General features: G+C 41.9%; 5 protein-coding genes across 6 annotated transcripts; all 5 read right to left on the bottom strand.

The window, feature by feature from the left end:
• Positions 1–820: 820 nt before the first annotated feature.
• LOC146631482 (uncharacterized) lies at positions 821–5,491 on the bottom strand. The gene is made up of 5 exons (XM_085354818.1): positions 5,329–5,491; positions 3,960–4,627; positions 1,851–2,396; positions 1,008–1,205; positions 821–904 (listed from the first exon to the last, which is right to left on the bottom strand). Exons 1-5 carry the CDS (start codon positions 5,489–5,491, stop codon positions 821–823), a joined length of 1,659 nt encoding a protein of 552 aa, XP_085210944.1.
• A 29,517-nt stretch (positions 5,492–35,008) lies between these two features.
• phf2 (PHD finger protein 2) lies at positions 35,009–76,464 on the bottom strand. Its single transcript, XM_085352975.1, has 22 exons — positions 76,148–76,464; positions 61,131–61,216; positions 60,885–60,999; positions 59,741–59,901; positions 56,514–56,655; positions 56,214–56,400; positions 55,910–56,072; positions 54,356–54,443; positions 53,964–54,070; positions 52,684–52,775; positions 52,494–52,583; positions 50,303–50,656; positions 49,713–49,829; positions 48,209–48,324; positions 47,814–47,992; positions 46,207–46,274; positions 43,746–43,912; positions 42,629–42,936; positions 40,182–40,277; positions 39,983–40,092; positions 39,589–39,901; positions 35,009–37,128 (listed from the first exon to the last, which is right to left on the bottom strand). Exons 1-22 carry the CDS (start codon positions 76,243–76,245, stop codon positions 37,040–37,042), a joined length of 3,246 nt encoding a protein of 1,081 aa, XP_085209101.1. The 5' UTR covers positions 76,246–76,464; the 3' UTR covers positions 35,009–37,039.
• A 2,642-nt stretch (positions 76,465–79,106) lies between these two features.
• On the bottom strand, positions 79,107–103,011 carry LOC146631480 (constitutive coactivator of PPAR-gamma-like protein 1 homolog). Its single transcript, XM_085352974.1, has 17 exons — positions 102,248–103,011; positions 100,879–101,125; positions 100,712–100,794; positions 98,646–98,774; positions 97,420–97,510; positions 96,602–96,690; positions 96,269–96,519; positions 95,149–95,236; positions 94,835–95,056; positions 94,528–94,699; positions 91,333–91,582; positions 91,089–91,203; positions 90,303–90,512; positions 86,888–87,086; positions 86,637–86,775; positions 86,140–86,236; positions 79,107–80,557 (listed from the first exon to the last, which is right to left on the bottom strand). The coding sequence occupies exons 1-17, from the start codon at positions 102,719–102,721 to the stop codon at positions 80,246–80,248; spliced, it is 3,168 nt and encodes a 1,055-aa protein (XP_085209100.1). The 5' UTR covers positions 102,722–103,011; the 3' UTR covers positions 79,107–80,245.
• Positions 103,012–110,353: 7,342 nt separating this feature from the next.
• cass4 (Cas scaffold protein family member 4) lies at positions 110,354–127,508 on the bottom strand. The gene is made up of 7 exons (XM_085353704.1): positions 127,407–127,508; positions 114,360–114,737; positions 113,622–113,705; positions 113,427–113,525; positions 111,072–112,364; positions 110,889–110,969; positions 110,354–110,758 (listed from the first exon to the last, which is right to left on the bottom strand). The coding sequence occupies exons 1-7, from the start codon at positions 127,407–127,409 to the stop codon at positions 110,354–110,356; spliced, it is 2,343 nt and encodes a 780-aa protein (XP_085209830.1). The 5' UTR covers positions 127,410–127,508.
• Positions 127,509–128,575: 1,067 nt separating this feature from the next.
• On the bottom strand, positions 128,576–138,487 carry cstf1 (cleavage stimulation factor, 3' pre-RNA, subunit 1). 2 transcript variants are annotated; one of them, XM_085353702.1, is made up of 6 exons: positions 138,439–138,487; positions 137,902–138,114; positions 136,699–136,976; positions 136,420–136,617; positions 135,939–136,329; positions 128,576–128,872 (listed from the first exon to the last, which is right to left on the bottom strand). In XM_085353702.1, exons 2-6 carry the CDS (start codon positions 138,068–138,070, stop codon positions 128,613–128,615), a joined length of 1,296 nt encoding a protein of 431 aa, XP_085209828.1. In that variant the 5' UTR covers positions 138,071–138,114; positions 138,439–138,487; the 3' UTR covers positions 128,576–128,612. The 2 variants fall into 2 exon arrangements, with proteins under 2 accessions (XP_085209828.1, XP_085209829.1); XM_085353703.1 differs by having other exon boundaries at positions 137,902–138,086; positions 138,439–138,486.
• Between the last annotated feature and the right edge of the window lie 5,692 nt (positions 138,488–144,179).

Below are 144,179 nucleotides of genomic sequence, written 5' to 3'. Positions count from 1 at the left end.
CCAGCGGAGTCCTCGCCTTCCTCCCCGCATTCCACGTCCTGGTGCACTGAAGAAAGGGAGGGAGCGGCAGTCACTATTCCTTTGGCAGTTTACTTTATAAAAAGGATAAGTCAAAGACTTACCCGGGTGGGCAGAGCTCTCAACTCCGCCCGCCGCTTCCTCAAACTGCAATCGGCACCGCGGTCTCACTGCTTCTGTTCTCCCGCAGTGCACGAGCTGGCTCTTGTCGTTATTGCCACCAGACTGCCGCTACGCGTCCCTAGTCGCTGGTCATCTGCCTTTTTTTCCTCTGATCGTTTCCCCTTTCCAGTCGCTGGTAATCTGCTTCATCTGATCATCTCTACTCTCTGATCGTCTCTCGCTCTCCCCTCTGATCGTCTGTGTCTTTCCTCTGTCTGTCTCGCATTCTTCGTGTTGCATCCTCTGTTGAACACCGGCTCCAACCCTTTTATGTGTCATTGAGCACTCTGTAAATTACCTTTCCTTTCCTCTTCAGGTGTGTCCAATTAGTCAAAACGGGGAAAAGGGCGGAGTCTCTCCAGGACAATTTGACGATAACTAAAACATGCAAACTAAATAAAACACTGCACAAAATATAACCAATACATGCAATATAAAAAATAATAAGTACACTTCACATTAAAATACAGCACAGCAAAACAACATCCGTCCTTCCCTGGATGACATCCCCCCACACTGAAATATTAGCAGTCCCTGCTAATGCTCTACCTCTCTATAACGCTCTGGTGGAATCCCACGCGTGGTCCTACTGGAGCGTCTAAGGGACATACCTGAATCACTCTGGTGAGGTGACACACAGTCAGTAAGGGGTAAAAACCCATAAAACACTGGCGCTGGGAAATCCGAAGGGCCTGTGGTCGGCTCCTCCGTAGAGGGGTAAAGTCTGTTTGAGGAGCAAGGCACACTTTTAAGGCATTTCTATGTAAAGTTTGTATATTACCCCCCTTTTCTGGTTTGACCTTATACACTAAGCCCGTATCTCCCACCTGTTCCAACACCACATACGGCTCAGGAGACCACCAGGAACACAGTTTTCCTTTGCCCTGTCTGTTTCGATCACGTACCCAGACTCTCTCCCCGGGCAACAATGGAAGGGTACAGCCTCTTTTCTCATACTGGCTTTTGTGTTGGGAGGCTGCACTACACATCTTCTGCCCAGCCAATCGATAAGCTAGGGAGAGCTTCTGATGATGGGAACACACCCACTCACTCAAACCCTGCCTCGCCTGTTGGGGGCCCACACCTAACACCACATCCACAGGCAAACGTAAATGCCGACCAAACATCAAGTAGGCAGGTGTGTAACCGGTGGAGCTATGGATAGTATTGTTATAAGCATGAACAAGTTCCGGCAGATTTCCTACCCACTGGCTCTGCCTAACTGATTCTAGTGAGCGAAGCATGTTCAATAGGGTCTGATTGAAACGTTCTACACTACCATTCCCCGCAGGGTGGTAAGGTGTCGTGCGGCTTTTAGTTATACCATAGGTATCACAGAGTTGTTTCATTAATGCAGATTCAAAATTAGACCCACGGTCGGAGTGGAGTCGGCCTGGGCAACCAAACGGCTGTATCACATACTTCCATAAAGCCTTTACTGTAGTCTCTGCTGTTTGGTTTATTGTAGGGATAGCCCAAGCGAACCGCGTAAACAGATCAGTCACCACAAGTATGTTTTGATAAGTGTCAGTTGGTCAGCCTAAGGACAGAAAATCCATGCCTACAACCTCCAAAGGGTATGAGACTGAAATAGGGTGCAGTGGAGCCCTAGGTTCTACCCTCTCCTTTTGTAGACTACAGGGGACACAACCCAGATGAAACTGACGTACCTGCGCTTCCATGTTAACCCAGTAGAACCGCTGCCGTATCCGAGAGAGGGTTCGATCTACCCCCGCATGGGCAGCAGCCTCATGGATCTTCCGCCACACCTCATGGCACCTGGAACTAGGACACACAACTTGATGACGAGTCTCCTGGGTATATTCGTCCGACACTTTACGGCACAATACTCCGTCTTTAATAAAAAGTCTTTTTTGCTGCTGTAGGAGTCGCCGCACACCATGCGACAATGCCTGACGTTCTGACTTTGTAGGTGCGACCTGAGCTTCCAGAAGTTGTTTTACCACTTGAATATCCGGATCGTGAACTTGTGCTTCTGCCCAGTCACTCCCCTCTACCTCACAGGTCAATTCAATGGCTGCTGAAGTGACTCCACGCTCTGATCCAGCCCCCTCCAGGTGCTCTGCTGGGACAGTGGGGAATCGAGAAAGGGCATCAGCATTAATATTGCTCTTACCCGAACGATACTTGATCTCGTAGTCGAAAGAGGCCAGCTGGGCAACCCAACGTTGTTCTACTGCGCCCAAGCGAGCAGTCTGTAAATGGGCCACAGGGTTATTATCAGTATACACAACGAATCGTGCACCAGTCAGATAGTCTTTAAACTTTTCGGTAACCGCCCACTTAAGGGCTAACAGCTCCAACTTGAAAGAACTATAGTTTGCGTCATTCCGTTCCGTGTGGTGTAAACTTCTGCTGGCGTACGCTATTACCCTTTCTTGGCCCTCTTGAACCTGCGCCAGAACGGCTCCCAGCCCGCGGCCACTGGCATCTGTATACACAATAAAGGGAAGAGAGTAATCTGCGTATGCCAAAACAGGTGCCTGCGTTAAAGCTGCTTTGAGGGCCTCAAATGCCGTTTGACATTCTGGGGACCACTGTACTTTACGACGGTCTGTTCTCTTGTTCACAGGGACCCCTGTCAATAATGCATTTAAAGGGCGTGCGATTTGAGCAAAACCGGACACAAAACGTCTGTAGTAACCAGCCAGGCCCAAAAAGGATCTGACCTGTCTGATGGTATCAGGGACCGGCCAATCCATCACCGCAGAAATCTTATCCGGGTCTGGTCTTACACCATACTTATCCACTACATGCCCCAGAAATTTCACCTCTTGTTGCAGGAACTCGCACTTGTTCGGCTGTAACTTCAACCCATGACGCCACAGCCTCTGAAACACTTCATCTAGATGCTGTAAATGAGACGAAAAGTCAGGTGAATAAATGATAATGTCGTCTAAGTACACCAATAAAGACTCGGCAATCTGTCCACTCAAACAGTGCTGCATCAGGCGCTGAAATGTAGCGGGTGCATTGCACAGACCAAACGGCATCCGCTCGAACTCAAACAACCCAACTGGGGTCGTAAAAGCAGTCTTTTCTCTGTCCGTCGGGTCCATTTGGACCTGCCAGTATCCACTGGCTAAGTCCAGGGTGGAAAACCACTTCGCTCGAGTAAGGCTTGTCAATGTCTCTTCTATTCGTGGCAAGGGGAAAGCATCTTTATGCGTCACCGCATTCAATTTTCTGTAGTCCACACAGAACCTCCAGGCGCCATCCTTTTTTCTCACCAAAACAATGGGTGCAGCCCATGGGCTACAGCTTTCCCGGATAACTCCCTTTGCCATCATATCTACCAAGAGACTCCTCATTTCCTTATACATTGCGGGGGGCAAAGGACGATACCTCTCTCTAATGGGAGCTGCATCACCTGTGGGGATACAATGATGCACCAGGTCAGTCCTCCCGAAATCTTCGTCATCTTTAGAGAACACCTTCTCCCATTTAAGCAATAAAGCACGTAGCTCGCCCTGTTGCAGTTCAGACAGGTCAGGTCTTTCAATCAGTTTATTCATCTCCTCAGGTAATCTCTCCTCCTCCGTGGGGGCGCCACTATCGACCAGAGCCACCTCCACCACACCGTCCGTCCCAAGGGACAGGCTCAGGTCCTGTGAGCCATGTACGTCAGCTTCATCCACGCAGGATAGCTTTCCCAGTTTCTGGTAGCAACCTATAAAAAGAGGATAGGGGTGTGGGTTACAAATCCTCACTGGCACTCTCCCGGCCCTTACCATGACAAGGGTTCTCGCCACCCCCACATCAGGGGTTTCAGGCAGTGCCTCCACCAAGGCACAATAATCTGTTCCTTGCGGACCCGTCTGAGTCCGGCCCCACACCATTATTTCACTCCTCGGGGGAACTTTAATTTTGCGTCGGCCAGCTAGCCGTACATACCCCACCATTCCGTCCTCCACTGTACTTGCTTCTATCCGTCTGCATGTTGCGAAGGCAGTCCTCCAGGCCTGTTGATTCGTTAACTGCTGTGGGGCAGGAGTAGTCTTTTCCGGCCACTTAAATACATTCCAACAGGCAGTCACAACATTCATACCAATAATCAGTGGGTGAGTGCAATGGTCATCTTTTACCACCACAACCCCGCGTCCAGGAACCTTAACACCTTCTATTTCCATGTCCAGGACAGCATAGGTGGTATAGGGAATTTCCAGACCATTGGCGGCTCTCAGCCTAAAGGCGGTTGGAGTTTTCTCAAGCCTAGCCTGGGAAAAATACTCATTAAACAGACTCTCCTGTATCAAAGTCACTTGTGACCCGGTATCCAACAAGCCTTGAAGCTCCACCCCTTCGATCACTATCTTCACTGTTGGACACTGCCCAATAAATGTTTCTGTGGCCCTTAATTCCTTAGGTGAACCAAAAAACCCCACCCCTCGGACCTCAGCAGCAGGGTCATCTAGTTTAAACTTGGCTGGGAAGACATGGAGGTCTGGCAAAACCTAGCTATATGTCCTGCTTGTTTACACCTCCGACAGATAGGCCGACCTTGTGCATCCCAGCTAGCATTTGATTGTCGCGGTCTTCTCCTAAACTGAGGTGCAGGCGGAAGAGTAGCTACAGCTGGCTGAGTGGAGCCTCTAATTTCCCTTACTAGCTCTTGTGCCAGTCCTTTAATTTGTGCCTTAACATCCTCCAGTATCTCCTGTTTTAACACCTGCCTCCAATCTTCTTTCTGTTCAACCTTAAAAGGAGCATGAGACTTATTTACAGACAGGCAGGTTACCTCAGACTGGGGCTGTACATGTTCTGAGTCTAGGAGCAGTGCCTCCTGGCGTATGGCAGCAAAATCTTGGTCTGGATTACGCCGCACATAGACCTTCAGTGCCTGACTTACAGGGCCCTCCCGCAATCCTAGCAACAATTGATCTCGCAGGGCTGCATCAGAGGGGACATTATCTGGATCATGCTTTCGCAACCTACAGTATAATTCTCTTAACCGCAAGATAAATGAAGATACGGTTTCACTTGAGTTCTGAGTGCAACTAAAAAACTGTGACCTAAGAACTGGGGTGGGGACACGATCACCATATAAAGAGTCTAAAAAAGAAAAGATTTTTTGTACTTGGTCTCTTTCACTGGTTTCAAGAACACTGACCTGACGTTTAGCCTCACCTGCTAGCGCTCCCAACACAATAGCAACTTTCCTCACTTCAGGCAAGTCCTGAGATCCCAGCAGCCCCCGCATCTGCTCCTTCCACTCCTGATATTGCACATCCTGATCAGGCCCTTTAAACTTCGGCAGCCACGGGGCTCCGGGATATACAGGCATCATCATATTTGCTATTCCCCTGGCTAACCCAACTGCTCTTGGCTCCGTATCCTATGTCGACAACGCCAATTATGTGACACCGGAGCGGAAAGGCTGATTATGCTTCCAAGATGGTTTGTGTTTTTTAAAAGGAAGGAAACCTTCCTCAAAACGGGCAGAGCAGTGGAGCCGCCGAGGGAAAGCACACAATTTAAACTGTAAGATTAAAAATATAATTTATTATATTTAAATAGTTAAAAAGGTAAAATGAATTAAAACAACCTTGGCCAAGGGAAGACACAATAAAAATCAATAACACACAACATTAAAAGTCCAGTGGAATCCACCACGGCCTAAAAGTCACAGAAAACTAAGAGGTCCAGCGTAGTATTAAAAGAGGGAAACCCAGCGGAGTCCTCGCCTTCCTCCCCGCATTCCACGTCCTGGTGCACTGAAGAAAGGGAGGGAGCGGCAGTCACTATTCCTTTGGCAGTTTACTTTATAAAAAGGATAAGTCAAAGACTTACCCGGGTGGGCAGAGCTCTCAACTCCGCCCGCCGCTTCCTCAAACTGCAATCGGCACCGCGGTCTCACTGCTTCTGTTCTCCCGCAGTGCACGAGCTGGCTCTTGTCGTTATTGCCACCAGACTGCCGCTACGCGTCCCTAGTCGCTGGTCATCTGCCTTTTTTTCCTCTGATCGTTTCCCCTTTCCAGTCGCTGGTAATCTGCTTCATCTGATCATCTCTACTCTCTGATCGTCTCTCGCTCTCCCCTCTGATCGTCTGTGTCTTTCCTCTGTCTGTCTCGCATTCTTCGTGTTGCATCCTCTGTTGAACACCGGCTCCAACCCTTTTATGTGTCATTGAGCACTCTGTAAATTACCTTTCCTTTCCTCTTCAGGTGTGTCCAATTAGTCAAAACGGGGAAAAGGGCGGAGTCTCTCCAGGACAATTTGACGATAACTAAAACATGCAAACTAAATAAAACACTGCACAAAATATAACCAATACATGCAATATAAAAAATAATAAGTACACTTCACATTAAAATACAGCACAGCAAAACAACATCCGTCCTTCCCTGGATGACAATTACTTATTTTCAAAAGTAATTAGTTACTTTATTACTTAGTTAATTTTAAAAAACATGATACAAAATCTGAATGCGTAATAAGGCAACAGACATTTCAGCCGCGTTCTATTTTTTCTGCAGCGGTCATGTCAGTGGGAGGATCCGGGGTTTCTCTGTGAATGTCACATCCCCGTGGCAGCGTGCTCGGTATTTGCTCAGATTTGAAGTTTAATTTTTCGCTGTAGAAAGAAGTTTTCTTCCCACACAGAGTGAACAGTAGACGCTGATGTTTTTGTCACTTTTCACAGAGTCAAACTCGAAGTAATGTGAGTACTTCCAAGCTTTAAACGCTGCACGGTCGTACTCTGTCCTGCTCTCCATATTATCCATTGTTGATCTGCACACGTCTGTTGCTGCCACGGACGTACATCATTGTCATGAGACACTCTCACAAACAAAATCCCGGTTTAGTAACACAGCGTGCTTACGGGAAAGTAACAGTAATCTAATTACTTTTTTTGGAATAGTAATCCCTTACTTTACTTACTGAAAAAAGTACATCTCTGTTTAGGACTCATGATGTTTTCTGGGACAACCGTGGCTCAGGGGGTTGGGAAGCGTATCTGTAACCGGAAGGTCGCCGGTTCAATCCCCGGGCTCTCTGTCCTGGTCGTTGTGTCCTTGGGCGAGACACTTCACCTACCGCCTACTGGTGTTGGCCAGAGGGGCCGATGGTGCGATATGGCAGCCTCGCTTCTGTCAGTCTGTCCCAGGGCAGCTGTGGCTACAACTGTAGCTGCCTCCACCAGTGTATGAATGTGAGAGTGAATGAATAGTGGCATTGTAAAGCGCTTTGGGTGCCTTGAAAAGCGCTATATAAATCCAATCCATTGTTGTTATTATTATTATTATAAGTTAAATCAGCCCCGTCACAAATTTGACTCCAAGAATATCGTCACGGTAACGCAGAGGCTGAGGTCGTCCGTTGACCGTGATGCCAAAATGATAGAATTAGCTGCTAACATCCTTAGATGCTAAAAACAAAATGAGTTTTCTGCCCCCCACACTGTCTGTGTCACTCAGTTTGATCAGTTTGCCCAAAAACCTCCTGCAGCGACGGTGTGACGGAGCGACCCTGAGCAAATTCCAGAGGATGTGTTTTTGTCGAACTGAAACACAAGAAAGTAATTGACTACAGTGGAGCAAAGAATGCTTTTAACACTGTTTGGATTTTCCCCCCTCTTTCATCCAGTTTCCATGCAAACTCTTTGAAATCCTTTTAGCAATCAAGGCGATTTTCTCTGGATGTGCAGCACAGTTTTTCCCAAATGTTTAGAGCAGTTTAATGCTGTAATTTTTTGTTTTCATAAGCGAAGCAGCATGAACACACAGAGAGCCAGCATACCGTATTAATTGTATTTTTGCGGGTAGTGCTGATTGCCAGTCTGCATTGCCACTCATTAACACTGGCTCTGGAATGGCCGCTGTTGTCCCAGGTGCTCTGTGTTTGGAGAGAGAAGGCTTCCAACATTAAATACTTCTCAGAGGAAGTCTCTCCCAGGGCCAAGGCTGCACAGCCAGACCACATTGAAACACTTTCTGTGTGCTTTTACTTCCTCCGCTTTGTGTTGTTAAATGTTAGGATTTATGTAACGCTGATCACAGCAAGCACTGGGCTGAAGTCACAAAATAAATTTGAAGGCTGAGTCAAGAGCTGGAATCGGGAGGCAAGTCAGAACAATTAGCATTGTTTTTTTTACCAGAGCATCCAAGGGTAGTGCGAGCGAAGCACGCTCCAGACATTTGTTTGGATCTCTGCTATGTAGCTTTCAACATACAAGATTAACCTGAATTGTTGTCAACTGATTGGATGGAAATTGTCGGATTAGTGCTTCGCTGTTTAGGCTACAATTGTCATATACAATAGACACAACAGCTGCTGCAGACTAGCAGGCCCAGCAGAATAATGCGGTACTTCCCACTCCTACAGCATTATCGCATTTTGCTCGTTTTTGCTCCACTTGGAGCCAGAAACGAGCAGATGATTTGCAAGAATCTCCAACAGTCTCGCCATTTCCATGCTGTGCTCATTTCGACTTGTGTGAGGCTGTTAAATGTTGCTGGCAGCACTCCAGCAGGCCTAATAAAATAAGTGTTATTATTTCTGACTGGACTTTTGAACGGCGGCCTGAGCCAATCGTGCTCGAGTGTATGTGTGTGCGTGTGCTCGCTAGGCTCAGCGCGGCTCAGGTCTTCGCCAGCTGAGGAGCCGCTAAATGGAGTTGATTAGTGCAATTGGAGTATTCAAGAACAGAGCAGCTGCTTTGATTCGGCCTGATTGCTGTTTGAAGGAAATGGCCAAGAGAGGCACTGTTCTGTCAGGAACTGTTTGGAGGACTCCAGATGCCCCTCCCCTGCTCACACACTCACAAGGACACACACACACTGCTCGCAGACCTCCCACTCACATATTTTCACTTCATACTCCTCAGTCCGCTCAATTCAACTCGTGCCATTGGAATATTAGCCGTGTGTCAAACTAACCATGAAATAATGAGAGCAGTGCCTCCGACATTAGCCCATCGACTCATGCTGGCTCTGAGCACTCCGCAACCAAAATGGCACAAAGAAACACACATGCTGTGGAGTCTAACTTGCTTTAAACGAGTTCCTTTAAGTTCATTTATACTACTTTTGAAAGTTTACCGACTGAGTTATCTACTTCTGCTGAACCTTTCTACCAATTTATAAGATCCAGTATTCCCAAAAAGTGGGATCACTGTCTGTTAAACTGTACGTAGTGTTTGCAGCGAGTCTTGCAGTCAAGAGACTCCATGGAGTGGAAGATTTGGTTTTGCTTTGCAGCCACAGAACCTGTACATTGCAGTTGAGTCAAATGTGAGGCCATAAGCTAGAACGTGGTCATGCAACTGGACAATAATCCCAAATATACCAGCAAATCTACAACAGAATGGCTGAAAAAGAAAAGACTCAAGGTATTGCAATGACCCAGTCAAAGCACAAACCTCAACCTGATTAGAATACTGTGGCAGGATTTTACAAAAGCTGTGCATAAACAAAAGCCCCGCGAACCGCAGTGTTGTAAAGAGCGGGCCAAAGTTCCTCCACAACAATGTGAGACTCTGATAACGTCATGCAGAAAATGATTACTTCAAGTTATTGCTACTAAATGGGTTTAGCTTTTCATGGGACTGCAGAGTTTTTGTTTTTAATGTGTTTAACTTAAAACAGTTCTTCTAATTTATTTAACATATCCTTCTTTAGCACAGCGAGTAAAATCATATTGTTAGATGCAGATTGCAGATTTCAATCAGCTGCATTTGGTTTTCTTAACCTTCCCAGTTCAAGTGCATAATCCCAGCTACGGTAGCCAGTGTAGGACAAACAAATCTGTAGTGAATCTAGGCTTACCTCAACTGCCAATATGCCAGGTATTCACATGTATTTACTTTGTAAATCTTTGTGAAAGGAGTCTTTTTGAGGCTTACTTGTGTCCAACAACAGCGATAATGAGTTACTGAGAATATCTTATTTAGGGTTACAGACAAATCAGTGTATATTTAAATACCACTTTTTTTTTCTATTAATAAACCTCAAAAAATTACTTAATGAACTTTTAAGTATGCACTCAAAATGGACTGCACTCTGAGGTTTTTTACACAGGACTGCCTCGTGGTTTTTAGCTTTCTGTCTCACTACATACGGTAAATACTACAAATAAGTACTCAGCTTTTTAAAAAGGCAGTTATAGTGATGTTTTCTGATATTACTGTTTATAAAATTCTTAAACTGAAGTTAACCTAAGGTTACTTTTAAGTAAAGACAACTTTTTTTATACATTGCAACTCTGAGCAGTCTTAAATTGATTAAGCAACGTTAAGCTATAGAAATACATCCATGCATTTTAAATCATTAACACAACATTAAGTAAAAAATTTAAGATAAACTTTATGGTTTCTATTGAAGAAGTGTTATCACACAAATCAAGTAATGTGCAGCTTTGCTGCAATTTAAAAAAAATAGAATTAATTAAGTTCAGCAACTCAAATCAACTAAACTGTATACGTGTACATTGTTTGCATGTACAGGGTGGCACAGTATTCTTATATGCTTCCTAAAGCAGACACCTACATCAGCCACTATAGCAGTGACCCTCTCAGTCCTGTGATTTTCACCCGAGCAGATCTGTGCCAGCGCGGCTGGACAATATCAGTCAGGCATAGCGATGAGGATCACCTTCCAGATCTGCTGGGTAGATGCTCATTTTTCCCCTTTCTCACTGGCGCTAATTCTTAAGTGATGAGTGCTACGCTCCCGATAAGCCATTTCAAAAGACGAGAGAAATGAAGCGAATGTGAAAAGAATCGGTTGTGCTGTACTCAGGTGTGGCTGCTTCACGTTTCCCTGCTAACTGTTTTCTTAATCCTCAAAAAGTATCCCATAAAAGACATGGGAATTCATACACCGCGATGATTTTGTCACACAAAACTCTTGCTCAGACGTTTCCACCAAAAGCCACAGGCTCACCAGAGGCAACCGTGCAGCAGTGGAGCTGCAGTACTGTGTGTACTTTGTTCTGGCAGTCACTCACCGAGCTCAAACACATTACTTCTCCAGCCATGCCAAGTCTGCAGGAATGAATGTACATACATGCTGCTGTTTCCTCTGCCTCCCCTGCTGCTGTTGAAACATGAATGACTCAAAAGCAGTTCGGCGCATATTTCACTAAGCTCGCTCCTTCTCTCAGAACCAATCAATCAAATGCCATTTATGTAGAAGGGTAACATACGGTGAGGTAAATGCAGTATTATTGTGTAATCCCGCTCACTTTTATCTGGAAATTACCCTCCAGTAAAGGGAATGTCAGGGGAGGAAACAGATTTTATATTCCAAAACTGACATTAATTTGCACTTAATAACAAAGTATCCATTATATTTCTATTTATGTTTTCTAAAAGGTCAATAAGAAAAGATTTTATGTTCACATAAATTCTTTGTGAACTCACCAGGAGAAGTTTAAAGGACCATTAATGGAACTCTACTTGTTCACTTCCTCTAAATACACTGCTATTTACAGGCCATTGCTGGTGACAGGCAGTACTGCTAGGTTAAATATGCCTTCCTTTATGCTCATTACATACATGTCAAGTGCACAGGACCTGCCTCTAATTTACATCATTAGGCCTAAAATTATTGCTTCCTTCAGTTATGGCAGGAACCAGATCTAGCAGGGAAAATGCAATTATCATGCTCAGAGTGATTCCAAGTGGAGAAAAAACATGGATTTCTGACAGCAGTCCTTTAACCTCACAGAATTTGAAGCTTTTCTGGATATTTTTCCGAGCTTTGGCTAAAATATAAAATCTGACTCAAAAGGTGTGGACTGTGGAGCGGAAAAGGAAAGCCAGACCTTCTTCAGGAGATCACAGAGTTAAATGGAGGCAAGACTGAAAAAAGTCTGGAGTAGGTTGTTAGGTGTGCAGGAAACAGGGGGTTGGGCACATCTGAGAGCAATCCCAGCATGTGACAAAACGCAGACATAACAGTCTGCTCAGACACTTGTTACCCCCACATAAACACTTGCCTGAGTGAGATAGCGGTGGAGGGTACAGCAGTGGAGGGCTTGTGTCAATCTGTCATTTATCAACCGCTAATTAACTGTTAATTTGCCAACCTTTGGGTTCAAGCATGCAGTCGATTTATTACTCCCAACTAGGGTTGCCAACTCCCTGAAAAATAAATAAGGGACACCTCGTGGCCAGGGCCGGGCAACCCAGTTGTCTTCACCCTTCCCAGTGTGGTAGCTCTTTTTTTGTGTGTGTGAAATTATTTTTTAACCATTTGACTTGAATTTGATTTAAGTAGATGTGTATTCTTTGTGATATGAACACATGTGAAACAAATGATCATTTAGCCATTTATTTTTAGCTCAAAATGACAACATTAACACAATAAAACAGGTCTCTTTCTTAAACAGAAGCCTGTCATGCTTAACTTTTGAGAATATAAGTAAATCTTTCTTTAAAAGAACTCTGTCCTGCTTAACTTAAAATTATATAAATTAATAGAAAGCAATAGAATGAAAAATATTCTTGTAACAGTGCACATATAGTGCATTTAGTACAATTGGCTTCAGTTGAGGTATTATTTCAGCTTTTCTAATGCTAATCAGCTGCTCCTGTTTGTAAACCCACTTGTTCCCATGATTACGCATCATAACTCATCATCATTATTCATCTATGTATTACTTTTATGTATTAGTCATCTATTTGTTGTAATCATCTATCCTTACAGATGTTTATTACACAAAATAAATGATATTATCACACTTCTGGCCACATAGCGCTGATATTCACTGCACATGCTCATATTAACCTTAACCAGAGGGTTTAAACAACAAACCAGTGTTTACATACCATATCTGCTTCTGCCGTGGCCTGGTGGACAAAAAATTGGTTAAGGGTTCCCCGAGCTTTCACGCCTCTCATGTTCTTCATGTGCCCACCATTAGAAGCATGCCTATGGAAAAAGTGCGCCGGCACACAGTGCAGTGCGCTTTATAGGTGTTATCGTGCACTTTCCCAGCCAGGTGTTTTCCTTTTCCCATTCCTCCTTGTACTTTTGCAGCCTTTTTTTTCTTTCTCTGAGGGGAACAAACATTGCTGCTCTAATGCTGGGCTCACACTGTGCGATTTTTGGCCCATTTTGAGACGATTTTTGAGTCGTGCGACCGATTTGGTGATCGGCCCGATTTTGGCCTTCATCGTGCATCGTGTAGTATACGTGGGGTAACGAGAAGCGATTAACAACTCGAGCAGCTCCCGATCATCAATCGCTCGTGAGGGTGTCACCACAGCCGCTCACACTGCTCACGCGCAAACACGTAAACATCGGTGAAAAAGACGGCGCAGCACGGCTGTGCAGCGTGTGATCTGGACACAAGCGATGGAGGCACAACTTGTAGAACTTTGAAAAGCTCATCCAAGCCTTTTCGATGTGGCCTCACAAAATTATCACGACCACAACAACCGTGAAAATAGTTGGATTTACATTGCTGCTCAATCACAGCTGCCTGATGAGTGTTTTTCATTAGCAATTTAGCAAAGTTGATGGTGGTGGTTTGTGTGTCTGTGTGAGTGAAAGACAGAGATAGAGAGGGAGAGCGACAGATTTTCTGTTATAACCTTCATTTTATGGAGGCACAGTGTGAGCACTCAGGTCGCATCAGAGCATCGGGCCGTATAGTGTGAGACCTGCATCGTGACCTACCAACTTCTAATCCCTGCGAGTCAATCGTGCAGTTTGAGCAAGAGCTGAATAACGTGACTGAAAAAAATCGCACAGTGTCTGCCCAGCTTTAGGTGTACTGTCGTCCAAGACGTGCACCGCAGTGTCGGCGTTTGTTTCCCTGTTGGCCATGCGGGACAAAGTGCGTCCCTTATTAGCTCAATACGGGACGTGTACTTTTGTTTCTAAATACGGGACGATTCCGTTTTTTAAGGGACGGTTGGCAACCCTACTCCCAACAAACAGTCACTCCTGAGGGGTCCCGCCGCCTGCTCACACCGACCAGCTCACGGCCTTGGAGAGCCCTGCGTGAACCATCTGCTCCCTTTGTTCACCTCTGCTATGTCTTTTCAGTGATGGAGGTGATGGAGTTGTAAGGCTTGTTGATATGTGTGTTTGTTTATTGCTACATTTAAAGCGATGGCTTTTCATTTCCAAAGATACAGCAGATACATAACACACAATGTAAACATAACGTTAGACTCAATTTTTTTAAAGGGAGTTCAAAAAGTTGAAAGCTCTCGTACAGCTGTTCCAGATGTTATCACGAAGATATAAGAGAGAGGTGTTTCTCTCAGAATAATACAATACAGAATAATAATCAATTAGCAAAGATATAAGGGCAATAAAAAAGGCTGAAGTAGTTCTGCCCAGAAAAGAAAGATAAAAATGAGCTATACATGTTGTTGAACTCACCTGTGCTCACAACAGTTTTAGCTGTGTGGTGGTCCCATTATCCACGTAGAGATGGTAACATATGCATCTTTGTTTTTTTGTCTTACAGGATCCATAATGTACATCATCACATTATTGTTTAAGTGCTCAGACAGAATAAGCCAAAGATGTTAGCTTAGTCCTTTTCAAAATGAAATCTTTTAAACAATAAAATAACTACCCAAAGGCATTCAAATATTGGCTGTCACCAGATGATTTTGCTTTTAAGACTTGGCAAGCTAGCGAGGAAATATGTACTGTATGCTAACATGTTAGCACTTAGCATGTTAGCATGTAAACATGTACATGTTTATATGCTAACATGTTAACACTTATTATGTTAGCATGTACATGTTTATATGCTAACATGTTAACACTTATTATGTTAGCATGTACATGTTTATATGCTAATATTTTTAGGACTTTGTGCTCTGTTACAGTAGCTATTAAATACTTAATAACTAAAAGTATGCTAGCATCGGCCCTAATGGTAAATGCAGAAACATGCATGTACGTGTTACTTTTGCACTATTTTAAACATAGTTTGTATTTATTTTTGGGTCCAAAGAAAATTTAGTTTGCATAACATAACAAATAATCAAATTAACTCTGAAGCTAGCATGATGCTTTTTTAATATTATTACTGCTATTTACTTATAAATTTGGTAATGTTACATATTAGTGTTAATGTGCCATACATCATTTCCTTAGGGAGTATTCTGATTCATATTTTTGCTAAAGATTAACCCACGATCCCATAAGTCCCGCTTTGATCACGTGTCAAACACAAGCATGAGCACATTTTGGGTAATCCTTTTCGTTCTGATACCTAGACTGACCAAAATTGATAAAACTGCCTAAACTGCTTATTCAGTCTGACCCAAAATTAGTGATTGAGACTACAAATTCAGCAGGAAAATGTTTACAAAGGCTAAGTGAGATCATCGTTTGTGGTTGCAAGTCTTTTTGCAACCACAGGTATCACCTCCCCCAGTAGCCTTTAAAAAGAATGCACTTCAGTGTTTTACTTGTCAGAGCCATCAGTTATACTGTAAATACCTGCCAGCTGACACCAGCTCCAGGCTGATGGTATTATGTCTCTCCCATCAGGTTACTTCTTTAATATTTAACATGCAAATGTTCATCAACAATATAAAGACACTGACAAGCTTACACACTAACTGTAACATAAATATATAATACTGTCATATTGAAAGCTAAATACACTGTGCATGGCAGCAAAGAAAACACACTCTTGCCATTTAATAGTGATATGTGATGAAAAATGTCTTTGACTTTAGAGCCAAGTCTGTAAATTATTCTGGTGAAAAGCTGTCAGCGAGTGAAATATTCAGAATCCGGTCCATCCTGATCGTTTTCTTGGCAGACAGCAAAGGGGGGGTGTTGGTGATATCTGAGAGTGGGTGTTCCGAGTGTGTGTGTGTGTGTGTGTGTGTGTGTGTGTGTGTGTGTGTGTGTGTGTGTGTGTGTGTGTGTGTGTGTGCGCGCCAGTGCAAGAGAGTAAAACAAACATGGGTCTGCCTGTGTCCATGTGTGTGTGTGTTGACAGCAAAGGCTATTAAGCCAGCAGATGGAAGCGCCTACCACACTGAGGTGACAGCACATGTCAGAACGACAGAGGAAATGCCCCCATAAAGCATCACTGTTGACAGCTACAGCTTGGGCTGCCCGACACCCGACATGAAGCTCTGCGCCTGGCCAGGTCACGTCTGCTAACACACACACGCACCCCTCACAGATCAAACCATTCTAGCGGGAGGACAGTTCTACAGGTCTCCTCAGAACCACCACAAAAGCCTCCAGCCTGCACAGGATGGTTGGTGTTAGCTTCAGCACATACATCATACATGACAGCAGGCCAACATTAGAATCCTCACTCTGTCTGCTGACAGCGAGAGGAGGGAGATACGCTCTTGCTTGTTGTGCAAATGGGAAATAATTCCAATAATAAAACCAACTCTCCACACTAATCTGCTCCTGTGCATGCTCCACTTAAACATAATTACAGTGAAACAGAATGTGTGGGGCTAATCCCTTTAAAATGAATCAGAAACTCAATGATAAATCTGCAGCTCATGTAAACAGAGGAGTCCAATGAGGGCTATTTGAAATCCTAATTTCTCAGGCTAATCACCTCTCGGAGCAAAGACAGACTGGGATTTCAGCGGTTATTACGGAAAGGTATGCCCAGAGATAGCAAACTCAAGATTGGATTCGGGTGCCCCTCCACACACACACACTTTCACCCACTTCAGCAATTACGCTCACTCAAGCGTGCAAGTTTGAAGCCTGGTGCCAAATGAGACCGTTTTGCAGGGATTTCACTTCCTTCTGCAAATCTCGGAGGCACTTTTGAGAAACGACAGACTATTTACTAACAGTCTGATTGCATGTGTTGTGGGGCAGAGGAGCAGCACACCTGTTGGACACAGGCACACACACGCACATACACAACGTGAACGACAACCTATGTGGAATCAAAATAAAGTAGCTGCAGTGAAAGCTCATAAATTTGATCCGCCCGTCCGCCCCGGCATGAGGGCTTTGAACCTTTCGGCACTGTATTTACCTCACCCTTACATTGCCATGTGATGATTAACATCTGCATAAGTAATTAATCCTCGTTCCATGTAAGATTTGTGAACCAGGTAAATGAAGCCTCTTTTTCCAATTTGCCTAACATATTTGTCTTGGGATTAAAGTGGCTGCATTTAGCGGCTGCTCAAACATACTGCCTCAGTGTGCTCACCATTAGACTGAGCATGCCTGATTGAAGGACAGGGCATGCTCAGTCTAATGCGCCCTCTCACAGTCCAACCAGAGGATTTCCTTACACCAACACCCTGGCCGCCGCTCGCTTGATCAGACCCAGGACTCAGTGCATTCATCCCCTGAGCGTACGGAGGGAGGGGGGCGTCAGCGTGTGAGAGCTCACCTCGGTGGTAATGACAGCCCACTGAAAGCAGACCTGCGGTGCGCTCGAGCTAGCCAGATCTTTTCAAGATGCCTGCAATCAGGTGCTCATGTCATTGCACTGGCACACAGCACCGGTTCGAGCCCACTGACGGGCGATGCTTCCTCAGACTGTTCCTCGGTGAAAACGCGTGAGTGGGCGGCTTGGCTGATGGGGATTCAGAGTGAAAATGTTCTTGTTCTACTCCTGGAGTTTTTTGGCCTCTTTGCAGAACTCCCACTTTGCCAACCGTACTTTTCACATCCAGCTTAATTATAACTGAGAGCTGCTGGATATTGCTTTTTCTTTTTGAGTGTTCAAAGCTTTGAATGCTAACTGTTGTAAACATCAGAACCATTAAATGTGCTTTACATAATCTTACTCAGGGCAACGGTGAGGCGCATCTCTCTGAAGTTTATTTCCTGTAACACATCATTTAGGGCCAAGCGTTCCCAACAGGTCATTAAAATCCCTATATAAGGACAAAACTGCAAATGTTTGTGCCACAGGCTGGAAAAACAGCGTTCAATCAAAGCACTTTAATTTTAATCATTCATGTTTCCCTTGCAGTTTGCTACCCACACTTTGAAATTGAAGAAACAAAAAATAAACACAGCGTTTCTGGTAAAGAAAACACGGACAAATTTACCCCACTTTGTCTTTCTGTCTGTGATTGTTCCATGTGCCGCCCACTCCAACACACCCACTTGTGCCAGCAGAAACATGCCACTCACCCACGCACGCACATACAGGTCAGATATGGAGGGAAATAGTGCTACCATTTTCATATTTTCCCACATTTGTAAAAACAAAGTTAGATTTTGAGAAACCTTGACACACCGTTTTTCTCTGCCCTTTGAGATGACCCACAGGAATAATCTCTTTGATAACTTTAGGGAAAGTTCACGGTCTCAGTTCAGGTTAAAGCACCTTTGTCATAATGGTATAAGGTATCCAGCATTTGATTGACCCATCCATCCACCCGGATCGCCCTGAGGGGGTCGCAAGAGGGAGTCATTGGACATTTCTTTTGCTGAAATGACTCAAGAAGCCACATTTCCTCACCTACAGTATGTTGTAATCATGGATGTAGCTACAGCACTCAGCCGTGCTTCTATTACTGGTCACTCATTGTATTGCAGTCAAAAAAAGCCGTTTAAACCATCCTTAAATAATTCAGTTTTTATTTGCAGCAACACTCACCCCAAGGAGCTTTATAGTACGAGCTAAAGATTCTACAGATGTAAAAGTGTTGGTGTTGGTGACCTGAATATTCATGTGTGCTGTCCATCTAAACCCCTGGTTAGAGACTTTGTTTCACTGTTGGATTCCTTCAACCTTACTCAGTGTGTGTCTGGCTCCACACATGAGAAGGGTCACACTTTGGACCTTGTCATGTCTCACGGCTTGGGTATCCACATCTCTGAAATTTGTGAGAGTGCGTGTATCTCCGATCATTTTCCTGTTCTATTTTCTGCCACTGCACATTGTTCTGATGCTGCAGTTAAACCTCCTTCACGCCGTCACCGGATCATCAATACCCATGTACCATCTCAGTTTTCTGCTGCTTTTAGCAACTCTGAGCTCTCCACGGTGGACTGGATTGATTCCTTGTGTGCAGAAGATTTAACTGCTCTTTTCAACTCAACATGTACTTCTATTTTGGACCTCATCGCTCCCCTAAAAACACTCCGTCCCAAAGCTCACGCTGAACCCTGGATTACAGACTCTGTTCGTGCTCTCAGGCGCACCTGTAGGTGTGCTGAGAGAAAATGGAAAAAGGACAAGCTGCACATTTCTTTTAATATCCTCAGAGACTCTCTTTCAACCTATCAGAAAGCCGTTAAAGAGGCCAAGTCCTCCTACATATCAAACCTGGTTAGCAGTAGTGTCCATAAACCTCAGACTCTGTTTCGTGTTTTAAATTCCATTGTAAATCCTTACACATCCACCAGCCTCACACCTTCTGCCACCCTCTGTAATGACTTTCTAAAGTTCTTTGTAAACAAGATTTCCTCCCTGCAGTCTGTCATTCCATCTTCACCTTCCAATCCCTGTGTTTTGTCTTTGTGCCATTCTGCCTTTAATCAGTTCGAACCAATCTCTCTCTCTCAGCTGCATGAAATAGTCTCCAAGGTTAAGACTACCAACTGTTCCACCGATGCTATCCCCTCTCGGCTTCTGAAGCAGGTTCTGGACTCAGTCGGACCTTTCCTTCTGGTCCTGATCAATGCCTGCCTCAGTTCTGGTTGTTTTCCAACACCCTTCAAGCACGCTGTTGTTCAACCTCTCCTTAAAAAGCCTAATCTAGATCCATCCCTACTCTCTAACTATAGGCCCATTTCCAACCTCCCTTTTCTGTCTAAAGTACTGGAACGAGCCGCCCTCACGCAGCTCCAGCTATTTCTTGACAATAACAATCTCTATGAGAAGTTCCAGTCTGGTTTTAGAGCTCGGCATAGCACAGAAACCGCCCTACTGAGAGTTTTTAATGATTTGCTTTTAACTGTTGACTCTGGTTGTGCTGCTGTCTTAGTAACCCTGGACCTGACAGCAGCCTTCGACACTGTAGATCACAACATACTGCTAGCCCGCCTTCAACATTGTGTCGGTTTAAAGGGCACTGTCTTAAAGTTTTTCCAGTCCTATTTGAATAATAGGAGTTTTTCTGTTCACCTTGGTGAACTGTCATCTCCCAGAGCTCCTTTAACCTGTGGCGTACCTCAGGGGTCCATACTAGGCCCCCTGTTGTTTATTCTGTACTTGCTCCCTCTGGGCGATGTGCTCCGTAAACATAATGTGTCCTTCCACATCTTTGCCGATGATATTCAGATCTACCTCCCTCTGAGGTTGAACTGCAATGTTTCTTTGCAGCCGCTACTCTCCTGCTTGTCTGACATTAAGACTTGGATGACTCTTAACTTCTTACACCTTAATGAAAGCAAAACTGAAGTCATTGTGTTTGGGCTTCCTAAAGATCCCAACTTCTCTCTTGACTTTTTGGGACCCCTAACCTCCGATTGCACTTCTTCCATTAAGAGTCTTGGTGTTATTTTTGACAATGCTTTTAAACTTGATAAACAAATTAGCTCTGTAGTTAAGGGATCTTTTTATCATTTGCGGATTTTAGCCAAAGTCAAGTCTTACCTTTGCAGGAACGATCTAGAAAGAGTGGTCCATGCTTTTATTACTTCACGGCTAGACTACTGCAATTCCCTCTATGCTGGCCTAGATCGTTCCTGTCTACATCGCCTTCAACTGGTGCAGAACGCTGCCGCTCGCCTGTTGACCGGTTCAAAAAAAAGAGACCACATCACTCCGGTTCTCTGCTCTCTCCACTGGCTCCCAGTTGCCTTTAGGATTGATTTTAAAATCTTATTGCTGGCTTTTAAGGTTTTAAATGGCACTGCACCTTCTTACCTGTCAGAACTCCTTAGTACTTATCGCCCCAGGAGATCTTTGAGGTCAGCCGACCTGATGCTTTTAGATGTTCCCAGGTATAAATTAAAGACAAAGGGAGAGAGGGCGTTTGCTGTGGCTGCACCCAGACTGTGGAACAGTTTACCTCCTCACGTCAGACTCTCCAAAAGCCTAGAAACTTTTAAAACCGCTCTTAAAACTCACCTCTTTTCATTGGCTTTTAGAAAGGTTTAATTTATTTGTTTTATATATTTTTATTTTATTTTTATCAGCGAGGTGTTATTACGAAATTGTGTTCTATTGTATTTTTATCTGTATTTACTGTACAGCACTTTGGTCAGCCTTGGTTGTTTTTAAATGTGCTCTATAAATAAACTTGACTTGACTTGACTTGACTTAAATCTCTTGTCACAATCTCAGAAGCTCTGGGCTGAGTGTTTGTGATGTGACGTTGTTTTCTGGGTTAAATCAAGACAGCAGCCAAAGCAAAGCTTTAAAAAGACATCCCATTCATGTCTCAAAGGAAAGGAAGGAAACTTGTCTTTTTAAACTATAAGACTAGTATGAAAAACAACCAGAACTTTTGAAAGTTTGGTCAACCAGATCAAACCAACAGTTTTTCCAAAAGACGTTTTTGATGTACAGATTATAAATAATGCTGAGCTCACCTGTATACTGTTCCCGGGGAGTTTACGAAAGTATGTTTTGGACAAGACTTAGACATAAAAGGTCTTTCCAACATAAGAAAACATTTTATGCTTTAAGCCAATCTCAATGTTGTTTAGATGTCTGACAAAGTTGTGTTCAGTAAAGATGGCTGTGGCTCAGGAGGAAGCGCAAGTTTGCTACCGATCAGTGGTTCAAACCCTGACCTTCATGTTTCAGTTACCCTTGGGCAAGCCATGCAACCCCAAGTTGTCCAAGTGCGTGAGTGTGTCTATGAGTACAGAATATTAGTGAATGAGGCTTATACTAAAAAGTGCTTTGAGTTCCCAGTTTGTGACATGAAGACACATCTTTTTAGCAAATTAACCAACTAATACTTCAAATTGTACTAACCACCGATAATCCTTCTGAACTTCGACTTTTTTGTATTATACTTTTTTATCGAATAGAAGAAAAAGAAGATGAAATCTTCTCACCTGACTAACAAAGAAGAGTCTACCATGACTCAAAGTGAAGATCGAACATGCTGACATCCATTTCTCCTCCTACTGAGCTCACGTTTATCGAACTTACCCCATTAGGCAAAATCTCGTATGGAGATCCACACCGAGGGCGACTGATGGTCATTTTATTTTTCTACTATTTCCAACACCAACAACTGTCACCTTCTCACCAAGCTTCTTGCTGATGGTCTGGTAGCTCATTCCAGCCTTGCGAGGGTCTTATTCATGAGGCAGACACAGATTTTGTGGACATGTGCGCTTTTTACCTTGATTGATTGTAATCTGCGTGCCACATCCAGTCTGTGGGGGGCAGAATTCTGGTTCGGTCACCAAATACTTATTTCGCTCAATGACATGCAAATCAATTCGTAACTTACATATTGTATCTCTCTCCATTGAAATGAAATTACCATAAAAAATGACTGTTAATTTCATTGTAAGTGAGCCAACTTACAAATTCAGGTTCAGATACATTTGCCTTCTTTACTGGAATAATATGACCAACATAACTTGCATTGAGATGGTCGGACACACATCTGTTGTACGTGTACACAACTTTAACGTCTTTGTGATTGACGAAGAGTTACACACGTGACCAGTTTTGACTGAGGAGATGACCTCAGTCATTCAGTTGTTTTCTTGGTGTCCAGTTGTATGGCGTCTAGGACAATATACGCACTATTTTTCCTCCATAGTCTTAGGTCTGCCATACGAGGTGTTGCCGTGAGGCTTGGGCCATGTGCGGACACTGTGCAGGCTGCTCTGTGGTCCAGCCTGCTCTGCAGCCCTCTCTGTATTATTACAGCTGTAAGTGTGCCAGCCGGGGGAAATTTGTCTGCAATTCACCTGAATTAGAAGCGCTAACCCAGCTCTCCCGTGGCATGCTGTAATGGTTTGTTTATTTTTGAGGTTTTGCTTTTAGCAAATCATTCCTTATCTGTCATTTGCTTATTGTCCCATTGAGAAGCTCCAAAGGGGCTTGGCGTGGGGGCGGGAGGTCGTTAGCGCGCGGCCCACGGAAAACCCCACCTTTACACTCTTTGGCTAAACAGAGCGACTCTGTATGGGTAACACATCCATCTAAGTGCCTGCTTGATGTTTTCTCTGCTCCACTCACCCTGGCTTTTTGTTTATCTGGCTTGTTTAAGATTTCCAACAAAGACAGACTTTGAATAAATGCCACTGTTATTCTAAATGAAAGATTCAACCTGCCTAAAAATAGATCTTGATTATAAAGAGTTTCTCTCTGCTCACGCTGACTGCAGCACACATTGTTTTAGCAGCGCAGCTTAGTCTGTAATCAGTGAGGCGGGCTCTGCAAATCCCCCTCAGTAAGCCACATGAATGAGGCCATCAAGATGTAAATTATCACATGATTGTCTATAAATCATGTCATATGGTGCACAAATATGGTAATGTGGTGAACATCTCAAATCACTGAAACGCTATATTTTCTTCAGACAGCTCAAATGAGCATGGGATAATGTTATGCTTATCAATTTTCCATTACGTGTTTCATTTTCTGGGGTCACTCAGAATTTGCTTGTTTCCATAAACAACGTTAAAGCGATTGGCCGAGAAAAAAGAAGGATGAGGACGATGTGAAATCGCCCAAAGGGGAAGAAATAATTAAGATACAAACAGCCGTTCTAAGGTGGTTTAACGGGAGTGACACAGCGGCCGAGCGCTCCTTGATGTGTGGCTAAGTGTGTGTGTAATGGTCCTGCAGATGTCTTTAGCTTTCCTGCCTATTGAGATGTGGTTGGTGTGGGATGTGGATTGTGTTGGGTTTTTTCTCTTTTTTGTAGCCGGGGTTGAGCCGGGCAGCTTTGCTGTTCTAAATCAGCGCGTCACACACCACTGCCTCCCTGTCAGAGGCCTATCTGCTACCACTTACTCAGAAATGCAACAAATTTTCTTATAATTGCTTAAAATTCTGTCGTGCTTGTAAATACTTGTGCTTTGACAGTTCATTTATTTTGTTTGATTGCTGCCGACTATATATAGCGCAGGGACGCCTGCATGCAGATTCCATGTGTCATCCAAATTCTGCAATAAGACAAAAGCAGCTGTGATGATTATCCGCTGGTTTCAGGGTGTTTATTTACTCACTGAGGTCGAGGAGAATTCGGCTATAATTGACATGCGTTCGAGCTCGGGATGGCATCCCTTATGGCTTTCTATGGGAGTGTCTGACAGAAGCATAGAAAGCTCATTATCTTGCTTCTCGTCATTTTCTAAACCCATTTACTGTCAGATGCGATCAGGTTTGGGAGCTGGTGCACAAACGCAAACTAGTGGAACCTTTCAGACAGAGTAGTGTTAAGTACTGGATCTTTATCGAACCTCTGAGTTTAATCAGGACAGTCAGTTTACAATATTTATTGCAACACTTTACTTTAAACCCACGTGTGCAGCTCATGTGACTCTCTGAGCTGTGAAAACTCCTGAGCTGCATTAGTTGCTTTTGGGGGGTTTTTACACACTGATACTGAGTTTTAAACTTATTTTGGGCAGCTTTTATTTTCTGTGTGACAAGAATAAAATGTTCAGTTTTATATTTTATTAAATTAAAGATGCCACAAACAATATTTTGTATATAATTTAGGTGCTAAAATGGGAAATGTGAAAGATGTTAAAATTTGAAATCTAATTTCATTTGCTTCAACATAAAAATGTTTCATGGGGCATCTTTAAAATCAGTGGTGGATTTAGAACATTTTACATGGGGGAGGGTAAGGAGGGACACGAGTTCTAGGCAGGGTGGCAGACAGCTCTTCAGGTAAACATGTGGAATATTTTAAAATATTCATTCTATCATTATCTCTTCTAAGAAAACAAAGGGGGGGGGGGGCAGCTGAGGGAGGGCAAACCCCTCCTTGCTCCCCTGTAGATCCGCCCCTGTTTAAAATGACAATAAAACATTATCATGTGGACATGAACATAAAGTAAAAATAAATTAAAATGAATCCACATTCAAATATTGCCCAATTCTGCACTTCCCCTTTGCTCAGTCAAGTGTTTTAATGTCATGTACTTTCTTGATCTGCTTTTGTTGCTTTTATTGCCCATGTCATCAATCTTGCTTCCACCCACATAAAACTGGTTTTTGGTGGGAAACCTCAGCATGACCTGTGCTAAACAGCAGACAGAGCGAGGCTGGTAACCAGCTAATGAACACGGTCGAGCTCGAGCGTTAAACATGGTGCAAAAGTGAGCCAAAAGAATAACTTCCATTTAAGGTTAATTTTGACTTATTCGTTGAATCTGTGGCTACATAAGTAGCTGTGCCAGTATTTACACCCCTGTGGCTGTGTAGTTACATTTCTATGAAAGGCACACGTTAGGGGTGGACACACACACACAAAGCAGCCAACAAAGAGAAAAACATTGTGTTGTTCTTGTGTAAAATAAATGCAATGTTTATTCTGACCCAATTCAATTATTTGTCCAACATTTCCTAAAAGATCATTTAAAAAACATGTTTTTTATGATTTATTTTATTTAAAAATGAGTGAAACAAGATTACATTGTGACTAAATGACCTTTTAGAGGCTTTTTCTTCGAAGGCTCTTTACTCTCCGTCTATTCTCTGACACTTCTATCCAAGAATTTGTCCACCAGTGACAACAGCTGCATCTAAGCCTCATCTCTGCTTCTCCAGCACACGGACAATTAAGCACAAAGGAGTGACAATGTGGCTGCTGTCCATCCCGAGAGAGCCTCCAGCGGCTGCCACGCTCCATTTCAGCTCCACAAACACGCAGTAATGTTGTTCTGATTAAAGGCCTGATAGTGTGGCTGTGGATGAACAGCAACTGCTCTGCAGTCAAACAGGGTCACTGATTCTGTGGGAGTCAAGATGGGAAGATGAAGCCAAGACTCCTTCAGATACAATCAAATATGTTTAAGGGATGCTTCACTGATTGCACTTTAGATGGATTACAAAGATGCCACTCGCTTTGACAGATTTCCACAACAACGAGTTCTAAGTTGTTACAAGTGATCCTAATGCAACACAGAGCCTCAGGGCTCACACTCAACTATGGAAACGCCTAACGAAGGAAAAATAAAAAACAAAATCTCTAAATATGGGATCATTGGTCTGATGTAGGAGATATAAAATGAAAAAACGGTGGCAAAATTGAAAAAATAGAAATGTTTTGACACCAAAACTCAAAGTTATGAAATAAAAAAACAGTCTTTAAAAATTGTCACGTGAAAAAGTAGAACGATTTGATGATTCATATTATGTAAACTATGTAAGGTAAAAAAAAAAAAAAAATTTATTTGAGGCAAAAAATTAAAATTATAAGACAGAAAGTGTAAAAAAATTTTTATTATGTAGTAAAATATGAAATCATGTTGAAAAATACATAAAAATATTTTTTTAAACTTTGATTTTTTTAAATCAAATAAAACAGATAAAAACTTAATATAATTATTGACCAGTGAAAAACATTTGGTCAAATTCTCAGCTTAAATGTCACGTTAACGTTCAATTTAAATATCAATGTTGTTATTATAAAAACAGGTCTCATTAAATACACTCGACTGGAAAAAGAAAAAAAACGACTCGTTCAGTCGTTTCCATGTCAAAGTCAGCAGGTTCATACAAACCTTTAAAAATCATTTGAATGTATTTTCTCTCGTTGGCCTAGCATCACGTGGCGAGGTTGCACGCTGAATGCCTCTTAAACCATGGTGGCCTCCTCTCTTCTCTTAAACCAGTGCCTGCAAGATAACTGCACAGCATTCATCTTCATAATAAAGCCTGGCTGGATTTGTCCCCCATTTAGCCGGGCTAAAGGAAAGCATTACAGCCAGCAGGCATGTGACCACATAATTTCAGCCAGAGAGGCCTATGCTTCCTCTGTTTGCTGTCATTATGCCCTCTGTAAGCCACATAAAGGCCCAGCCATCCTGAGGAGATCGCTGCACTCCTCACTGCTCGGCCTGATTAGCTATTATCTAAATGAACCAATGTTCTATATCAGGACTTCTGACTACATAACTACCCTGTTAATATTCAGAGGAAGTGCTGGAGGTCAGGGAGCTCTCAGTCGCTTGACCTCGGGGTCGCAGGAACCTGAGCTGCAGAGTGGCACATGGCAATGAATGAGCCCTAATGGTTTAGATGGTATCTGTTACACAGCCGGGAGAAAGCCAATCTCTCCGGGCAATCTGACTGTGGAGAAAAAGCAGAGGCTCGAAAATAAACCCCACTTGTTTCAAAGTAGGATAAAGCTGCTTCACCAGCGCCCCACTGAAATGCCCATCTAGAATGACGAATAATTACACACAGATGACCGAACGGCGGCTTCAGATGCGGCGCGCCTGTACGCGCAGTGTGCAGCCGCAGTTGTTTCGAGAAACTCGTCCAGGAAATGCAGTGACTGATTTAGATTGTTTGTTTGTTTGCTCAGTGCTTAAGTGACTTCAGCACCTTGTTAAAGAGGCCACATGCTATCTGGGGGCCACTCTCAGGAGCCTGTCTGGAAGGATTAGGTGAGCATTTGCTTCGTTTGGGCTAAAAACCGGGCCTTTGTGCAGACGTTTAAGACACTTGTTGATGCGTGGCGGAGCTTTGAGTTCCCTTAAAATACTTTGGTAAACATTGGGCTTATCCGCAGCAGCAAAACCATAACCTTAAAGAGCGCTTTCAAAAGCAATTTCCCTCCCATACTATTGCGTGTAAACAGAGTAATTGTACTTAGGAGACTCCCACTGTCAGCTGAGTGTAATTTAAATCCACATCATCCACAATGAAATCAGAGCCACTTAAATAGAAATAGCAGTGTCACTCAAAAATATTCTTAGTACTGCTGCCACTGCTTATGTTAGAATTTATAGTAATGGTGTTATTTAAGGTTTTTCTTAGTTTTCTACTAAAATTGTAAAATAAGCTACAATTTTCTTATTACAGATCCATGTGATACTTGGATAGCAGAACTTTTGAAGAAGAAAAATAAACAAAAAGAGCACTGAGACATGCTCAGATGCCTCAAGACAGTTCATATTTTAAGGTAAAGATCCTGCAATAGCAAAACCCAAACCCTTGGCGACAGCAGGGAGGAAGAACTCCTTTTTAACACCAGGGCCAAATATCTCCAGCCAAGACATGTATAGAGACACCACAAATACAAATATAATGTCAACAAAGCTTCTTTAAATATTTCTGTACTGTAATTTTTACGGTGGCCCTGAGAGGCCAAATGAACTGCAACTTAAGAAAATACAAGCAACAAGAAAAACGCTGCAAAAGCACACAAAACACAACGGAAACAGATTTCCAAAGCACAAGGGAAGTAACCTGACAGACCAGGTGCAGGAACCAAAATATTCTAAGAGTTGTGCTGGGAGACAAAAGAAGTGGAGGATCTGTCAGTTTTGTGAGGAAAGAAAAGATGAGCGGTAAGTGTGTTAGCCTAATATTAGCCTAAAAATCTGTCATCAGTATCATACGAATCATGATAAAACACACCTACCATGTTTTGGGTTCCTGCAACTGGTCCGTTGGGTTATTGTCTCCCCAGAAACACTTCCCTTGTGTTTTTTCCTATTTCCGTTGTGTTTTGTGTGCTTTTGCAGCGTTTTTCTTATTGCTGGTGTTTTCTCATGTTGCAGTCCGTTTGGTCTCTCAGGGCCACCATAACTTTTTCTGTATAATGACACATCTGTTATATTAAAGCTACTAAAACTACAACAATATTACCATTGTGTCTGTTTGCATTACAAGTCATTACCTCTAAGGATAATAATGAAGTACTACTCGACTGAGCTGTTCCCAGCAAAGAAAAAAACCTCTAAAAACAACTGGTCAGCTTTGCTAACACATGTTTGCATTCATACATTTCAGAGCTAAACATGTCGCATGTGTTGTTTGGCTCCGCTGTTTACAGGGCGCAGTGACAGCGTATAACCTCGCCCGCCCCCGTCCACATCCCACACACACACATAAAGTGTGTTAACCTCTGAAGCAATTTGCATTTATTTACCATGTGCTGCTACATGCGTCCCGAGGTTGGAGTTGGATACAAATAATGTGGAATGAAAAAGACGCAGGAGGTCTTTTCATTAGAGAAGGAAAGGCGTTTAACCGAGGTCCTGTGGAAAGATGTAAATGTGCTGCAGCTACCAAAATATGGATTTACAAAACGTGGCAATAACAAGGAAAATGTAGGAAGAAATTTCAACTCCATTTGTAATTCAGAAGGAGATAACTGATTTTTATGCATTTTAAAAATATTTATTAAACTGAACTGGAGTTAATGGTTGAGCTTGTGTGGTCCCACCTGAGGACTCCAGTTCCACCCAGACAGAGTCATGATTGTGGTTATAACAGAATTACAGAACCAGCTTAGTAAGAGTAGAGCATCTAATTTCATCTTTAGTTATGGTTAGCTGTAGCTGTTTCACAAAGCAGCCCCTCAGATATGCAGTTGTAATATATTTTTGTTTACCATTAGCGTCACCGCGGTTCCCTCAGCGAGAAACAGGATCAGGATTTTTCCTTTGGCATTCTGGATTATTGGAGATAATAAAGTGTAGGATACTTTAATAATAAATAAATACAGACATGCTCAAATTTGGCATCATTTACTGTTTTTCACTGGAGCTGACCAGAATTTGCTGGAGCTTCTACCTAATTGAAATCATTTTAATATCTATAAAAATCACAGCCAGCTGTGTTTGAACAAGCCCTACAAGCACATTATATTTATTTATTTATTTAATCAGTGGCCATTACTGTTGCACACTGCCAGCTGGTGTTGCACCTGGAGCTTAAGTCAGTTGTTACAGCTGACGGGAAACCATCTTTGAATAATTTATAAAGACAAGAAAATATTTTCCCTTTCTGTCAACATCACACAAATTCAGTATCAAAAAAGTGGCACCTGCAGTTCAGCTTGGTTGTTTTTCATAGAAATAATCCACTGCTGCATTATATAATGACATCTCACTCATATCTCAAGCACTGAGTGTGTGGTGATATTTTAATGAGTACGATTCTTTAATGTGGCACCGACTGAGACAAAAAACCCAAATGAACCAAAACGGTCATGTCTTACTGAGACGGCTGCTGATAGACGCTGTGACCACTTAGTGAATAAAACAGCCTTTCTGCGGAGGCCTTGATCACGCTCACATTAATGATACTTTCATTTGGGTGGGCTCTTGCTTCACTTGTGACAGTCATTTCCTTGATGGGCAACAAAAATTAGCGATGACGTGTTGTTTTCCAGGTCCAAGATTTTAGGCCTGCCAAAGGTTAAGGAAACACGCCGCCATAAACGTGAGCCTCTGTGTTTGTCTTGAAACTGGGCAGCATTTTCTTGCACTTCTCGAGCTGTCGGACATTCGTCTGCTGCCGAGGCAATGCTGTGTTTTGTTTGACAACGGTTTTTAAGTTTCAGCTTCCTCTCAGTGCTCGACTGCAGGAGAAGACTTTTACAGTGTGAGCCTTGTTGTTAGAGCAGAAGGATGCCAGCATGCCTCACCTGCTGAATCAAACATGTACCGTGATAATCGCTGATGGTAAGTAATGAAGTGTATCTGCTCAGGCTGCTCTGACATAGTTACACTTTGTTTGACAACTTTAGTTTTTTTCAGTTCTCCTGGGATGAATTGTATGAATCCATGACATGTTAGAGGCACCGTTTTATTTATTTTCCAGTTTCAGGATCCTTTTCAATTAAAGCTTGTAACAATATTTGACATAAGAAAAAGATTATAATCTGAAGCATTGATTAAATCTGTGGTCTTTAGGTCTTTTTGGGTTGGCTCATATAAAGAAGGGCTGATCCATCCATTCTCTTCCACTTATCTGATTTAAGGATAGATAGATAGATAGATAGATAGATAGATAGATAGATAGATAGATAGATAGATAGATAGATAGATAGATAGATAGATAGATAGATAGATAGATAGATAGATAGATAAGTATTATCTGAAAGGTTTTGTAAAAAATACATAAATAAGTATAATAAAAATAATAACAGTAGTGCCTGACACTCCCAGATTTAAGCTGGCACACTGGAAATGAATCAAGCATTCAGCCCCTGTACATAACTGTAATTTGCCGTCTTAACATATGAAAAACTATTATTATGTGTTACTGTTTTTCAGCTACAAACTGTAAACTTGGAAATGTATGGATGCTATGCTGCAATAGACAATGGCTGCTGGGGAACATAAGGCACTGAGCACCTCTACTCACGTCTTTGTTCATCGCTGCTGCATCCTGTTAACTTTTGTGTGTGTTTTGTCCTCGCCTCCCTGTGCCACAGGTAGATCGCTGCCTGCTTCTGTTGGGGTCTCTTCCTGTTAAAAGGGAGTTCTTCCTCCACACCGTCACCGCCAAGTGCTTGCTGATTTCGATGGGGTTGTCTCCCTAACATGAGGCTTGAGGTGAGTCTTGCTATGAAGTGATGCTTTATGAATACAAGTGAATTTAATTGCAATAACATTAAAAATAAAAATCCATGTCTTAACATAGAACAGGCGCTTAATTTTGATACTTTGTTATGTGCTGATATTAGTCTTGGACTTATTTCGAGTTAACAGCCACAGGGGGTTGTAGTTCTTTCACCGTCAAGGTTAACTTGACAGATTGTTTTTTAGGAAGCAACCTAGAAAACACAGGAAAACGGTGTATCTTTGTGCGTTTGGGTGTCAGCAGAAGCCAGACATCTCTCTGCACCTCTAAGCTTCCCGCCAGCAGAGGAGTTCTTGCTGGCTGACAGAGCGGTTAATCCACGCAGAAGGGAGCAGCTCCAAACAATTGCTGAAAATTGCAAGCGTTGAGTATGCCACTTCTCATCACGAAAACAGGCTCTGTAAGCTTTCCCAATGTGTTGGTAGAAGAATGACTGCACATTATTGCTAATGACAGGCCTGAACTGGGAAGAAAGGGATGAATAAAAGGCAAGAGGAAAAGTGTGGTCGCGGTGGTGTTTGAGGGGTGATCCTGCACCATTGCACGCCCAAACAAAAACAAAACTTAACCTGACATTCCTGCGTAATTTACACATCTCGCACATTTGTCTTGACCAACTGGGACTTCCGTACAGGACCGAGGGGGTGTTCAAAGCAGTGCAGGGCAGCACATGCACATCTGTGATCGCTAAGGCGCCGCGGCACGGCCATGAGAGCAGTTACACTGTAACACTCTGCAGGCATTGTTTTTAATACGCTGACATTTAAATTGTGATCCCACTTGCCCTCTGGAGGGGACAGATTTTGGCAAAGAAACAAGTGAGGAGAGGTGTTAAGGGAGCCGAAATTAAACAAGGGAACTAAGATTTTTGAGCATGAACAAAGATGGTCTGGGTGCATTTGAAAAATCTGTTTTTCCTAATTCTACATTTCCTACAAATGAATTGTTTCCTTTTGTATCAGCTACCCTTAACAATTACTAAATAATAACTCAATACTGACTTGGTTCACTCAGTTTTGTGCAAATAATCACTGCAGGTAAACAATCATTTGAAAAACCTAATGCTAAAGTCAACTTGTTGCCCTGTCGTGTGTGTAGCTGTGGCCCGTAATCAGCGGGCCGATGATGCTCGGCGGCGCAGCACTTTCTTCTTCTCCCGTGTGCGAAAAAGATCCTGAGAGGACAAACTGTGCATGAGATGCTTTCATTTGTCAGAGCACTTTGGCATTTTTGTGTTAACAATTAGCTAACAATAACAACTCACTTTGATGCTAACCAGGGTGGAAACGGGGTCACGACCTTTAACAGCCGCCTTGCTTCGCTACACCCACAGATCTCCTTCTCTCTCTCACACACACACACACACACACACACACACACACACACACACACACACACACACACAAATCTAATGGACAAATTCAATAAAACACCAGTGTGGGGAAATGCAGATTCCCATGAAGGTTTAATTTTGATTAAATCAATTGTGTCCAGATGTGCTATTAGTCCAGGCTTAAAACGGCAGGAAAGAAGCGACACAACGTACGAGGGCCCAACTTTCCTATTACTGCAATCAGTGTGTAATTACGCAAATGAAGAGTCCATTGACTTATTTTTGTTGGAGACGCTTGTTTTAAATGTGCTGATTAATTTTCTTATGATGCCTTCATTCATGGTTAAGTCGCTCCTTCTCTTTGAGATCGGCTTTCTTTCCTTCTCGGTGAGAAAAATTTGGTTAATATGAAGTTTGGTGCAGAATGTTTACGGTGAGAATCCAAAGAAAGGATCTGGTGCTGTCAGCGAATGTTTTCAACACATTGTTAAAAAATGAGAAAATGTAAAAACTGTACAGCAGCAAAAACAAAACTCCACTGTCAGCCAAATGTGAAATGAAATGAAAAATGTTTACCTTGAATGGTGAAGCCTTCAGATGAAGCACATCCTGTCATCTGCCAATTATCACTGCTGTGTTTTTATTTGAATCCTTCATTTCTCCATCAGTAATTTTACTCCACTACATGTACTTGACTGTTTTAGTTACTTTTCTGTTTAACAGTGCAAATTTATTCTTAAAACAAAACCAGGCCACAGTGATCACATCAGCTAACAGCCAATATTTTTCTAGTATTTTTACTGACCTTTACTCAGTTTAAGAATTCTACTTACTTTTAAGTTGTAGTTTAACAATACAACTTTTTAAGATTTTACATTAAAAGAAAATAACAGAATAACTGATAGCATTTCCAGTCATTTTACTGCCCTACACACGAATAATCATTGTTGTTTCAGGGCTTCACTACAACTTAACTATTAGTGTTTGTTCACATCTGTGGGGGAAATATCATATGTAGGACATGGTTTTCTTCAGGGTTTTCTTCCAGAAGGCAAAGCCACAGTTTTATTTTTTTTTAGTTACAACACAAACTGTAACTAAGTATTTTTTTAATCAAGCAGAAAACTGAAAATAAAACAAACAAATAAAAAAAACCCCATTTAGCTTCAAATCTCAAAACAATGAATCATAAAAGTCTACAGTTACTTTCAGATGTGGCACAGACATCAGTAAGTTCACCTTTAAATCCTCATCCTCAAGAAACAAACATCATACACCATATATATATATGATGTATGATGTTTGTATAAATAAATACGTAAGTGTAAATAAATAAATATATATATTTTTTCAGATTTCTTTAATTCTACAATAGTATTATTGCATCAATAATCCTATCATTATGAATTATCTAGACCTTTTTTAAAATTGTATATATATTCTATAATTTGGAAAATACAAAAACATATTTTTAAAAAATTACATATATATATATATATATATATATATATATATATATATATATATATATATATATATATATATATACTCTGAAGAGTAATTAACGCAACCATTTTTACTAACATCCTCTCTGCTGGTAAAAATCGGCACCTATTTCTTGTATTTCTCCATGTGCTGGACTTGAAAGCTTCCTCTCCATAGACACATTTTTTGACTCCATCTAGTGGCACAGACTCGCTGTTGCTCCACTCTTGACTGTCTGACTGCAGATTTAAGAACAACGTCAAACGTCGCGAGGCAGTAAAGGTTTGATGTAGCTCTCTTCACTGAGCACATTCTGCGTCTTCACTTCTTGCCCACAGGACATTTAACCGCAGCCACACCTGCTGTGAAAAAAGTCGGACTGCTTTGGAGCGCTTTTTAAGTTAATACAGTTTTAATGGTGTTGACTTTGGCCTGGTTTTAATTAATGACTCGGCTAGAGCTGTGGGAGGAGTCCAAGAGCCCGATGATGTGCGTAGTGCTGGATTTGACTTTTAAGCAGGACAGTGTCAAGCAGGAAAGCAAAAAGAAACCATGTTTAGTGTTCACCACACAAACTGTCACAACGCAGGTGGGACAGGAACACATTACAAAGTAGGTTTTCCACAGTAACTGTATTGCAAAAGTAAACAAGGCGGACAATCATATCATTCAACAACAATATGTTTGTTCCTCGGAGTTGAATTTGCCATTTCTCCATGTCTTAGAAAAGTGAGCTATGATCTCCAACAGAATCGTCTAAATACAGAAAAATATATTTCAGGTCAAAAAGGATTGTAAATACTTGGTAGTACTGTGAAGAACAGTAAGGGAAGACAGCTACAACAGGTATCATTCACTGTCCTGGCACAGTGGATGCATTTAATAGGTCGGACATACAAAAATAAACCACAACAAAGCAACACACGTATTGTACAAAATAAAAACCTGAAAAGAGTGTTTGATCAGAGCGTTTCGGAGACGAAAGCAGAGCGCACTGAGACCATGTCGAAAATGTCCTGACCAAAATAACGTGGAAAAAAACACAACCCGAGGTGTGATGGAGGTGTGGACGCGGCTGCTTCGAACCATAATATCAACAATAGTAATGATAATCATGTCACATTGGAAATGGTTGGAGACAGGGTGTAGATAAAAAAGTTTGCCAACGTGGGTTCTAGTGTGTCAAATGTCCGTGGCGCCCCCCAAATACACAAACGCCTAAAAAAGAAAGCAACAAAAAGTAAAGGGTAAATTCACAACTTGATGAAATATCCAAAACCAAAAGAAAACAAAAACTCTTTAGAATTGTACAAGTATAAAAAAGCTACAAACATTAATAAATTACATCACTGACACATAAACACTTCACAAGGTGCTAGTAAAATAACTCCAAAACCCTTCAGGATACTAGAACTCGAACAAGAGGCTGGTCATAGAAACTTTAAGTGTTGCTTTTTTTAATCCTTTTATGTAATTTTCCCTCAAAGCTTCGTCTCTCGTTCAGACAGAATCACAATACAATTAGCTTTGTGTATGTAAGGCCATATGACAATAAAATGTATCGTGTCTTCGATTGTTTTCCAGGCAACACCTTTACGTCTAATGACAACATAATACTAATAATAATAAAAGTGAACCTCTGTTATTAAAAAAAAATACAAATAAAAATTAGGACTATAGTGTATATCCATATATATACTTTTATTCATTTATTCTTATTAGCAAAACCGGTAAAAATGCTGAATGAAGCCTTAAGGGGAAAGGATACAAAAAGTAGTAATTTAAAAGGCTATGTACAAGCTACATTCTATATACTGTGATGTGTGAAGCTATAAAAATGCAGAGATGCGCCTATGTTGTCGGTGCTGCCTGGGAAAGCAAAAGAAGAGAGAAAGTATCCCCATGTAACTGCAGACGTGACGTGGATGAGGCTTATCATCAGCGCCGTGTAGTGTCAGTAATCCTATGGCCGGTCCTCCTCCGTCTGACTGCGTTCGCTTTGACAAACATCTGGACGGCGCTGCCCGCGATTCGCTTTTTGTGCTTTATAGTCGCTCCTCATTTGCGATCCACGGCTCGGCACAAACGAACAAAGGTTCCCGCCGACAGAGACGCACGTGCGCTAATCGATTCTGATCAAACACGAGGACGTTGGGAAAGGAGGAGGTGAATTTTCCCAGTTCAATCGAGCGTGGCAATGATAAGCCGCATCCAGTTAGTAGGAAATAACCCTCAAAAACAAACAAACCAACAAACAAACAAAAAAAAACCCTGACCCAAGCGCACATGCAACTGAATACATGCAAGGGATACTTTCACAAATCTTGGAATGACTGCAATGTAATTCTACTTCATGTTTTAGCAACCCCTGATAAACTCACAGCTGTAGTAAAATGAGACATGTTCTCTTAAAAAATATTTATAGTAGGTTCTGTACACTTTTAATATCTGAAAGTTATAAAGTATAAGTAGAGGCAAAAACCTATTTGACTGATGTTCTTCTTAGAAATTCAAAAATGCATGATTTTCTTCTTCTCCCATCTCGTTTCAGTCTTTTATCTCTTTTCCACGTCGTTGGCTTTAATCGGTGAACGGGGGGGTGAGGTTGGGATGGGACCCAGCTCGTGAATTCCCAGTCCTACGACAGTCCGCTGCATGCTACAGAAGGAGCTTTCCATTTCGATGGATCTTTAAAATCTTTCCAAGTCTCTGTTTGGCTGTTGCCATGCCTTTCTTTAGCCGCTTAGCTGCAGGAAAGACAAGAAAAGACAAGAGGTAAGATGCCGAGCCAGCTTACAACATTTTGTTTCCAAAAATGTAACAAAGTAATACATCCTGACATGTTCGCACCAATATTTGCTAGCTTAGTGGCCTTTATGCTGGAATATGTTCATTGGTCTAATAGCAAAAACATGTTTAACATACTCATACCCAACAGGAGCCCCACAGGGCAACAACAGCACCTCAAGGCGCTTTATATTGTAAGGTAGACCCTACAATAATACATACAACAATCATATGACCCACTATGAGCAAGCACTTTGGCGACAGTGGGAAGGAAAAACTCCCTTTTAACAGGAAGATAGTGATTTTTCATCAACACTGTCTGAACATGTTGTTCCAGACTTTTGCTTGTGTCCAACAGACAGTGGAAAGACTTACGCTCACCGCATACTTTGTTAGGAATGTCCGGTCCAGCTACGAAAGACAAATATCTAATTACACAGTCACATGTCACCACATGACCTTTTGAAGTTCAGTCCAAATAGAAAGGGGAAAGAAAGGTGATTTAAGTGCCTCTGAATGGACTGGTCTGAGAAACTGCTGACCTACTGGGATTTCCCCTCACAAGCATACAACCATCACTAACACAGAATGGCTCAAAACAGAGAAACTATCCAGTTGGTGGCAGTTCTCCGGGTGAAAATGCAATTCAGTTCAATCTCATTTAAATAGCGCCAGATCACAACCACAATCGCTTCCAGACGCTTTATATTTGACGGTAAAGACCCTACAATTATACTGATAATAATGCCTTGTTAAGGGCAGAGGTCAGAATGGCCAGACTGCTCTGAGCGGACAGGACAGCAGCAGCAACTCAAATAACCCCTCACTACAGGAAAGGCAAGCAGAAGAGCATCTCTGAACCCACGCCATGTCAAACCTTGAAACAGATGGTTACAGCAGCAAAAGACCACATGTGGGTTAGTAATGGAGTCAATCACTAATGTCATGTTTGTATTATTGATTGATTGATCATACTTTATTCATCCCGAGGAAAATTGGGTTAAGGCTGCCAGCCGTGCCAGCGCCAACGTTTATATTAAACATTATAACCGTTAAACACACAGGAGTGGCTGTAGCTCAGGAGGTAAAGAGGTCATCGTTGACTTTACCTCTGGGTGCTGCAGTCTACATACCAACTATACTTGACAACATACTGACCCCAAGCTGTTCTCTGACGCTTGTTAGACACAAAGCGTAGCACACAGTGCCTGCATGAATGAGACTAGTTTTACTGAGTGCTCAGGTAGAAAAGTGCTATATAAGCATTTGCATTTGTAATATTACTACTTTGCTAGTAACATTAGGCAGCATGCAAACTCAGATCATGCAGCTCGCTGCTGCGTTAAGTGTTTGTCTAATCAAGCCAAACTTGGCTGAATGGGCCACGAGGGGATAACTACAGTAAACAACAAGTGGGATTTGCAGCAGTGGGACTGTTTGTGCTTTGGCATCTTTCTTCTGGCTAATTTTAGTTAATGCCAGTGCGCCTGCTATTCTGACAAAATGGGCACTTTTAAAAGTTTATGCCAAATTATAGCATGTTGTGTTGTGGCCAGCAGAGGGGAACAAGACAGATCGTTTAAAATTCTGTTAAATAACATGTCTAAATGTCATTTCAATACTGGCGGGAAGAACCACATGCAAATGTAAATTAAAAAGCAATGCATTAACGAGAAGCTACCTAAAAGGATCCCTAGAAAACCTTTAAGTGAGACGCATTTCCTGGAGGAGGGAGTCACTCCCTCTAAGTATCCATCATTGGCAGTTCACAACAGTTCACACAACTGTCTCTCATTACAATAGGTTGCACTTTGCATGCTCAAAGAGCAGCGGCCGCCAAACCAAACTGTTATTTGCTAATTATTATTGATTACTAGTCCGGATGAAGCTTTAGAAATTGTAAAAAAAAAAAAAATCCTGGAAAGAACTTTCATTTGGCAAGATGGAAAACATTCATTTCCCTGAAAAACTGCTCAATTTAAAAGCCATTAGATATTCATTCATTACTGCTCCATTACTGAAAAGCTGCTACAAGAATCTCTGTGTAAAGAAGGCGAGTGATTCAAATTTATTCACGGGAAGTGAAATCTTAATCCCACAGATTATTAAAGCTTTAAAGACGTTACACGCAGCATTTGAAATTTTCTAACGAACAAATAGCCGTGCCTGTGCTTAAAGGGGACCTATTATGCTTTTCCTTTTTTCCTCTCTCGGAAACACACTGTTACATTGGCGTTAAATCGCTCATAACATACACTGCAATGGTTTAAAGGGAAATATATTTAGAAGTCATCACTGTGAGGCACAAAGTTCTGTCTGTTTCTGCAGGACCAACAACCAGTGACAGTTGCTCTGAGGATGACGGGACCATCCGTTGTGTATTTTCTTCTGCACACTCCACACTCTGTACACGTGCTCACCTTTGGCGTCTGCTGAGCCCACACGGTCACCCTTCGCCATGCCGCTGCTGTTGGTGCTTGTGGAGTTGGTGCTGTTGGGAGAGGACATGGACGGCCGTCTCTGGCTGAGGAAGACCCCGGGTGCCATGGGCTGCGGCCCTCCCGGTGACTTGACCGTTCCAGTGTTGAACTCGTGGTCTGTCAGGCTGCCGTCCTGGGAGTCCAGATTGTGCTCCGGCGAGCTACTGTCCTGAGAGATTTTCGGGGGCTCCTCTATTACTAGCGCCTTCTTTTTGGTGCTTTTCTTCTTCTTCTTGGTTTTTTGTTGTTCCTCCTTTTGACACATCATTTTTTGTTTGAGCAAAATGATCAGAAATATCTACAGTTGTGTAAGAATACAGTGTAAGTAATTTACCTGGTGGGAAAGCTTTGCTGCAGCCGCAGCCAGGCCTGTTTCTATGGACGCCACCCGGGCTCCATCTCTGGCTGGCCGCTCGTGTCGGGGAACTGATGGTCCTACGCGGGCTGCCAGGACATCCATATTGGGGTTTAGAACATATTTCTTTCATAAAACTCTGAAGCCAAGATGCTTCTTAAACAATGCCAGTGTTCACCTGTGGGGCTGTACGGAGTGTCGTCGCTGCTTTTCCGTTTCTTTGATCTCGATTTGAACACAGGATTATCCTCTTCGGACTCCAGCGAGGGGTAAACTAAAATCGAAACGTGGAACAGATTACTCACATGTCATGCATGTTAGCTCATTGCTGAGAAGTTGCAAAGAAAAGCTGCAATTACTTCAGTTTTCTGTAAAACGGAGGAGGTGGCAGCATGCGGTGCAGCTGCAAAGCAGCTGTTGACTGTCGGTTCACAGTGCAGCCATTCCAATCTAGACCTTTTAATATCTGATAATTGGATGATCAAGATAAAAAATGACCTGTTTATAAAAGCAGAGCAGAGTGCCAGTCTGCGGGAGAAGCTTCGGGATTTTAGAGCGAGAATGTTCGTGCTAAGAACAACTAATTGGACCAATTAGAAGTTCAAAAAGCTTGTAAAATAACCGTTTGGAACGCGTGTTAATCGCTTATTAACAAGCTAGGAGGCTCCAAACAGCTGTGTTTGGATGGGCTTCACAGGGAAAGCATTTTGCAGGAAAAAAAGATAAACTGGAGCAAAAAAAACCCAAAGAGACGCACGAAAAGTAAACATAAGCCCGTGTCACGTACACGTAATGAAAAGCTCCAGGCCAAATTGAGAAATTAAGCTCCACAAGCAGATACATAAGGGGCCAATTTGTTTTTAAAGCACCTGTTAGCAGCAGTGAGGATCAGACATGGCAGATACATTATTTTCTCATTCATGCGCTTGAAAAATGACACCAGACTGAACTCACAGAGCTCCGATCAGCTGCACTGTTTTTAGTTTTTGAATAAATCAGCCCTCCTGCACATTCAACTTTATTGATGTAGAAAACAAAAAGAAACAAAAAAGCGCAATAAAATAATAGTGAACCACTAAAAGTACTGCAATTTAAAAAATATATAAAAATAATAATGTAACAAAAATGTGTTTTAAGGTCCTTTAAGACCCAAATAAATATAAATGATAAAATATAAAGACATTGCAACTACTGTGTTTTAGATTTATGCATTTAGAAACAGCAAAACGTGAGAAATCTCAGTGAGGGAGTCTTTTCATTTTTAGTTTTTCCAACAAATCCTACAAAATATGATTCAAAATGATTGAGGGTTGCACTCTTAAAAGTGTTCAACTGGTTTTGATGCCACGGACACGTCCTAAAATTGTCAGATTGGGTCCAACAAAGAGCACCTTGTAGAGGCAGAGCTCCTTAATAGTAAAAAAGTTCAAAAAAATGCATCTTCAAATAGCTGAACAATTTCAGAAAAATGTTCCTGAATGCAAAGCCTTTGACGATGTCATCGTGCGTCATCAGAAGAGTCGGATAATGTGAAGAAATCAGTGCTGATATCTGTGATCTTCAGGCTCTCGGGGAGCTCTGCAGTAAACATGGATGTGATTCTCTCACTGAAACAATTGCACAGGTTACTGTCTGTGGACACAGTCACCGTGCCTTTAGTTACTTTTAGGATCTTCTGATTCTAAATCCTTTGTATCAAAACTAAAGTCTGATTATGTCTGAATATCTGTTTTTCCACTTAGCCAAACAGTTATTCAGTTCAAAGCAATTCTCAGTCTCTTGTGTGGAGCTACTTTTCATGTAATGCTTAAAGACAATTATTGGTGCATTAATATGAAGGCGAACAACAGAACAGTTCCAGTACAAACCTTCATGAAGCTCGTTTTTAAAGCGTGTATTTGTTTACATTTTGCAAACCATCTCTTTGAAGCTAACAGACGCAATGACAACATCCTGATACACATTCCCATTCCTGATCCTGATTACAAGAATGTTTTACCATGATTAAAGTTATCCCACTTCTAATTAGAGAAATCTCTTTACGTCTGCTCTCCAAAGTCATTCATCCTACGCCCTTCAAAGCTGGTGGGTGTAATCGGGTGTAGCGCTGAGTGAGAGGTTGTTTGGATGAGCTGTTTTAATATTTTGGTTAAAAGGTGTTTTCTGTTAGAGTGACGGCTTCCTGCTCCACTCTGTGTGTAGGGGGAGGAGCACACATAAACATGCATGTTTTTTTGGAGACATTTTTGGGGTTAATGCAATCCCAAGACTCCAGCATATGAAATGTTTACCTAGTTTCATCACTCTGATGGTCTAAGCTTAGAAAGACAGCCATCCAGAAACACACTCTATCTTTTCAGTTCGTGTTTTTGTCTCATTTTCAGCATTTTCTTGGTTTCCTGTGATTCTGCCCAGACAATAGGTAGGTGTGACTTATAAATTCATAAAGTACACTGTAGCTGAAAAAAACACATCCTGGGTACAATAGGGCAAAACAGGGAATGCTTTGGAACTTGACCAGCACCAGTATCATGGAAAAATGACACTCGTTACCGCCGTCACCCCACCCTGCCCACGATGACAGGAAAATGAGGAAACAACAACAAGTTGGCATTTGTCGCTTACCGTAATCCGAGTCCTTGAAACACGCATCCATGTGATCTTGGTCGTCGTCATAATCTAGACTCTCAATACTGCTGCTCTTCCTGGGTTTCTTTGGCAGACGTTTAGTCGACCGCTTGCTGTTGTTTCCGCCTCCTCCTCTGCCGGCCTTCTTGCCGGCCTGCGAGCTGTGCGAGTTGTTCTTCGACTGGCCGTTGTTTTTGGCCTGGCTGTTGCTCCACGGCTGCTGCAAGCTCTCTGAAGACGACAGGTTGGCCATGGACAGCATGCCCTGAATGGCCTCCTGTGTGCTGGGAGATGCAGGTGGCTGACTGTAAGTATGTCAATAAGAAATACACAACAACACAGCCATTACATGGTGGTCAACACGCTGGCAGAGGTCAAAGAAAGAAAGAAAGAACTGAAGAAGGCTCTGAACCAGATCTCGGTGTAAGCTAGATTACAAACTGTGCCTCAGTGGAACAAAGAGGAAGGAAAACTGTCAAAAACAAATATCCTCTTTAAGACATCGCTCCCAAAATGAATCCACACACCCATTAAGCTATCACCTGCTGAGCTGCCACAAGAAACAAAGCGACTATCACACACCGCTATAATGAAGCTTCAGCCCCTCTTCAAAGCACCAACGATGTGAGAAATTAACATATTTCATCAATGTTTTCTTTCTTTCTTTCATTGCTCATTTGTAGCTTTCAGTGTGGTGGAAATAGACCATCAAGAGCTCGCAAACAGCAAAAGGCAAAGGGAAGAGCCTGGAGCCACGCAGCGTTTGATAGATTAACACGGGATGAAACAAACACTGACTTAACACAAACTGCTGACAGAATCGGTGTAAACTGTTGCTCCAGCCGCTAGCTGATTTTTCAGCTCTGAGCGAAGCTGTAAAATTCAGCTTTTTCATCCAATTACGTCGCCGCTGAGTAGGCCATTTGTTTGTCAGTGCCTCGGTCCATTAAGAAGAGCTAAAATTCATTTACTGAAGGAAAAGGGGGTCCAGCGGGAGCCATTTAGAGATTAATGCTGCGCATGTACTCTAACTCAAATGAGTTTAGAAGTCCAAGTTCTGTTGGTGTTGATGGGAATGCAGCAGAAAATTGACATCGGGGTTAGGTTAGTCTACCTGTTGGTGCCGTAGTCGATGCCACCCACTTGCTTGCTGGCCTGCAACAGGTCCAGAATTCCTGCGGCGCTGCCGCTCTTTTTCTTCACCTTGGAATTGCGACTTTTGACCTCAGGCTTGGCCTCCGTGTCTATGTGCAGCGTCTCTTCATCTGAGGAGTCTGTGCTCTGGTGTTGAAGGAAGTGAACGTACAGGAAAGAGATATGAGAGAGACTTCAAGTTTCTTTCCTTTTCTGGCAAAAAAAGGAAAATCCATGTTCGCTTTTCTTGTAATGGCTTCTTTACTGCAGTCTCACTGTTTATCATAGGACTGCCGCCAGAAAGTCTCAGTAGGAGGCCCCAGGGCACAAATGAGCCGTCTGCCCCCGTCAGCCCCCTTTTTAGTTATTCACTTTAACATAAATGTTTTTAGAACGATGCAAAAACAGGCAATATTGATATTTGATTCTTCTGCTGTCGACTACATTCTCATTTACTAACCTTACCCCACACAAAGACACTCTAAGCAAATGTAGGGCACTTGCAGCCCCTCAGGACTGGACCCCTGGGATATTTGCCCACTTTTTCCATCTGCTGATCCAGTATGGAACTACAACCTCGTTTCGAAGAATAGATTTGTGAATGAAAAACCCACATTTTAATGTTAATAGTGACAGTTTATCTAACAGCTCTATTTTAATGCCGCCGTGCTTTTTTAAAATTTCAACTTTCTTTGTAAAACACTACAGAGATTTAGGACGACACCAGTTGCTTTAGTGTTAAATTATCTTTTGACATCATTTCATGAAATGCCAATAGTTAGTGGGGGACACATGTGGACTGTCACCCAGCCACTTTAGCATCAGGGCTCTTCTTCTGTGGTTCTGTTCTATTGGAGTGTGTACAGTAAGCAGTTTGATACTGTCTTGCTAAAACATGTAAGGCCTCGGCTGAATATTTTGTTGCCTAAATGGCAGCATGTGTTTTTATTAAACCTGAACATATCATTTAGTATTATTGGTGCCTTCACAGGTGCACTCATGCTTCTCATGCCATCAGAAGGCAGCATGAGCAACACTTTCTACTTTAGTCTTTTGGAGCTCAGACGCAGAAAAGAAGGCAGAGTATCTGATTCCTTCGTTGTGTGGGGGTCTTTAAACTTCTTCTTAAAGCCTTGCTGGCTGAGGGCTTTCAGATAGTGATAATCTAACACTGGTTTTCAGTCTTGTCCCTTTGCTACATAGATTATTTTATATTCTCTTAATCAATAATTAATTGCATGAACCACAAAAAGAAGCCTTAAATCAAATGTCCTCCTCATCGTGATGAACCTCTTCATATCTTCTATTTTACCAGAAATGTTTAAGCTACTTTCTTTGCACGGCTCTGTCACAGCAGGAATAGTATACACACGTTTCATTTAACAGGTTTTTATACCAAATGCTCCCAGTGGATGGTGTCGTGTCACATGTTGTATGAACCACTACAATATGGAGTCATTATGTTTACCTATATCCAGTGTGATTAAATAAAAATGTTCCTAATTAATCACATTAGAGCTAAAATGTTCTTTGTCCTTTTTTCAGTCTTCTGTTTTCTCGTCCCAGCTTCTTTGAAACATGTTAAATTCAAAAATATAATTTTTTCATTAAAAAGACAAAATTCAGTTTTAACATCTATTTATAATCTTTCATTTTAATATGTATTTAAATGAGTGGCATGGCATCACAACAACACAGAATTTGAAATATCCGGGGAAACTGCAGATCAAGGCTGTGATATGGGTTCTAGTGACCTCTCATTAGTAAACTTGGTCTAGGCTTTTTCTTCCTCTTCCTCCATTCATGCCACAGCTCTTTCTCTCATCAGTGTGTGTGGCTCCACAGCACAGGAAGTCTCCGCCTCTGAGTTAAAGGAGCACTGCAGAATTTTTTCACAGTCTGTTTATGCATCACATTAACGTCATAACTGCTTAAGTTTTATGGATAAAACGCCAAAACATTAAATTCTCTGTTAAGTGCAAAAACTTTACATTTATCGAGTGTGCGCGTCTGTCCAAAGTGATTCCACCACACAGGTCGTGTGTATTATTTTTTGGAATTATTAGTATGCTTCATCAGCACATAGAACTTACTGTAGGTGGGCAGTGAAAGTTATTTTACAAATAATAAATAAGTATAAAATATAAATTTTTACATTGTGTCATTCTGTTTGAATGTCTCATAAATACTGATGTTCATATGTTAAAGCTTAGTGTAAAATGTCATCAAATATAATAAAACAAAGGCGCAGAACTGGAGCTTACATCTTACTGCAGTTTGCAAAAGGACAACTGTTTATGAGAATCAACCTAAACAAAAATGTAAGCACTAATTTTGTATTGATTATTTTTCTCATTAACGGTGGGAGGCTGACGATTTTCAAGCTGGGCCTCAGTGTTCCAACGTTTGGGAATAGCAGATACAGGTGATGTCGTACATACCTTAGTCACCGAGGGTTGAAACTTTGTTTTTTTGGCTGGCTGAATAGGTTCTCTGATGTCTGATAAAACTAGGGAAAAACAAATGTAACAATCAGCACCATAACATCGGAATTAGTAACATTTTAAGACTAGTCTTCCAATAAGACTAACAACTAGGGATGGGTACCGGTATCCGGTACCATTATGGCACCGGTTCTGACATAAACGGTAGTAACCAGACCGAAAAGCAGCGCACATTTCGGTGCTTTATTTCGATGCTTTTTTTTCCCTGAGATGTCATACACTTTGGATTCTAGCCAATCATTTTACCTTTGCAAGCATAGTAGGCGGGGCCAGGTACGTATGTTCTTTTAGAGCAGATTAAAAATGACCAAGGCAAAGTGGTCAAAAGTCTGGCTGTACTTCACAGCAAAAGATGCAAACTCAGCAGCCTGCAACAAGCTGATACTGTGCAAAGGAGGTAACACCTCGAATCTGATGAAACACCTGGCGACGCATAGCATTTTGTTAAAAGCCGAGAAATGCGCCGTATTTGATAGCTTGCTGCGAGACCTCACACCGAGCACATCTACTGCGGGTGTGGTGCCTGTTATCGGACCCGGAGTTAGCAACATCCCCAAAAACCCGAAGAGCAGAGTCCTGGCCCCTAGCCCTGCCAGTGTAGCAGAAATGATGAGGATGATGATGGCAGCAGCAGCCGTTCTTCTCTGCGTGAGTAGCTTAACGTTGTTCGTGTGTAATTTACGTTGAGTAGGCTAACCACGTTATTACATTAATGTGAACTAGCAAACATCATCATGGCTACATGCAGCTGTCTTCTTGTTTGATGGCAGATGCTCCCTTCACCCTGGCCAAAAAGGCTAAAATGACCAAAGAAAAAGTGGAAAACAGCTAAACATAAAACCTAAACAATACCCATCCCTACTAACAACAACGCTGTGGTAACTCGTGCTACCACAAGTTAGAGATTTTTAGAGTTAAAGTGGACACTTTTGTTATTCATACTTCGTCTTTAGCTGAATTTCCTTCAGCTACAGTCACAAACGAGCTGTATATACTAACTCGTGACAAAACAGGGCTTGCTCTTCTTTAACAACACATTATGTAAATGCAAGTAATTCGACTTGAATTGCCGAGATTTTCTTTCTTTTTTGTAATTTTACTGAAAATTTAGTCAATCATCTGATAACTATGTCATTAAAAAAGTAGTCATTTTACAGTTAGGTCAGCAATCAAAACAGCAGTGATGCTTTGTGCCGTGTAGGCTGATGTTGTCACAGTTCTTAATCTCTCAAACAAAGCTTTTTTTTTCCCAGATGTTAAGCAAAAACTGAAATGTCAGAATGGTTTAACCATTATTTATGTACAAAAATAAACCAAACTGTTTAATGCATCTGTCTTAAAAAATCATTTTACAGAGCTAAAACATGCCCCTAAACATGTTTTTAATTTAGAACAGGAAATACCAGATCAAGAGTATATCGCTGAGTAAATCTTTGGCACTTTTTGATACATACGCATTGAAGCCGATACTCTGAAAATTGCCCAGTCTAACTTGATAATTTAAACAAACTGAAACACGAACCAAATAAGCCCAAAATACTCACAGGAAAGATCTCTCTTAACAGTGTTCTTTTTCCGTCTGATGGGGAATTCGTCAATCTTCAGCTCGCCTTCATCTGAGACGTACTCATACTCGTCTATCACTGGCTTGGTTTTGTCCTCTTTTAGGTTTTGTAATGATCCAAAAACACTTGAGTTGGTCTGAGGTTTCAGGGTCTTGGAGCTGAAAATGAAACCGCAGGACAATAAGGGAGTGATACGAGGCTCAGCCAGGCGCTCGCAGCGAGAAGTCCTTGAATTAGCTCTAATGGATATGCTGCTGATAGCCACATGGCTCTACAATCACCAAAATACACCACATGAGAAAGCTGGCGTGCTCGTCTCTTCAAAGACCTGAAGTCGAACATTTACGTGGCGATCGCAGCCATTCCATACATACCTCAGCAGTTTCCTGTGAGACATAGTAAAGCTGAATCTGTCTTTATTGCTTGACAGCAGTGTTCTGTCAAATTTGCATTCCTCCTCCATTTTCAGCAGGGAATCGGGTTTACTATTCTGCAACATTCCAAGGAAAATAATGTCAGAGAAGCTAAAAGTAATCAGCGTTATGTTAAAGAACAGAGAGGATGACAGATATCTTGGTGTCGCTATTTCTGGTTCACTGCATTAATGAGAACACTTCATGCCAATTTAAACCGACTCTGTACTTTTATTTCAAAGGAAAGATTAATTGCATATAACTATGTTCCCTCAGTTCTACAGAGCATCTGAGCCTCTCTTAGCTCACTGTTTTGATTCTAGCTGAAGTTTAAAGGAAATGTGGCCTCTGTCTCATGCCTTCATTTTTACACTTCAATGTAAATGTAGCTAACTGGAACTTAAAAAAGTAATCGTATAAATGAAGAAATGATCTAAAACTTGGCACATAAAGATTCTCAGTCCTTGTGTACTTTAGGAAACCTGTTAAACAATCAGAATTTAGAAAAAGAAAAGAAAAGACGCCGTCATTAACTGTTTCATCAACTCTTAAAATAAACCTTGCTGTTAAAAGGGTGAGTACCTCATGATGTTAAACCCAACAGGTCAAATTTTCTGACCCAATTTTCACTAAACCAAATCCACATAGAGGAATGCAGAACGACTGCCATGAAAGTCCCCACTGATCACACTGTAATTAACTGCAACCCAAGAACATCCATTTTCACATTTTCAAATATTCACTCCTCAGCTGTTTTTGTTTCCTATGCGCTGTAATCTGAAACAGAAATTTCACACTGCCGTGCGACACCGACGAGCTTTATAGACCTAACAGAGAAGCTGTGAGCCTCTGCACAAATGAACAGTGATCACAAGTGAAGATGTGGTTGTCAGTGACCTTGGTAAAGGTCTCTTCCCCATCTGTAAATGTTTGGCCTGATGTGAACGAGCAGTGGGATGGAGGTCCTTGGAGGGGTTTAATACATTCCACAGCAGTTTGGCATTGTATTTTCCAAGAAACTAAAGCCCTCTAATGTCTTCCGTTCACCAAAATTACACTTTCTTTTTCTCCCCGCTAAAAACTTCCTCCTGTTGTTCTACAATAACGATACAACACGCTTTAAAAGGAGATGGGGGCATATGTAAATACTTAGATGGAATGCACTGGATATGGACATGGCGTAATTCCATTAGGTAAACTCTGGGAGGGCGGACGTTTCTGGAGAAGCCCTGATGAGGTGCAGGCCTCAAATGTGCGACTTGGGCCGCATCATTACTTTGGCTGATTGCTTTGAAGTGAAGTGTTCAAATCATTGTTGGATGGTCCTGCATTTTTTCTATTCAGCTGCTCAACTTGTAACCTTCATAGCTTATTGCCTAAAGAATTTCAAATGCATTGGCTGTTGCAGGCCAAGGCGAAAGTCTTCACCACCATTAGTTTAAAATAACAGCTCCGGTAAACTTACCTTGTACTTCCATTTCGCTTCAGTCTTGTTTTTATTCTGCTCTCTGATATCAAACTTTTCCACATTGTTCTGCTTTGACATTTCCTTCTCAGACATGCTCAGGACATTCTTAACAGCCTGGAAAATGAAAGCAATTACAGAGAAACATAACAGAACGATCAATCGGTGAAACTGTTCTGCCCTGCAAAGGCAGAAAGTGGAACTGCAGAAAGAGTTTAACTGAACTGTGTATCACATGTCTAATCTATAAAATCTTAATTCAATGCTTATACATACAATCATTTTCACAGATGTTATGTTACACCTCTGCAGTTAAAAAACGATGACCTGGTATATGACCGAGCAACGGCCACCCTTACGTAGACATAGACGCACTTCTTTGATTAAAAAAAGCCTGTTTAGCATGTGCACCAGTTAATGCATACTAGCAGGGGAAGCTGTGCAGCCAGTTATATATGCTAACACTTTACAGCTGCCTGCAGGCAGCAGCTGAACATTTCATAGCATAATCAGATACAGAACGGTTGACCTACAATGAAACTAGAAACCATCATTTCTATAAAAAAGTGCTAACATAACTAAATGCTCACCTTAGGCTTTTTTGGCTGGTCCATTTTACTCAAAATGTCCTTTGCATGGGACTCCAGCGCAGCAAAACTGGAGGGTTTAGGAGGTGGTGATGACTCCTTTGCTGACTTTGCTTTCTTCTTTCCTCCTTCCTTGACCTTTGGCACCTTCGGAGGCTTGGGCGTCTTTGAAGGTTTGGGAGGCTTGGGTGGTTTAGGGGGTTTAGGGGGTTTTGAGCTTTTCTTTCTGGACTTCTCTCTGCTGGGTGAGGGGACATGTGCTGGAGACACGGCTTCTTCAGGCTCGGACTGGGTGGACAACGGTTCCTCAACTGGTACCTTAATTGGAGCTTCGCTTTTAATGGCTTTTGTTGTGTTCTGTAAAAGAAATCAAGGTCAACTTTTGACTTTGTAACCTGCCGTTAAACCTTCTGTGAGTTCATTAAACCTAAATTAGGATTTTGTTTTTATTATTTAACTTTATCACTGGTGTGATCATTTACAACACTTCAGAATGTAGTCACCTGGTACTGCACTTTATTTTCTACATAAAATTACCTGTCTCAGGGCTAAAACATCGACACAGACACACCTATGGGCAATTTAGAGTGACCAGTTAACCCAACCCCACTAACTGCATGTCTTTGGACTGTGGGAGGAGAGAGAGAACCCACGCAAACACAGGGAGAAAATGCAAACTCAACACAGAAAGACCCCGGCCTGATGGTGGAATTGAACTCAGAACCTTCTTGCTGTGAGGTAACAGTCCTAAGCACTGTGCTGCCCAAAGCTTACAGCACCTGGGATTCCCAGGCGGTCCAGGTGCTCAGGAAGTGTCATTTGATCAACTTTAAAGTCTATATGTAATGTTCTAATTCATTTCAAAGTTTTATTATTCAGATACTGGATCTATAGATGATGTGTTGCTGACATAGGGATGTTTCATATTCCAACATGTTTTTTAAATGACAATAATTCCATGTTCCTCAATATTTTACTAGATATTAAGAGCAGGTCGTTTGCAGTGTTGTGCTCTGGTTTTCAGTGATGAACTATGTTGGATTGATGCAGGGCAGACTGTGATATCCTTGGTCACTGGTGGGTTTAAAATCTGAGACACTGTAAGAGAAGGACCCTCAAGTCTAAACTGAAACTTATGAGAGAATTCTAGATAGAACGAAAGTTTTATGAATACCAGAGGAGAAGCTTTTAAAATCCCATCTGTGTGAAGAGTGAGAAAACTCTGAATATTCGATGCATAAAGTTTGTGTGTCCTGCTGACCTTTAAAATGAAAGCTAATTTAAATAATGCTTCAAGGTAAATGCAAATATTAGTGTTCAGATGCTTTTTAATATGGCTGCTAAGTAGGAGGACTCGCTTGTAGAAGATGTCATTGATTTAAGTGTATCATGTTCTTTAGTAAAAACTGCAGAATTCCAGCTTTATACTGTCAAGATGTTACAAAGCACCTGTAATGGCAAACGTAACATGAGCTTATATATATGTATAGGAGGATGTAGTTGTCTCTGCTACACCTGAACCTAGGGACCCCCACCTGGCAAATCCTACTTTAACCACTGGGCTAACTGTATGCTCAACTAAGAGATACAAACAAAACATAAAAACACATTCTTTCTATTCACCATTTGGTTGCAAACACAATGCCACTGTGTGTTGCAAGCTAATCTTTTAGTAACAAGTTATCTGAACAACAGCTATTCATAGCACTAACATGGTATTTAATGCTAGATAAGCTAGCTAACATGTAGCTATCAGCTACATGTTAGCTGTCGGCTAAATGTTAGCTGCTAAGATTTGGTTTGCTTTTAGTTGCTACCACATGTAACAAAAGAATAATTTTTTGCCAAAAGAAAGTTCCAATTTTAAAAGTAAAGAAAAATTTAGTAAAGTATTTTTTATCATTGAGATTAGCGGAAAGACAAAGGCTTCATAATCTGCAGAACATCAGCCTTCTTTGATGGCAATAAAATGTTCATTTTTTCTGCAAATCTGACATTTGAGAGTTTATGGAGAGGCCTAAGTGGAAAGGGTTAATTTGCAAAAACCAAATATGAATAGTAAGCTTTTTGATTAGCAAAAATAAGGCATCGTCCTCTAGACAAACCTCTATGGTTTCCTATATGTCATAATATGAAACATTAATTTCTCCTGGAGCCAAAAAACTATGAAATTACCACCTAGAAATAAAAATACCTCTGACAATCTGATCTCTTTGGCAAGATCCTTAATGAGTTGTGATGGCTTCATGTTCTCTGGAAGCTCATCTTCATGTTCCAGGAGAGCCTGTTACAAAAAACAAAACAAATACAGAAAAAGTTTCTAAGAAAATAGACAGATACATGACACTAGATACACTCTATTTTGTATTTAGTTGCCTCCATACCTGCTTTTTAGTCCAGGCTCTAAAGGCTCCATTGATGATTTTGGCACCATGTATCAGGTATGGAGCTGGCTGCTTATTCGCTTTATGTAAACCTACAGAGCAAAGAATGCAAATTTTATCACTGAGTGAATCGTGGCCTTTGAACTGTGAGCAGCTGGGACTACTGCAGTTAAAAAGGGCACAACGAACAGTGTAAATTCCCAGTGGTGGCGAGATTTACAGGATCTAACTGAAATAAGCCTTTGATCAACAGGAGAACAGCTGAGAGAAGATAAAGCTACTGCACTCCTCAGTGTACAGAAGAGGGACTCCCATCAACAGGGCGACTTTGTGTTTAGACAACACTGTCCTGTTACCTTAATTCAGACGTGCAGATCAACCCCAACACAGTCAAGCGGCATGTTAAAGTGCAAGCCACCATCATCTTGCTGATTTACTCTGGATATTATCTTCTACTAGACCAGCTTTTCATGACTCACAATCCCTATTTATCTCACGCTGAGCCTAGCGCAGCTCTGTGTGAAACAAGCCTCTCCCTTTAAGGCCACCGTTTCTGTAAACCGACTTTCCTGTGACTGGCTGCCCCTCACAAACAAAGGACTAGTGGGTGGGGCTTCTGAGATTACCATATTGGGGTGTATTTCCTATCTTTGAGGAGAGCAGAAAATCACTGCCTGAGAGAGCCGTCTGAAGGATTACATGCAAATACACTGAACTCATTATTTGAAGCCACGTTCAATATGTGTGTCCACGACTGAACCGTATACTACATATGACAGAAAATAAGGAAAAGCATAATAGGTGGGTTTTCAAAAGAATAATGGCATATTAATGACAGAGCTTTATAGTTTGGAGGTGGCGTGCACCACACAAAATCACAATCTGGTTTTAACACATGAACATACACAGAAAATGCTGGAAACATAAACAGTTGGGCCACGCCAGCTGAAGGGAGTTTAAACACAGGCTTGTAATGGAGCAAGTGATTCTAGCTGGGCCAAACCTTTTGAAGCTAATCATCTGTGAACTCTGCGATTCACCGATTTAATGACTGAAATAATATTAGAGCATCCAGCTCCTCATCTGCGCTGCAGACATGCAGCCACATGCTGAATGTGCAGCCCAGAAAAAAAGATGCATTTCTGACAGTGTTTGTGTTTTCTCCGCATTCACGCATTCCTCTGGAGAAATATCGAGTGAAACGAGGATGAGTGTTTACATTAGAGTACCACACGCAAAGCCGGAGTCTATAACTACACCGACGCGATTTGAGACTTCACCTTTGAATCGTTCGAGGAGGTGTCGCCCCACATACCAGCACGCCGTCTCAAAGTTGGGGAAAGGAGTGAGAGTTTTGACCTTTAGCCGTTTTTCAATTTCATATGCCCTGAGGAAGATAAAAAAAAAGGTTTCAGCTAAACATCATCACGGATTACTAACAAAGGATGGAATTCACAAAGTACTTCCAAAGAGGGAGAATTCATAAACAGATTTGGTGGAATTTGGAGCAGGAAAGAATTGGAAACTACTGAATAATATCAACCGAGGCCTTTAAGGTCACACTAGATCACCACAGGAATGTCTGCAGGAGGCACAGTGGATCACGTTATAACCCAGTGCACTAAAAACAAGCGTAAAGAATGAATGTGTGTGAAAAGGAAGGTGCCCAAACCTCATCTGCATCTCCACACTGAGGTTGTGGACAAAGTGTCCAGAGAACGCCAGACAGTCGACAGGTGTCAGTATTGCATTGATCCAACCTGAAGGAACCAGATGAGACAAGATAATCATCCAGTATTTACAAGAATAACATCAATGCAGCATTCTGAATGCAAACAACAACATTTCTTGCATTTTTATTGTTAAGGAAGTATTACCTGTATACTAGTGCTGTCAGCGCTAATCTCGCTAAAATGACGTTAATGCCATAACCGCATCAACGCGGCAAATCTCTGTTAGTGAGTTAACGCAGATCGCCCTGTGGGAGGGGCTGCATGGCGCTAACGTGTTAACGAGCTAAACGCGCTGATGCGTTGATGCCGTGCAGCCCCTCGCACGGGGCGAGCCACGTTAACTTGCTAACAGAGATTTGCCGCGTTAATGCGTCTGTGGCGTTAACGTCATTTTAACGAGATTAACGCTGACAGCACCAGTATATGCATGTTTTATGACTAGCCACATGCGATCTGTCCTCTCTGGTTTTAAGACAAGATAAGGCTAAAATAAGAGAGTCCAATTTTAGGCTACGTGGAAAAAATATCAGTCACTGCAGTTCAGTATCAGATCAGACCAAGTAACAAGTCCTAAACAATGTGAAAAGGAGAAGCTGCTGAAAGTGGACTGCAAAGCAGCTTGCAGTTTACTTTGGGAAGTGCACCTTCTGAGAAATGTAACTACACGTCGGGGCTGACACAGTCTGCAACTACTGTGATCGGCCTGTTCTGGACCACTGAGTCCTCTTGTGCATTTCCAAATACTTTTTTTGAATTCATCAGTGAGAGAACAACAATAATCGCTTCAGTATAAAGAACAATAATCACAGCATCGATACAAGAATCACAACTGTCAGCAGATTCCTAGAGGGAGAAGAGATGTGAGGGAGTGTACAAAGAGCTGAAAAACCTGAGGGACAATTATATTTGCTTCTGGGGAAAAAACAAAAAACCCCGAAGATACAGGCTCTACAAAGATTCCCCGCACAAGTGTAAATCAGGCCAACGTCATACATGATGCACCAGCTGAAGATAACAGCTGAGCTATGAGTAAAAAGAGGCTCATACTGACTATCTTATTAGCTGTTACTTAGCACTTAGCTAAGTTAGCTTCTTTTCCCACATGTTTGCACTGATTAGGAGATGCTCTGTATCTCATTTTACATCTGTATAGTGACAATAAAGGCATTCTACTCTATTCTATTCTAGCTGCTGCTCAGGAAGAAGAGCAGGTCGTCAGCAGATCAGAAGGTCGGTTGCTTGACGCTCAGCTACACCTCAAACTACCCTTGGGAAAGAAAAAAAACTGGCAGGCATGTCCGCATTGGCCTTCGTGCTGACCGTCTGATGATAAAATTTACATCACTGAGACCAAAGTGGACTCACGGACACGGGAAGTGTGATTCCTGCTTGTGATTGAGTCAACAAGGCTTCTGTCTGTCCCATTCATTCATGAGAACAGGAAAAGAGCGAAACATGTTCAGCTAGACTCATGAGAGGAGACCAGCTCTGACCTGATGGGATGAACAGGGACTGGCCTTGCTTCAATGTGCATTTGTAACACTTGTCCACCTGGTCAGCAAAGAACATTTCGCTGTGATTGGACGACGACCTCCAGCGCTCGTACAGAGACAGGTTGGCCGAGGTGGGCTTAATGAGGAAGAAGATCTTTTCTCCCTGCAAACATAATCACAATTTCCAGCGTCATCGCCATCATATGAGCAAAGGAGTGAAATAAATTCCGTGTTTCCTGTCAAAGCCTCAGAATCAGTGCCGAATATATTTTGACTTCCCATCATCCCGACACACTTCTCTAACCTTGAGAACGTGGTACCAGACAGAGGCGCCACCGCACTCGATGTGGAAGTCTGTGTAGCTGTCTTTAACACAGATTAGACAGTATTTGGTGACTTTTGGCTTCCCGAGCAGAGCGTCATCGGGCCAGTAGTTTTCTACCCAAGATAACCGCCGCACAATCTGTGGACTCTCCACTATGCTGTTCATCCTGTCCCAGACAAACAGAAAAAGAAATTAGCACTGTGAGTTTTCCATGCAGCCGGCATCTTTAGAAGCCAGATCTCATTTTTCAAACATTGCCTTCAGGCAGAGAGCTAGTACCTCGTGTCAGAGAACTCCAGGTTGATGATGTTTAATACTTTCTTTCTGTTTGTGCTGTAGTAATAGTCGACAAACTCTTTGAGCTTCATCTCGCTGTCTGTCTGCTTCGTGACATCCACCACATCCACGCTGACATCGGGACCTGAGACAAAGGCCAGGGGTGAGGAAGACACAATAAAACGAGCTGAAGGTAGAGTAACCACCTACAGGCTAAACATTTTCATTAGGCGGAAAACTGTTTAACAGAAAATGTCTGCAGCACAGAGAAGACAAGAAGAACACGCGCGCCCCCTACTGAAGCGCAGAGAGCATTGTACAGCTTTTTGTTTAATCATGTCATTTGTTTTAGTTTTAGGTCATCGACTAAAACAAATGACATTAGTCATTCGTTGTGCCAACATTTCCCTCTCATATTCACACACGTGCTGCATTTTAAAGCCACAGCTGGTGTTGGCTTCAATCGTGTTTGTAAATGAAGATGCTCTTATGACTGTTAAAACAGGGGATCTGCACGCTTTGTAAAATGTTAAGAGTAGAAGATCTAATGTCAGCAAACGAAACTTTTCTCAGCAGTGAAAAACGCAGAATTACAGCAAAAAACATTTATAATATTAACATGGATCTCTTCCAATAATAATATGCATCTCCATCCAACAACAAGCCAAATCACATTAAATTTTCTCAAAAGATAATAATCACAATGTTTCATGCAGTGAACTGTTTTGAACGTTTGGAAACAGCAGGTTTGAATGGCTAACAAATGCTATGAGCTACGCTTCAAGACGTGTGTTCTTCAGTTAAAGTGAGTGAAATTCCAGTATTCTTTAGCTGTTACTTAGCACTTAGCTAAGTTAGCTGTTCATTACACCAAAGACAGCTGGCTAACATTAGCTGACAACTTAGCAGTCCACCTTCTTGTTCAAATGTCAATTCTGACATGTGTAACCTGGTGTCAGCTGAAAGGTTAACGCTCAGCCTACACGTTCAATATCATTATTACTGTTAAATTACCTTTAATGTTACTACACTACAGTTTTTTGTTTGCATATTTTTGTTTTGTTTCTCTTTCCCATTTGGTTTTAATCAAGTATTTTGCAAGTACTCACAGTAAGCTTTGTGTTTTCGTTCTCCTTCATGGACTTGCATGTACTTGTCCTGGGCTGTTAGATATCTTTACTTATAATTCTTTTATATGACTTTCAGGACATACTGCAGTATGTCAGCAAGAGCAGATAAAGTAGTAACAAACAGATGCTGTTGTAATGCACCAGCAGCAGTGGCTGACGTTAGAAAAGTAATAGAAAGAGCAATAGCGGCTGCCTCAGTAGAAGTAACTGTGAATGCAGTGGTTGTTATAGAAGGATTAGTACTAGCTTCAGTTATAGTACTGCACTGAAAAAAAGGCCATGTTGGATTTACTTGATTCAATAGTGGACATTGGTTGCACACAAACGTTTTGCTTTGGCAGAAACTTAAACAACTGAGTTAAATCAACTCAACTTATTCATAGTCAATAAACCTGTGCATTTTGTGTTCATGAAACATGTTTAGATGAAGTAAGTTGAGCTCTTGGAATATTTTAATCCTTCACAATTTTGTCATTTTATTTCAACACTATTCAATAACCTTTACCACAGTACTACTTGATCTCTTAAATACTACATGTTGACTTCATATTACATAATGTTCAACAAAGTCTAGAGCATAGGTGTCAAACTCTGGCGCGTGGGCCAAATTTGGCCCGCAGCCTAATTACATTTGGCCCGCGAAGCCATACCAAATTCCTATTAGAGCTGGCCTACTGGTATTATACAGCTAATATATATATTGTTTAGTATTAAGCTTTGGTTGATCCATATTCAGTTTTTCAGCAAAATGTGTTTGAGTTCATAAGAAAAGATTCATTCTTATATCTGGAGGAATAAATATATTTCAATAAATATTAACGTTAGCCCGCGACTTTGTTCCAGTTTTGAATTTTGGCCCACTGTGTATTTGAGTTTGACACCCCTGGTCTAGAGTCTGGTTAACATGAAAGTTGAATGGGTCTACAACAACTAACATCCTCCTATCATTATCCTGGTTGCAGGGGGGCTAGGTTACGAGGCATGGTACACACTGGACAGCTCACCAGTCAATCACATAGAGACAAACAACCGTTCGCATTAACATTTATGGTGAATTTAGAATCACCAATCAACCTAAGCTAACTCTTGTAACTGCATGACTTTTAACTGTGGGAGGACACCAGAATACCCAGAGAGAAATCAGTGCAAACTAGCCATATTGTGGATTTGAACCCAGGACCTTATTACTGTGAGGCAACAGCGCTAACCACCATGTCACCAATCCAGGCTGGACATAAGTAGGAAAGCTATGATTTCAAGGCTTGATGCAGAATTTTCTGTACGTTTTTGTCCTTGACATGTTAAAACACAATAAAAAGCAATAGCATACACGTTCTGTGTGTGTGTGTGTGTGTGTAGTTGTCTGCCTCTTGTAACTCTAGTGATTTTCTCCAAAAGTTGATTCTGTTCATCTGGACGTAGCGTTTTGTGGGAGAAACATTTCGTCACTCATCCCACAAAATGCTACGTCCAGATGAACAGAATCAACTTTTGGAGATTTACTTTCCTGGATGACTGAGAATGCATCAAGACGTTCTAGTGATTTTCCTGCAGTTTGAAATCTCATGTGATCTTGTTAATGTTCATGAGTCCAGCAACTAACCACTCTTACTAGATTGTATCAGGTCATCTCAACAAGAACAAATTAAGTTGTTGAATTTCGTACAGATCCTACATGATTTAATTACGTTCAAGATAGAAACATGAAAATTTTGTGTTCAAATTACAAGGTAGACTTTTTTTAATGTAACAACCACCCAATTTACTTCTTTCGGTTTACCAAAAAAAGTAGAGGCAGCTGTTCGACTTGACTGAGATGGATGCCTTCCTCAAACCACGATCCAAAGCGTGCAAGACTGAAATCCCTTGCAGTGTCGCAAGATTTAACATTGCTATATTATTGACTTACTTCACTCGAACATGATATGAACAATTTAATCTTCCCGCTCTGCATATTATGTAGTTTCTACACTATATAGTTACACTTAACTTTAAACCATGAGGCAATTGTGTTAAATACACGCAAGATGCTTACATAAATCCAAGAGCTGGCCAATCCCTTTTTTTCAGTGTGTATGGTTTGGTGACAGATGTTCTTACCAACATAGTTCTCCACATCACTGATGTAGAAGGTGGGGGCGGGCATGGACATGCCCAAACCGTCTTTCTTCTGAACCAGGATTGGTTCATTGAAGCCGTTCTCCTCCAGGTAATCCATGGTCAGCTGACTGCCACTGAGCTTCACCACTATGTCATCAGCACTAATAAGCACACACAGCCAGATGAGGAGAGAACATCCTTAATGTGCTCTAAGCTGAAGAAACAGAATCACATCTGAGCTCTATGTGAGCAGCATGTGACACTATCTGAAAGCAGGTCTTTGAAATGTTACCAGGCAGTGCCCCCTAGTGGAGTTATTCAAACCCGGAACAATACACGCAATATTCCTTCATCAGTTTGAGTCATAAATATGATCACTTCAATTATAAAGAAAGCTTTACGTTCACCATTTTATCTCATATTATTTAAGTCGAGCCACATATTTACAACACCACCTGAGCACAACACATCTGATGGTCTCAAACACATTAAAGCAAGAAAGTCAATTTGTTCTTTACAATAAACTGTACCAGGTGATGGTCTTATGAAGCTGTGGTTAAAATAAACATGACACACACTGATTTGTTTACACTTTTCACATTGCAAAATCCCATGTGTGATGTTTTATAGTATGAATGCCTGGGTCAGTAGGGGTGTGGCCAGATACAGTCAAGCAATCAATTCAATTCTGTTTTATTTATGCAGCGCTAAATCACAACAACAGTCACCTCAAGGCACTTTATATTGTAAGGTAGACCCTACAACAATACATACAGAGAAAAACCCAACAATCATATGACCCCCTATGAGCAGCACTTTGGCGACAGTGGGAAGGAAAAACTCCCTTTTAACAGGAAGAAACCTCCGACAGCACCAGACTCATCTGGTTTTAAGTTTTCATTTTCTTTTTCATCTCTTAACGTCGACCAGCTGGTTTCACAGTTTCACTTCTAACCCTCCTTATGGAACTGTCAAGACTGACTTTTCATTTTGTCTGTTTAACAAAGTGTAACCCAAAATAAATTTAAAAGATACAAAAAAAGAATTCACAGAGGCCTAAAGTTTTCTTACTGTAGAGGAAGAACATGAAAAAAGGAACTGTAATGCGATTGTTCTCATGTAAGGAGTTGTTCTGTGTTTTTACCTCGGAAACGTTCTGCTGCGGAGCTCCTTGATGAAGACCTGACTGCCGTTCTGAACAGCTTTGATATCTGTGCTTTGGCCTGTGTCATGTTTGCTCCAGTTCTTTTTCTTTTTCACTAGAGAGCAAACAGAAAGAATCAGTCAGAACTTGACAGCAATCAAATCTAAATTGTTCCAGCAAATGAGAAGATGTGGAATGATCACACCACAGCGAATTTCAATCATTTGAATCAGTGCAACTCCTCACATGTGGATTTGCCGTGGGTCTTCTCGCAGTTTGGACAGTGATAAATATCGATGTCTGGAGCATCGTCTTCATCAACATCGACGCAGCTGAAATGAGAGAGGAAATACTTTTTAATGGCGAGGAACAGCCTTCTGCACATGAACTAAAGTAAAAGTGTGATTGGCTGTGGCCAATGGCTGTGAGGAAAAAGTTTGGGTAGATTATTCATCTTGGAAATGTAAATTTTAAGAATTAGGATTAAATCATCCTAATTCCAAAAATGAAGTACAATTTCAACAACTGGTCTGTTCTTCCACATTATAAAAAACTGCTTGTGCAGCAAATTTAGCTTTCAGCGTTTTCAACTGTAAAAAAAGAGAAGACGGGATAAAATAAATAGTAAATTAAAAAGGAAATTTTTTGCTATTTCATGAGATGTTAACATTAAAAAATGCCAGAATTCCTGATTATTTATCTATTACATACTTAGGTCTATGTGAGGTCATGACATCTCATGGTGGCGTCTTTTTCAGTAAAAAGACTAAAAGTGAAAAAACAGTTAAAAGTAAAAAATTTGAAGCTGCCTTTTGAAAAAACCTGATTACTAAATTACTGAAAAATATTCAAAACTTTTCTTCTGGCTCTTTAACAGCATATGCATATAAATCGATTTTGTATACGTCTACAATAGAATTTGTAGTGACAGAGGAGGAAAGAAAAATCTACACTCCAGCGTGGTCACCAACCAAAGAACATCAGCATGGTCCTTTGAAGTGATGCATGGTCTACGCTGACAGACAGCAGAGGGCCATCAAGACCTCAGGACAGGAACATGTATCAGTAGCCTATAAATATCCATCTACACAGATGCAGACGCAGTCTATATTGTAGCTCTGTGGTTTGTAGCACGACTGTAGTAAAAGGAAATGTTGGTTGAATTAGCACAAGGGCAAACTGCTAGTCGTGAGAAAATGACTGTTGCTGTTGCAAAAGTTGCACTTTTGAAGTGAAGAAAAAAACAAGAGTTTTGCAGCTCAAATGCAGCAAAGGAAAAATCACCAAAACTGAAAGATATTTCAAGACAGCATTAGTGTGGTTTGTTATGATGACAGTGATGCGCAGCTCTTCCCTTCTCTCTCTAACTCCTGCAAGTCCAAATTCCTCCCGTTTGGAGCCGCTGTTCTCAAACTCGGTGAACTGGGAGTTTCTACACAATGTATTCTTTTGACTCTTTGTGGGAGCTCCACAGCTTTACTACCAGGCCCTCTCACATCCACTGAAGTCACACAGAAGAGTGGGTGGGTGTGTTTGGACAGAGGGACACATGGCTCTTCATGACATTTTCACATCAGTGGCTTTAAATCCATACTAAATGTGAAAAGTGCACAATTTTCAGTAACAAAGGAAATTATCGACACGTCTCACAGTGACAGACTGAATTCACACTCATGTTACCTGTTGCTGCCTCAGTTTACAAAGTGATTGTAACAGAGCAGGATGTATTTTTAAACCTGGGTCAGGTCTGAGCTACACCAAAGTTCTTTCATCTCTTTGTGAGTGCTGTATTTGAGCAGTTCTGAAACTGACTTTGACCTTTTACCCTCCTGTGTGAGGCACAGCATTGATGCTTACAATATCATTCTTCATTTTACCACAGGTTCACACAATTCAGTGCACAGTATGTATCTCACTGTGGTCAAGTGTATACTTAATATAGAATATAAGACAACAAGGATTCCTGTGTAGTAGGGCTGGGCGATATGGCCTAAAATCCATATTGAGGTATAATTTGAAGCATGTGCGGTAACGATATATATCGTGATATATTCTTTTCTTCTATATACCATATTTTCCGCACTATAAGGCGCACTTACAATTCTTTAATTTTCTCAAAAATCGACAGTGCGCCTTATTTATGAATTCTGGTTGTGCTTACTGACCTCAAACCGACTCTATGTGGTACATGGCGCTCAAAAATCTATCTAAAACTGTTTTAGTACGACTTTGCTAAGCTACGAAGCTGCACCGATTGATGGATTGTCAGAGCATGACAGCTATCGCAGTCTCGCAGAGTAATCTGGGTCCAAAACGCCATCCACTTCAGGTCCCAAAGTCTAACGAACACTGCTGCATCACTGAGAGTTAAAAACTGTCTACATTCTTTCATCTTTAATAAAATCATCAGCGTTGCTGCTTTACCAGGTTTAACAATTAAGTTTAACATCCAGGCATCCATGAAAACAGAATTTATTAAATTTAACAGAGTTAGAAGTTAGCAGGAAGTTAGCTCGCTAGTTTCCACCTAAACATGACATACCATGTTCTGACTGAGAGATTTCTGAAAAGATTAAACGTACAGCTCTGCTATCACTTCCAACATAAAAGAAGACAGAAAAATAAACAGCAGTGACTTTTTTAGGGTTACTGAAGTTGGGCTAGCTGGTATATAATGTTGTGCTACGTGATTGCTAGCAACACAGCTATGTTAGCATAACATAAACACAGTGAAGCTGGAGGATGAACACTAACTTTTTTCCACTCGATAAAAGTTAACGTGAGGGTTCCTGATGGTTAGAGACAAATGCAATCGCATGGCAGGATGCTGTAAACGGACCAAACTTCAGTCAGGAGAACAACTGAGATAATCCATCCACAATACGAGGTTAGTCATTAATATACTGCAACAACATGGGAATAGAGCAGCTGCGAGAGATTTCAGCATTAATGAATCAAAGGTAGGGAAGTGGAGGAAGTGCAGTTTTTGGCTTTTCTCATATTCCAAAACGTGTTTCGTCTCTTTGCTTTTACTGTCGCCCGGCATTATTTGGAGATGATATTGTTTGCAGCCGCTGCAATGCTTTCGGCCAAAACAGGCGCAAAAACAGGCGCAGCTTGATGACACCATCAACCCCTACTGTGTAGTGTGATTAATGCAAAGCTATTTTAGTACAAACCTACTAAGGTTGGGCAATATGTAAAATTTTGCAGCCAACAATCATCAGTCCAATAGCCGACGATAGGTCATATAGTCGCGCACGCGCAGACTTTTCGATGGGCAGAGCAATGTAATCATGCATGGACTTTGTGCGTTTAGAACACAGAAGTCCAAACATGGACAAACTAATTACCAAATTGCACACTGGAGGAGAAATGGACTGTTATCTCAGCGAGATGGTCATAGATGGAGAAGACAATCAACTGGTTTGGTGGAAAATGAAAAACGTTTCCCATTGATGTCACACATGGCACCAAAATATCTGCGTGTACCAGCAACAAGCACACTTTCAGAACGCGTCTTCAACACCGCTGGTAATGTTGTTAACCACCTGTGCACACTGCTAAAACCTGAGAAAGTAAACATGCTTGATTTCCTGTCAAAGAATTCATGCATTTTGTTTGGAGGGAATATTTTACCTTCTTTTCTTGTTTGTTTCAGTAATAATGTAGCTACTTTTTGGATTATTTATTTATTTATTTATTTGAGATGCGCCAAATCGCACAAAAGACTTATGTTTACGTTGGAGATTTTTTTTTAATGTTTGCTGGAAGAGACATTTTGATTTTTAGCTAATTTGTTGTTTGGTCGAGTGTGTGTCGAGTGACAGATACGTTTTTATTTAAATAAAAGGCTTTTTTTCTGAACATAGGCTACTGCTGTTCTTTTTTCTGTTATGAGTTTGAGTAAATGAATCACTGCTGCATTTGAGTGCACTCCGAGGAGGGTGCCGTTAAAACAGCGCTATTATTTATTTCTGTTGACTGCTTCTGTTGGCTTCAACCAACATTATCAAAAAAATTACTCATGGACAAATAAATAAATAAATGGCCCTTGTAAAAACTATCAACGACAGGGCAGCCCATCAACGATAGTCGATATATTTGTCCAATTGCCCAACCTTAAAACCTACAATAAGCAAACTGGAAATGAGCATAGGGTTCAGTAAAATACTATATGAGCTGCTTCTTATAAAGTGCTTTTCTACTCTACCTGAGCACTCAATACAATATGCCTCAGTCACCCTTTCACAATAGAACTTTTTTCTATGCTTTCAAACTGATATTCATGCACATTCACTTGGGGTTAGTATTTTGCCCAAGGATATTTGGCATGCAGTCAAGGATCAAACCACCAATGTTCCAACTAGGAAGCAACGTGCTCTACCTCTTGAGCTACAGCCACTTGTTATCAAAGTCCCAGACAAGTGATATGTGTAAGCATTTAAATGGTTAGTAAGAAGAAAAAGACGGTTAGATAAAGAAATACAAAATAATACATTCGTTTATGATTATTTTGTCATGACTTTTTTTTAGTATAACAAACAAAAGCGAGCTACTTTACAATGAACTACACTCTTGAAGAGGGGTGTCCTGGCACAGATTCCAATCCAGCACACTGGAATTGGAAAACGTGAGCATGAATGGCATAAATTTTGGATGTTTCCTACTGATAAGGACCTGACACATGGCCATTCATAAAAGATGAAAGTAATTAAGTTTTAAACAATTAAATAACAGAAACATTACTGGGTTTTATACAGCCCACATGAGACCAAAGCAGGGTGTATGTGGTTCAAGACTAGTTTGACATCCCCATTCTACACACTTTGCTCTTCTGAGTTGCAGAGTAACCTTAAGAAATCAAGCTGAACATATTTAAAAAGCCAGTGATATTCATTTTCTGAATACAAAATGCGTCCTCTCTGTTGTCTTAGTCTTATATATCTTCTAATACCAATAAACTTTTGGACATCTTACTTTATGTGTAATACAGAATGTAGCTCTAGACCCAGCAGTCTTAGCTAATTATAGGCCAATCTCCAACCTTCCTTTCATATCAAACATCCTTGAAAGAGTAGTTGTCAAACAGCTAACAGATCATCTGCAGAGGCTTATTTGGAGAGTTTCAGTCAGGTTTCAGAGCTCATCACAGCACAGAAACAGCTTTAGTGAAGGTTACAAATGATCTTCTTATGGCCTCTGACAGTGGACTCATCTCTGTGCTTGTCCTGCTAGACCTCAGTGCTGCGTTCGATACTGTCGACCATAATATCCTATTAGAGCGATTAGAGCACGCTGTAGGTATTACAGGTACTGCGCTGCAATCTAATAGACTCCAATTTGTTAGTTATGGAGTTCCACAGGGTTCAGTGCTAGGACCAATTCTGTTTACATTATACACAATTCCCTTAGACACTATTATTAGAAGGCAGAGCATACATTTCTACTGCTATGCAGATGACTCCCAACTTTAACTACTGTAATTCATTATTATCAAAAGTCCTAAAAACTCACTGAAAAGCCTTCAATTAATCCAAAATGCTGCAGCAAGAGTCCTGACAGGGACTAGAAGGAGAGAGCAGATTTCTCCTGTTTTGGCTTCCCTTCATTGGCTTCCTGTTAAATCCAGAATTGAATTCAAAATCCTGCTCCTCACATACAAGGTCTTGAATAGGAAGGCCCCGTCTTATCTTAATATCCATATCACCCTATTAGAGCTGCAGTCTGCTCTCAGACTGCAGCTTTACTTGTGATTCCTACTATATTTAACGGTAGAATTATAGGCATAGCTTGCAGCTGTCAGAGCACTCTTCCAGATTCCAATTTGGATTCAGGAGACAGACACTGTCTCTTTACTTTTAAGATCAGGCTTAAAACTTTCCTTTTTGCTAGAGGATATAGTTAGGGCTGGATCAGGTGACTGTGAATCCTCCCTTATTATGCGGGAATTGGTCTAGGCTGTTGGGGATTCCATTGAGTGTTTCTTCTCCAGTCACCTTTCTCACTATGTGTTTATACACCTCTCTGCATTTAAACATTAATTAATTATTTAATCATTCATCGTTGGCTCTCTTCCACAGCATGTCTTTTGTTCTGTCTCCCTCCCCACACAGAGCACAGCTTTAAATGTTCTGCCACCTGCATGCTCAGCAAATTTCCTCAGGCTTTTATTGTGAAGCAGTTGCAGGATGTGTTGAATTCGGCTTGTGTTATGTGCAAGACTTGCTGACAACTGTTTCTGTACTATGCAAGTCCCCATACATCCAGCTATGTAAAGCCGGTGAGCTTTAGTCCTGTTTGAACTCTCTGTTTAGCTTTAATAGTGCATTTATTTTACCACAGTCAATCCAGCAGTAAGAAGTTCATATAAACCTATTGTACAGCAACTCCCCAGGACCCAGTGTGGTCAAAGGGGGCCTTCCCCTGTGGCTAGTGTGGGAATGACACATAATGCAACTGTGGTTCTAAGCAATGACCACACCAAAACCATGGTTTTAGTTAAAGCTTTAACACAGTCAACGCCAGGACGCACTGATGAAGCCATTCTGTGAAAGAAGACGTTATATCATAAAGCAAACGTTTACAGGTGGCATGTTCTTGAAATCAAGTCTCCATCACCAGCTCGCAGAATCTGTTTTCTTACAGTACATCAAAATATATAAACATATATTTTTATTAGGTAAAGTGTCTGGCGCTGTGAGGATAACATCTATCTAATAAGCAAAAAAAGGTTTTGTATCTTGTTCCATATAATACGTCACACTGAACATCGTCCAACAAAGTGCAGATTTGCTGCAGGGCATGTTTTCAATAAGTTAAACAAAGCTCAAAGTCATCAAAACCTGCTTTTAGTGTTGAGACTTGTTTGCTCTGAGGAAAATTGCAACCATTTGGACTAGGGCTGAACGATATATCGCATTTGCGATAACGGCACAACTCCCGGCACATCATTTTCAGATCACCGCGGAGTTTCGCTGCTCGGGTTAAACGTAATATATAAGTCACTTAGACAACCTAAAAATGTTATTGTTGGGCTTTTTTTCAGTGTTTTGTTTGTTCGTGAGTAAATCGGTTTGGCTGAGATTAAAGTTATTAGATTAGATAAAATAAAACTTTATTAATCCCCCGGGTGGGTTCCTCCTTGGTTTTCACACAGCTGACTAAACGTCAAACAGAAAACTTATTAAACAGAAGTATGAGACAGTCGAGAATTTACACCAGTGTCTGGTTATATTTTAGATAGCAAGAAGCAGACGGCCATATTACATGAAGGAACCTTTTAAAAAAAACAAAAAACAAGCGCGTCCATGCTCACAGGTGTACACACGGGTGATCACACCCACAAACTACACCCTTTTTGGCTCCTACCTCAAAGCACACTGTGTTCTGTTGATCTTATGTGCTGCACAATAATGTTTAATATTTAGTATTTACTGTCATATTCCCATATATCATTGTGATGTTGTTTATTCTATTACTCTTGTTCTCTTCTGCTTGCTTTCTTTTTTCTTTCTCAGCAGGTGATCCAGGTGATTGATATATGCATTTTTTTTCTCTGCCCGTTCTGTTGGTTTTTGTCTTTTGCCCTTCTCCCCCGTCCCTCTTCTCAGCTGTTTCTCTTTCCCTCTTTCTTTCTCCCCTTCTTTCCCCCAGTCAAGTCTGTCCCGTATTCAGTAAGTGAAAATAAAATAAACAATAAAAGGTGAATCAAATGGACCATTACGGCAAGGCTGGGATGGTCAGTTTGGTAAAGTAAATCCGTTGGGCATCTTTCTTTGCCTTTAGACAACAATTCTGATGGCAAAAGAGCCAAACGGGACAGGAAAAAAAAAAAAAAGAAAAAAAAAAAAAAAAAAGAAGCAGACGGCCGAGTTTAATAAACTCCACCGAGACAGCGGTGACGCTAATCAGAACTAGACCGTCCAATTTCACGCCTTTAAATTTTAAAGGCGTGTTTGTGTGTGTGTTTATACAATTGCTATTATGTTTGCACTTTATGTGTAATGTTACTGACTGCAGAGATCAGTAAGATGTGTGTATTTTTTATTTATTAGTTTTATTTATTTAATATTATTTTTTAATTGAATGACTGTCTAGTAGTTCACAGATGTCGAAAAACTGAGTGTGGTAAAGCCACTGATTTTGTTTATGTATATTTCTGCAATCTGCACATTGTACTGACTTTCATTTTAATGTTTACACCAGGGTTCCTTGTCAGCACTTTATGCTCAGATGTTTGTAAGCTAAAAATAAACTATTGTGTATGTTCAAATATACTGTTGTGATTGAAGAAGTTAAATAAAAATGTCAGTCATCAATTCATGCATCACCTCATGTCATCATAACAGAGGTCTGTCTTCCAGGAAAGAACAGTTTAAAATTAATGTAATATAGTATTGGCCATACTATATGATGTATTGCTTGTCTTTGTTTAATAATACAGAAGACAAAGACCTTAAAAAATAATCGCATATCACATCGCAATTGCAATATTGGGGCAAAAAATCGCAATTAGATTATTTTCCATAATCGTTCAGCCCTAATTTGGACACCAGTTTAGCTTACTGGGTCAGCAGGCTGCTACCACATGACCAGAGTCTGACCCAGCGCTGCGTCTTCCCAACTATCTCTCTCCGCTTTCCTGTCTATCTCCATTGTTCCTACCCAATAAAGGCAAAATGCCCCCCCCCCCAAAAAAAAGGATTAAAAAGTTTCAATCATTTAAAAAAAGTGAAAGAGATGGTTTTCAAGGGCATTGGAGGGCTGTGTAGTCAGTGTGTGCCAGGGCAGGGAGCAATGATTAAATACGATAAGTACATGTATAAACAATCATGTTGGCTAATAAGTAATTGCTATTAATTCATCAGATTTCAAAAAGCTGCCAGATAATTGCTAAATTATCAAGTTGCCATACATTCTTTCTTTAATTTATAATGTTACTTTATGCTGAAGACTGCTGAAGCTCCTAACTCATTTCAATGCTCGGTGTTCAATGACAATAAAGATCTAATCAGAAAATGTTTTTTAAAAAGTGGGGAAATAATTATTTGATGTCCTGCTGAATTTGTGAATTTGCTCACTTACAAAGAAATGAACAGTCTACTTTTTATTGTGGCTTTATTTGAATGGAGAGAGACAAAATATCCGCTTAAAAATCCATAAAAAACACATTACATAAAAGTTATAAAATGATTTGTATGTCATTAAGTGAAAAAGGTATTTGAGTAATTGGTGAAAAAAACATTGTTGGCAAGAACAACAGTAAGAACGTCTTGTAGTTGGTCATCAGGCTTCTACACGTCTGTGGAAGGATTTCGCTGCTCTCCTCCTGCGTTAGACTCTCGAAATCCTTTAGGTTGCTTGGCTGCTGCTTGGCAACTCAAAGCTTCAACTCCCTCCATAGACTGTCTATAGGATTGAGGTCTGCAGACTAGCTACGCCACTCTGTGACCTTAATGTGCTTCTTCTTTAGCCACTCCTTTATTGCCTTGGTAGTACCCATCTACGACCCATCTTCAGTGCAGAGGGAAGGAGGTGCACGTCCAGGACTGAATACTACATTGACTCGTCCACTGACTTCTTAATGCGGTGAAGTCATCCTGTACCCTAAGCAGAAAAACAGCCCCAAAGCACTTGACAGTAGGTATAGTGTTCTTTACATCATACTCTGCTTTTCTCTTCTTCCAAAGCTGATGGGCTGAGTTAGTTTCATCTAACCACTTCATTCATAGCACTGAATCATTGAAATGTTCACTGGCACAGGTTCACAGGTGTGTACATGGGCCTTCTTGAGTGAGGGGAGCCTTGCATGCACCGAGAGACTTCAGTCCATCCTCATGAGGCAAGATCTTGTATGGCACTCCAGACTGAGGGTCATTTCATATTTCTTCCACTGTCAAATAATCGCACCAGCAGTTGTCACCTTCTCACCAAGCGTCGTGCTTCCAGGCTCGTGCAGGTCTACATCTTGTCCCTGATGTCCTTTGATAGCTCTTTGGTCTTGAGCTGGTGGTGGAGAGGTTGGAATGGAAGAAATTGATTCTGTGGACAGGTGTGCTTTATACACATCAGCTGAGATCAGGAGTATCTGTAATTGATTGATTGATTGTAATCTGTGTCCCCATGTGGCATACACCCAATCCTGTGGGATCAAATACTTATTTCACTCAATTGCATGAAAATCGATTTATAACTTCGTGACATGTTTGTTCTGGATGTTTGGTTGCTAGTCTGTCTCTTTCCATTAAAATGACATTACTATAAAATTTGAGACTGTTTGTAAGTGACCAAACTTGCAAAGCTGTTTCCCCCACTGTAAACACAAACACATGATTTCCTGATTTTCATGATTTCCTGATTTCTTTCCATATTTGTTAAGATTGTCATACTAATTTAAACATGCGCACAATGATAACACAAGTAAATACAAAATGCATTTTAAAGGAAAAATGATATCCAAATCTACCAGGTCCTGTGTGATAAAGTAAATGCCTTACATATATCTAATCACCATTGATAGCGAGAACTCTAATCAAGCATTTGCATTGACTGGCAATGAGTCTTTCACAACGCTTTGCCTCACTTTTCTTTGTAGAATTTGTTTAATTCAGCCACATTGGAGGGTTTTCAAGCATAAAGGACCTATTTAAGGTCATGGCAAAGCATGTCGACAGGACTTAAGTTGGACTTTTACTAAGCCACTGTGTATTTTGGATCTTTGTCCTGCTGCACAACCCAGTTGTGCTTGAGCTGATGACATTCTCCTTCTAGATTTTCTGGTAAAGAGCAGAACACATGGATCTATTAGTTACGGCAAGTTGTCCAGATCCTGAAGCAGCGAAGCAGCTTCAGACCATCACACTACCACCACTATGACTGATAGGATGTTCGCATGATGTTAATAATAATCATAATAATGGATTGCATTTATAGCGCTTTTTGGGGCCCTCAAAAAGCACTATAGTGGAATTGCAATGCGCTTTGCAATTCCACTATTCCTTCACTCTCACATACTGGTGGAGGCAGCTACAGTTGTAGCCACAGCTGCCCTGGGGCAGACTGACAGAAGCGAGGCTGCCATATAGTGCCATGGGCCCCCCTGGCCATCACCAGTAGGCGGCAGGTGAAGTGTCTCGCCCAAAGACACAACGACCGAGACTGTCCGAACCTTCCGGTTACAAGACGAGCTGCCAACTCTTTGAGCCACGATCGCCCCATGTTCTTTTATGAAATGCTGTGTTAGTTTTATGCCAAACATCTAAAACCTGAACTTTTGTCTTTTCACTCCACTGACACTAACTGAGGTAACTGACCTTCTGGATGAGCTGTCGATACACTCATGGAGTAATTCTGGTAGGCCAAAAACACACATGTGTCACGGATGTTCCTGCTGATTGCTTTGCTACTTGTTTAAACACACTTTAAATAGACAAAGTTCAACATTGTCCAAACAAATACACTGTGTGCATTTTAGTGGCTATATGAAACCACTAATTATCTTCCCTGTTAAACAATTCATGTTTTAAATGTCGCTCAGTTATGTAACACTTCGCGCTGTGTGTAACTTTGCAAACGCACACAGTGTCAGATTAGTTTTGTCTGCTAGCTAACCCCAGCAGTGCTAGCAGTCCTAGCCTTGGCTTCTTCAGTGCTGGTGTCCACACATCTTTGTGAAGAATGTGGTTACACCTGGTTTCAGTTGCTTGGTTTTATTCCAGTTTGACAGCCGTTCGTTAAAGTAGAATAGAATAGCGCCAGTTAAGACGGCTGTCCTCTGTTTACTTTCCCTCTGCGCATTTACAACTTCACTACACCATGAAAATGCAGAGCATGGTTAATGCCAGTGTTTCACTCATTCACATGCATTAACTCACCGTGGCTGCTGGTCAACGCACAAATTCAACGTAAAGAACGTTTTTGTTACTAATTACCACAAGCATAAAGTGAATTCATGCAGCGCCAAAATAACTGCAAACATCAAGTGGGAAGAACAATTGCTCAAAATTGTAATAAGGTAATATATAATATGTATTACAGTATTAGTTTAAACATTATTTACCAATACCTGATAACAAGTCACATCACAGCCATGTTCAAACACTATTCTCTTGAAATACATAGTAACGTGTTGTATTTTAATAAAGAATTATCCAGATATATTTGGTTAAGACAGCTTTTGTTACAATTTGACGGACTTTAAATACATAAATGTTGTAGTTAAGCAACATATCAGTTGTCTTGGAAAGGAATGGCCTTGTATAGCATTTTTCAGTCTTGCTGACTCAGAATGTCACAACATCAAACATTTTGTAGTCAGCGCCAGTACGAAGAGAATTAGATGATTTCAGCCATAATTATTTATTAAAATGTGATTTAAGCCACTGACATGGTGTTGGTAGACCATTTGTTTAAACATTATACTCAGCTGACAGAACATAGACTGAGATGTTAGGATGACTGACAGGCAGCCTACTGACAATCCTATAAGACATAACATTAGTTACGTCATGTTAGCTTCAGCATATATAATGTTAACCACTGCAAACATTTTAGCCTTTGGATCATAACTGATTTTACAACAGCAATGACAAGTGTCTCAGACAAAGTGGTAAAATGTATTTCATGATAACAACACAAACTACTTCCTGATATAACTCTTACAGCCATTCTTATCAATAAATCAGGGCTGTAAGAGTTGTTGTGGCAGCTGCACTAGTTGCGATCTTCAGCTTATAGTTTTTGCTGTTCAATGTGTTGTTTTTTCTGTGCTGGTGGGCATGTTGCATTTTCAGAATTTTGGTATTATTTTATTCTACGTGAACACCCGTCCAGCTCACATCCACGGGTAAGAAGATCCATGGATGGGCAGAGTGCAAACATACAAACTAAGCAGAAAGGACCTAGCTGAGGTCTGAACCAGTTATTTTCACTGTAACAACGTGTTCTAAATCCTTATTTTTACTTTTTTTTCCTTTTATCTAACAACTGATCACCACCTCCTGAGAAAAATATTCCAACTACTGCTTTTTGGATAAGCCATCACCAGCTAGCTTTGTCACTAATTGTGGGTTTATTGTAGGTTATTTGCTGAAAACAGCTGCTTGCTTTTTGTATCAAAGGTTGATAAGTGCAGTGAGACTGAAGCCAGGTGGTAAACTGAGCTCCCACGAGTATTAATAATGAACTAAAACAGACTAAAGCAGCCTTCCTCAATAAAGACACTTTGATTATAAGGTTGATTTTTATTTTTAAAAGAAGTTGCCATTTTAAAAATGCAACAAGTCCGAGGCTAACTCACTTGGTTTTGTTCATTTAACATGAAGATAAAACAGAAATGTACAGTGAAAACCAGACAGTGTGGTTTTAGGAGCAGTTAGCGTTTGAACTGTTTCCTGATCAACAACAGCTGGGTGCCATGACTGCAAGCAGCATCTCCAAAGCGCTGTCCTGAACACTGCAGTGACTCAACTGTGGCCCAAACCAAAATGACTACAGGATATAAAAACGAATGCATAAAGGTTGTAGGAAAGTAGAGTGTTGTCAGACATGGCAAAGCTAGGCTGCTGCAGCTCTTTGTAGAACGATTGTTTCTGACTCTAACAGCCAATGTATATGTGATACCCATACATGTATGGATCACCATGTGTATAAGTCCCAGAGGATTCAGTGATCACTTAGATGATAATGATTAGATTTTGTTCACGTTTCTGTTACATCACATCATCATGTGTGGACTCATGCTAAGACTGTGAATCATAATTATATTGATGATACATGTGAACTTAACACATCCGCTCCTAACAGCTGAACATGTACATGAATATTATTTTAAAATGCAAGTATTTATCAGTGGTCTAATATTAATTTGAGAAGAAATTCATTACTCGGTCCAACATTTGTTAAATTTTTTTTAAGGGAACCTGATGTTAGTAACCTGATTTATTCCTCATGATGGTCCACCTCAGGGGCCTGAATAATTGGAGCGCCAATGTACGGTGTGTGCAAATCCACTTTAAATATACTTATGGTTTGAAAAATGCAGTTGCTCTATTTTTTATCAGGATCACAAACTTACAGAATGTGACAGGTAAGTGAAAATGTGTGATGCAGGTAATAACACAAGCAGAAATACGATGTTCGGGGGGAGAAACAACATGTATTTTGCTGGTGGTTTGGCTTCTAGGTCTTGGACTATTGCCATGCCTTAATTCTCGAATGATTTAGACAGTGTGATACAGACAGCGGGCAGCCGGCCGGCGGAGGAACATTAAAGGGTTAACGTTCAGGCGCGTAAATACTGTTCAATGCTCTGAAGGGCTTGTTCACCGAAAGAAACGCGATTAACAAATGACGGGTTAACAAAAAGACAGGCAGTGAGCAGCCGAACAGCTCTAAACACCCCAAAGCAAAGGCCAGTCCAGACACAGACTCGTGTAAGAACAGATATAACGACAGCAGGCAAAAACGAAAGGATGATAACTGGGATTTGGTTGAGACCATTACAGTGTGTGTACAGCAGGGAAAGTGATGAGCAGCGGCGGGCGATACGTTTCGCACTATACTCGGGGAGACGTATGAGCTAACAGTCGTAGTCTACACTAGTGACAAACCAGTCAAACCAATACTAATAATTATTTCCCCTCCGCTGCTGAAGCTTAGGACATCCAGCACGGGCTATTGTCAGCCATAGCTGCCGCCTGGCAGGAAGGCTGCGGGGCTGAGTTCGGGAAGCTCGGACTCGAGTCGTGATTTTCCACCGCGCTCGGTTAACACGGCCGGTGAAAACTGGAAGAGCGACTCGAATGTGACAATATTTCCCGGCAATAGGCACGAAATGTTGCCCTTAACGTGTCTGGAAGGACGAGCATTTGTCACAAAAATGAGCGGCGAGTTTGCGGAGGCTTCCCCCGCTGTCGTCCGCTCCTTACAACGGGAAGGCAGGCTGGGGCTATGCGGGGATGTTAAAGAGCCGTTAAGTGCAATTAATAGCCGAAGCTCACACCGAAATCCTCCCATTAACCACCGTATTTATTCCAATAAGGGAAATCTGTTTTGTGTTATTCGCGAAAAAATGTCACAACCCCGGTCGGCTATATATAACTCCGCCTTCTTCTTCTTCTCCAAGCGGCCTCTCTTCAGATGTAGACGGGCGACTGAGAGCCACAAAGCTGTCAAACGCAACCGAGACCTCGCCATTTTTGTTTGTTTCCCACAAATGCAAACCGCCCCAAAATACAGTACGGCGAACAATCGAGACTTACCTGCCGTGGAACCAGTCCTTGCAAGCATCGCACTCGATCATAAACTGGGTCACGTCGTAAGGTAATCTGCAGATGCAATATACTGGTACAGTCGCCATGTTCAATTCACAACTACGTCGGGATAGACTGGGGGGGCTGCAGGAGGAACAACGTCCTGCAAACAATATGATCCAATATGATCTTCCCCAGAAAAAAAGCCAGGGGCAGTCCCGCCGGACACATGAACCTAAGCGCACAGCTCCATCACGCCGCGGCCGGGCTGGCGTTTGTGCGGGGAGCTAGAAACGATGGAGGCTCGTCGTAGCAGGCTTTCCTCAAATGCATTATTATTGTTATTATTACTATGTGCATGCCCCCTGGTGACAGCGCGGCACCGAAGCGCTCATATTAGGAGCCACAAGAAAATGTAGTCTCGATGTCGCTGCGAGGTAAATAAATAAACAAATGTAAGTTACGTCAGGGAGCAGCTTTAGATCCGATGAATGAGCGTAAAGATCGATCTAAAATGGACTTGCGGATTTTTTTCCCCTGTGGTGGAACGCTCAAATGCCGAGAAATAAACGCTTTCTGTTCCCAGACAGTTTATTGTTAATCGATGAATACAATTTAAATGCCGCGTTCTTAGCCGCCATTAGGAAAGATATGATTGTTTAATTATTACATAATCTGTTATTACGAAATTACACACTATTTCCGTACATCATGATATCCTCTCTATAAATACAGTTGTTATTATTATTGTTGTTGTTATTATTATTACTACATTTCATGTATTTGGAATTTAATAATAATAATAATAATAATAATAATAATAATACAATCATAAAAATATTTCAACATCATCTCAGCAAAACAGAATCGAAATCAAATGTCACTTTGTAATAAGGTAGTTGAACTATAAGCTTGCAAGAACAGATGATTCCCTGTCAGACACATGTTGCATTCTTCACAAGTCCACTGCCCTTCCTGGCTGACTGATTATAAACCAGCATGAGGTTTTGTCCATGACACCAAATCTCAGTCTGCACCTTTTTATGTATTAAACAAGCCATTTTACAGTGGTGTGAAAAAAAGTTTTCTCTATGCAGCCTCACCTCTATGAAAGGAGAAGAAATTCACCCCCAATCAAACCATGTAATCTTCAGGGAAACTGCAAACGCTACAGTTAGCATGTTAAACATGTTACATTTAGAAAAAGACCAAACAACTATGGCTTGTCTGAAAGCCTTTTGTCTCTAAAGAAAACATGGCAACATGGCTTTGGTTTGCAAAGTTGCATCTGAAGAAACCAAAAGATTACTGAAATAATGTCCTTTGGATCGACAAGACCAAGGCGAAGAAGTTTGCCCAAAAACCCAACACAGCATATCAGCATAAATACTGCATACCATCTGTAAAGCACAGTGGTGGGGAGGGGTGATGATTTGAGCTTGTTGTGCAGCCACAGGAACTGGGTACCTTGAAGACATTGAGCTGACCATAAACTCCTCTGTTTACCAAGGTGCTTGAGCATCAAATATGAGGCCATCTGTCCAACACCTAAAGCTCGGTTGAAGCTGAGTCATGCAACAATACAGTGATGTCAAGCACAAATCTGCAACAGAATGGCTGGAAAACAAAAGAATCAAGGTGTTGCAGTCACCCAAAGTCAAGAACTGAAATGCTGTGATGGCACCCTAAGAGAGCGGTATATAAATGAATGCCATCAAACGTCAATGAAATGAAGCAAGGTTGTAATGAAGAGTGGGGCAAAATTTCTCAAGAACGATGTGAGAGACTGATAATGGCATACAGAAAATAATTACTTCAAGTTTTTGCTAAAGTGCTTCTACGAGCTATTAAATCACGGGATGTGTACTAAGGTTTTTCCATAGAGTCCAAAGAAAACGTCCTTTTTCTTACAGCTGTTAACGTGAGGGTTCCCGATGGTTAGGGACAAATGCAATCGCATGGCAGGAAGCTGTAAACGGGCCAAACTTCAGTCAGGAGAACAACTGAGATAATCCATCCACAATACGAGGTTAGTTATTAATGTACTGCTGCATGTGCTGGGCTGTAGTTACATCGTGAGGTTTTAAAAACTGAGCTTTAAAACATGCTGCAGATGAATAGTGATGATAGAAACCGAGAGAGGCCGACAGTGATCACTGACTTTTTTTAGGGGCTTGTTCAGATTAAATAGAAGAAGATATAAAGTATTAACACATGTTAAAAACACAACAGCCTTAATACATGCAGAGTAGTTTGGACCTGGAAACAGGGTTCATCAGGTCATCACTTAAAGACTGGATGACAACTTTGTTTGACACAGAGCTGTGTGGGAGAGGACCACAGTTTGTGGTCTCTTCTCTTTCACCCAACAAGTAGTTACAGCATACGGCTGCACCTCCCCAGGTGTAGTTCTGACAGAGGTTTCTTCCTGTTAAAAGGGAGTTCTTCCTCCCCACAGTTGCCAGGTGCTCGCTCTCTGTTCAGTCTCTAATATTATGGGCATTTTTGGATCACATGGTAAATACACTGAATTTATTATCTGACACTTTGGACATGCTTAATATGATCATCCACTCCTGGACAGTTTATGTATGATAGATAATAAGGTAAAGTACAATAGGCAGCTTCATCCTGGGCATCATCCATTCTCCCTGGGGTACCCAGCTCTCTTCCCTCCTATGATGTTGGGAGGTGGGGGAGTAAAAAGTGTGATATTGCACTGCTATTCTTGTGCCAGTAGCTTGCTAGCTTTTGCAGTGTATCTGCTTAGCCTCGCGGAAGACAGGCAATGGGTGTAGGTGCAGAATCTTTCTTTTGACTGTCACTTGGATATAAAAAAATAAAAATTTGTGTAAACTTAGCAGCCCACCACAGTGTTATGACTACATGTCCCAGTGTTAAGAGAGATCAATAAACCACCAACAGTGTGTACTAAAAGAATATAGTTTTATTAAGCATTGTAGCTAAGTTGCCTTCAAGTACACCACACCAAAATCCACGAACATTCAACCAAACCCATCAGCAGTTCATTCTTTTACAATCCAAGAGTTAGGCGGAAACTCTGATCAACTTACACAGAAGGTAACCCATTTAGCTCTTGCGAGGGGGACAGGGGTAGGAGATTACACCATCTCTCCAATCACTAGTGATAGATGAAAAGCTTTGGCAGTATTAAGTGAAAACATGAAATGATGATTCTGGTGAAGAGGAATTACAAGTGTATAAATAACACTAAAGGAAATCTCCCTAATGATTACTGGTTAATGGCTAAAGTTTTGATTTAAAGGTGGAGCCTTTTAGCTACACAAAGGGTGAGTTTCATTTTTTTGACTAAAACAGGAAACAGTAACAGAACAATATAGCATGAATACACTACTCCAAAGTGGCTAAATAACCTTTTTTTAATGCAACAGAGGTCAATATCACAAGAAGATTCCAGGTTAGAACAACTACTTTTTGGGACTTTTGTTGGTATTAGATGTTTCATTAATTTGTAATTGGGCACCGGGAAGAATGGAAGAAAAAGGACAGCATGCATAATAACTACACACTGGTTAGACTGCGAACCATGCAGAAGATTTCTATCAAAGTGGCAACACTACAGCTCTACAGCTTTGAGTACAGCTCAAAACCCCAATTCAAGCTGTTTCGCGAGCTGTTTCTCGAGGCGTTACTTACAGTTAAATAAGCGAAACAGCGTGGAGCTCACGTCTAGTGAGGGACAGAGCTGTTTAACCATGAACACAACTCAAAGTGGTGATGGAAGCACAAGATTATGCCTCACTTGTTTCACTGAGCGGTTACAATGACAACACAAAATCCATACCTGCACACGGTAAGTACTAGAAGCAGGTCAAACACAGATCAACTCATATTTTCAAATTAAAGCGTCTTCAAGCAGTAACCTTCTGATTTGAAGTGACAAGGGAGTGAGTGACTCCAGGTTACCGGTGTTAGGATCTCGTGTGTTTAGAGAGAGGGATCCGAATTACATCTCGTTTCTTTGTTTGAAAAGAAAAAAGTACAATGAATGTAAGCTTTCCATATTTCCTCGTGTTCCTAACCTTGCTCCATGTTTCATCCTTCACCCTCTCTAGAAAAATAGGTTTAATCTTCTGTTGAGACAGTGACCTCTAGACCTTCATCTCTATGGCAGCCACTGTCTACATTTAGTGCATTTAAGTGAGGATTAGTATTGCACGTCTTGGAGTCACTGCTAAAGGCACTTTCAGGTTGGATGAGAGCCCCACATTCCTCTCTCTCTCCGTTCAGCTGCTCTGGCTCCTTGTCCTCCACACCGTTCTCCATGGCTAAGCTCTCACCGTGCTGTGCAGGTTTCTTTTCCTCCTGCTTGGGCTTCTTTTGGTCCTTCACTAGGTTGTTTCCAGATGTTTGAGCAGGCTTGTAAGCAGGCTTGCTCTGGTAGACAGACAGAAAAAATGACGGTGAGGGTTCTTCAAAGAAATCCTGAGAATGCAGACTTTTTTCTATTTATTGCCATTTGGACACGGTGCCTATGCAACATGTCCAAAAGGCAAAGCTCTAAACAGGTGAAGTGTAGGGATAAAATGCATGGATTACACGCCATCTCAAAGGTGACACTGTCTGTTACTTAAACTAGTTATGCTAGAAGAGAAAGCTCAGCAGCATGCAGTTGTGTAGCTTGCCTAAAATATAGCAAAGCTCGAAAGGGAACACGATTGGCTACAGTGACTTAAAATCTTTTAGGAAAAAAGATCAAAGAACCCATTTGGTTCTTTGATCTTTAGACTCTTATAGACTACATAGATAGAAATAACTGAGGGACATAATTTGCTTCAAAAGTGAAGTCACCCCTGTTTATTTACTGTATTTTGCCTAATGTGTTGTCAATGATGCACATTGACACTTGTGAAATGAAGCAAGCTGTTAAGTTTTGCACAGTCCAATGGCTCTAACCACGTGTAACATCTCCATATTGAGAAAGGTTTAAACACTATAAAACTGCTTTCAAATAGATTAAGCAAGTAGAGCCTGTGGTGTGATGGTCATCAGTTATAATATGATATTTTTAAAAAGCTGTAGATTTCTGAGTTTGGTAGGTTAAAAAAAATCTCACCATTGTTGTTTATACTACATTTATATAGTGCCTGTTCACATCAATGGTCATCTAAAGAAGAGCCTGTAATATTAAGAGAGGGAGAGAGCCCCAGCAATCTAATGATCACTTGCACATGGCAAAGGGCTGGGCCATATCATACCGTTCACGGTAACACCGGTGTAATGTTGGGCAACGAAAATGAAATATCGCGACAGAATATGAGTAAAACGCGCATGCGCAGTGCCTTTGTTTTCATATGCACATGGCGGAAAAAGCATGGCGGCGAATGAGGAGGGCGAAAGCGGATCGTTGAATGAAACGGATGAACCAGAATTGGTTTGTAAAAATGCTGCAGCTTCAGTGGTGTGGAACTGGTTTAGCTTTCGCCCGTCAGATACACAACAAAGCAGTATTTTTGGTAGCGCATGCTAGCGGGCCGTCGTTATTACCGTGTTTTTTGGAAAATACGTCACACTTAAAATCAATCCTTTGATTTTTCTGAAAATCGACAGAGCCCCTTATAATCCAATGGCCTTATGTATAAATTCTGGTTGTTTACTGACCTCGAAACGATTTTATGTACACGGCGCTCGAAAATCTGTCACGTTTTAGTACAACTTTGCTAAGCTACGAAGCCGCACCGCTTGATGGATTGTCGGAGCATTACAGCTATCGTAGGCAGCCTTGCGGAGTGATACGTACTGTGCTTCAACATAATATTACCGTATTGTGTGTGTATAACCTCTTTTCAAGTTTTGTGGATATTAAACATGGTTATGCTGAGGATGTGTCGGCCAGTTTCCACTTGGTTAAACTGTCAGCAAGGAATTTGCATTTGCACTGTTAAATTTTTATATAACTTTAATGCACATAAAAACAGCTGCTTGTTTAAGTGAAAATACATTGATTTATTTTTTTTGCACTAATAAAGTTGTGGAGTTGTAAAGTCTTTTGTCTAGTGTCAATTATATCGTCAGTTATATCGTTATCGCAAGTTTTCAAATGTATATCGTGATAAATATTTTTGGTGATATCGCCCTGCTCTAGTGGGGAGGAAGAACTCACTTTTAACAGAAAGTGGTCTCTAACAGAACTAGACCGCAGACAAACAGCCATCTGCCACGGCTGGAGAGAGAAATATGGAGGGACCGAGCGAGGTGAAGAAGATCGATTTTGGAGACAGTGGCACTGACAAAGACACAGGAGGCTAAGCTGAAGACAGCATGGAGACAAAGTTAGAGGCAAGGCTGAGATGGCTTAGACATGAACAGGGACAGTGAATGTACTGGACAAAGGAGACCTCAGAGAAGAGTTATGGATGCAGTGAAGGAGGACATACAGCGTGGTGTGACAGGAGCAGAACGATAAGGACAGGCTGAAGCAGGTGATCCGCTATGGCGCCCCCTAAAGGGAGCCGCCAAAAGAGAGACCAACAGCAAAACGCAAACTATAAGATAGAGAAGATATCTAAAAGAAATCAGCAGGTTTTGTGAGTACTTGGACTACATGCATAAAATTCAACACCAGAAGTGCTGAAAACAGAGTTGTGGGTCTTCAGAAGATTGTCATTTTATATCAGCATTTTTCTACTCTTTACTCAGAAAATATCAGACAGAAAATATCACTCTCATTGTTTCTTTTAGATGATAACAGTCAAATACAGCCATTTTTATACTGGTAGAAATGATGATAGTAGATGTTAGATGCAACCAGTCAAAGACCCAGAAGGCACTGTGCACTGTGATGACCTTCATAGGTCAGAAAATGTCGGAAACATTTAGAAACACAGAAACAATGAAAATAACTTGTGTGTTTTCAATGGTGTGATACAGTAGAAGAGGATATTTAGAGCTTATTAAGGCCCACATGTTACAAAAGTCCATTGAAAATCATGTGCAGCACAGAAAAATGCATTTGTGGGTTGGAAGTCCTGCCAACAAACAAAAGGACTCAAGAGTTATTTAGAAGTTAATTAGCAGCAAAAGGAAGCCCAGAGACATGCAGGGAGCCTGTTTAGTTCCCTCTCATGTTCCCATGCTGAAAGCTCACACAATGGTTGTGTTCTGGTTTTGCACCGTAATTAAACAGTGGAAAAACCAACAGCTGCATCGGGAGTTTTGTGAGGTACCTTCCTGGGAAAGCAAACTACAGGCTGAGCTTCAATTTAGGAATTATTCGTTTCTCTGGTACCAAAATCCACGTGTGACAAACACTGAGAATTTCAGACACTGATGATCATCTTGAAGATTAAAGCTTCAAATGGTCGATGATGGTCAATAACCAATGATGGCAAAAGTACAGTCACTATTGCTTTGGTCAGTATTTTAAACTAGATCAACACAATTACTTATTAATATAAGCATTCAGGTTTCAAACTCATAAACAAGCTTTTACACTGGACTGTAGTGCAGTGTGTCCTTCAAAAAGATGAGAAAACTGAAAGCAGACAGAGATCTAGCAGTGGCCTGACAGATACATCCGGCACTAATTCATAAATAACACATTCATCTGTTGTTCTTAAAGAAAACAGAACGAAATGCTGGGATTTGCCACACAAGAGCTGGACTGAAGATGTGGCAACAGGTCTGATAGAGCGATGAATGAAATGTGAAATTTGGCCTCAAATCGCTGCCTGTATGTATGGAGGTCAGTGGGGTACAGTTAGGTCCATACATATTTGGACAGACATTGTGGTTCTGTACATTACCACAATGATGAAGTGCTGACCTTCAGCTTTAATTCAGTGGGTTGAACAAAAAGAACACAATCTCTTCATTTCAGGGGCTCAAAAGCAACAGGACAGATTGAATAACTGAAAATAAAAAGTTCATTTCTAACACTTGTATGAAAACTCTTTGCTGGCAATGACAGCCTGAGGTCTTGAACTCATGGATGAACTCAGATGTTGGGCTTCTTCCTTTTTAATGCTAGTAAACACTAGTGTGCCAGTGCCGCTCACAGCCATCACACTGCCTCTGTGCCATGCTTTGGATCATGAGCTGCACACCTTCTCCACACTTTTGCTTTTTTTTCTTCAACTCCTGGCCTTTTATCTGCTTAACTGATAATGACATAACAAAGGAAATGCCCACCCCTGTCCGTGAAATAGCACTTTGAGTAAACTGTCCAATTACATTTGGTCCCTTTAAAAAGAGGGTGGCACATGTTAAGTAGTAGGGCTGGGCCATATTATACCGTTCACGTCAGGCGTTAGGCAACGATAGGAAAATGAAATATCGCGATAGAATGGGAGTAAAACGCGCATGCGCAGTGCCTTTGTTTTCATACGCACATGGCCGATTGTTGAGTGAAACAGATGAACCAGAATTGGTTTGTAAAAATGGTGCAACTTCAGTGATGTGGAACTGGTTTGGTGTTTGTCCGTCAGATACACGACGAAGCACATTTTTTTGCAGAACATGCAAGCGGCCGTCGTTATTGTCGTATTTGTCGGACTAAGATGCTCTTAAATCTGGGAGTAATCTGGGTCCTAAACTCCGTATACTTCAGGTCAAACAACACTGCAGCATCACTTAGAGTTAAAAACTGTCTAAATTCTTTCATCTTTAATAAAACGATCAGCATTGCTGCTTTACCAGGTGTAACTATAAAGTTTAACTTCCAGGCATCCATGAAAACAAAAGTTATTACATTTAACGGAGTTAGAAGTTAGCAGGAAGCTAGCGGAAGTTAGCTCGCTAGTTTCGCTAGTTACCTAAGCATGATATAGCATGTTCTGACTGAGAGATTTCTGAAAAAAATCAAACGTGCAGCTCTGCTATCACTTCCAACATAAATGAAGACAGGAAACTAAACAGCATTGACGTTTGTAGGGTTACTGAAGTTGGGCTAGCTGGTATATAATGATGTGCTACGTGATCGCTAGCGACACAGCTATGTTAGCATAACATAAACAGTGAAGCTGGAGGACGAACACTAACACTTTCCCACTTATAAAAGTTAACGTGAAGGTTCCTCATGGTTAGAGACAAATGCAATCGCACGGCAGGATGCTGTAAACGGACCAAACTTCAGTCAGGAGAACAACTGAGATAATCCATCCACAATACGAGGTTAGTCATTAATATACTGCAACAACATGGGAATAGAGCAGCTGCCAGAGAATTCAACATTAATGAATCAATGGTACAGAAGTGGAGGAAGCAAGAAGAATGAGTTTAATAAAGTTTGATTTATCTGACTGCTTTGTTTCGCTTAATGTGCCTTATAATCCCGTGCACCTTATGGTCCAAAAAATACGTACTGCACACTGCAGTTTAATGTTGCAAAGCACCTCTTTTTAACTTCAGTGGATATTATACATGGTTATGCTCAGGATATGTCAGCCCATTTCTACTGGAAATGCCTTTTGGTTAAACTTTCAGCAAGGAATTTGCATTTGCACTGTTACATTTTTATAAAGCTTTAATGTACATAAAAACCAGCTTCTTGTTTAAGTGAAAATAAATGGAAGGTTGTCTTTTTGCGCTAGTAATGTTGTGGAGTTGTATTTTGTCTCGCATCAATTATATCGTCGGTTATATCGTTATCGCAAATTTTCAAATATATATCGTGATAAATATTTTTGGCCATATCGCCCTGCTCTATTAAGTAGCTGAAACTCCTAAACCCTTCATCCAGTTTGAATGTGGATCCCCTCAAATGAAAGCTGAGAGTCTGCACATTGTGTCCATAGTATATCTGGAACATGTTTCAGTAAACAGGTAAAAAAACTAAACTTGTGTCAGTGTCCAATATATATGGACCTAACTGCACAACAGTTAGTGTTTATCTGTTGTGCTGGGGATCCTGTCTGCATCAATGGAATTAGAAATCCAGAGCAGTGTTATTGTTTCTTTTATAGATAATGTTTTTTTTCTGCACAGTCCCTCCAAATAAAATGAAATCATGACTGACTTACCAGGTACGTTCCCTGGCTCTTGAAGGTTCGGGCGTGGTACCGTCCTCCCCGACCAAACGTCCTTATGAGCGGTGTAGAAATCACGCCTCTTGGACGACTGCAAGAAGCAGACAGATTTCCACTGTAGATTCATTTTAATCTGCTGTTTTTGCCACATTTTGAATCTCTACATGAAAAACAAGTAGTTTTTACATGAGCTTATAGACAGGAAGGCTTAGACCATAAATCAGGACCAGTCATAAAGTGTATTACAAAGAAACCTGATCGTTTTACACAAAGTTCAGATCCGAAAAGTCTAGAAAAATGTGTGAGTTCATGCATCGAGCCGTATTACTTCACTATGGGCGCGATATGCTGATGTGAATGACACTGTCTCATTTTCTACAGTGGTAAAAAGAAGAAAGTGGTGTTTTCTTAGTTTGCTCGTGTAACGTAAATGATGGAAAAGTCTGTTCTCAAAGTAATATGAGCGAGACGTTCGATCTTTCTGCTGTTACCCTCTGTTTGGTCCACCGACAGACACCACCTGCAGAGGGATGCCTCCTCTTCCTCGGCTGCGTCGTGTACCAGACCACTGACCCACCACAGTGCCGGCGATCTCCAGCTTCCCACCTTGTGTTTGGACTGCTTCCAATCCTTACAGAAACAGCGAGAAGTTGGCATCAAATGTTAAGACCACACTTTGTTTCTGAAGACTTGTGAGAAATGACCTTAATCTGGGCTACATGTTTTAAAGAGCAGAACTCACCGGGCACCCCCCAGCCTCTCCCTGCAGGAGGCGTCATTGGAGGCGGGTTGTAGAAATAACCAGTGGGAGGGTAGAAAGGCATCCCGTGAGGAGGCAGAGGTGGCGGTGGGGGGAAAGGAGGCAGATGAGGTGGCCGAGCAAAGTTGAGGCCTTCCAGGATACTCTGACGCATCTTTTCCACCCTGGCCGCCAGCTCAGCCTGAAGAGAGAGATATCACACAAGCACTGGCTTAACATAGAGAGCTCTTTTTGTCTGTGCAGTCATCAGCCTCTTGAATCAGCAGCTATAAAATCAATATCACACTGCTGTCAGTTAAACACAGTGCCTCCCTTTAACAGCTTCATTAGATCAGCTGCGGTGCTCGCCGTCTGACAAGAAAATGTTCAGTGTCTGATTAAATCACGGTAAAATGAAACTGGCCTTTTCATGAGATCTGGGACAACAGGTGCTCAACAGTAGTTTCAACAAAACAACAGGAACAGCCTTAAAATTTTTAAGAATGCGTTAAACTAAATGTGCAGTTTTAAAGATTAATGATATGTGTGCAGACTACCTTCAATCTCAGGCATCTTCAGTCAGTTCCCTATTTTCAGGCACTCAGTAGACGACCCCCACACTCTAAAGCTGCTGTGTTGTGGTGACTGTCGAGGCCGTTTGAGTGCAGTGAACTCATCATCATGTTCAAGAAACCAGTTTGGAATTATAGGAGCTTACGCTGCTCGAAGGAGCCATCAAAGATACGTACACTATGGTCATAAAGGGATGAACGTAGTCAGCAACAATACTCAGGCTGGCCGCGATATTTAAATGATGCTGAACATATGTCCACACACCACCAGCAGCTGCCTCAACTGCTAATACAGGCAGGATGGATCCATGCTTTCATGCTGCTAACACCAAATACTGATTTTAGCATCCAAAATGTCACAACAGACATCGAGGCTCAAACCAGGCAAAAGCTGCTCAATCTTCTCATCCAATTTTTATGAGCCAGTGAAAACTGGAGCCTCAGTTTTCTGTTGTTAGCTGATAGAAGTGAACCAGTGTGGTTCTCTGTCTCTGCAGTGCATCTGCTTCGAGATTTGTGCGTTCTCCTGCAGACCTCGTCTGTGACAAGTGCTTATTGAAAACATTTCCCTTTAGCTTTTAGCCTTCTAGTCATTCTCCTCTAACCACAGACATAAATAAGGCTTTTTCATCAAGAGAACTTTTTTGGACCAGTCTCCGTGAAACCTAGAGATAGTTTTCAGAAACTTCCCACACAACTAAGACCAGCCTGGAACTGGTTTGAAGTCACTTAAAACAATTTTGTTTCTCATTCTGAGTAGTTACATATATCGCTACATATGTAGCTACTCTTCTGAGTAGCTACTGCTTTGCTGAAGAGACCCTGCCCTCTATGGTCAGTTTAAGGAACTTCATCACCAGTGTGGAAATCACGCTTCCTTTCTCAGACACATTTCAGAGCTAATAAAATACAGCAGAATGCTTTTCTAGGCAAGATGCTGGAATATTGTTAGCTGTTCTTTGCCGTTGTTTAATAGCAGGTTGTACCCATTTTTTACACTCCTTCATTTCCAGTTGTGGTCAGACGTTTACATACACTCGTGGCATGAATGTTACAGCAATTTTAATGATTCTTTTGAACTGTTCTGTTTCCAGGGTGGAACAACTGTACAGCACACATCTTTAATGATTAAAATGCAAAGGTTTGAATTGATTATATATACAGACCTTCACAATAATATCCAGTTAAATACCCAATACCAAGTTGTACCTTATCCAGGTGCTTTTGTTACCAACAAGCTAAAACTGTATGATGTTTGATGTGTGTCCTGTTAGAACAACCAATCGTGTCCATGTTAACACAGTTTCCCAAGCGTTCTCGGGTGTGAAAGCCTCATCCTTACTCTTCTAAATGTAAAGCTGGGGATTCTTTCTCGGTCTGTATCCTCTCAGTCCATGGCAACGTAACACTCACCGTGGACACGCCTTGGTGGGTTGTTCCTGAAAATCCTAACCAATTTTCTCTCATCTGAGGATCACAGTTTAGGCCTTCTTCTTTGGCATAATGGTGACAACTTTAAATAACTTGTACTTACATACGACTGTTTTTTTTAACTGGCACTGAGAAACCTTTCTACAATTCTCCTTTTAGCTCTTCGCTGAGCTCCTTGGCCTTCCCCACTGTTCTGAGTACTGCTCCATCTAATGAATGCTGTCAAACAAACCCTATTTATGCTGGCTAAGAGAAACAACCTGTTGTAGTCGATCATAATCACTAACGAGAAGTTAATAGGCCTTGGCCTTCTCTCTTATTAAAACAGTGAGCAAATGTAAATATCTGAGCTTTTCTTTATATTTTTGACCCTGTGTGGATTACAGAAAATTCTAAATTGTGCACCTTTTTTAAAGTCATTAAAGCAGCTATGCAATTATTCCACCCTGGAGAGAGAACAGTTCAAAGAAATCATTAAAGCCCCAAATTGCTCACGATGAGTTAATGCAAACCATAACTGTAAGTCTTTTAATCATTTTTACATGTAAGTAGGTCCATGGATGGATGGATGGATGGCTCCGCACACACACCACAGTCAGTTGTTGGACTGAAGATGCTCAGCTGGAAAACTAGAACATATTGCCCAACTCTAATGTGAGCATGAAGGTAAATAACCAATAGCAGCACTCGGGGACGCATATACTTATCCCTCTGGGTTTGTTCAAACTCACGACCCTTTCAGTTTGTTTGAGGCCAAAAGTGTCCACCGACAGATTAGGTCTGTAAGTTTTATCATTTTTATGTTTTGTTGCCATTTTTTCTGCATAAAGCTTTTAACTAACTTTAGTTTTTTTCATAAATATAAAATAGTTATTACGTTTTACATTTTTAACCCTTTAAACACCAGTTTGTTTGTCCACTGCACTAGCTGGAAGACAACATCACATCTTGCAATTTTCTATAATTGCATTGCTACTGGAATTTCTTGTATTATTAATAGTAGAGTCTGGGGCATGTAATTGATTCACATCAACATTGATTATAATGCATTGTTATTTTTGTGCAGGGAGAGCAAAAACATAAAAACTCCCTCTCAGCTTGTTCATGGCCACAAATGGCCACCATAGAGCCCAGAGGGTTGAGTTTTGGGCAAATGGTATTCTGTTTACCGGTATATATGTTTTGAACCCCATACAGGACACAGTTTAGGGTTTGTTTTGTTCAACTGTTTGATTCCCTGAATGTCTACAGCACAGGTTTGATAGTGTAAAGTTAGCATCACTCATTAAGCTACAACAACAATATTAATGGCAAATACAGCAGGCTCAAATACACTAGAAGCATGAGAAAACCCTATCCCAACCTTGATACTGGAGCGTATTTTGCTGACGTGAGACTGGTGCGGCTGAATCTACCTGACCGTCACAGAGGTCGATGAGCTGGGCCTTCTCCCTGCTGGCCCTGACGAGTTTATTCTGAAGCAGCTTGCCATCAAAGTACATCCACGGGCAGCAGTGCTCCCAGGGAATCGGCTGCCCGCATGCGTCATTGGCGAACAGAGCCATGTCCACGCCGCTCATGAACAGAGCAGCCAGCTGGACTCCCCTAGGGTCCAGGTTGTCAATCTGTGGAAGCAAAATATGAAAAACTTCTAAAATGCTGAAATGAAAATAAAAAACTAGCAACCCCTAACAGCCCTGCTGACCATTCAGATTGAAACGGGGGAACTGCAAAGCGAAGCACAGAGCGGGTGTAAGCAGCCCATTCACACTCAGCTGCTAAAACACAGCGACGAACAAGCTAATTGAGCCAAGACAGAAAGCCAACACACACAACCCAGATGTTCTGACACACACAGAGACCACAAAGAGGAAAGCGCACAGCTCGTGTGGATGGTTCAATTAAAAAGGGTCAAATCGATCCAGCTTCTCTTGAATTTATAAACCATCCACACACGTCACTGAAATCCCGCAAAGCTCTACAAATACATCTCTTAACACAAAGCTACAGCTTCAGTAACAACAAGCTCTACAAAACAGTGTTTTGCAGAGCTTGTTTTTAGGAACATGAGGAGTGTCCAGAGAAGAGAAAGAGGTGGAATACAAAGCAAGGGAACGGCTGACTGAGCAGCAGATTATAGCCGAGATATTCCCGGATGCAGTTCTCAGACGCTCCTCATATAATCAAGACTATAAAATCACCTTAAGTTCCTGCAGCTGGTCAGGTTCATAAAGTTTAGGAGAAAGTGCTTGAGCTAGGAAAGCGTCAAGTTCGTAACGACGCAAAATTCTTACTCCTGGCCAATGTAACATAAACCTGAAGCAAAACACAGAAGATTAACAGTGTTACAGAAAGCGGGAACCGATCGAGCCCGTCCTCATCAATCCTCACTCCCTTAAACTTTAGCATTGCACTGCTTCCAGCTGTCAGACTGTGGCTACTCACCGGAGCACACAACACAGCACTAAGAGGGGCGTGGGGACGTTGTCGGGGTTCAGCATGGCCGGGGTGTCAGAGCGCATGCAGGCCAGGAACGCCCTCATCCTGCGGTTCTTGTCCTCCACGGCTTTCCCCAACCACAGCTTCTTGAGGTTGGGACATGTCCACTCCCTAAAGGACAGAGCCTCCACCAGCTCTGGAGTGTGGGGAGATTTGCCTTTGTAGGCAGCCCACTCTTTAACCATGACATGTGTGTCTGCAGGAGGACAAAAAATAGTGAGCGATTCGTACTTTTATAGCATGTAAAAAAAATGTTTAAAAGCCAGCTTTATATCAGTATTAGGGCTCAATAGCTGTTATTTACACGTTGATCATGACTCAAAGGTTCCAGTCAAACCTAAAGACATAACAGGTATCAACAGTGGTCGAACGGACCGAAACCAGAATCGGATGATTTTCACCGATCTTGGCCTAGACCGGTGACGAGTCAATCGCTCAAATCTGATTATATGCTGGTCCCTTTCATGCACAGCGGTCACTCGCACACACTCACAGCCAGATGTGGTTAGCATGTGGCTATGGCTGTAATCGAGTTCTTAACTTTGAATGAAGAAGACACAAAGCTCACCAAAGTAAACCCAAGTCAACAATACAGAATGTAAGCTAGTCTGGGCAGGCAGGTAAAAATAATATTTAGAGTTTTCTGAGGTGAGGAGTTTATTTACAGTGTTCTCTGTGACATGTGAAAGTTAGACCTCCATATTAAACAAACCAACACAACAAAGAAGCAGCACACATCATCTGCTCACCGGAAACAACCTCTGACTGACTCTATGTAGGGCGTCAATTCACAGCTAATTAGTCCAACAGCTCAAACCTGTAAATCTAACGTGTACATATGAAAATCTCATAACAGTCACTAAACACTCACAGATCATTAACACAGCTAAATGGGTCCCTATAAAAGAAAAATACACATTAAAAGAAACAAAAGAAAACAATTCTACAAGTAGAGCACCCTTCTGCTTGGTTTAGCGCAGTGATGTCAACAATGACCTGCATGGTGGCTCAGAACAAACAAACACAATGCCAAGTGGTCAGCGCTGTTGCCTCACAGACTCCACACAGAAAGGCCGGCCTGTCTGTGTGGAGTCTGTATGTTGTCCCCGTGTTTGTGTGGCTCCTCTCCGGCTTCCTCCCACAGTCCAAAGACGTGCAGTTAGTGGGGTTAGGCTCAGTAGTGATTCTAAATTTCCCATAGGTGTGAATGTGAGTGTGAAAGGTTGTCTGTCTCTCTGCGTTAGCTCTGCGACCTGTCCAGGCTTTACCCTGCCTCTCGCCCCGTGGTAGCTGGGATAGGCTCCAGCCCCGCGCGCCCTGATGTGGATAATTGGAAGAGAATGGATGAACAATATTTATAACAATATAATACTATAATTATGACTTGTACATGCTTTGATATTAACTGCAACATAATGCTAACACAAACAAACCAAGTTTAGTATGTGAAGCTATAGCAAATACGCACATGTATGGTAGAAAAAACAACATGATGGACAGTGGTCCCTCGCTGTAACGCTGTTTTGAGGATTTTCTTTTGTGCAATTTTTATTTATTTTTATTTTATTTTTTTACGGCGCATTGTGTTCTGCGTCCTGATTGGCTGTACAGTACAGAATGCGTTCAGCTTGTCAAATTTACATAAATCTTCGATCCTAGCAGTGTGACTCTGAAGTGCTGCACTGTATGTTTCTAAGTTTTCTCCACAACAAACACAACAATGTCAACGAAACGTTTTGCACTGTCAAAGGCAGCTGTAGTAGCACCCAGAAGGCAGAGGAAGATGCTAACCATCGCACAGAAAGTTGGATTTCTGGACATGTTAAAGGAAGGTAAAGTTACCATAATTTTCAGATTATAAGGCGCATTGAGCGAAACAAAACAGTCAGATAAGTCAAACTTTACTCAGCTCATTCTTCTTGCTTCCTCCACTTCTGTACCATTGATTCGTTTATGTTGAATTCTCTGGCAGCTGCTCTGTTCCCATGTTCTGGACCTCAAACAGGGTTTGATCCTTGGTTTCATTCTACAATACTGGACTGATTTTTCTACGAAGGTTTGAACTTTGAGAGTTTAAACAAGAGAGAAAAGTGTGAAAATGTTCGTGCCTGTCTGAGAAAAGTGTATAAAGTGTGTAGTGACGGGTTTTACAGCCTTAAATCATCTATAATAATTGTAAAAAATAAAGCTGGCTACTTCGCAGATTTCACCTGTCGCTGGTTATTTTTGGAACACGACTCCCACAGTAAACGAAGGACCTCTGTAGTGTGGAAAATGAACTTGTAATGAAATTATAAAAGTGTGACAGCTGCTCACCCACTTTGTCACAGAGAACTACCACAAAATGGTTTGTAGCAACAAACTTAACAAGACACTTGAGCTGCTGACGTTGGATATTCTAAACAAGCTGACCAAGTAAAAGTGTCTGAAGTTGTTTGGAGCTCAGAGCCAGCAGCCTCGGTTTGAACAGTCAGAAAATCTGTTATGAGTTATAGTTCTCAGAAAAAAAATCCAAATCAGAATTAAGAATTGTCCGACACAGTTGCTACTGATGCACCTGTAGATAACAAACTAATGCAACAAAAGAGCTCTCCTTATGGACTACACATACTAGAGTAGCTTTGCATGGTTCAGTTCAAAATACTCTGTCTGATACCAGCACAACCCCACGCATGCCCACACTCAATAGTTGTGGATGAACAAAAAACGTTTCCCCCGTGTGTCCCACAGCAGTTTTGCTCCTTTTGGGCTCCTAGGAGGAATTCTGTGTGCAACCCATACTGTTTGTCTACAAAAACACTCACTGGCCCATGTCTGCCCAACAACAGTTTTACCTCTCAAGGTCCCAGTGACTATTTTCTAAGGGCCCTGGCTGCTGTGGCCCCAAGTGGGCACACCCGCTCGGGGCCTGTGTGGGTTTGCCTTGTGCACACAGCCCCAGTGAGCCCACACGGGCATGTTTGTTGGGACATTTCACACCAGCCTCATTATTTGAAACTTGAAACCAGTACCCCTAAGAAAGAAAAAACAGTGGAAGTGCAGAGCCCTGCTCTCAGTCTTGCTCTAATCTCAAAATCCCCGCCCGTGAGTTTTCACTACAGTGTTAAACAGACATAAAGGAGCTGTTTGATCATAACTCACACTCAGGGAGGCAGTTCTTCCTCATGGCGAGTCTCTCAGCCTTCTTTCTGGCCTCTGACAGGCTGAAGAGCACTCCGTAAACATACTGACGGATAGGTCGAAACAGTTGCACTGCTGAAGGCAGGTCTTTGTTGGCTTCATCTTCAATGGTGACAGACAGCTTAATCTCTCCCTGCAAAGGCACACTGTTAGATCAGTGCTGGACAGTGACAAAGGCCGCTCAACACAGGCACTTCACATTCTACCAACATGCAGAGTTTGTATATGCCAAATACAACACGTCAAAGATAAAAGCAGTCTAGATGACCTTAGTGAGGACGTGGTAGACGTAGGGGTACATCAGGCCCTTCTTGTGTCTGTGCTCGGCAACCCGCAGGACCTCGGGGGCGGGGGCAGGGAGAGGTGGGATGGTAATGTCCATATGGTTCCTGGTGGGCATGGAGAGCAGGGAGGGGATTTGTGCATTCGAGCCTTGGAGATCTCCATCCTGTGACCCCAGGTTCACAGCAGAGGTCCCACACAGGTCAGTCTGAGGACACAAGGGGGTGTGGGGATGTTCAATCAAGTCTATTGTCAGATTCCCCATCAACCAATATGTAGTACTGGTCAAGCTAGACTCACTTTCGCCCCTTCACCTCTCTCTGGTGTGTTGGAAGCGTGAGCAGCATGTCCATTTTTGTGCCACTCTTCAGTGTGCTTGCTCACGTGACTAGAACAGGGAAACAGGTTTGTTGCATTTACAGGTAAGTGTTCAACATTACTGTCTCTTACAGCAATCAGCCACAAGTCAAATAAACTGCCATTCACAATGACTAGAATCTTTTTGGCACAACATCATACTAAGAAACCTTTGACCCTTTACTTTGTCACGTACTACCTGCCTACGCATCATTTCCAACAGAGCGTAGCGGTTCTTGATCTTGGAACCAGTCCAGGGAGGAAACCTGAGCTGGTGACAGAGGCTCAGTGATATGTGCAAAAGGGAGGCTTATGTGTTCTGATCGCATGAAAAAGCTACTGTGTCAAAAACTTGAAATGTGTCTGTTTACTGCAGTTTGTGGCTATTTAACCACAGACCCGACAGAGTGCCCAGAGTCCACTGGCAAAAGAACCCGCAATCGACACATCGATGTCAGAACAGGACTGAGCGACCGAACAATCTGCTCTGGGCTGATGAATCTCAATCGTGTTGTGTTTCTCTGATGGCAGCAGGATTGTTTATAGGAAGAAAGAGCGAGCCAGCCGACACCATCCACCGCTCTGTGGATTATTCTGCTGTGGAATCTTTTGCTTCCATCTATAAAGGTCACAAAACCCAAACATGAGGTCACTCTAACCCCAACTGTATCCCTGACCTTCTAACCCTAAGCCCATTTGCGGATCCAGATGACACCCAGACTGGTAGAGCAGGTTCTTCAAAAGCTGCAAACCAACTCTACCCTGGCTGCTGCTGGTGTCTGTCTTAATGTGATAGCTGTCACCGATGCATGCTCTTTCTATGCTGGGCTCACGCTGCTGTTCTACTGAATTTCTACATATTCACATAAAAGAGCCAAAAGCTGCCAAAAGCAAATTTACTGTATTTCTAGGCCAGGTCCATTGGTCCTGACTGAATAAAGCACAAACTAGCTTACAGCTACCTTCACCTTTGTCCTCTCCCACTGCTGCTGATCTCAAACAGTCAGTGTAGCCGCTGATGAATCGGCACACCATCAGTGAGGACATGCTGAGCTCTACTCACTTGGCAGTTGTGCCAGAGCTCTCATCGTTCTCTGAGGAAGACGACGTGGAGGAGGCATTGAAGAAAGGAGCCTCTATGTGGTTGGGGCTGCCGGCTTGCCTGGGGTTAATGGGAGAGGATCTCTCATAGAGGGGAGTGTGCCTCCCTTCAGGAGAAATGCTGCTGCAGCTCTTTTGCTCTGGGAGAGCTTTCTCAACCGAGTCCACAGACTGGCTGCCCTCCACCACAGCGTCTGTGTGCGAGTGCTGGACCTGAAGGCAGGGGAGACACAGAAGCATCAGGAAAGCTGAGGCAGCTGGAGCACGTTGCCGTGGTACTGGCTGGATTTCTTACCCCGTGTTTGTCAGGCTGCGGCGCCTGTGGAATGGCGAGTAGTTTAGGAGATGGCACTGCAGCTGGCACCCCCGTGTGTTTTGGTCTAACTGTGAAACAAACACAAAACCTCTAGTTCATATGAAAAGTAACTTCTACACTTACAAACGCAGATATTTTATGTGCTTCATCACATTCACACTGAAATTTGATAGTGGTTACTAAGTGGCAAAGAACCGTGTAGGAGCAGTACTGCATTTGAAGAGCTTCAAATAGAACCGAACACAGAGCCAAAGAAGATGCACCTGAGCAGGTGGACTGCAGGCCGTCTATTCTGAGAAGCTCTTTCACTGTTAAAATGATCAAATTTAGTCCAGTGAGTTTTGATACGTCTATCTGAATATGAGTAACAGACTGTATAAAAAGATGGAAAACACTCCTTTATATTTGTTCAGTGCGTTTGACCTGCTGCTTCGGTCAGCAGTGACATGTCCAATCAACTCAGTTTAGTTTTATGCTTTTTAACCTCTAAACTTTGAACACTTTGTGTTAAACTCCCCATAAATAACATTTACAGTTTATACTTTTCAATGTTATCTACTGTACATCCCCCCACAGCAGCGAGTCTCCGAACAGACGGAACCCAAAAGTAGTTTAATGGAAACTTTAAAAAAAAGTATCATTTTGATGTAAACTCAAGTTAAAGCAGAAACTCTGCACGTTAATGTCATAAATGATATATTAAAGTGTTGAGTCTCAGCGCCGCGTCTCGACGGATCAGTGCTGCTGACCCGAACTCCAGAGTTTTCAGTTTATGGTGAGATGAGGCGAAAACCCACCCAACTGTAGAGGTAAATGTTGGGGCTGGTTGGCCACTGAGTAGTACTCCACTGCCTTCTTGAAGCGGAAGATTTTGTCATCAGTGCAAGACTAAAAGAAAAAAAATGAGAGAACAGAGTATTTCTGTCTAAAATAAAAAAATCTCCAAATTCACTTTCAAACAAGCAAATTCTTTATTCCTCTTATCCTGATTTTGACCACTTTCTACTAAAACATGCAGTAAAAATAATATACATAGCTTAGGTAACTCAAATGGAATCAATCACTGCACGCTCAATAATGTGTTTAGACCACTTCATCATCTTCCCATTTTCTGAGCATCCCGCTGGATCCTCTGCGACTACATATTTATCGCCACAGCTCAGAGCTCACTCTGATCCCTTATGTGTCGGTGTCACCAAAATAAAGGAGTAAAGGACAGAAACTGGCCATACAACTAGATTTAATACCAAACTGAAGCCATAATGAAGAGAGACCACCTGTCAGAACCTGTTTCATAATCAATTTTCCCAAAGCTTTCTATTGTTTGTGGTGTAGTGTATGCTAAAGGAGGCACGCGCATGCAGTCTACCTGCACATCTGGCAGATCAACAGATTTTATTTAGAGCACGGACGTTCTGCATCTTTAATCAACAGGACTACATCTGAAAACTGTCACATGATCACTTTAGCTGGCTCTAGCTCCATGACCCATTCACGCCTGTTTTTTCTTGCTCAGTCAATTCAAAGTCACAAAGAATCACTTTAACGTGATGTGAACTAGAAAACAGAAGAATGATATTTCTGCCTGGCGGTTCGAGGTTAATGTGACTGCACTGGGAGAACTGCTCATTTATCTCATCTATATCATTTCTTTCCCCCCCCCGAGCACTGGCTGTGTATGAAGAAGGGCGAACTACATGAGGATGGATTTTAAACATATGAAACTGCCACTGCTACCCTTCAGCTTCCAAGCAGATACACCTACGGTAGGAATGTCAAAATCCTGCGTTATTGCATTCACAAGATTTTCAGAAAAGGTGAGTAACAGAACTATAGCTCTGAGGCGAAAATAAGTCAAATGCAGTGTCAAGCATACTGTTTTAGCTGGTCCAACCACTTACTGTGAAGCTAAATCATTTGAATCTGTAAATATCTCACTGTTTGCATTACCAAGGGTAGAGGGGATGACAGGGTGGAGCAAAACATTCAAACTTTGTTCAAAGGGCTTTTGGAAAGTTCATACCTGTGAATTCTTGAAGATGTCCTTGCCAATGGTCTCCAGGTCAGTGATGTCGGGGATGCTGCGGACATAGTCGGCCACGGCCTTGATTACAACATCACAGGGAGGAAGCACGAGCTGATGGGCACGCACCTGTGAAAGACAGATTGTCCTGAACGCAGCCAAAGCTTATATAACCCTTCACTGCATAAGAGGGAAGGTTACGAATCAACAAGCACAAATGATTTAAGTCAAAAGTAAAAGTGTCTTCTTCCTCTGTAAGTAAAGTGTATCTGAGAAGGATTCAGGCTCAGGGGTGTCTGCTGGTTTGTGAACATGTTCGGATGTGTCTGCAGTATGTCCACATCAAACTGAAATGTCGACTACTGTAACACTCGTGCACAAAAAGCTTAGATTGTGCTTCGTGTTGTGAATCATTCCACCGTAACAGTGTCAAGTGAACTTTGTTCATTAGACTCTCTGGTGCCACGACAATGAACTCACTTAAGCTGGAATTAATGAAAGTGAGGCTGCTTACATTTATGCGGCAAACAAAGAACTTTGCATGTTATCTTTTATCATGTGCACATCCACACACGTCCAAGTGAACTCGCCCATCCGCAGCACCACAAACAGAATCTGAGTCTTGTGCTGTCAACTTGAGAGCATTTTGACAGCTTCATCGCTACATGAAAGAGAAGACTGCTATTTTGAGCAAAGAGGTTTTGTCCGTGTCAAACTGTGCATGGACTGAAGATCTCCAATCCTGCAAAACATGGCTCTGAAACACTCTGTGGGATCTGGACGGTCATACAGACACCATCAGAATCAATACAACAAGCTTTGTGACAGAACAGATATGAAACCCATTAAGCACATGCCTGTTTTGGATGTGAATGCTCTGGATATTTCTACACAGCACTGTGGTTCCTGTGACTTTTTATGAGGTTTATCCGAGGTCATATACGCGAAACGCTGTTTACACGGAAAACAGATGTTTGGGTTCTGCGTGTCCTGTGTACATAATAAATACTAGTATCCTGGTAACTGTGTGATGTTAGTTTAGGCAGGTGTGATATGTTGAGAAACACAAACAAATAGGTAGATGTACCTATAACTATTACCTGAGGGCAGCTGCTGAAACTTGCTGGTACTGATACCAGGATAGCATCATAAAAGGGAGCCTAAGTGTGCTTTTCCTTATGACAGCAGTGATGTTAAACAAGGCGAGTGGCTGTGGCTCAGGTGACAGAGCGGGTTGATCACTTAGGCAAGACAGTGAACCCAGAATTGCCTCTGGTGTGAGTGTAAGTGCTAGATATGTATGAATGCGTGTGTGACTGGGTTAATGAGACTTGTAGTAGAAGTTTTAGTTAATTTACCATTAAACATAAAGGTCAGTGTATGTACAATAATCTGAGAGCCAAACGCTCAAATTAAAGCCGACTTACAGGGACGGAGGCTGGACCTGGAGTCCCGTTACCAAATCCAGGTTGAATAAAACCAAAAAAGAACGATTAAAGTTTTTAAATACTCTGATCATGTTTACATGTGCTAACGAAACAACTACATACTTCAAAAACTTTATCATAACCAGGACACGAGTCCATGCAAACACATCTACTGGTCTGAAGTGGGGGTGCGCTCAAATGGGTGATGTCACATAGACGCGAGTACCAATAAAGACGAACTAATAACTGGTGATTAAAATTTGGTCACAAGTGTGACTAGGAGGATGAATGGTTGTCTGTGTGCTGAGCAACGCCCACACTGGAAACACTTCACTCATCTTGAATCGCTCTGAAGCTGCCAGCTGGTCACCTGCAGACATTCCAGGGTCCAGTTGCCTAGGTAACGCCTCTATTTTCTACCAGGTCATATGTCAATCAATGAGATCCTGCGCTGTTGCTGGTAGCTACTTCAGTCTAGGCGTCGCTGGCGCTTGCTACTATATGTTTGAATGCAAAACATGTGCACTTTTCCTTCCCATCAGTCAAGGATGTGCACTGCACGAGCAAACAAATGACCAGTAACCATAATATTTAAGCACAAGGCCGACAGCTCTCGCAGCTCTCAGAGAAAGTCCTTACCTTCAAAGATGCTAAGGGATGCTCTGGACCAAGTAAGCTCCAGTGAAAGGCAGCCAAGTCTTCATCAGGCAGTAAGTGATTCCCTGTTAAAAAGAAAACGTGTATCCGTCAGCCTCACCGGGGCAAACACTTCCACCAACATTACTTGCTCAAACTACAACACTAACCTAAAAGCGATGCAAAAATGACAAAACGATTGGGGCTGAGATCGAGCTGCCGTGCCACTTCGTGCATCAGGTACTGGCTGGTGGTGAGGTTTTTGCCGTTGCGGCTCAGTTTGAGGATGTGGGCGTTGAAGTAGTATGGGATATTGCTCAGGGCGTAATCCGAGTCGTAAGCCACCAGACCATGGAAGCCACTCTTCCTGCATAAGGCTATCACTTCCAGGTGGTGGTCCTCCACACTCTGGACAACCTGAGGAGAGCCACAGACAAGAATTGAGCTAACGCTAAAGCACTCAAAGAATATGCACAGGAAGAAAACTACAGTCGAGGAGCACACTCGTGTGAGCTGTTGGTGAGTGAGCCTTGCTCATAAGTCCCGTATAAGTTTTCACACTGGAGTTCAGTTTTTATTATTTCACTGTTATCATCCTGTGGGCAGACCGAAAATTACAATACGAAACACAACTTGATTACTTTTTGTCATGTTACAGCCTTATAATAAACGTGTACCAGTAGGACTGGAGTCTTCTGTCTGTATTCACTGTTACAGCAGAATCACTGTAACCACTTTCACGTTCACTTTGCTGCCTGCTTTGTGGTCACGCTTGAACAGGCTACTAAAAGAAAGATCCTGTGTATGCCATCTTTATTAGGATTAGTACAAATATATAAACAGTTCAGCCATATTGTCAACACATCACTATCATTGCTCTGAAGAGCCACAGAACATGTTTCTGACCTCAATGACCTGCAGGTCTGTGCCTCAGGTAAAATTAGGGCTTTATTTTTGGTGTGTGTGTTAAAAAGAACACACACTACAAGTCTTAAATGTAAGTGTGAAGTTGTGGCGTACTGCATTAATTTACCAGATTCCAACAAATCGAGCAGCTGTGTGATGGGACTCACAGCTGAGGCGGAGGCAGAGATGCTGTCAGAACTTTCTACTTTATCTCATCAGCTCATCGTTTTATTAACTGAGCAGAAAGTATCTTTACAGTTAGTAGTTTGTTTGTTTTGAGATCATTTAAACCTCAGCCATGAAGTTACGTTCTTCCAGTGAAACAGGGACTTGTTCGTTTATGCCAAACCTGTCTGGACATCTTTTTGTTCACTCTGTTTACTTCTGTCAGATGGGAGGACAAACAGTGACAGAGGGGGGCCAGCATCTGACTCAGACCAGCAACCTGTTGGATACTAGTCAACCACCGCAGTTGCCCACCCTCGCACAGCAGGTTAGAACTTGTCTAAGTGTGGGAACAGCATCCTATCGTGGGTCAGGATGCTGTGGTGACAAGGTGGGCAGCTAGCAGGCTAACTCGGGCTGTGTCCACAGCTCAACAGGCAGACACTGCCGGGCCGAGTTTCCACTCACCCCGACGCGGAACTTGAGGAGAGCAAGTCGGATGCAGTGGGCCATACACACGGGAGGCAGGAACCAGACTTTGGGCGGTGGGGTGCCTTTATTCTGGACGTGGCTGATGATCTGCTGAGCGGTCTGCCTCTCGTTCACCTGCCGCTTGACCCACTCGTGAAGACGGCCTTTCTCCAGGGCGCCATTGAAGCACACCAGGAGCTCAATGTTCCCGTTGAAGCAGGCCTGGGAGAGGGCGGCCAAGTAGCCCAGCATGTGGTTCCACTGGCCCCCGCAGACCCAGTCGGTGTAGAAGCCCCCGTAGAGTCGATGGAGGCAGTTCTCGGCGTCCACCAGCAACCTAAGCGGACTCTGAGGGGGTTTCTGCCGGCCACCTCCAACCAAACTCCCCCGGGCCAACCTCTGGAGGTCCACCGGCACCACAGCGCTGGGACAGTGCTTCTCAATATACTCCAGGAAACCTTGCACACCCATGTCGAGCTTCTCTTAGAAAAGACGGAAACTTAAAAGTGACGGTAAAGAAAGCTGGCTATCATAGGAAAATAAACCGGGGGAGGTTGCAGTGCGCCTCTCCCCCAGTGTGACTGACTGCTAGCTGGAGATATTACCGGAGTTGCTGTAATTACAAATGAAATCAAACACGCCTGCTATTTAAATGTGTCCGCTTTCCGGTGAGTTGTTGTTGTTTGTTGTGTTTATTAATTTGGTTCATGGCTTCAAGATGCCATGTGTCGCTTCACGAAGCCATGACTGCGATCCTTAGTCTGTACCGGAGGAGAGCGAGAGGGAAAGCACGTGACGATATGACGCAAGGCACGTAGGCTCGAGAGGCCCACGTGAGAAGCAAGAGAGTACACTGTCGGTGCTTCGCTGTTTGTTTGTTGTTGTTGTTGTTATTGTTTGCCTGAATTAAAAAAAATAAAATAAAATCAGAAAATTAAAGACCTTTTATACAGAGACTGTATATGAAACATAACTACCGTTAGCTCTGTAGTTTTGTGATCAGATTTGGTCACGAAGTGAAAAATATGGATGTGGAAGGTAGTTCTGTTTTATTTTTTTAAAAAAAGAAAAAAGATGCGATATCAATCCAAATATATTGATGGCTGTTTTATTTCATGACTCTGTGGCTGTTGCTCCAGACTGCAGTTTGTCTGTTTCATTATCTTGTGACTTTAGCGTAGAGATAGATGTTATGTTAAGGTTACCACTCCAGTTTGTAGATGAGTGTGGCTATTATTTTCTTTTTTTTTTAGTATAAAAGCTAGAAGCAGTGAGATTGGGAATCAAAATTTCACATTTTTAAAACCTACTGCTGAAGTAGGTTTTAACCTACTGCAGAAGTAAGTACTTCTGTCCCATTAGCTAGAAGCTAGCCTTGAGAACTGTCTGGCAAAGGTTGGATGTGAACTATCTTGGCAAGTTTCACTCTTTGGGTGTAAAAGCGTTCCTTCCTGATTTGTGGAGGGAGGGGGTGAGCGAAGGTGCAAAGTTGAGTCTCTGTACAATGTGCAAAAAATAGTGTTCTTAATAGCAGTTTGGTAGTTTTCTATCTGCTACATGGAAACGTGTTAGAAGTAACAACCGATCTAGAAATGACAGCTATTTCGATATTGTGAAGCTCGCACACAAGAATTTCACTCGCATGTGCTGTACCAATGTACCTGCACATGTGATGTGACAATAAAAAGTGATTTGATTTGATTCAGAGCTCATTATCGACAAGTCCACCACCCTCTCACCAGCTGGTTATAACAATGCATTAATAAATGTGTTAATGAATGATACAACAGGGTTTAATGGCATTGTTTTACGAAGCCTTGTGAGCTACTTGGTTTAACTTAACAGTTAACCCCGAATTTCTCCTTATCTTTCTAGAATGCACAGGTGTTACAGCAAAGGTTTAAAAGAAGCAGAGAACTTGCAGCATTACATGCGTTTAAATGATGTTGCAATGATTCGGAAATGTATAAATGCAGATGTTCACAACATATCCGCTTGGTTAAGAGTGAAAAAGCAGCCAAAATATGGGATTAAAGTCATTTCCGTTCAGTGTCAACAGAGGGCGGCATCCAATCAGTAACTGCACGTGTGAGCAGTCTGTCGGTGGTTAATACACTCTTTTATGTCATAAACACGCATGAGAATTTCACTTGCATTTCCAAGTAAATAATACTCATTTATTTATCGATGAGCTGGAAACGTTTGTGAGCCCCCTCCCCCTTAGCCTCTTAACCAGGTGACCAGCAACAGGTTAGGGTTAGGGTCTTGGTGGCCATAATCCTTAGAGGTTACAAAGTTAACTGGTTAACATGTGGCTCTGCTTTAGCCACATGTTAACCAGGCATTTTATTAGAACCTACACATTACATTTCAGAAAGGTTCAAATACTGTAGAAACAGGTGGTTAACTAAACTCAACCCCTGGGTTTCCAGCGACCTGGTGGATGTTAAGAGGTTTGTAATCCTGGTATTCTTTTATATTATATGTTGTAAGTTTTATAATAGAGTGAATATAAATACTCTTCCTTTTTGCTCAGCACTTTTTGATATTGACCCCACTGATTCCAGGCCTAGTCCTTTCTGTGTTTGGCTGAGACTTTTGTCTTTTCTGCGTATCACAAGTCTAAAAACTACAAAGTTATTATGTTTGCAACCCTTTGTAGCTTTTCACGTGGTCCTTTAAAATCTCACAACGTAAACTACAATCGCTGGACTTACAGTAGCAATGTTTTTGCCAAACTAAGTCTTCAGTGTGACGGTTAAGAATATGAATTAGTAGTAAAATTCAAACCATACAACAATATATTAAAACTGAAACTTGTGTTGAGACTGATGTACTCCCCATTAGCAAACCTTCGGGCTGAAACTGAAGCCAGTGTCAAAGTAACAAAAACTGCAGTTCCTCTAATGGCTCCAAGAGGCTTGTTTGGAAAGGCTGCTGGGAGAAAACAACTGGACTTCTGGAACTATGGACCGCATTTACTAATATGTGCTTAGCAATGATGCTAAACTGCACAAAAAACCAAAGTGTGAAAGCAAAATGACTCTTTGATCTGTCCTATATTGTTCTTACCACCATTAACATGTTAATAAATCAGAGTCATTCTGAACCAATAGCCCTGTACCCGTTTACCAGTTGCATACAATCTGCACAACCACAATCTGCTCTCTATGAGCAAATTCATTTACCTTCAGATGAAGCAAATAAAGCAGTGACGATGTTGTAAGACAGAAGCACGCACCTCTAAATGGAAAGTCATAGAAAGTCCTGACTGAAAAAACCTGAAATAATTGTCCGAAGAGGAAGCCAGAAAAGGAACAACTTTTGAGTGTTTCGAGGCTCTGGTTAAAATAATGAAGGTTGTGAATACTGTTTCCCCCGAAGCACTCACAGTGATGTGTGAACCTGTCTAAACTACAAGAAAAAGAAGAAAGCAACATCAAGCAATGATATAAACAATGTGAATTTAAGATAAGATCAAATGAGATAAGCAATACTGGAATATCTTTAGGCTGAAAAGGTTCAAGCTTACACCCTTCACTCCACCAGGCCATCATTGGTTGATCTAGATCAGGGCTGCCCAATCCCAGTCCTCAAGAGCTACTATCCTGCAGCTTTTAGATGCATCCCTACTCCAACACAGCTGAATCAAATGGTTTGATTATTACCTCTTCAGCATGCCATCATGTTTGGCAAAGGCCTGATAACAAGCCATTCATTTGATTCAGGTGTGTGGGAACAAGGATGCATCTAAAAGCTGCAGGACGGTAGCTCTCGAGGACCGGGATTGGGCACCCCTGATCTAGATGGTCAGAGGAACTTCTAATGTTGTTCATAAAGTACAAATCTAAACAAATTTAGGTACATAAATATTGATAAATCACTGATTTGCATTCTTACACATGACTTATGCACAGGTTTGTGCATGCACGCGGTTAGTAAGGCAGGACCTTTGAGCTGACCATGAGGTCCTCCTTATCCATGCACGCTCCAATGAACTGAAGCAACGATGTAAATACGAGAGGGACAAAATTCCTTCACAAAAACATTCGACACAAAACACTTCAAGTTATTGTTGCTAAAGGTAGCTCTACATTCAGTTTTCCATTTTAGTTTAGTTTTTGTTACACAATGACACAGTGGAAGCGTTTGTGTCTTGCGTTGCATGTGGTTAAATCATTTCATAACCTGGTAAGGTTTCTGGTGTAATACGATGCACACATAGCTCTAGATTTGTCCACCATATACTAGACGTGGTACAACCACTGGTTTCTAGGGAAATGTGTATTCCCCGACGGCTTGACAGTTGTTTCTGGAGGTTGTTGGCACTCGGTGGGTGAGATCAGTTGATCAGTGATTGCTTTGTTTGCTAGCAGATTTCTATGGTTGCCTGTAGTTCTTCATGCTTGTCTGGAACCGCTTGCTAACTCCCAGCCAAATGATCAAAAGAAAAAGTGCAATGTAAACTGGGAGAAGAGAATAGAGAAGGTAAAAGTGCCTCAGAGGAAAAGCCAGCAGGTATCAAAAGAATCAAAAATTATTGTAGCTATGCATCAAATTTAAATCAGCAAAATTTGAATGAACATCTCATAATTTGTGAGAAAATCTGCCCGAACTGTTGCTCGCCCAACTTCATAGACAACCAAAACAAAAGCTTACAGAGATGTAAAACATGTATTGATTGAAAATAATCTTCCCCATCTTTTGAACAGTGGCCTCTCTAAAGGTCTTTTTGTTCATTCATTTCATTGCAGTGCTGTGTTTTTCACCGCAGACATTATATACTACCAGCAGTTTTAAAGGTAGTACCCAAGCAGAAGAGTGGGTGGTAAAAGGTTAACTATTGTGCACAGTCCACAGTTAGGAAAGACAGCATACCACCCTAAATCCAGTTCCTGTTCTGTAATGACTCGGATGTCTAACAATCACTTCAGGGTGTAAAAATGTTTTCACGCTTCAGTGACAGAAATAGAACAATTACGCCATTAATGGTTGTATTTCACTGTAACGCAAACGGAACGAAAAGAAACTCAAAATAGATTTTTCAAATGAGGTCCAGTATTGAAGCAGCAGAGACTGAAATATCCTGATGTTTAATCTCCAGTGTGGGTTAAACACCGGCTTCAACTATCCTAAAATGCAGCCAGTAGGATTTTTTGTGACTTTGCTTGTCTGGTAAACACTCAAACAAGTTTATATGTTTTTATATTTCCTTGTAGCCTCTTAGTCTTTTTTCTTTTTAAAACAACTAAACTTTTCTGTTTAATCGGGCCTTTATTCTTTTGATATTGTGTTTGAATTGTTCGTGACTGTTACGTCTGTGAAAAGCACTACATAAAAGAACTTTACTTGCTACTTACCGTCAATTATAGATGATCCATGTTGTTGTCATAATAACCACTTCAATAAAAGTTTGAATTTAAAATAACAAAACATACGTCATCCAGTCATTTTCCTTATCTTATCTGAAGTCAGGTCACGCAGCAGGCAAAGCAGGGAAGTACAGAGCTCCCTCTCCCCACCTCCAGCTTATCCGGAAAAACATCAAGTGGTTCCCAGGCCATCCGACAGATGCCATCTCTGACCCAGGAGGTGACAGCCTCAGACGGCTCCTTTCGATGTGGAGGAGAAGCAGCTCTACTCTGTCGCTCCCAAATGACTGACCTCCTCACGCTGTTACTAAGGGAGAGCCCGTCCATGATTCAGAAAAAGCTCATTTCCATCACCCATAATCGAATTTTATTAGTGTTAACGGAAAATGGCTGTATAACATATAGGAAATAATAATTTACTGGCTTTTGGTCATTTATGTGCGACTAGTCCAGTTGTCCTGTTGCACACATCCCTAATAATGACCTCGGTAAGGCTTTCTCCTGGCAACCGTTCTAAACAACCCATATGTGTCTTTATCTAACTTTAACCTTTAACATGAGGCAGGTCTGGGTGGCTTTTTCCTTTAATAAATGAAATCATTTAAAAACTGAATTCTTATTTGCTCCGGTTATCTTTGTCTAATATTAAAATTTGAAACACTTAAATGTGACAAATATGCAAAAAACAAACAAACAAAGTAACTAAGAAACCAGGAAGTGGGGAATAAAACGTTTTAATGGCAGTGTAGCTGATTTTGAGTTTGTTGCAGTTCCTCTGAGCATTGCAGCGTCTGAGTTTGAGCTGAATTAGCTGGGATGATACTTTTAGGAAGATTGTGTAACACATTCACAGAGAGGGCAAGTAATGAAGTACAAATACTTTGTTACTGTACTTAGGTAGAATTTTCTGAATTGGTTGAGTTTTTATTCATTTCTAAACTTTTTTTACTTCACTCACTACATTTTTAAACAAATATCTTTCCTTTCTACTCCCCACATTTTCAAAACAAGCTTCTTACTTTAGGTTTAACACATTAGAAGGACGTTTTTATTTGCCATCACTGGAAGCCTTCAAACATCAAACTGATTTATGACACCATTCTGAGGATTAAAGTGGATCCGGAACCTCGTTTTTGGTGCAGATTTCTAGAATTTCTAGCCAGCGCTACAGATAGGAGAGAGCATAAATGGAGTAAGTGCCAGGTCATTTCAAATGTAACCTTTCTATCTGCTAACAGCAAACACACAAACTGTTTGTGTGCAGTTTGTCACACAATGTGTTACTGCTGTGTTTCACAGGGAAAGAGGAGAAAGAGAGCTAACTTCACTCAGAGATGGAGTCAAGAGAGGGGAAAGACAGGACGGAAGAAGAGAGGTTCGATTTGGTAAGGTAAGGACTGCTCAGTGACATTTGATAAAGTGGAAATTTAAAGCTTACGTGTAATGTCCTGATGTTTTAAATCAGATAACAGATCTGTATATGATGTGAAGTTGTTTTCATATTGTGAACTGTCCTGCAGAAAACAAACTGAGGCCTTACTCAGCAGTCGCATGAAAACGCTCGGCGGTTTCGTGAAGGAGTAACAGGTTAGCTTGGTGTACTGCGTACATTTTCAGTAAAGAACTGTGGTGGGCTGGTGCTCAGTGGCTGTGGTGCTCATGGTTAGAGTTATATTTGAATCTGAATTTAAGCTAATGATATTTATCACATATAAATGATATTCATGTATTTAATTTCACCTTTACACTAACTGTATACCATTAACCTGTTTGACATTTATTTCATGCTTTAAAGGGCTAATGCATGGCCGGTAAATCCCCCTCACAGTGTTTTGTTGCGTGCTTGGCCCTGCATGAATTTCTGCTGACTGAATGACAGAATACCACAGAAATTTAAAACAGAGAAAACAGGCTAACTGGCTCACAGAAAGCAAGTGAAAATAAATAAAACAGAAGTACTGAAAAGAACATCCAGGCAAACAGGTAGAAACAGAATACAAATCTTCCCCTTTGATCTCATGCAAAAGCATCATTTCAATACCAAGAACTAAGATAGCCGGCGGAACAGTTTGTAGGGGTGCAATGTTCTCATTTCCAGTCCCTTTTTAAAAAAATCTATTTTCTATAACATATTAACAAAGCAGAAAAATAAAGTTTTCAGTTGTGTGTGTCTGTGTTTTTATTTCAATATCAACAGAACTTCAACATATGTTGTACTCAGTCTTTTGTCAAGTAAATTTTGGGAATGCATAACAAATGTTTTTTGAAATATTTACATAGATATTAACAAAAAGTAGACTGTAACAACATGCTACTCAGAAGAATATGTTCCATACACAATATAGTAAAAAAACAATGAAGAAAAACACAGATAACCAACAAAACTCAAAGAATATACATTTCCCATAAGTCTAGAAAAAAATACTTTATACTCTGTACTTAAAATGCATTTTAACATTGGCTTAATTACAGCATCTCGAATGTGCAATTTATATTGATACTGCCTTTTAGTACAAATGCAATACCTTTTTGAAATAACCTGTGCCGGCGGCTTTTTTCTACAGTTGTTAATATTTAAACAGCAACCTGCATTCATCAGCAAAAGCAACAGCATAGTTAGGCTCAGAAGTTGTACACTATAAACATGATTAAAAAAGAAATAGCTACATGACTGATGAATAAAACCTTCCTCTTCACATAGATCTGTACGCTTGATACCGTGGGCTCACCCTCAGAGCTCAAGCGATAGCCGAAAGTGCTGTGCTCTCTGGGCCAGCTGCGTTGCAAACTCTTGAGCTTCGCGAAGAGCTTGCTTATCAGGAAAGTGCAGTGCCGCCTTCTTGGTGGCCACAGCTAGCTGCTTCAGGAGAGCGCACAGGTGGTTGCTCTTACACAGCAGACTTTGGTTAGACCCTTTACAATGGGCTTCCCTGTACAAAGTGTCTACCAGTCTCTGGCCCACCATAATCACCAGCTTACTTTGTGAGATGAATTTCTCTGGTGGCTGGCCATCCTGAAGGCTTCCCACAAATCCACCAATGGCCTTTTGGAGAGCACCAAAGTAAAGTCTACAGTGCTCTGACATGGAAGATAATTGCTTTTCTTCGGTGCCAGAGTCGGAGGAGTGTTGCTTGGCCTGGGCAGGGGAGAAACAGAATAAAGGTAAACATGCCTTCTAGACTGGTTTGTCTGCTTCAGACTAAAAATCCTTTTATAAATTAAAAGGTCTGTTGTACAGGACTGTGTCAGCTAATGAGGAGACATACCTTTGTCGTCTCTGTTCTTGGTGTGACATTCTCTTTAGGTTCCTTCTGCACTTCCTGCTGTTTGTTTTCCTCTTTCTTGGTCTGAGGAAAATTCAAAGCCAGTATATTAATAAGTATGCAGCATGGGTTTCTTGTGGCTAAAAAGTCATCTTTGTATTATGACAGAGGAGCAGAAGTTGATACCTGCAGCTCCACGTAAACGTTGTCATCCTCAGCTAAGTCCCCTTCTTGTTTGGTTTTGTCAGGACATTTTTTTTCTGGAGGGTCCGTGGTGTTTACAGACTCTTGATCTCTCTGAGGAGTTCGGAACAGAAGCTTGCCATTGGCGTTGATGATCGATACTAGGCGCTTTACATCATCTGGAATAGTTCTTGCCACCATAACAAAGCGCTCCAATTGGTCAGGTGTCTGGACCTTCCCCGGTTCCTGACTGAGCTTATTTAGAGGCCATTTGGCCTCATTCAGATTACTCACTGTTTGTTGTAAAATCACACCTGAATCCTCTATGATGGAAAGCTGTTTAAAGAGCCTGGTCTGCAGGTTGGCATCAGTCAAACGACGGGCATTTCCTTTAACATCTAGGGCAAAGTTTAGGAAGCCTGTCAGAGAACAAACAATCAACTCTGCTGCTTCCTTGATCTCCTTGAGATGTTTCTCCAGATGTTCCTTACACCTCCAATGACTGCTGACAAAATGCATGAGTTTGGGCACAGCTTCACAAACAGATTCCTGCAAGTCCAGCAGTTTGCGGCACGCCTCATCCTGACCGAGTGTTACTTCTCGCAGAAGCTCGGGGGAAGAGGAGCTCAGGGCCAGAGAGTCACAGGAGCTGTTGGAAGAGCTGGAGGCCGTGCTGATTCTTTGATTATCTGCTGCAGACAGATGCTTGTTTCGACCTTGCTCATCTTCACGCAATGCAGTTTGCCCGCTTTCTTGAATGCCGTGAAAGGTTGTACAGACCAGAAAGTTCCTCATCCGCTGCAGACGCACTCTTTGGAGTTCAAAATCATTGCTTGAGTTACCCCTGCACTCTATGGGGTTTTGATCATTGGGCTGATCGGTGACACCTTGGATGAGGTGTTCCTCCTTGGCTGGAACCACATATACAGACTCTTCTGTTGGCTTCGGGGTTGGAAGTTTGTTGTAATCTTTTGGTAATACTTTTGTTTTAATCTGGATATCGGGAGATTTTGGTTTGGGTATATCATAAAGCAATATAGGTGGACTTTCTTTTCGATGTGCTGGAAGAGTGTCATACATCGGCCTGGAAATTGATTTGCTGGACAAGGTATCAGAGATGCCACGGGATGGACTTTGTTTCTCAGGTCCCACTGGCACATCATAGATCAACTCAGGTTTGCGAGAACTGGGAAGGGTGTTGTATCCATCTATCGTTTTATTTCGGGATTCTGTGGCTGATGGAATGGGGATGTCATAATTTGGCTCCTGAGAAGGGGGTGGTGGGACCGGATACACCTGTGAACAAGAACAAAGTTGTTCAACACTTAAAGTACAAGTCCTACATCTGTTTTGCGGGAAACCTGACAGTTGAGTTAGTGCCCTGGGACTTTTGTTTCCCAAACCCGATCCAATGAAGCATCTTTTGGATGTTCAGGAACAAACTTGACTCATAAAGGCCCAAATTAGCACTTCATCGACCCCAAAAATTTGCTGGTAACATCCCAGTGCCATAAGTCAGATCTATGTCCTTACCCTGATAATCAGCAGTACTTTGTTAGACAAAGGAGTAACAGGCAGGTTAATTTTGATGTTTTGACTGATTTTCTGTATTTAAAAATAATAACAGACCACATTTATAAAAGGCACCAATCCTTGCTTCATTAACCTCTTAACATCTACCGTGCTAGTTTTGTTTTGGCCAAATGCCAAAGGAAAAAAAATGTTACAAAATATTAGATTTCAAAAGAAATCTTCATACATTTTTACATCTCAGGCTTCATGTTCCAAACAGGTGAAAACTTTATAGAAAGAATGGACATTAACCAAATCTAAACCATATTAACCTTTGAAAGATATTACGAAATGAATGACTTGGTAGAGAAATTTATGGAAGAGGATTAGGGCCACTGGAAAAAAGTGGGCAGGTCTTTTTTTCCCTTTTCTAGAATTCTGAGAAAAAAGTCAGAATTCTGACTTTAATCTTGGAATTCTGACCTTTTTCTTTTCACTTTTTTTCTCAGTGGCCCTAACAATCAAAACTGCTCCCAGCATTCATAGATGTTTACATCTGCGCTGTAACTGCAATAATTTAATCAACCGATTCACACTACAACCTGGGTTTGCCTCTTATCTGTAGTTACTTTTATTTAATTTAATAACTGTTTATAGTAACCATTGTCCTTGATGTAAATATGCATGAAATAAATTGTGTATGATTCTGTTCTGTGTACTGTTTGTTTGTATATGTGTCTTTCTGGCTGCTGTTACAACCAAATTTCCCCTTGTGGGACAATTAAAGGCTTATTCTATTCTATCCTCTTCTGTACAAATGAATCCTCTAAAACATCTGAAACTTACATAAGAGTCTTCTGGTTTGCTACACATTAAAGTCTCCGGAGAGTTAAGGCCCTTCTCCAGAACTTGCATTCGTGGCATCGGTGTAGGAGGCGTTGTCTTCTGCGAATAGCACATTAGAAAGAAAATGAAGCTGTCGGACTAAAGCCCAATCAAATAGTATCATCTAAAGTTATCTTGACTTTGAGACATTCTTACAGTGTAAAAGGAAGCTTTTTTTGGTTGGTTCGGCACATCGTACATCTTCCCATTTGGACTGGATGCTGTACTGAAGGATGAAGGCTGCAGACAAAACAGTCAGGCTGTAATATTGGAGTTGACTGGCAGCATTTGCTCTGCTTTGATCAAAGCCACTTTTCCCCACTGACACATGCGTTAACACGTTTATGGGGACAGTGTTTGCTCTGAAGCCTGTTGTAAGTGCTATTATTCATACACCTTGCCAATTAATGCAGCTCTGTAATGAAAACCATGCTGTTCAGTGACAATTAGGTAGCTACTGTAGAGAGAAACAGGACTTCCCTGGAGCAGGAGAGGAAATGGTGAACATGCGGGAATATATCCCCCTCCTTCTGCTGCAAAGGCAGCCGCACAGACACTTCTGTTTTTCTGGGGTCCCTGTCAGCATGTGCTGCTGTTTGCAGTTAAAAGTGTCTGAAGTCTGTGTCTGTTTGGCTTTTACAGGCCCATAAAGACCCCAGTGCTGCATGCCTGTCCCCATGGAGAGGCCCCTGGTCTCCATCTGCAAGCTCTTTTGTCAGCAGGGGTTTCATTTCTACAACATTTCTACCTCTCTAATCATGAGCATTAACACTTCCTAAGAAGCATGAATGACTTTGACCTCGGACAAACAGACTGGCTATCAGCTACAACGAGCTCCTTTCCAAAAACTGCAAAATAATAATTTTCTAAATATAGAAAAAAAACGACTTGTACCTTGTGTGCTTCGGGTCCTGGTGCTTCTGGACCTTTTGAAGCCAATAAGTGAGCAGAGGGGACCTTGTAGATCATGTCCATGCGTTCATAAGCAGGACTGCTGGTGGTTCTGGGTGTCTGGTAGATATTTTGCACACTGTCATCAGTTTTACCATGAGTTGACCTGGGCACTTCATGCACTGCTGGTGTCACCATCTGCGGTAAGAGCTTTAGTCTGTTTGCAGGTGCCAGGCCATGTCGTCCATACAGAGAGCACATCCACCACCCACTGGTTCCAGCCACGTTTGGATTTATCACTGTGAGGATGTCACCCTTTCTAAAGGCCAGTTCATCTGGACACTCTGCTGTGTTGTCATACAGAGCCTTTGCTAATTGGTTCTAAACAACAACAAAAAAAGAGAGACCAATAAAAAAGGGTTAGAAGGTTGCATGTGGTACTACCACACAGGAAATAGGCTGTGGTCACGTATAATGGTATTTCCTCTTGCAAAATGTGAGTCGAACTCAGTCGTCAGACTCACAGGGGAAAAAATCATAACCCGATTGAGGGTCTAATTCTTCAATGGCAACAATGCCAAGCCCAGCTGCAAACCCTACGCTAGCCATAGTCCTGTGTTTTAGGAATGAGCAAAAAATACTGTTAACAGCTTCTGATATGCATCACTCATACGTGCGTTTTGTTTCCCGATTATCAATAGTTGGAAAAGAAACTAAGATGACTTATTATGATGGAAGTGGTGAAGGTCAGGATTATTACCTGTAATAACTTAGACTCCAGAGATAAATTAACTTGTTAACTTCTTTCAGTGACATATTTCTTTGCTTTCACTTCCAGATTGCACTTCCTATCGAGAGGAAAATAGAAAAGCTTCCCCTGTGGGCGATACATTTTGCTAAACTTGTTTTGAATCCCAGTTGCAATTTCTAAAAGAAGAGTGGGTCTTGTGAATGTTTTGTAGCTAAACCACTGCCAAGCATTGGTAAGCATTGTTAGCCATCGTTAGTTCTCGATTCCATAAAAGTACCCAGCTCTTCTATGTGTGACATGTGTATATATAACATGTGGTGTGTGAGAGTTTCTTGCAGCTTAAGCCTTGTTTTCTGTGGTAGCCGTGTTGTGGGGAGACATTCAGTATGAGAACACAGATGTCACACACACACACACACACACACACACACACACACACACACACACACACACACACACACACACACCTAAACCAAAAACAATGGGCAGTGTTGAATGCATAGCAAATAGTGGTATGGTGTGCAGCCACCAACTCAAAAGAGGAAAGAGTTCAGGCACTAACGTAGCTCATAACTCTGTTTTCAATTCTTGTGAATATCGTGCATATCAAAGGTTTTTTCATCTATAAATTTAATTCACTTCGACAGTTTTGAAAGGAGCATGGAGAGCCAAACCACTAATTTATTTGCCTGTAAGCAAAGACGTGGACATTGCTACTGACATTATTGGGTTGTGTCTTAAATCATGTTTTTAAGACTCGAAGATTTTAAGTTGAAAGATTTTTTTAAAAAGGCATGTGAAAAGGAGTGTTTTTGGTTAACGACATGTCTCTCACAAGTCATTAACTAATTATCAAACCATAGATAAAGCTTTTTAAAATGTTATCATGCAGAATTTGTGATTTAGCCCATAAACTCAGGAAAGCGTTGATGCAGTTAAGTGTACTGGCCGTATATACAGCAGTGCTTAAAATATTTTAACCATCATATCAGTCTCTAGTTAACACTGACTTGAGTGCTAAACAAAAATAGAGAACAACTTTTTTCTGGTGGTCATGCAGGTTGTGCATAAACTTCTGGGTTTCCATGGTAAACTGGTGGGAGAGCAGCAGGTGAGACAGGATGCTGCTGGATCAGCCTTTACTTTGAGATCAGCTGTGATATGAGCTTTGTGTGGAAACACAGCTAGCATTAGCAAGAAGATAAGCTTCAGTGATGTGTAAGAGATGACTTTTCTCTCACTTAACAGCTCGGTCAGCATATGTGATGCAGAGAAGATCAGTTGTTAACTTCTTTAGCATTTCAACAAGGAAAGCTGTCGGTCTAGTGTAATAAACAGGCACGGCTCAGCAGCACCTTCAGATTAGCTGACTGAATGAAACACGTTTAAGCAGCCCACACTTTACCTTCATTTTTCAATAATATTCACTGTAGACATCGACAGTTAAGCATGTCACAAACTGCTCGAGCCTTTTAATTCAGCTGATTTTTTTTTTTATTTGTATATTTTAATTTACTGTTTTTAAACAGTAAATCAGGCCTGTGTTTCTGTTTATTTTCAGAGACACATGATGCCCACAGGTCATTACAAACTGATGATTTATTGAATATAATGCTGGACACTAAACAGAATCTAAAGTATTTAAAATGAGCTTATGATCTGAAACATACGCAGCAGTAATATTCATCCTTTTAACACTGATTAGGAACATTTTTCATACCTTCTGTAAAAATCACAAAATACCACTGCCACTGCTGTAACCTCCTTTTAATGCTGTTTAAACATCAGAGTCTATGGGAATCGACTCGCTTTTTGAGAGTCAGATGACCGCTAGAGGAAGCGCAGTTTTGGGGTCTTTCTGGTGGTGTAATTTCTCAGCATCAGACATTTCCCACTAGCTTGTGACTGAAAAGCTTCTGAAAAGCTTCGATGATTACAGATTATGCTATTAAATTGTTTGCTCACACCTACTCCTGTTCTTTAAAGCTAATACGTATGATGAAGGATAGCTGGGTTACTCAAACACAGTTGCACAGACGTTGGGATAAACAAATACCGACATGACCTCCCGCTGATAACTCTGTGTGCGGGGAGAGGTTGGGGCAGGGGTACTCTGCTGGCTCTGCCCTCTCTCTGAGGGGGAATCTTCTGAAACAAAGAGCCCATTCAACATCAGAGACCAACACGCTCAGCACCTGTTGGGATGCGGGCCTGTGTTGCACACTGACCACAGCAGACCACGGCCTCCTGTCAACACACACGCGCAGACACATGCAGCAAGCCTCAGCAAACTCCTTAATCCTCGGGGTCATGCTACAGACGTGCAAGTGAAATACACAGGGTCCGATGACAGTCAGGCACCGTGGCACTGCGATCTACTTTCTCCTTATAATAATCATGCACATTATCCTGAGAGGACAACTGCTGAGCTTCATTATAAACTATCCAAACTCTGTATATTTAACACCCATAACCCATGAATGCACGTAAAAAGACTGACCTAATTGTCGGTGGCCAAATTTCATATATAGCCCTTATTTGAATGACACGCCGTCTGACATTTATAGGTCGCTCGTCCTCGGGCGGCACATGCACTCGTCCGTCCTTGCCTTGTGGCCGTGGTTCTGTGTCTGTGTGTTGATCCCCGAATATAGTGACAAAGTCAGATTCAGCTGTGACTCTTTTGGATTCCTGCACGCGCCTGCTTGTGCAGATCATGCCCGTGGACAGCTGGGCTTCAGCACTTCAGCTGGACAGCTGCCTCTGCCTCTCCCATCTCTTCTCTGTCCTGTTCACAAATTAACATCAGCTCACCAACGCAAGGACTGGCTACTAAAAGTCAGGTGTAGAAGCCAACGAGTTGTAGCGGTTGTACATCGTGCGCTCTAAAGATAAAATGTCTTGTTCCAAACCTCACCTCACGGAGCGACCTGGATTAAAAACAAATCTGACACGTTTCACATGATGTGTTTATTTCTATTATATTAGTTGCATAGATTAATGTGTTGTTAAAAAGGTGAAAGTGAATTGGTAACACTGATGTCATTGTACCTCTTTTAAAAGGTCAACAACAGCAATACCAATGCACAAAAATACCGCATTTATTTTAGTCATTGTCATGCCAGGAAGCATCATGACTAAATGTGAAACAGTGCCACTGTCTCAAAATGGTATCATGTTAGATTTATTTAAGCAAACAGCCTGGTGTCCAGGATTGAAGTAGTTCAAGGAAAGGAAACTTCTTGATGTTACGCCACAGATATATGACACAAATGTTACATGCTCACATCTCTGTGATGGGCCTTAGGATGGACACAGAGCTTGGACAACAACCGGTGTCAGCGGTCAGGGAGGGGACGTTGATCTTAGCTTACGCTATAGACTCTTCTTCAACGATGCCGTTCAAAAGCCCAAAACAGGTGTAGCCTTGCTAATGTAACAAAGACAACTGCAAGTATGGAACAAAAGAGAGAAACTCATAAACCACAAGTCCTCACAAACAGATCAGTTATAGAATTTCACAGTCATTTATTTATAATCGACCAGCTTCTACATGTATACACACACGTATTAAAATATGAGCACATATAAACTGCATAGGTGGTAACAATTCAGTCGTTTCTAACAACGAAAGCACAGACTGCTCGGTCATCATAACGTCATCATTCAGACTCTGCACTCTGCAAAGTCGGTGACGACACTGCTAAAGGTCTTGGCGTACACGGCTCTGTTCTTTCCTTCCCCTTTTTAGCTCCCTTCTTTTTCTGTTTGGCTTGCTAACCATAATTTGTACTACCATTGCACCATTGAAGTACTCTGTAAGACACATGCGGAAAACAACTCGTTGCATAGCTGATGCTACCGGGTTGATTAATCACAAATGACAGACAGCTAGGTCAAAAAGTACAGGTCATATATCTGAACCCAAACCTGTCTTTAATCAGCCGAGTATAAAACAACTGGGTAAAAATTTGGTTCATAGTGAAAATTTGTACTGCACAATAAAGTTAGGCTTAGGTTCACAAAGTAGAACCATGAGTTACACAAATAATGAAGCTCTTATGATGTGTCCAACTTGAACTTAAAGCTGTGCCATGTGGAGGGAGGGGCTTATTTTTGTAGTCATGTTGATTGGGCCTTTGAGTCTTTGGCTGCCAAGCACATGGTGACTGTGGGAAGGACAAACTCTTTTTTAACAGGAAGTGGTCTTTTGCTAAACTAAGTCAAAGAAGGCGGGTCATCTGCAGCAGTGAGGGGATTTCAGAAAGACCGGCCTGTCTCAGAGCTCTCCAATGCCCCATTACTGGACTTCTCGAAACTCACCTCTCTAACAAGGCCAATGTTTTCATGTGATCCATTTACTTTTTGTAAAAGTTTCCTACATATGAAGATACAAATCTTCATTACTATTAGAAACTGTTAGTGAGGTCACGGTGGTCAAAATGCAGTCCGTCACAGGCTGTGAGAGAGTTCACATAGAAACTCGTTGCTTCTTGTGTTTATTCACAATTCTACTGCCAAAGTATTTTGTAACCAGTGACGCACATTCAGCGGGTATTTTGTAACTGTACTACAAACTGGGAAGATAACTGGAACTCTTCTTCCTGTATAGCCAAAGAGCATCGTGCAAGTCGTATTTATGTGGTAGTGTGTACCTTTAGAGCCAGTGGAACATGAACAAGCTTAGGATCAGTTCCTAGTGTGGGAACATCCCCCTTTTGGTTGACCAAGACACGAACTCGGGGTCAGGTCAAAGCCTCATCCATTATACCTTCAATGCAAATCTGTCACACAGGACCAGAGATGCACTAGGATTTAAGAAACAAAAATTCTTTTCCCAGGCAGAGTGGTGGGAGTGCAGTGCCGGAGATGAGACATAGCTGAGATCAACTCCTGTCTTTAATGTGTGACGGAAGTCAGCTTGTAAATATGACATATTAGAATTTCCCACAGAAACAAAGACAGTGTTGGTGGGGGCGGTGTGTGTGTTTGTGTGTGTTTGTGTGTGTGTGTGCAGATGGAGACAGAAGGAGGAAAAAGCAAAGTGTAATATCCCCATAAATTATCATTTGACACGTGTGGAATCTGTCTCTGGTCAATCACTTTTTCAATCTTAGATGATCTTCAGATGTGCTTCGTGGAAAATCACTTTTGTCAACCTTCCCCCAACCCAAACAAACCCAAGAGGAGGTCAACACAGACTCTGTGGCAGTGACACCGACTCGCTGCAGCTGCCCTGGTATTTCCTGTACGGGAACTGGTGAGAACTATGTCAAAAACTCAACTAATGAAAACTTCCAAGCAGCTTTTGGTGGACGGATCTATGACTGAACTAAAGAAAAGAGACATTTAAAGTTTCAATACTCTTTTTCTACTGATGGAATAACTATTGGACTCTTTTGTTAAACCTGATCTCAGGATTAAAACTAGTAAGAAACAAAAATTTCCTTTTACAAATTAAAAGCGGATACATAAGAAACAAACGACACCATTTGGAAATTCGATGCTGCTGATGTGGTTTTTCTGCTACACTTCACTTGACAAGCGCAGCGTCTGTGGCTGAAGATTGAAGCCAACTCCAGAGTGCCAAAAACTGCAGTTTCTCTATTGTCTGTATGAGGCTAACTGTTTGTACAGCATAAACCATTAAATGACTCTAAACAAGAATTGGGTGACGAAAGTGTGAATTTATTTTGGACTCCCTTCAAGCGTGATCAGGTGTGAGTCTTCAATAAAGCGGTGACGCATCCGAACAACTTGTATCTGTTTATTTACAGGGAGTGCAGAATTATTAGCCAAGTTGTATTTTTGAGGAATAATTTTATTATTGAACAACAACCATGTTCTCAATGAACCCAAAAAACTCATTAATATCAAAGCTGAATATTTTTGGAAGTAGTTTTTAGTTTGTTTTTAGTTTTAGCTATTTTAGGGGGATATCTGTGTGTGCAGGTGACTATTACTGTGCATAATTATTAGGCAACTTAACAAAAACAAATATATACCCATTTCAATTATTTTTACCAGTGAAACCAATATAACATCTCCACATTCACAAATATACATTTCTGACATTCAAAAACAAAACAAAAACAAATCAGCGACCAATATAGCCACCTTTCTTTGCAAGGACACTCAAAAGCCTGCCATCCATGGATTCTGTCAGTGTTTTGATCTGTTCACCATCAACATTGCGTGCAGCAGCAACCACAGCCTCCCAGACACTGTTCAGAGAGGTGTACTGTTTTCCCTCCTTGTAAATCTCACATTTGATGATGGACCACAGGTTCTCAATGGGGTTCAGATCAGGTGAACAAGGAGGCCATGTCATTAGTTTTTCTTCTTTTATACCCTTTCTTGCCAGCCACGCTGTGGAGTACTTGGACGCGTGTGATGGAGCATTGTCCTGCATGAAAATCATGTTTTTCTTGAAGGATGCAGACTTCTTCCTGTACCACTGCTTGAAGAAGGTGTCTTCCAGAAACTGGCAGTAGGACTGGGAGTTGAGCTTGACTCCATCCTCAACCCGAAAAGGCCCCACAAGCTCATCTTTGATGATACCAGCCCAAACCAGTACTCCACCTCCACCTTGCTGGCGTCTGAGTCGGACTGGAGCTCTCTGCCCTTTACCAATCCAGCCACGGGCCCATCCATCTGGCCCATCAAGACTCACTCTCATTTCATCAGTCCATAAAACCTTAGAAAAACCAGCCTTGAGATATTTCTTGGCCCAGTCTTGACGTTTCAGCTTGTGTGTCTTGTTCAGTGGTGGTCATCTTTCAGCCTTTCTTACCTTGGCCATGTCTCTGAGTATTGCACACCTTGTGCTTTTGGGCACTCCAGTGATGTTGCAGCTCTGAAATATGGCCAAACTGGTGGCAAGTGGCATCTTGGCAGCTGCACGCTTGACTTTTCTCAGTTCATGGGCAGTTATTTTGCGCCTTGGTTTTTCCACACGCTTCTTGCGACCCTGTTGACTATTTTGAATGAAACGCTTGATTGTTCGATGATCACGCTTCAGAAGCTTTGCAATTTTGAGACTGCTGCATCCCTCTGCAAGATATCTCACTGTTTTTGACTTTTCTGAGCCTGTCAAGTCCTTCTTTTGACCCATTTTGCCAAAGGAAAGGAAGTTGCCTAATAATTATGCACACCTGATATAGGGTGTTGATGTCATTAGACCACACCCCTTCTCATTACAGAGATGCACATCACCTAATATGCTTAATTGGTAGTAGGCTTTCGAGCCTATACAGCTTGGAGTAAGACAACATGCATGAAGAGGATGATGTGGACAAAATACTCATTTGCCTAATAATTCTGCACTCCCTGTAGTTGTTGTTTGTGGACGAGTAAGAACCCAGACGTTGTCTAATTTGGGGCTTGATGCTCTCTGCAGCAACACTCAGTCTTGTCTGTGTTAAGCTGCAGAAAACTGTTTGTCAGTCCATTAGAACAGATAGTTTATCCAGTTTACAAGGTTTAAAAGAGAGGTGCAATTGGATATCATCTGCATGCAAATGATAGGAAATGATTTTAAAACTAATAATAATAAGGCCTAATGGCAGGATATGTAATGAGAATAACAAGGGGCTTAAACATATCCTTGCAGAACACTGCATGAAAATTCAGCTACATCTGACCAAAAGGTTTCCACTGACACCAAAAGTGTTCTATTCGCCAGAATTGAAATGAACCATTTCACGACAGATCTGGAAACCCGGTATCAAAGGCTGAGCTACGGTCTACACAAGAACATGCTGTACAAACAGTAAGCCTCATATGGACAATAGAACAAGGACTGAGCAGTCACCGCTATCTGCGGCCATCGAAAGGTCATTTGTGACTTTAAGGAGAGCCGTTTCTGTGGAGTGCAACTTCCTAAAACGCGATTCAAAGTTATCAAGAATATCATGCTTCTCCAGCAGCGCCTTCCTTACTTGTGACCAAACAGCTTTTCCCGATCTGTGTCTAAAGACGCAGTTTTTAGATGTACCTTGCAAACCAAACGTTCTAATTAGAAAGCTTAAAGTTAAAGACCTGATAACTTAGCAGTTCATGTCTAAACCACTTGTGGATCTGAAAAACCAAAGTGTTAAAATGACCAAAACGCTAAAAGTGGGGCTGTGCTCAAAATCAGCGAGGGCGCGCCTGTGATACAGACTACAAATGGTAAATGGCCTGTATTTGTATAGCGCTTTACAAATGCACTACAGCATCTTTCATCTGCAGAGGTGTAGCATGAACAGTGGTTGACAGACTGGTCAAAGTGAGGAGTATTTCTACAGATAACACTCGGGCTGCAGGCCCACTGTTTCCCTGACAGGAACTTATCTCATTGCTTGCACTCTGGTTTTATTTATAGTCACACTTCCTCATGCTCATCTTCTGCATTTTCTCTCACTACAGATATTCACTACGGGATTGTTCAACATATTTTTTTCTTTGGGATCATTTTGATGCGTTAGTGCAGTTGCAGTAGTGAAGAGCAAGGCGACCGTATCAGCTCATTTTTGCAGTAGCCCTTGGGTGTCAAACATTCACATTTCATGTTATCGACATGTTTTCTTTACTTTTTGCACTCGAGTACGAAAAGGGAAAGACGTGCATGCAAACAGAGGGATTACTTAAATGTGCTTTGGTGGTGAAATTTGCAGAAATGTAGTAAACTTTATATGTAACTTCACTGATAACTGAGGAACTAAAATATTGTTTCCTAAATCAAGAATGAGCTCAAGTATGGCCACTGGGAAGTAAACATAGCTCAGTTTATTTACAAAAATCCCCACCGGGGGACTAAAATGACAGAATATATCTTTAACATGAGCTTTATGCCACAGAAGCCACAGGGTTTAGGGAGCATGTGGGGGGCGCTCACTATGCTACTGACATACTTACCTCAAAGGTTATACAATCTTGAGTTCATGAGACCTTCTATGAAATTAACATTATATTCAGTTCATTAGAACAGCAGTCCCCGACCTTTTTTGTGCCACGGACCGGTTTATGTCTGACAATATTTTCACGGACCGGCCTTTAAGGTGTTGCAGATAAATAAATACAACAACATAAAACCAGTACCGGTACAAAAAAAGAAATTTATTCATAACACACGTGAAAAGACCCAGGGAAACCGAGTTAACGATAAAAACCGATAAAAACCCTGAAAACCATCAATTTCACACCCGAGCCTCAACCCAGTACCAAACCACTAACGGACCGGTACTGGTCCTTGGTCCGGGGGTTGGAGACCCCTGTATTAGATGATAATGTTTCAAAAAGCCAAAACAAACTTTTGAAGAGAAACTCAAAGGTCTGATTTAAAAAATGAAATTGCTGTTTTGTCAGCAGGCTGATATTAGATGTTGGCTGATCTGCTGACATTTATGACAGCAGACATTTATACTCTCTGTGTCTTAAAGATAAATGAAATGTAGGCCAGTATATCTGAATATTGAAATCACCAAATATTGGTATTGGCCTTGGAAATTCTCTATCAGTCAGGCTCTATATAAACAACTATTTGTTGTCCGACTTAGGATGCTTCAGTTACGCTCTTGTGGTATAAATTTCCATTACATGAAAGTACAGCCCAACACTAACACATCTGATATCTGAGCGTCTGCTTTAGCGTCTTTTTCTTCACATTCTTTTGTTTTTCACTTCATTTCGGAAATTTTTAAATTATTTTTTAACATTGCAATTTACAGTACGTGCATCTAGGTAGGGCTGTTGCATTGGCTACTATAATATCTCTTTAGTAGTGGCATAAGCTGTTTTTTGGTCACTTGGGGGAGCTCAGCAAGCTGTGAGAGAAACTTAATTTGGCCTCAAACGACTTCATAAACACATCTAACTCTTTAGCTCATACAGTAACACACTGTGCGCTCAGTGAAGCTTTTATTTATTGCTCCTCACTGATGGGAGTAGAAACCAAAGCAATAAGCTGGAAGACACAATAAAATTCCCTCACATGTGAAAAAAAAAGCCATGTAAGGAATGGACGAGCGTGAGCATTCTCCTCGTGTTTGTAGCTGATGGGTTCGTTTTTTTGCTTTTTGTTTCACAATTACCTTTTTGCTATTACAAACTTGAACAACTTGATCTGTTAGCTATGGTTTTCAGATAAACCTCCCACTAAATGAGCTGGATCCACTCATTTATCATTACTGTAGTAATTAGTAAGTACTCTGTTTGAGGAGGATCCAGTTACCTACTTTATTAATGATTTCCTCAAAAGTCCTCAGGAGTTAAACGCACGACTGAAGATCACAGGAGTTAAATTAGCTCAAGAAACTTAGATCAGCTTCCTTTTGTGGGTGATGTTGTTGCCACTTCTCCACACCAGCCTCCTGCTGTGTAAACCTCTGTGACTGTGCACTGACTACTGCTCTCAGATGATAAAAACAGACACTAAGCAACACACTAGGCGGCCCAAAATAGCTTTCTGCATCCTGATAAAGGCAGGGATCGGGTATAAAACAACCTTCATGTAAGGTTCGATTGCTTAAACAGAGTTAGTCATCAGCCAAGCCAGACAGTATTTTTAAAGGGAAAATGAATAAGATGAGCACAGTCAAACTGGTTGCTTCGCTTGGGGATTGTCAGAGTGATGCATATCCTTTCCCACCACTGGTAACTCCAGATAGGGTTTGGGAAGATTGCGCTCTGCTGTTTCATTCATCATATAGAGGTTTCTAAACTTTTTCTACCACCCGACCTTACACACTGACTGGCCTGAGAACTGTCCAACGCAGCAACTGGAGCAGAATTCTCAGCTCACTTTAATGCTTTCCACATCTGCTGTTGGCCGCAGTGCTCCCCTGATCCGCGACTCTCAGAGTGCTTCAACAAACACTCGTTTCTGGAGGCAGAATGGTGAAAATACACGATGACAACCGTGATACGGTGGGAAATGGTAGGATTCATTACCCAACTGGTGTGGCCTATATTAATGACTGTGAAGGTTCTCAGTCATCCAGCTCATCGTAGTCTAAGGAGCTTGAAAAGCATCTGGACTTCTTTAAGTTTCCTTGAAGACGTTTCACCTCTCATTCGAGAAGCTTCTTCAGTTCTAAGAGCGATTGGTGGAGAGCCCCAGATTTTAAGCCCTATGGGCGTGTCCCCAAGAGGGTCACTGACCCCCTATTGATCCTCTACCTAATCACATGAGCCAAGGTGTGAAAACGGGTGTGCGTCAGAAAAGGTATTACAGTATTAAAGTGTGCGTAAGCCCTCCACCAAGTTTGATTTCTGTAGACTTTTTCAGCATATTCCCAAATGTCACAGTGACTGCCTTTCACAATAAAGGCACACAAAATAAAGGCTCCAATAAAATGATAATGGAGGACACTGTGTCATAATGCACATGTGATCCTCTCAGGAGATCGTCCGCGTCCCTCTCACCCTATCCCAGCATCCCCTCCTTCACTACATTGTGAACCTCCTCTGTGGTCTTCCTCCTGCCTGACCGCTCCATCCTCACCCATCTCAGCCTTTCCTCTAACTTTGCCTCCAAATTGCTCAACCTGAGCTGTTACAATAATAAATGATTGTGTAATTGTTCTTTTTGTGCGTATGACAGTTCTGGTTACTGACTCATCATTTACTTGTATTTGGAGTTTAATCAGTTTCCAAAAAAGACAACAAACAAATCAACAACTTGACTAACACTTATTTTCTGTAATTTGCTATCGATATTAGGATAATATTATAGGGATTTTCTTTAAAATGAGGATAATCATTAAGTTCTGAAGCTGCAGCAGCCCTATTCGAAACAATCATAGTGTTTGGGCTTGAAAACCACAAACATATCTAGAAACCACTGCATTAGTTGCTGCAGTAACTATTTTTGTAACACGTAGTTGATGAGTGAGCTGAGGTTGCAATGCAATCAAGCCACGAAAGTTGATTTTCCACAGTGCGTAAAGTTTCGGTGATCAGATGATAGTTTGAATATTAAGAGCTTGTGTCTGTTGGTTTTATCATTCTGAAAATATCCAGCTTCACATCCTCAGTTATCTGCGGCTGAGCAACTTCTAAAGGCTTTTGTGTTAATGAGGCTCTTAGAGTTTCCCTCTCAGCTGCGTCAGGATGGACTCAGGTTACAGCCTACAGTAGAGCAGGTCACAGGGGTGTGTGTAGAAATAGGTGGTAGCCGACACCGCGGCTTAAAGCGAAAGCCGAGCAGGTGGTCTACAGGCACATTCCTCTGACGGCAGGACACAACAGGGTGGATGCTGCATTACAAAGTAAAAGCTGAGTAACTGTTGAAGCGCAGAAGCAGCTGCAGCACTCACCATGATCGTTAAGGAAGTAGCTGCATCCACACAGAGAAATAAATCCGTCTGCCGAGGGTCGCAGTTTCAGTGAAGCGCGTGTATGTGGAAAGTCTGCGTGCTGTCCTCTTCCTCCGTGCCTCACAAGCATATTGTCTGAGCTGTCACGGCGAGCCCGGCTGTTTTACACAGGGCGGAGAAACTCAGCTGCTTTCCCGCAGCCCCATTGGTCAGAGAGACACTCCTGCACACACTCACACAAACTTGTGCCCCACCCACTGCTTTTCTTTGTTTTAACCCATCTTCATGGCACTCTGCACTTCTTTTACCCTCAATTTTTCTTGTAAAGCAGAAGTACCCTGCTCACCACTAGTCTGCCCTTCCAACTAACTGAGGGAATTTTTCTCATTGCCTTTTATTGCGTTTCCTCTTTATGTTTAAATATGGATCATTTCTCTATATTTGTGACTGATTGGTTTGGTTGGGTTAGCCAAGAAAACGGGGGTAGTGGCTGTTGAAAGCACAAATTCTTGGGACTTTCCTTATTGTTGTCTGAATGACATACGGCGGGGTCGGGGAATGCAGAGGGGCGATGGGGCAGCCTGACCTTCCAGGCAGAGGTGAAAGGCCACACCAGAGAAGGGAAACCAGGAGCTTTGAGAAGTTTGCTTCTTTTTTCCCTCTTTCCTGTTTTTGAAGATAAGACCAAGAAAGTGTAGAGGGATCTCTTAAGCTTAACTGTGACAGAAAGTGCGAAATGGCTCTGGCTGTTTGCGTGTTGTGTCCATTTGGTGCTCCTGACAGGTTGCTGCTCACTTTTTGCAGCAACAACTGTGTTCTTAAAATATCGACAGGATATCACTGAGACTGTGTTATAAGCTCTGAGGGGGACTTTACGCCATCAAATTCATAGGACAGACATTTTTCCTTTGGGTTGTTTATTAAAAATCAGAATTACAACATAAGGACATACACAAAATATAAAAGTGGAAAACTAATCAAACCTGCAGAATGATATCTAAGAAATGTGAGGAGAGTGTTACCACTGAAGTTTCTACACTCTTTAATAGGTCATAAAAAAGAAAACCACATGACTGATTTTTCCTCCTAAGTACTGTCTCTCTGATTCCACTGTCCTCTTTCCATTGAACTGAAAATGATTGAAGAAGACTGAGTGTTTGCTGAGGTCAGGGAAGGCTTCACAAGAGTCAGACATCCTCCTGTGGCTCAGTCTGTGGTTGTGCGGCGGTACCAGAAACGGGCCCTGAAGTCATCACTGCAGGTCATGAAGCCCGGGTTGGTTGGTGAGTGGACGATGCAGCGGACAATGTTATTGTGACCCAGAGACAGCAGGTTTTTCCTCTCGGCTGTGCGGGAGTCCCAGCAGCAGAGGCTGATGGTGCGCTCGTCAGGCAGCAGCACGTAGTCCTCCGTGTGGTTGAACACGCCCTGCGTACGGTGCATCTGACGGCCGCTCAGCCCTGCGCCTGCAACAGATGAGCCCGACAGGTCAGTCTAAGTAACTGAGCATTAAAAAAAAATGCTGTAATCATTTTCACTGTACTTTCAAGTAAATATCAGCTGATAAATGCTGTCCTTACTTCCCATGCTTATCAGCTATCATGTGTACTAACAACCGATACCCAAAAACTAAAGTGCTCAAATTATAACAGTGAAGGCCAGATTGTGTGTTAGCGAGTTACTCTACAAACATCCAAGTATAGTCAGTCCAACTCAAACACAGAAAATAAGTCAAGCGTTGGAGAGATGCCAGCCAGAGCCTGACCACCGATGAGGAAGCGCTCACAGAGAAACAAGATATTTGGGCTCACTTTAGCTTCTGTCCCTTAGAACAGAGATGGATGTGAATCTGTTTCAATTCAGTACTTTCACATAACAAAAAACTGTCTCATTGGTGAAATGATGTCATGGTGAAACAAAGTGAACTGAGGATAGACAATATTATTACTGCCTAAAATCACAGACACTGATTCCAAACAGGTTTTCCTTTGGGCCTTTAATAATGAGCATCTCTGTGCATGTGTGGTATCTGTGTAACACACTGTAGTATGTATCTTCTTAGATGCACAGCACATCCCTTCCTGAGAGTAGGCAGCTCTCAGAGACATGCGACCATAAAACACGTGTAATTGATAAATTGTATAGCTTATGCCAGTTGAGCTGGATTCCAGCCAGTCTATGCTCACTGCTACTGCCCTCATGCATGTGGCGAGTGTCAAAAGTGATACTGTGAGTGCTGGCGGATGGTGTTTTGTTATCATTTTGGTTGGTTGCGAACCGCTAAACTGTTGAGACTGAACAGGTTGGATCCTACAGGTGTTTCTACGATGACTCACTGCAGAAGTGGAGCAATAGAGCTGCAATAGTTAGAGAAAACTTTTCAGCAAGCTTTTTAAATCTTTTACAGGAGAAGAGAGCAGCAAGTCAAGCTTGCCTCAAGTTGTGTAAACTATGATGACAACACAGTTTGCATAATAATAACCAAAAGCGCAGACTATAACCGTAAGCCACTTTGCAACCCACCTCAAACGTAGCTCCTCCTTTCATGATGCCTGCTCTGTTCTGTGCTCACTACTTCACTGTTTTGCTTTCCCACTGTGGACATAGAATAGTGGGTTTTACGGCTCTCTAATAATCACCTCTGACTACGGTGGCCCTGACTGAATTAAGCTTGCACGGATACACCAAAATATCAGCTGTGGCTTGTAAAGTACACGTTATTTATGTGATCAACACACAGAATGCCATGATTCTGTCACATTGACTGCCATTCACAAAAAAGGCAGTACAGATGAGTTGCAACACCTCTAACATCATCACACTGAGCTGTGTACCCATTCCTCTGCTCTTCACTCAGCTGACTCACAACTGCACAGCAACACATAACACCAACCACATTATCATGTTTGTTGCTAACACGACTGCGTTAGCACTGATAAGCAACAACGATGATTCCGCAGATGCCGATGAGCCAGTAGCTGTCAAACTGGTGCACAGACAACAATCTCTCAACGTCAACACAACTAAAGGTCAAAGGAGCTTGCAAAGAAAAGCGTCTGGACTTCTTTAAGTTACTTGAAGACGTTTCACCTCTCATCCGAGAAGCTTCTTCAGTTCTAAGGTCAAATGGTGGAGAGTCCCAGATATAAACCTAGTGGGAGTGACCCCCCACAGAGGGACAAAAGGACCCCCTGATGATCCTCTAATCGCCTGAGCCAAGGTGACTGAGAACCTTCACAGACATAACACAACTAAAGAGCTAATGTTGGATTTCAGGAAGACCTGACCCACTCATCATAAACTGAGATTGTTGGAGGATCAAGTTCGTCTGTGTCCATATAACTGAAGACGTCTCACACAAACAACACCATCTCCTCAACAAAGAAAATTGTTGCAGAAACTACACTTCCTGAGAAGGCTAAAGTTAACAAGCGGCTATGCAACAGCTTTTATCCCAAGGCCGAAAGGCTTCTCAACACCAGGCTGCCTACCAGAATCCTCCTTACTGCCACACCCCTCCAATAACCGACTGATAGAAACACTCACTAATGCACAGACACTATATCCAAACGACAGACTGGCAGTCTTATACTGCTCTTGAAGAACGCACCTGACACCTGTCGTGGTCATATCTCTAAAGGCAAGGCATTATAGTCAGCTTAATCAGCTGTTTCTTCTTTATTGCACTTTTTCTAATGTAATTTATATGTTGCATATTTTATATTTTCCAGTTGGTTTATGGATTACATATTTATTTTGCATTCATATTTGTAAATCTTGGCATCTGAGCATGTTTTGTTATTTGCACTGTGTGTACACTGTGTACATGGCAATAAAGTTTACTTTCACTTAGCTGCTATTTGTCTTTGAGCAGCCGGGAACTTTTCTTCTTCTTGTCTCCAGTGACTGATGGAAGTGGACGTGGAGATGACTTGGTGACTTTAGGAACTATTCGTGTAGTACAGCATTTGATTGTGTGCCTACAGCTGCCTGATGTATGTTAATTTGCCACCATAAGAATGGTGATTGCATAACTCTAAAAATGAACCACACTGCAATCTTGTGCATGCATGAATGCTATTGGTTTGTCCCTGTACCCGTAAGAACATCACAAAGATGGAGAAATCTTCTCCACAGGCTAAATGACAGCGTGTTTATGGGTCAGATTAGAAGTTGCAGGGATGATGTGTGTTGCAGATCTCATTACAGATGCAGACACATCTCCAACCTAGAGCGTTACCAGTAGAAATCAATGTGATCTCTATAACACTAAGATCTCCAGCAGTGATGACTTGTCCAAACTTTGCCTGCAGAGTAATCTCACAAAGAATAACAGTACTTTTCTCTCATACTGAGATACAGGTTACCCAATTTTCTCCTTTTTGTAGACTTAGGACATTCACAGAGAGCAATCACGGCAGTGTTGTTGATTCCCTGCTAATATCAAATGCATAAGTGCTGAATGTTAGCAGGCAGCATTGTAGATAATATACTTGCTATATGACAGCAAAACTATAACTACCAGCATGTGAATGAGCAGCTGTGTAGTTAGGACTGCTTCTTCTTATACAGCATTTGTCTAGTCTAACTGAACTCACCTCATTCACAACTATTCACACAGGCATGTTTTTCTGCACCTAAATCCAGCACTGGATGCATCGGAAAACTACTTGGGGTTATTATCTTGTCCAAGGATCGAACAGAAACCTTCCAATTAGTACTTAGTAGACTAAATTATACAATTAAGCTCTGGTTTCCTGGGTAACCCTTTTTTTAAATGTGTAGCCTGTGCATAGGCCACACATTTATCTATAGTTATTAATTACTGTTAAATAAGCAGGGCATTGAAGCCCACAGGTTCCTTAAGAAAAGAATCAAAACCACATTAACAATTTTGAAAAAATCCCCCCAGTCTTTGAGCACAACGCATTACTACATCACTGTGTCTGCACCCACCACCCCCGAATTCTCAAAGCACGCCACAAGGGTTTTCTTATCAGATAAACATTCACAAAAAAATCTGAAACTATGATCATTCTTACAAAGGAGGAAGGAAGTGGCAATGCAACACGTCTGCAGACCCTCCAACATAGCGTCATCAGGCTCTTGATTTGGCAGGAGTTTTTGCAACATTTATCAGAACAGCAGTTGAAGACGGAACAGTCACGATTACTCATAATCTGACTCAGTGTGATGAAGATTGTAGGGAATGAAATCTTTTTTTACTGAGATCCAGCACTGCCAGCTGAAAGCTACTGTATATTTAAAACACAGCGTGGACCTCGATCACACTGATGTCCCAACAGCAGGTAATATGTAGCATCACAGAAAATAAACCAGTGAAGGCACGATGACCTGGTTATTGCAATAAAGTAAAATGTAATCCAATCAGCTGACAACAAGTTCTTCACTGCAGTTAGAAACATTAACTCAGCATTGCTCTGCTAGGGGGCAGTGTAGTCTTCACAAGCCAAAGAGCATCAAACCTAAACAGGCTGTAAGGGAGCAAGTGTGGCATGGACTTTCAAATCATTAACAACGGCAGATTAGGAGAGAAAAAATAAATAACACACACACTTCACATTTCACTGTGTGTTGTACTTGTATAACTATGCACGTGTCAACTAAACAATCTTGAACAGCTCATGCTGCTACACCACCATCCATAGATGACACTTTTATTTCTACATCTCCTCACTGTACTTGTCATTTCTCTCGTGAGTTACTGAGGATTTTGGATTTTTTTTGATTTTCCATCAGTAAGCTCTGCTGTTTTTGCCTCTGTTAGCTCCTTTTCACTGCTTTACTGAAACTATATATTTATTCTCTAAATGATCAATGTGAAATGGCCAAATATTACTTGAAACAGATACTGGTGGTTTTAAAAATGTAAATAAAGCATAACTTATCTCGTGATAAAAACTCCTTGATGACAGCACTGATCATTTCTATGCTACAGAAATGGTTTTCATGACCAACATAAACCACATCCAGGAGCACTTCATGCACTTTTTACTGTGCTTGTAGCACGTTCAACTAAACGCACTTAACCACACAAACTTATCATAAATTTCTCTCTCCTGACTGATGAAAATAATCAGGAGCAGAATGCTTGTAACGTTCCATGATTTTAAAGTGTCCAAATAAAGCTGCATGCAGCCTGTGACTCTATCAGAGGGAGAATGTTACAGCCCACCACAGACGGTGTTATACTGTCACAGCAACAGGATAACACAGCAGAGAGAGCAGCACTAAGCCACGAGGACGCTGACACACTTCCTGTTGAAATGCCGACACTGGTAGCACTTACAAGAAGGCACTTTTTTTTTTAAATCTCTTAAAAATGTTTAAAAAATACTTGAAGTTTTAATTGACATTTTTACAAAATGACCATTTTGAGAATAAATATATAGTTTCAGTAACAGCCATGAATAGCAGTGAACAAAGGTAAAATCAGCAGTGCTTACTGATGGAAAATTGAAGATATCCTCAATCAACTTGCCTCAGTATCACTGTCACAGATGTTAGATGGTAATATGTTAATATGATAAACATCAGGTAAATTTGCAGTGACCGTGGTTCAGTTGTTCAGGCAGTGACTGCAGAGGCAGAGTCCAGTGACTCTGTCACCCATGTTGGATCTCGTCCAGTATAACTGTTGATAACATAATGATATAAAGTGTGTGGCATTTGTTTGTTTACTTATAACTGTCATAGTTTATCTCATCTCCATGACGTTTAGTGGGTTTTTTACTCACTTGACATGTTACGCATCTAAAATGGTTGGGAAGTGATAAGGGGTCACATGCCTGCAAAACCTCTATAGATTAGATATTTATAACATCGTGTAGATGGTATCTGCAGAGTGCGTTGAGAGAAATGACAGTAGAGTGAGGAGATGTAGAAATATAAAGGGTCGTGTGTGCAGATAGCAGTGTTGCAGCATGAACTGTTGCACATATGGAAGCGTAAACAGAGTTTATGCTTAAGAGTTTCAGACGCCACTTCTAAAAAACTGCCATTTTTATTGATTTGAAAGTCCATGCACACTTGCTCACTTCCACTGACTGTGGATCTACTGTAACATTATATAGTTCCCATGCTACAATACTGCTACCATAAGTGCTTTGTCTCTTTCACAGCATTACACAAGTCATAAAACTGTAGAATAACACGTGAAATTTACAAAGCATTGTGGATCCATGTGACAAAGTGACACCCAGCTTAAGTCCATTCAGCTCATGTTTGTATCATCTTAGTGTCTCTCCTGTAACTGCAGCTCATTCCTCTGGTTTTTACAGTGTTGAGCGCCACGTCTCTTTTTTCCTGTATTGTTTCCTTCTGATTTGTTTAATTAAACACTATTAAATGTTTCAATATTATAAAAAAATTAAAAGGCGGATAAAATGGCATCATAAGTGATTTTTTTAAACTAAGGCGACCTCTAGTGCTGACTGACAAATAGGATCCTTATTACCACTGCATTATGATCATGCTTGATGGAGACGTTACAGAACAGTGCCTAAAAGCTGATAAATAGGAGTAAAAACCCTTTTTACTCAAGCATGGCACGCTAACACTTATCAAGATGAAACACTGCATATATCCATTTAGGAATTTTAAGGGACAAATGCAAAACATAACACTCTTGGATTTTCTCACACACACACACACACACACACACACACACACACACACACACAATGTGGGAGAAAGCGCATTTTAATTACGTTGACGTCAGCTAAGCTCCTTACTGTAAGTACTATCCAACCTCTGTCATTTAAATCCTAATAAGAATTTTTAATCAAACCACCTGTTCAGCAGCTGGAGAACAGTAAGCTTTGCCACTGCTTCCATCCACAGCACGGTTATGAAACTAAGAATTAAAAATCATTACAAAAAAACAACACAGGGACGGCAAACACATGATCCATGTGAAATTCTGTTCAATAGTGTCAATATGATACACAATCGTGTGTGAAATATAGAAATATAGATGCTGAGTAACATAGCAAAGTGTTAACAGCTGGGCTTCAGTCAGAAGCTGTGTGTGCTGTGTGGATGCTTTCAGTTCTTTTTTTAAAGTTTTATTTCTGTGCTGGACTAAAAACAGAAATGACATCCATGCTGAATGTTGTATAGATGTACAACAGGCACGTGCCAAATAAACTTTTGTTAAAACAGCCAGAGAGCTGACTTTTTTAGTTGGTTAGTTTGTGTTGTTTTACTTTATTTCTTGCATTTTTTTCTCTTTTCATAGTCTATACACTCGTGACAGAAACAATACATTTATATAAACTATATTTCTGGTCATATGTCTCAGCATGAACAGCTAATATGCACACTAGATAAATGTAATTCTTGAGTGTTAGAATTTTAAATATGAATTTGCCATAAACTTGTTATAATATTTATTTTTTATAGGTTTTAAATGTTGCAAGTAGCTCACTATAGGTAAGTTATGCATCAGCAAACCTGTGACTGTGAATGCTTTAACTGCCATAGTTTAGAATAACAGCAAATCCTCCCTACCTGTGTACTTGACCAGAGTCCTGCCTGTTGAGATCTCCCAAAGTTTGACCACCGAGTCTTTCCCACTGGACAGGATGTACTTGGAGTTCTTGGAAAAGATGGCGGAGCACACCTCCGCTCCATCATGTGCCTTCTCAAAGGTCGTCACGCAGCGGTTAGAGATACCGTCCCACAGCTTGATGCTGCCGTCCTTGCTGCAGGTGACATAGCTATTAGCTGTGGGGTTGTAGCTGACCCCGCTGATGGTGTCTGTGTGCTGGTCCAGTGGGTTGCAAGACACGAAGCACTGGAAAGTGTTGACATCATAGAGGCGCAGGGTGGGGTGCTGCGTCCCCACTAGCAGGAAGTCACCAGAGGGGTGGAAGGAGATTGAACGCAGCATTTCTGCTTCCTGTGGGTAAATCGAAAGGCGACAACTGGATTACAAAGATTTGCATTTATATACATCAGCTTTGGCACTTTGGATTTGAATATGTCCGACCTGTATATATTTAAAGGCTCTTTTTGCAGAGGGCTTGGAGTAGTCAAACAGTTTGAGGGTGTAATCTCTGGAGCCAGATGCCAGAATCTGTTCGGTGGGATGGAAGGCAAGGCAGGTGACTTCATCGACGTGGTCGTACAGCGTCCGAATCACAGGGTGATTCTCCATGTTTTGCTGCGCCGTCTCATTCATCATCACCTGATGTATGTAGAAATGAAAAAATGTCAGTGCACTGGCTTAAAAACATCCAGCATGCCTGTGCTGTCTGAGCTGCCTCACCTCAATGGGCATGGCACTCTTCGCCAGCATGCGCTCAGTATCCAGGATCTTGATGGAGGCGTCAGCAGAGCCTGTAGCGATCAGCTGACCATCTCGACTGTATGTAGCAACGCGGCAAGGGCCCTTGTGAGATGTGACGTAGCAGGTCTCATACTCTGACGCCTCTGGAGACATGGTCTGGACGTCTGCGTCAAATTCCAGATCGATGCCAACACCCGGGGCTACAGTATCGGAGCGACCGATCGCATACTGAACAGCACTATCGTCATTTTCCATCCCTGTAATGGATTATAGGTTGTAGTTAGGATCTGAAGACATACAGTACAAAAACCAAGATGTGGATGAAAAACTGCTACAAAGGCCTGAGAATCTGAGATTATAACCCCAGATAGAGGAGATTAGATAACTAGATAGACAGAATAAATAAAGCCAGTAAAAGTAGCACCAGTAGAAGACTTGAAAAATCTGCCCTAAAAGAAAGTCAGTCACTCTATAATCAGTCATGTTTTTCTTTTTCAAGCTGTTTTAGTGTGTTCGGTCTGAGCTTCATAGTCCTGAATCTTTGTCCTAAGGGCAGAGGGGAAAAGACAGTGTCCAGGGTGAGCTGCATCCATTACGACACAGCTGACTTTTTAGCACATGTTTCGTGTATATGTCAGTCAGAGGTGGCAGACTGGAGCTAACCTAGCAGAAAAATTAGGAGGAAGCTAAAAGCAAAGGGTCAGCAGTTTGGAGGCATTTCACACTGCTATGTCTACTACGTCAGCCTCTTTTCATATCTTTGCAAAAGTTTTAACTTAACTGGAAACTGTGGTTATGCCACATGAGTGTTTCGGAGGATGCAAAAGGGAAAAGTCCTGCAACTGTAAATGGTGCTGCAGTATGGCACACACTAATGACTCTCACTTTCAATCAAATCAATCAAAATAAGACCAGTGCAAACAAGCAACGCATGCAGAGCAGAGAAGAGTGTGACTGATAGATGATCCCAAAGGTCTTACTGAAGTGGAAGAGTGCATTCTTCAAGCAAGTCAGAATTAGCATTATTTGTTTCACTTCAAAAACAGCTCGTCTTATAATTAAGCAAAAGCTATGACGTCGGTGTCGGCTGTTTCTTTTAATTGCACAAAATACTTTTAGGTATCCCCCACCCTCCACCCCAAGATGCTGTTTTCAAGATCAGAACATGGTCTCAACTCTTACCTATCTTTGCCAGCTGCATGAGCTGCTCAGAGGGAGACACAACGCTCTGTGGCTTCACCTCATTGATGAGACTGTTGGCGATGCTAGTGTATCCATCGTAGAGCAGCTGGCTGATGATAAGCTTGTACAGGTGCTGTCGGTCCTTCAGAGTCGGTTTGGGACGAAACATGTTGGGCCACTGTCACCTAAACCGGGTCGTGACAACTGTGTGAACTAAAGTCGAAAACAAAATGTTAACAACCTGCCCCAGGTCTATATTAGCGGATTGGGTTAATGTCAAATCACAATATTAGCGAACACCGTTAGCTGTAGGTATGCTAACAGTGTGGCAGTTATAAGGAATGAATGGATGTGTTAGCCTTGCAGCTAACAACGTTAGCTTTGTTGCTACAGCGATGACAGAACTAAAAAAGAACAATGTGTCCATTGTGAACCATGAGCCTGTGCATTGTCCAAAAGAAGCGGCACATGCTACTTAACAACATAACTGTAAAAAATTATCTGTTTTTAACATTGAAACACATAAAACATACCAACCCTCTTAAAAGTTCCAAGTGCGCTTCTTGATCCGAACGTCCGTTACGTAATACGTATTATGCGCACTACGTCACCGCACAGAAAAGCGTCATATCCGCGCGACGCGTTTCTGGAGCCGCCATCTTGCTCAGGGGCTCTGGCTAAGGTTTTGGCCTATTCCGATACAAAATACCACGCTTTATGCTGCTTTTTGTTGTTCAAATGAAAATGATAATAGAATAACCTTCAGCTAGTGAAAGCCGTTTAATTTGATACATCATAGTTAGAAATCCTTTTAAGCTAATGGTTTATTGACCCCTGAAACCAAATGAAGGTAATGCTGATTAGAATACGTTAAATAAAAAAGAACATATAAAGTAATGTATTGAAAAGATGTTGAAAATTAAGTTTGTCAGTTCACTATATCTGACATTGTGCCCTGCAAATTATTGAAATGAATTATGAATTATTAAAATGAGCACATTGTAAAATATTTCTCATTTCACTAATGCCTTATACATTAACAGTTATATATACCCCAAACTCCGTTTTTAATAGACAAAGATCCCGTTGGGGTTGCATCAGAAAGTTATGGTATAGGCTTTAGATGGACTTGTGTGAGGATTCTCAAAGAAGACATTTGTGGATATGTAACCGGTGTGATTCTGCGTTGTGTCTGATAAAAAAGGTAAAAGAAAGAAAGACCTCCAAGTAAATAATTTGCCCACTCCAGCTCCTCTCCCACAGGGGAATTGTAGAAAAAGGGGAGAGGCAAAAGGGGTACACTGTATTTATAGTATTGCACCAAAGAAGAAGAAAAGAATGAGGAGGGGCTCTAACTGATAATGAACACAACTACAGGCTTGGAGGTCCTAAAAGTCAGGTATAAAAGGAGAAGTTTGGGGGTTTAGAACACATTTTGTGTAATTATAACAATGTTATTTATGACTCTGTTACATTCACCCCCCAAGAATTACACAAAATCCTAAAGGGTACACCAAAAAAAAAATATAAACCCACAATAACAGATACAGTGGCCTCAAACAAATTCACATCGCATATACAATGAATTAGATCAGCAACATAGCTTCCTCCAAGGAGGATAAGAGACCTGAGACCTGCTCGGCGCCTAGCAAGATCCCAGGACTTTCTATAGACAAAATGAGGTGCCATTTACACCACACAAAACAGGCCATAATATCTATGGGCATCACTATCAGACTGCACAGACTGACAAAATACAATGGACTCTGTGCCTGTATTATTCTTTTCCAAAAACAATAGCAATGAAAAACATACAGAAATAAGCAAATTCACACATCAATAACCGCTGCTTGAACAGGTTCAACACCAAGGAGTGTTTCAAGTTGAGCCATTGATTCAATCAAGCGACGAACTGGTTTAATGATTCTACCAAAACGTGTGGTAAGTCCTTGATCCACGTCCACATTTTTGGGTTCAAGAGAATGAAAAGTGTGGGACGGGAAAGCAGCAGGGGAGCCTGGGGAGGCTCCATCACCAGCCAGCCCACCAAGATCAGAAACACCCATTATGGGAGGGGTCCCATGAACGCCATCTTCGACCGGGTCAGCGGCAGATTGCTGATGGATCCATGATAGTGTGCGGTCATCACACTCGCCAATGCTGGAGACGGAATCCACAGTCCAGGTGGCAGGAGGTACAGCTCCTGTGCCCCCAAAAGATGTCACAGACCCATCCAGGTCAGACTCAGCGGGGCCACTGACAACGCTCACAGCAGGATGTGCAGCATCGTCATTCAGTGTTGTGTCCAAGGGCAAAAAGTTAACTTGAAGGAGCAGGTTGCGATGCACCACACGCTCATGACCTTCTTTGTCTCTGATACGGCAGATGTGAAGAGCAGGATCCAAGTCAACTACCGTGTACACAACAGGTTCCCATTTGTCAGAGAGCTTCCTTTTTCCTCTGACTCCCTTGTTTGCCAACAACACCTGGTCCCCTAGTGAAAGAGGCAGACCCTTCACTTTTCTGTTGTACTGGTCAGACTGGTGTCTCTGCTCCATTGTGCTGTGTTCCTGGGCTCGGAGCATGGCAGAGCGCAGGTCATCCATCAGTGACTTGACATAGGTATCATAGTCACAAATGGTGTCATCATGAAGGACATCCCGAAACATGAGGTCAACTGGCAACCTTGGCACCCTCCCAAACATCAGGTAGAATGGCGCAAAGCCGGTGGTCTCGTGTGCCGTACAGTTATACACAAACGTCATGGACTGTATCATCTGCGGCCATTTCTGCTTACATCTGGGGGGGAGGGACCGTAACATGTTTCCAAGGGTGCGATTAAATCTCTCTGTGGTACCATTACCCATGGGGTGGTATGGTGAAGTGTGGGATTTGGCAACGCCACCCAAAACCAGAAGCTCTGCAAGCAGCTCACTCTCAAAACTAGCTCCCTGGTCAGAGTGAATGCGCTGAGGGAAGCCATACACACAGAAGAATCCATCCCAGAGCTTTTTAGCGACTCTCTTAGCTGTCTGATCCTGGCATTGGAATGCATGTGCTAATTTTGTGAAGTGGTCAGTAATCACAAGGACATCCACAGACTTGTTGTTGCTGTCCTCAGCTGACCAGAAGTCAATGCACACAAGTTCCAGTGGAGCACAGGTCTTAATGCTTTCCAACGGGGCCCTAGCTGCTGGCTCTGGGGTCTTGCTGAGAACACACCTGCGGCAATTTCTCACATGACCGCGCACATCCTTCTCCATATCATACCAGAAAAAACGCTGACGAGCCAAGGAGAGTGTGCGAGGTTGACCTTGATGACCAGCATTGTCGTGTATGCCAGACAGCACCACTTGTTTTAGGGAGTCAGGTACCACAAACTGGAATCTCTTGTGTTTGGTCAGTGGGTCCCTCACGACTCTGTAGAGGACACCATTGAGGAATGTGAGCTTATCCCATTGTTTCAGGAGCCGCAACGTATGTTGGTTCTCATGACAGCGCTCACGTCTGGAGGGTCTGCGCTTACGCTCAACATAGCGGGCTACTCTGGAGATCACAGGATCCCCTGTTTGATGAGACAGGAGATCAGCACGGGACAGCGCATGAGTAACATCACAGTCAGGTGGACTGATGGAGGTTAGGTGACCAGCGAGGGATGTTGCACGCTGGCGAGAAGCAGACTCCCACTCACAGAGCGAAGACATGAGAGAAGACACGTCATCAGTTGACAGAGACACATCAAGCACAGCAGAGGGTGGAGCACTGCATATCGATTGAGGTTGACAGGTCAAACGGAAGGCATCTTGGACACTGGCATCTTTCACACCACTGACTTGCTCTAGCAGCTCAAAGTAGGGCTCCGACAGGAGCCGCTGGGCCAACGGCCTCACAAACGGTTCCCTGCTCAGGGTGTCTGCCACAATGTTCAGCTTTCCAGGAACATATTTGATCTCAAAGCAGTATGGTGCAAGCTTAGAGACCCAACGCTGTTCACAGGCATCCAGCTTTGGCTTAGTCAGAATGTATGTGAGAGGATTGTTATCAGTCCAGACAGTGAACCGATGACCCTTGAGCCAGTGGCTGAACTTATCGCACACAGCCCACTTCAGAGCCAAAAATTCGAGCCGGTGTGCTGGGTATTTGGCCTGACTGCGGCTGAGAGACTTACTAGCAAAGGCTATAGGTCTTGCTCTCTCCTCACCAGCTGGCACCTGGGATAAGACAGCACCCAGCCCATCCATGGAAGCGTCAGTTGAAAGGATGAATGGCCTCTCAAAATCAGGATGTGCCAGCACCGCACAGCTGAGGAGTGCACCTTTGAGTCCCTCAAATGCTTTCTCACAAGCAGGAGTCCAATCTTGAGGGGTGAGCTTGCGAAAAGTTCCAGGTTTCCGACTCCCATGGCAGCCTTTAGTCCTCTTCTGACCGGCAGTTAGAGCAAAGAGTGGCTTCGCAATACGAGAGCACCCTGGAATAAAATGCTGGTAAAACATCACCATGCCAAGGAAGGATCTCACTTTCCTCTGAGAAGGGGTGCAACCGTCACCATCCATAAGGTCAGTCTTCTGAAAATTGGCGATAACCCTCACTTTATCCTGATCAACCGAGACACCACCAGCATCCACGACATGACCCAAAAACCTCACAGAGCGTCTGAGAAAGTGACATTTTTTCTGCGCCAGCTTCAGATTGCTGGTCCTCAGGCGAGAGAAAACAATCTCAAGACGTCTTAGGGCCTCCTCTTCTGAAGGCGCAAACACCAGCAGGTCATCAAGATAACACAGGAGGCTGGAAAAGTTCAAATCACCAAAGATGCTGAGCATCATCCGCATGAAAGATGCTGGGCTGTTGCATAGACCCTGGGGAAGTCTGTTGTACTCATACAGGCCAAGAGGTGTAGTGAAAGCAGTGTACCGTCTGTCAGACTCATGGAGGGGAACGTTGTAGAACCCAGATGTGAGGTCCATGGTGCTGAAGAAAGCATTCCCACCAAGGGCAGCAAGACAGTCAGCCTGATGGGGCAGTGGGTGAGCATCCTTAATGGTTTTGGCATTGAGCCAGCGGAAGTCAGTGCATATCCTCAAGTCACCTGACTTCTTCCAAACCATTACCAGTGGCGAGGCGTATTCGCTGGTGGACTTACTGATGATGCCTTTCATCTCCATGTCTGACAGCACCTCTCGCAACTTGTGATAGTGAGCCGGGGGTACTCTGCGATAGGGAAGCCTGAAAGGGCGGTCGTCAGTGAGGTGGATACGATGGACAAAGTCTTTCACCTCACCACAGTCCAGTTTGTCTCTAGAGAACACATCTTGGTAAGTCAACACAAGCTCCACCAATTACCTCTTCCACCCATCTGACACTTCACAGCCCTCAATATCAATGTCAGCCAACCCAGCATCTTTGAGTAGCTGTGCAGAGTCAGGCACAGAGTCTGATGAGGGGGGAAAACTGGTATGCTGGTCAGTCAGAGTCTCGCAGAGACCTTGAGTGATGGGCAGGTCCTCCACAGCAATACAAGGAAAGACATCCGCAATCTTAGCATTGCGACGAAGTGTCACAGGGCTCTCTGTTGGGTTAAGGACTTTCATAGGGACCCAACGATCTCCCCACATGGGTGTTATAATGCGCCCCACCATTATGTTCTTTGGAGTGGAACGGGCTGACGTGGGTTCCACAACGACAGTACTTCCTGGAGACACGAGGGCAGAAGGTGGCAGCTTTCCCCAAACTACATATTCTTTTTGTGGCAGGAGAGTGACACTCTTCCGCAACCTGACTGTACCTACTTTATCTGGCAACACAGGAGCAGACCACCGTGAGATACAGCTCAGCAACTGCAGGAAGTCTTCACAATCAGTGCCAGTGTAATTGGAGTTAATAAGCTCCCAGTACTTTGTATCAGCCTTCATCTTCTGAATGATGGGCCGGATCACATTGCTCCCCACGATGAGCTCATCTTTTTGCCCAGGAACCACAAATGTTGGTACAAGAAACCTAGTCCCATATACTTCAATGTCCAAATCATAGATGCATTTCGGTTGTGTGAGAAGGCCACCGCAACCAACCAGCACCACATTTTCAGGGATATGCTGCGGAATCAGAGCAACACCAGCGGCTCTTAGCTTGCTATCAGCCTCTTCACTTAGTGTGCATGACATACTTCCTGAATCAAGCATGCTTGTCAGGGAACACCGGCCACTGACCGACACTGGAGTGTAAAACAACTCACTAGCCCTGCCAACTCTTTGTGAACCCATAATAACAGTCTTCTCATC

This window comes from Diplotaxodon limnothrissa, linkage group LG5, assembly GCF_057381915.1.
Source record: "Diplotaxodon limnothrissa isolate DT_005_m linkage group LG5, D_limnothrissa_male_GT1.1, whole genome shotgun sequence".
Taxonomy (NCBI): Eukaryota; Metazoa; Chordata; class Actinopteri; order Cichliformes; family Cichlidae; genus Diplotaxodon; species Diplotaxodon limnothrissa.
Note: the sequence above shows the minus strand (reverse complement) of the source record. Positions and strands in the feature narration are given on the sequence as shown.

Coding starts and splice junctions, on each gene's coding strand:
- LOC146631482 (XM_085354818.1), bottom strand. CDS start 5,491: ATGATGATGCCTGTATATCCCGGAGCCCCGTGGCTGCCGAAGTTTAAA. Junction 2,397..3,959: donor CACTGCCTGAAACCCCTGAT/GTGGGGGTGGCG, acceptor GCCCATTTACAG/ACTGCTCGCTTGGGCGCAGT. Junction 1,206..1,850: donor GGGTTAACATGGAAGCGCAG/GTACGTCAGTTT, acceptor TCCCATCATCAG/AAGCTCTCCCTAGCTTATCG.
- phf2 (XM_085352975.1), bottom strand. CDS start 76,245: ATGGCGACTGTACCAGTATATTGCATCTGCAGATTACCTTACGACGTG. Junction 56,401..56,513: donor CTGGAGTTCTCTGACACGAG/GTACTAGCTCTC, acceptor TGTCTGGGACAG/GATGAACAGCATAGTGGAGA. Junction 52,584..52,683: donor GAGCCTGGACTAAAAAGCAG/GTATGGAGGCAA, acceptor TTTTTGTAACAG/GCTCTCCTGGAACATGAAGA.
- cstf1 (XM_085353702.1), bottom strand. CDS start 138,070: ATGTTTCGTCCCAAACCGACTCTGAAGGACCGACAGCACCTGTACAAG. Junction 136,977..137,901: donor CATGCAGCTGGCAAAGATAG/GTAAGAGTTGAG, acceptor AATCCATTACAG/GGATGGAAAATGACGATAGT. Junction 128,873..135,938: donor GACTCTGGTCAAGTACACAG/GTAGGGAGGATT, acceptor CATCTGTTGCAG/GCGCAGGGCTGAGCGGCCGT.
- cass4 (XM_085353704.1), bottom strand. Junction 113,706..114,359: donor CAGGACCCGAAGCACACAAG/GTACAAGTCGTT, acceptor TTTTGTCTGCAG/CCTTCATCCTTCAGTACAGC. Junction 110,759..110,888: donor CAAGAACAGAGACGACAAAG/GTATGTCTCCTC, acceptor TCCCCTGCCCAG/GCCAAGCAACACTCCTCCGA.
- LOC146631480 (XM_085352974.1), bottom strand. CDS start 102,721: ATGGGTGTGCAAGGTTTCCTGGAGTATATTGAGAAGCACTGTCCCAGC. Junction 86,776..86,887: donor GAGAGGCTGGGGGGTGCCCG/GTGAGTTCTGCT, acceptor TGTTTCTGTAAG/GATTGGAAGCAGTCCAAACA. Junction 80,558..86,139: donor AGAGCCAGGGAACGTACCTG/GTAAGTCAGTCA, acceptor TCTGTCTACCAG/AGCAAGCCTGCTTACAAGCC.